This window comes from Pongo pygmaeus, chromosome X, assembly GCF_028885625.2.
Source record: "Pongo pygmaeus isolate AG05252 chromosome X, NHGRI_mPonPyg2-v2.0_pri, whole genome shotgun sequence".
Taxonomy (NCBI): Eukaryota; Metazoa; Chordata; class Mammalia; order Primates; family Hominidae; genus Pongo; species Pongo pygmaeus.
The window spans coordinates 123,749,320-123,883,520 of record NC_072396.2 but is presented as its reverse complement, the minus strand read 5'-3'; the positions used below and the strand labels follow the sequence as shown (position 1 = coordinate 123,883,520).

The following is a 134,201-nucleotide window of genomic DNA, read 5'->3' as shown; positions in this document are numbered from 1 at the left end:
TCTCCTTCTGTGCTCACATAACACTTGTTTCTCAGGGCTCCTGGGGACTGAAGATTTTGCAAAGGAACAAGAGACCAAACTTACATGCAAATTATTCATATTTATGAGTGAAAAATAAGTAAGTCAACAGATTGATGAGACTTTGTTACCAACCCAGGAATTTGATTCCTACCAACACAGGCTGCAGGAATGGCAGTACAGTGTCCAGAGCAAAGGGGAGAGGGCACAAGAGGTCTGCTCTGCACGGGACCGGCCAGACTCCACCTAGAATATTGTCCTCAGTTTCTGGAGCCCATCCAGCTTTCGGAGTGATGGGACTCCTGATAAGAAATGGTTGAAAGCCCTGGGAATGTTTAGCTGAGGAGGAGAAGACTCATGAGGAACATGAGAGCTGCGTTTAAAAAACTGAAGAGCTGGCCCGTGGGAGAGAGGGAGGGGACTCAAGGAAGAGAGGAGGTGTAGAAAGAGTGTGGGCTTTGGACTCAGGAACCCTCAGCTGAATTCACAGTTCTGCACCTTACTAGGCCTGCTCCCTTTGGTAAGTCATCTCATCTCCCTGAGCCTCAATTTCTTCATTGGTGCAATGGGGAGGACAATACCTTCCTCACTGTGTGTTGTGAAGTCAGTGGTGGTGGGGGGTGGTCTGTAAAAGAGTGCTTGAGGCGGGGTGCGGTGGCTCACGCCTGTAATCCCAGCACTTTGGGAGGCCGAGGCGGGCAGACCACAAGGTCGGGAGATCGAGACCATGGTGAAACCCTGTCTCTACTAAAAATACAAAAAAAATTAGCCGGGCGCAGTGGCGGGCGCCTGTAGTCCCAGCTACTTGGGAGGCTGAGGCCGGAGAATGTTGTGAACCCGGGAGGCGGAGCTTGCAGTGAGCGGAGATCGCGCGCCACTGCACTCCAGCCTGGGGCGAGACTCCGTCTCAAAAAAAAAATCTTCAAAGAACCTGACAGTTGATATTACTGTGAGTCTCTGTGGTCCCACAGCACAGAGCCTGGTCCCCTGGGTGAAATTGACAAAGCAGCAGATTTTGGCGCAGTTTCATTAAGAGCTATCTAACCATGATAGGAGTCTTAAAATGTAAATGACTGCTTTGGGAAATAGTAAGTTCCTCAGTTCCTCATCACTGGAGATACTTAAGCAGAGACTGGATCAGTATTTTCTTGGAATTCCTGCATAGAAAAGAGGGTTAGAGTACATCACTTCTAGGTGCTTTTCCAACTTTTAGGTTAGAAGATTCTTTTTTTTTTTTTTTTTTTTTTTTTGAGACAGAGTATCGATCTTGTTGCTCAGGCTGGAGTGTAATGGTGCGATCTCTGCTCACCGCAACCTCCACCTCCCAGATTCAAGCGATTCTCCTGCCTCAGCCTCCCAAGTAGCCGAGTAGCTGGGATTACAGGCGCGTGCCACCACGCCCAGCTAATTTTTGTATTTTAGTAGAGACAGGGTTTCTCCATGTTGGTCAGGCTTGTCTTGAACTCCCGACCTCAGGTAATTTGCCCGCCTCGGCCTCCCAAAGTGCTGGGATTACAAGCATGAGCCACCGCGCCCTGCCATTTTTTTTTAAGATGGAGTATCACTCTGTCACCCAGGCTGGAGTGCAGTGGAGTGGTACAATCTCGGCTCACTACAGCCTCCACCAACCAGGTTCAAGGGATTCTCCTGCCTCAGCCTCCAGAGTAGCTGAGATTACAGGCACCCGCGACCACACCCAGCGAATTTTTATATTTTTAGTAGAGATGGGGTTTCACCATGTTGCCCAGGCTGGTCTTGAACTCCTGGCCTCAAATGATCTGCCTGCCTCAGCCTCCCAAAGTGCTGGGATTACAGACATGAGCCACTGCACCTGGCCCATTTCTTTCTTTTTTTTTAAATTTTTTTGAGACGGAGTCTCACTCTGTCGCTCAGGCTGGAGTGCGGTGGTGCGATCTCAGCCCACTGCAACCTCCATTTCCTGGGGTCCGGCTAAGTTATGTATTTTTAGAAGAGATGGGGTTTCGCCATGTTGGCCAGGCTGCTCTCGAACTCCTGACCTCAAATGATCCGCCTGCCTCAGCCTCCCAAAGTGCTGGGATTATACTCGTGAGGCACCGCACCTGGCCTTCACTATTATTTTATTTATTTGAGACAGAGTCTTATTATTTATTTATTTGAGACAGAGTCTTGCTGTGTTGCCAGGCTGGAATGCAATGGTGCAATATTGGCTCACTGCAACCTCTACCTCCCGGGTTCAAGCGATTCCCCTGCCTCACTCAGCCTCCTGAGTGGCTGGGACTACAGGATTGTGCCACCATGCCAGGCTTTTTTTTTTTTTTTTTTTTTTGTATGTTAGTAGGGATGGTGTTTCACCATGTTGGCCAGGATGGTCTGGATCTCCTGACCTCGTGATCTGCCCATCTCGGCCTCCCAAAGTGCTGGGATTACAGGCGTGAGCCACCATGCCCGGCTGCCTTTACTATTACTAATATCATATTTTATTTCATGTAATGGTTATAATAGCCCTGCCAGGGAAAGTGAATAAAACAGGCTTTAAAGTTAGACAGAACTGGTTTGAATCTCAGCCTGAAGACTTAACTACGTGACTTATATAAGGCACTTTACTTCTTTGTACCTGAGCTTCCCCATCTATAAAGTGGAGGTCATAATGACACCTGCCCCCTCATCTGTCCCTGCCCAGCAGCTGCTCCTAGGATTCTAGTTCTTCTAGAGAAGCTGTGGCTGCTGTCTCTCCCAGTGCTGTCGTCCTCTCTGGGCCAGAAGCACACACAGCCTGAGCTTGTTGGACCTCACGCCCCTGCTGTGCCCTCTGTGGGGCTCTCAGCTCCAAGTGGGTTCTGTCTAATAATTACATAATAAGGTTAATCACATAATAATTACACTTTAGCTACCCTATGAATTAAGGCAGCTCTTCCAAAGACAGCACATCACACAATGCCCAGCATGTGCCAAGCTTCAGTTAATGAGAGCTGGGTTTGCTTTGTTTTGTTTTGTGATCTGACTGGGCTGTGACCTCCTTGGCTGGCTCTGGGTTCATCTGTCCCTCTCCCAGATGAGCAGTCTGCAGCCCTCCCCTTCGGCAAATGGGGCCGCGTAGCCTCCGCACTCCTCTTGGTTGCTGCCCAATGGGCTGTGACAGATGTCCTGCCAGGCAGCTGCTGGCCCTGCCCATTCTGTGGCCCCCTTTCTAGCATCTGAGCTCCTCAGCTCCTTGGGGGATGGGACTTCAGGGCTCCTGGTCTTGACTTTGGTGGCTAAACATCGAGTGCCAAGTGTATTTGTTCCCAAGTAGTTGAGATGGCACAAGCCTGGCCACCTTGCCCTGGACACCCAGCTCCTGGTTGAGGAGAAGCCCCCTGCAGGAGTCACTATTATGCCTCCCTGGCCATTTCCAGGCCTGAAAGTGACATTTCTCTGCTCAGTTCACTGTCACTAAAGATGGGTTCATGTGCTGTTTTCTCCAGAGCCTGGTCTGCCCTCTCATCCATGCCTGTCACTCAGCCCAGCTTGTCACTTCCCTCCTTCAACAGAACCTCAAACTGCCACCCTGATGCAGCCTGGGCACTCTTCCATCTGTCTGCCTTGCCTGCCCCTGCCAGGCAGCCGCTCCTAGGATTCCAGTGCTTCTCTCCCAGCGCCGTTGTCTTCTCTGGGGCAGAAGCACACACAGCCTGAGTTTGTTGGACCTCGTGCCCCTGCTGTGCCTTCTGTGGGGCTCTCGGCTCCAAGTGGGTTCACTCCATGAGCCTGGCCGGCTGCCAGCTGGCTGGCTTTGCAGCCGACTCTGGTGAGGGAGTCCTGCCAAGGGCTGGCCTGGATCACTGTTGCTAGAGGAGCAGCCACCTCCCCACCACCACCCCCCATAGAAACATTGGGTTCCACATTCGTAAGCGGACATGCCCAAGAATTTGCTACTCCCACTCGTTGCGTGTCAAAAGCTGGCTAAAGGCTGGGTGAGGTGGCTCACACCTGTAATCCCAGCACTTTTGGAGGCCAAGGCAAGCAGATCACTTGAGGCCAAAAGTTCCAGCCTGGCCAACATAGCGAAACCCCGTCTCTACTAAAAATACAAAAATTAGCTGGGCGTGATGGTGTGTGCCTGTAATCCCAGCTACTAGGGAGGCTGAGGAACGAGAATTGCTTGAACCCGGGAGGTGGAGGTTGCAGTGAGCTGAGGTTATGCCACTGCACTCCTGCCTGGGCTAGAGTGAGACTCCATCTAAAAAAAAAAAAAAAAAAGCTGGCTAAAATGGGCAGCCACGAAGAGGGGTAAAGATCTTATTGTGATTGGAGTTCTAGGTCTGCTGGTCACTGGCTGTGTGACCTTGAGTGATTACTTAACCTCTCTGAACCTCCATTTTGTCATCTGAAAAATGGACATGAAAGGAATTACTTTATTACCTCATAGGCCTTTTGGAAGGATCAAATGAGATCTTGGATGTGAACACCGTTTTTTTTTTTTAAACGGAGTCTCGCTCTGTCACCCAGGCTAGAGTGCAGTGGCGCAATCTTGGCTCACTGCAAGCTCTGCCTCCCGGGTTCACGCCATTCTCCTGCTTCAGCCTCAACGAGTAGCTGGGACTACAGGCGCCCGCTACCACGCCCGGCTGATTGTTTTGTATTTTCAGTAGAGACGGGGTTTCACCGTGTTAGCCAGGATGGTCTGGATCTCCTGACCTCATGATCCGCCCGTCTAGGCCTCCCAAAGTGCTGGGATTACCACCGCGCCCGGCCTTTTTTTTTTTTTTTTTTTTTTAAGACATAGTCTCGCTCTGTCACCCAGGCTGGAGTGCAGTGGCGCGGGTGCAATCTTGACTCACTGCAAGATCCACCTCCCCAGTTCTCCTGCCATTCTCCTGCCTTAGCCTCCCGAGTAGCTGGGACTACAGGCGCCCGCCACTATGCCCGGCTAATTTTTTTTTTGTATTTTTAGTAGAGACGGGGTTTCACCGTGTTAGCCAGGATGGTCTCGATCTCCTGACCTCGTGATTTGCCCACCTCGGCCTCCCAAAGGGCTGGGATTACAGGCGCGAGCCACTGCATCTGGCCTCTTTTTTTTTTTTTTCTTTGCGACAGAGTCTCCCTCTCTTACCCAGGCTGGAGTGCAATAGCAGGATCTCGGCTCACTGCAACCTCTGCCTCCCAGCTTCAAGCGATTCTCCTGCCTCAGCGTCCCGAATAGCTGGGATTACAGGCATGTGCCGTCACGCCCAGCTAATTTTTGTATTTTTAGTAAAGACAGAGTTTCACCATATTGGCCAGACTGGCCTCGAACTCTTGACCTCAAGTGATCTCCCCGCCTTGGTCTCTCAAAGTGCTGGGATTACAGGCGTGAGCCACCGTGCCCGGCCTCCTTTCAAACTTCTGATGGCTGCAAGCAATCCTTCATGCTCCTTGGCTTCTAGATGCATCACTCCAATCTCTGCCTTTGTCTTTTTTTTTTTTTTGAGACAAAGTCTCACTCTGTCGCCCAGACCGGAGTGCAATGGTACGATCTCAGTTCACTGCAACCTTCGCCTCCAGGGTTCAAGTGATTCTCCTGTCTCAGCCCCCTGAGTAGCTGTGATTACAGGCATGTGCCACCACGCACAGCTAATTTTTTTGTTTTGTTTTGTTTTGTTTGTTTTTGTTTTTGTTTTTGTTTTTGAGATGGAGTCACCCAGGCTGTAGTGTAGTGGCACGATCTCGTCTCACTGCAAGCTCTGCCTCCCGGGTTCACTTCATTCTCCTGCCTCAGCCTCCTGAGTAGCTGGGACTACAGGCACCCACCCCCACGCCTGGCTAAGTTTTTGTATTTTTAGTAGAGACGGGGTTTCACCATGTTGGCCCGGCTGTTTTCGAACTCCTGACCTCAGATGATCCGCCCACCTCAGTCTCCCAAAGTGGTGGGAATACAGGCGTGAGCCACGGTGCTCGGCCTCTGCCTATGTCTTTATGTCACCTCTCTGTGTCTTTTCCCCTTCTCTTCCCTTATTAGGACACCTGTCATTGGATTTAGGGCTTGCCCTAATCCAATACAATCTCGTCATAAGATTTTTACCTTAATTATATCTGCAAAGACCCCTTTTCCAAATAAGGTCACATTCTGGATGAATATATGTTTTGAGAGAGGTTCCATATTCAACTCACTGCAGAAACGTATTAAGAATTTCAACAGGGCCAGGTGTGGTGGCTCACTCCTGTAATCCCAGCACTTTGGGAGGCCGAGGCAGGTGGATCACGAGGTCAAGAGTTCAAGATCAGTCTGGCCAAGATGGTGAAACCCTGTCTCTACTAAAAATACAAAAATTAGCTGGGTCTGGTGGCACATGCCTGTAATCCCAGCTACTCAGGAGGCTGAGGCAGGAGAATCGCTTGAACCTGGGAGGTGGAGGTTGCAGTGAGCTGAGATTGCTCCACTGCACTCCGGCCTGGGCGACAGAGTGAGACTCTGTCTTAAAAAAAAAAAAAATTCAGCAGGGTCTCAGAAGTGCATTAGACCAATTGCAGGACCCTGCTAAGAGTGGGGCCCTGTCCCACTACACAGGTCACATGCCCATGAAGCTAGAGTGTACCGAGGTCATCCATGCCCTCCCTTTCTGCTGTCAAATCCAGCAGTTGGGTCTGAGTCCTCACCTTACTGGACCCTCTCAGCAGCGTTGGACATCGTCGATCACCCCATCCTCCTTGCAACTCCTGCTTCCCTTGGCTTCTGGGACACCCAGCTCTCCTGGTTTTCCTTTGAGCTCCCTAGCCAGTCAGTCATTCATCAGTGCCTTCCTTCTGCTGGTCCTGCTGGCTCCATCCTCTAGAGTCTGGAGGTTGGGGAGCCATGGGGCTCGGACCTCATCCACTTGTCTCTATGTACTCGCTCCCTTGAGAATCTCATCTCATCCAGGTCTTTCAATGACCCTTCTGCACAGACGCCTGCTGCTCCGATCCCTCCTCTGAATTCCAGACACACAGATCCAGCTGCTGTCCAGCAGCCTGCTGACAGCTCCCCTTGGAGCTCTAATAAGCTTCTCAAACTTAGCCCATCCATAGCGAAGTCTTCCTAGTTGCTTGGGTGAAAATCTGCTAGCCATCTAAATTCCTCTGTTTCCTGTCACATCTCAACACAATCTCAGCAAACACTTCCTGCCCTTCTTAGAATGAGATCCCCACTCCTTGCCATGGCCCACAAGGTCCTCCATGAAAACATGACTGAGTCTTCTGCTACCTCATCTCCTCCATCTCCCACCAACTTCATCCCCACCCCGACCTGCACTGAGGATGCTTCAGTCCTCCACCACCCCGCCTCTGGCTCCTTGATCACACCAAACACTCTCCCACCTCAGGGCCTTTGCACCTGTAGTTCCCTCTGCCTCGTGTGATCTTTCCCAATTCACTCATGAAGCAGGCTCCCCCACTTCATTCAGTCCTGCTCCAATGTCACCTGCTCAGGGAAGGCCTCCCTGACCACCCTGTTGAAAATAACGCCCTCTGGTCCCTCTCTGTTCCCATCCCCTGCTTTGTTTTTATCCAGAAGCATCTCGTACCTGCATTTGCTTCAAATCTACCTCCCTAGAAAGTAAGCTCCATAATTTTAGGGACTTGGTGTTTTTCACTACCATCATTGTCACCACCCAGCACAGTATGTGACACATATATGTTGAATCAGAGAATGAATGAATCTAAGCATGTTGCTCTCCTCGCTTAAAATCCCGAGATGTTCCATCACATCTCCGTGCTTTTGCCCATGCTGTTCCCTCTGCTCAGAATGCCCTTCCCCCTCCTAGCCTGCCTGGAAAACTTTTAGTCATCCCTCAAGAGCAGAGCCCACTGTCACCACCTTTGTGAAGCCCCTAGTTGCTGTAAGAGACACCTATATTTAGGCCGGGCACGGTGGCTCATGCCTGTAATCCCAGCACTTTGGGAGGCTGAGGCGGGTGGATCACCTGAGGTCGGGAATTTGAGACCAGCCTGACCAACATGAAGAAACCCTGTCTCTACTAAAAATACAAAATTACCTGGGTGTGGTGGCGCATGCTTGTAATCCCAGCTACTCAGGAGGCTGAGGCAGGAGAATCGCTTGAACCCAGGAGGTGGAGGTTGCAGTGAGCCAAGATTACACCATTGCACTCCAGCCTGGGAAACAAGAGCAAAACTCCATCTCAAAAAAAAAAAAAAAAAAAGAAAAGAAAAAAGAAAGAAAGAAAGAATAAAAAAGAGAGACACCTATATTTTCTCCTCTATATTAAAAAAAAAAACAAAACAAAATTCAACTCCAATCATGTTTCCCTTGCCTCTCCCAGGGAAATTACTGTACCAGAAAAGATAGTTAATTAAAAAAAAAAGTTTTTTTTTTGAGACAGAGTCTCGCTGTGTCGCTAGGCTGGAGTGCAGTGGTGCAATCTCAGCTCACTGCACCCTGCACCTCCTGGGTTCAAGCGATTCTCCTGCCTCAGCGTCTCAAGTAGCTGGGACTACAGGTGTGTGCCACCACGCCCAGCTAATTTTTGTATTTTTATTAGAGACAGGGTTTCACTATGTTGGCCAGGCTGGTCTCGAACTCCTGATCTCATGATCCGCCCGCCTCAGCCTCCCAAAGTGCTGGGATTACAGGCGTGTGTCACAGCACCGGGCCTTTTATTTGTTTATTTTTTCAAATAACGTGGAACCTGGAGGCAGAAACTTGTTGAGTCACAAGGGGGCAGCAAAGTGTTCCCACTTGGAGGAAGACTACAAAGCCTTTCATCATCAGCTAGCAGCAACAATCGGTTTAAACCATGTAGCAATAAAGGATTAGCCACTGGATTTAGTAACAACTGGTCATCACCCACTCCAGTGTCAGTATTTGAAAAAGAAATAGATTATAAAATCTCAGCTCAGCCATTTCGTATATGCCCTTGGGCCAGTCGCAATCTATTTGACCCTGGTTTCCTCATCTGTAAACTAGGGATACCTGCTTCTGAATGTCACTTCCTCATATGGTTGTCTTGATAATTAACTAGGATGATGAAGATAATAGATGAGCTGCCTGGAGTGTAGTAAGTGTTCATATGTAAAATACTATTATTACCATATAAAGAACCAAGGGAACTGAGTGTTGCTGAATACCTAGTACGGGCAAAGGCACTTTGAATCCTTAATCAAGTGATGAATGATGAGAAGTTAAATGAGAGGTTGAATGACAAAGTGAGAGGTTAAGTGACATGCCCAAGGCCACACAGCTAGCAACAACAAAAGCGGTTCACACCTAGCAGGTACTTACTATGTGCCATGCCAGGCAATCACAGTTCTAAGTACTTTGCATCTTTGCATGAGCAATTTCTTTTTTTTTTTTTTTTTTTGAGACAGGGTCTCACTCTGTCTCCCAGGCTGGCGTGCAGGGGTGCGATCTCAGATCACTGCAACCTCTGCCTCCTGGACTCAAGTAATCCTCCCACCTCAGCCTCCCGAGTAGCTGGGACCACAGACACTTGCCACTATGTCTGGCTCATTTTTTAGTATCTTTTGTAGAGATGGCGTTTCGCCATGTTGCCCAGGCTGGGAGCTATCTCCCTTCTTACAATGATCCTGAGAAAAGAATTTTTATCTGAAGAATGCAAGTCAGGCAGGGAGAGACATTAAAATGAGACTGAAATCAGGCCCTACTCCCCACTTTGAACTCTGTATTCATCTCTTGAAATTGCTTGCTATTGCCATAAATAGCTATAAATTAACCCAATAATGCCACATCAGACACTACAACCCACAGTCTGTAGCTTAACAATGTTATTTCTGTAAACCAATGAGAATTCCTGACAAACAACTTCGCATCAGTCCAATCCTTGTCCCCCACTTTTGCCTTCAAAACTCCACCTGTAACTGCTAGTAACTGAAGTATACATTCAGGGAAACTTGACTTTCTGCTCTCAGGTTGCAATCTTCAAGCTTGGCCCACATAAACTCTCTACTTACATTAATTTTGCCCAAGCTGCTTCTTTTTAGGTCGACAATCCTAAGGAGTAGGTACCCTTATTATGCCCATTTGAAAGAAGACTGAGGCACAAATAACTGGGCTAAAGTCACACTGTGGAGTGTGGAGCTGGGCTAAGAGTGGAGGCAGTCTGGCTCCTGAGCCAGGGCTCTCGCTGCCCTGCCACCTGGCGGAGATGAGATCAAGCTGAGGAAAAGCTTGTCACGGTCAAGATGAGGAAAAACTCAAGCCCTTTTCACCACCCTAGGCTGCTTTGAAACTAGCTTGCCTCAAAGCCTGCTCCAGACTGTTGAAAAACAAAACCAACACTCCCCCACCTCAACCCCACTACGCCCCTCTTCAGCCACTGGTTTCTCCCTCTTCCCCATCATAACTGCACTTTCTTTGTGGCTCACTGCAATCTCCGCCTCCTGGGTTCAAACGATTCTCATGTCTCAGCCTCCCAAGTAGCTGGGATTATAGGCGAGTGCCACCATGCCCAGCTAATTTTTGTATTTTTAGTAGAGACGGATTTTTGCCATGTTGGCCGGGCTGGTCTCGAACTCCTGACCTCAGGTGATCTGCTCTCCTCGGCTTCCCAAAGTGCTGGGAGTACAGATGTGGGCCACTGTGCCCAGCCAAGAATAAGAAATTGATTTTAAGGCCGGACACGGTGGCTCACGCCTGTAATCCCAGCACTTTGGGAGGCCGAGGTGGGCAGATCACGAGGTCAGGAGTTCGCGACCAGCCTGGCCAATATAGTGAAACCTCGTCTCTACTAAAAATACAAAAATTAGCTGGGTGTGGTGGTGTGCGCCTGTAGTCCCAGCTTAGTTGGGAGGCTGAGGCAGGAGAATTGCTTGAGCCCAGGAGGCGGAGGTTGCAGTGAGCCAAGATTGTGCCACTGCACTCCAGCCTGGGCAACAGAGCAAGACTCTGTCTCAAAAAAAAAAAAAAAAAGGCTGGGCGCAGTGGCTCATGCTTGTAATCCCAGCACTTTGAGAGGCTGAGGCGGGCAGATCACGAGGTCAAGAGATCGAGACTACAGTGAAACCCTGTCTCTACTAAAAAAAAAAAAAAAAAAAAAAAAAAAAAAAAAAAAAAAAAATTAGCCAGGCGCGGTGGCAGGCGCCTGTAAGTCCCAGCTACTGGGAGAGGCTGAGGCAAGAGAATGGCGTGAACCCGGGAGGCAGAGCTTGCAGTGAGCCGAGATTGCGCCACTGCACTCCAGCCTGGGCGACAGGGTGAGACTCCGTCTTAAAAAAAAAAAAAAAAAAAGAATTGATTGTAAGTTATCTGAAGTTATAAGCTAAAGAAAAAATGTGTCTGAAGTTAGCCTTGTCAGGTTTAAGTCTGAATCCCCAAGTCCTACCCCTGCCCAGCAGTGGAACAAGGAGAGGCAGGGCCCCTACCTGGGCTCCTGCAACTAGAGGAGCTTAGCAGGATGAGTCAAGGAGCAAGTCCAAACTGAAATTCATTAGAGAGAAGCTGCAAATTAAACCTCAAGGAGACCAAGGGCAAATGCTAAAACAGAGAGTCAGACACCAGACCACAAACGGATGCAAAGCTAGGCTATGAAGCTGAGAGTTTATTGTCAGCCAGAGACACAGTCAGACGAATGTAAGTCATACACAAGCAAGGAAGGTCCAGGGCAATGCGATCAAACAATCTTAGGGCGGGTTCTTGGGGCTTTAGGTGTGTTGGGGTGTTTTAAAGTCTGCATTCAGGGCAGGCAGTTTAGCACTGCAGTGGAGATGATACATCAGGCTATCATTGCTTGCTGTCTTTCGACATTAGAGCCATCCAGCTAGGCACTTTGCTCTGGTTCTATGGTCACTAAGCAACTTCTTGATTAAAATGTGGCCTCCCACGTAGATGTGCTTTACTGAGAGATAATGGGCTGGCTAGCCAGCATGAGTAGTCCTTCTCTCCTGGCCTTTATTTCTCACTGTAATGTTTTCTCAAAATGAGATATACTTGATTACATTCTCTTATTACAAAAGCAATATATGCTAATTATAGAAAATATAGACAGGCAAAAAGGGAGCATAAAGATCATCTATAATCTTCCAATCCAGAACAACTACTGTTAAGAGCTTCGTATTAGTTGTTTTTTTGTTTTGTTTTGTTTTGTTTTGTGACAGGATCTTGCTGTCACCCAGGCTGGCATGCAGTGGTGTGATCTCAGGTAACTGCAACCTCTGCTTCCCGGGTTCAAGTGATTCTCCTGCCTCAGCCTCCAGAGTAGCTGGGACTACAGGCACGTACCACCATGCTTGGCTAATTTCCTTTGTATTTTTAGTAGACACAAAGTCTCACCATGTTGGCCAGGCTGGTCTTCAACTCCTGGCCTCAAGTGATCCACCCGCCTCGGCCTCTCAAAGTGCTGGGATTACAGGCGTGAGCCACTGCTCCTGACAAGATGCTTTTTTTTTTTTTTAAGACAAGTCTCGCTCTGTCGCCCAGGCTGGAGTGTAGTGGCATGATCTCAGCTCACTGCAACCTCCGCCTCCCGGGTTCAAGCAATTATCCTGCCTCAGCACCCCCTAGTAGCTGGGATTACAGGCATGTGTCACCACACCTGGCTATTTTTTGTATTTTTAGTAGAGATGGGGTTTCACCATGTTGGCCAGGCTGGTCTCGAACTCCTGACCTCAGATGATCCACCTGCCTTGGCCTCCCAAAGTGCTGGGATTACAGGCGTGAGCCACCATGCCTGGCCGATTCTTCTTATATGTATATTTACCTATAGCACGTATACGTATGGTCATATACACATATTTACTTTTGGTATTCTATCTTTTCCTTTTTTTGATTTAAAACTTCTTCAATTATGCAATGATACCTGAGTATATTTTCTTTCTTTCTTTTTTTTTTTTTGAGACGGAGTTTTGCCCTTGTTGCCCAGGCTGGAGTGCAATGGCGCGATCTCGGCTCACCACAACCTCCGCCTCCTGGGTTCAAGGGATTCTCCTGCCTCAGCCTCCTGAGTAGCTAGGATTACAGGCATGCTCCACCACACCGGGCTAATTTTTTGTATTTTTAGTACAGACAGGGTTACTCCATGTTGGTCAGGCTGGTCTCGAACTTCTGACCTCAGGTGATCTGCCTGCCTCAGCCTCCCAAACTGCTGGGATTCCAGGCGTGAGACACTGCGCCCAGCTTATGAGTACATTTTCATAAAATACTTTTAAAAATATTTTAATTAAGAGGGGTGTGGGTCTTGCTATTGTTGCCCAGACTGGTTTCGAACTCCTGGGCTCAAGCAATCCTCCCACCATAGCTTCCCAAGCAGCTGGGATTGCAGGTGTGTATCACCATGGCCTGGCAAAATTTTAAGATAATATAGAATTATGTAGAGTAAAATATTAAGGACCTCCAAAACAACTCATAGTAAATAGCTTTGTATTTATCCTTGCAGTTTTTTTAATGCATTTATATATCAATATTACATACTATTAAAATAGAAGACCTAGTATCTTACCATCATACTTTAAAAAAAATTTTTTTTTTTTTTGAGATGGAGTCTCGCTCTGTTGCCAGGCTGGAGTGTAGTGGTGTGATCTTGGCTCACTGCAACCTCCCCCTCCTGGGTTCAAGCGATTCTCCTGCCTCAGCCTCCTGAGTAACTGGGATTACAGGCACCCACCATCACACCTGGCTAATTTTTGTATTTTTATTAGAGACAGGGTTTCACCATGTTGGCCAGGCTGGTTTCGAACTCTTGACCTCAGGTGATCTGCCTGCCTTGGCCTCCGAAAATGCTGGGATTACTGGCGTGAGCCACTGCGCCTGGCCCCATCATACTTTTTAGTAACTGCCTATTTTTACTAAAGATTCTATGATGAACATCTAATCACATAAATAAATACAATTTACATTATCATTTTTAAAGGCCACACAGTATTCTATTGTATGAATGCACCATGATTTATTTATTTATTTATTTTTTGAGATGGAGTCTCGCGCTGTCACCAGGCTGGAGTGCAGTGGCGTGATCTCGGCTCACTGCAAGAACCTCCGCCTCCAAGGTTCAAGTGATTCTCCTGCCTTAGCCTCCCGAGTAGCTGGGACTACAGGTGCGTGCCACCACGTCTGGCTCATTTTTTGTATTTTTAGTAGAGACAGGGTTTCACCATGTTGGCCAGGATGGTCTTCAACTCCAGACCTCATGATCCGCCCACCTCGGCCTCCCAAAGTGCTGGGATTACAGGCGTGAGCCACCACGCCCTACCCTGATTTATTTAATTAATGATATAGTTTGGAAATTTGTCCCCACCCAAATCTTATGTTGAATTTTAATCCCCAGTGTTGGAGGTGGGGCCTGGTGGGGTGTTTGGGTTATGGGGTGGATCCCTTCATGGCTTGGTGCTGTCCTTGCGATAGTGAGTTCTCACAAGAGCTGGTTGTTGTAAAGTGTGGCACCTCCCCCTGCCCTTTCTATTTCCTCACTCCTGCTCCCGCCATGTGAGACACCTGCTCCCACTTTGCCTTTTTCCATGAGTTAAAATGCTCCCTAAAGCTTTCCCAAAGCCTAGCAGATGCCAGTGCCACACTTCCTGTACAGCCTGCAGAACTGTGAGCCAGTAAGACCTCTTTTTTAATATAAATTACCCAGTTTCAGGTATTTCTTTATAGCAACACAAGAATGGCCTAATACAACTAATATCCTAATTTTTTATTTTTTATTTTTATTTTTTGAGACAAGGTCTTGTTCTGCCACTCAGGCTGGAGTGCAGTGACACTCACTGCAGCCTTGAACTCCTGGGCCCAAGAGATCCTCCTGCTTCAGCCTCCTGAGGAGCTACAACTACAGGCACATGCCACCATGCCCAGCTAATTTTTTTTTTGACACAGTGTTTCGATCTGTCTCCTAGGCTGAAGTGCAGTGGCCTCATCTTGGCTCACTGCAACCTCTGCCTCCCGAATTCAAGTGATTCTCCTGCCTCAGCCTCCTGAGTAGCTGGGATTATAGGCACCCACCAGTGTGTCTGGCTAATTTTTGTAGTTTTAGTAGAGACAGGGTTTTTCACCATGTTGGCCAGGCTGGTCTCGAACTTCTGACTTTAGATGATCCACTCTCCTCGGCCTCCCAAAGTGCTGGGATTACAGTCCTGAGCCACCGAGCTCAGCCCCAGCTAACTGAAAAAAAAAAATGTGTAGGCCAGGCACAGTGGCTCACACCTGTAATCCCAGCACTTTGGAAGGCTGAGGCATGAGGATCACTTGAGCTTAAGAGAGTTTGAGACCAGCCTGGGCAACATAGTGAGGCCTCATCTCCACAAAAAAAAAAAAAAAAAAAAAAGTAAATAAAAATAAATTCTTTTGGCCAGGCACAGTGGCTCACGCCTGTAATCTCAGCACTTTGGAAGGCCGAGGCAGGCAGATCACAAGGTCAGGAGTTCGAGAGCAGCCTGACCACTGTGGTGAAACCTCTTCTCTACTAAAAATATAAAACTTACCCGGGCATAGTGGCACATGCCTGTAGTCCCAGCTACTCTGGAGGCTGAGGCAACAGAATCGCTTGAACTTGGGAGGCAGAGGTTGCAGTGAGCCAAGGTTGTGCCACTGCACTCCAGCCTGGGAGGAGACAGAGGAGACTCCATCTCAAAAAAAAAAATTATTTTGTAGAGATGGAGTCTCGCTGTGTTGGCCAGGCTGGTCTCAAACTCCTGGCTTCATGGGATCCTCCTACCTCAGCCTCCCAAACTGCTGGGATTACAAGTGTGAGCCACTATGCCACGCCATATCCTATTGTTGAAGATTTAGGTTGTTTCCAACTTTCTCTTATTACAAATGGTGCTTCACTAAACATCTTCCTGTGTATATCATTATGCACGAGTAATCATTTTCTTGGAATAAAGTCTCATAGGTAGAATTACAGGGTCAAACAATGTGAACATATGAAGGTCCAATTGGCCTACACACCCACCACCCGGCGTATGGGAGTGCTCATTTTCTTCAACCCTTGCCCACACTAGGTATTTTCAATCTTTTTAATCTTTGCCAATTTATGAGCACAATAGGATAGATCATTGTTGCTTTAATTAGCATTTAAAATCATCCCTTAGGTTAATTCATTTCCTTAACAAATATAATTCAGGATCTGCTATGTGCCAAATGGTGTCTTAGGCATCAGAGATACAACGTTCAACAAAATGGCCACAGATATTGTTCTTATGGGGCTTATGACCTAAGGAGAGAGACAGACAATAATCAAATGATACGATAAATAAAGGTGAAACTGCAACTGTGATAAGGGCCGTGAAGGAAAAGTAGAAAGAGCTCTGAGAGCATAAAATAAGGGCCGTTGGGTGCGGTGGCTCACGCCTGTAATCCCAGCACTTTGGGAGGCTGAGGCAGGTGGATCACCTGAGGTCAGGAGTTCAAGACCAACCTGGCCAACATGATGAAACCCCATCTCTACTAAAAATACAAAAATTAGCCGGGCATGATGGTGGGCACTTGTAATCCCAGCTACTTGGGAAGCTAAGGCAGGAGAATCGCTTGAACTCAGGAAGCAGAGGTTGCAGTGAGCTGAGATTGCGTCACTGCACTCCAGCCTGGGCAACACAGCGAGAGTCTGTATCAAAAACAAACAAAAAAAAAGTAGGGGAACTGGAGCCATCAGGGAAGGCTTCCAGGAAGAAATGATGATTGAGGTGATGACTGAAAGGAGAGTTGGAGTCAACAGGTGAAGCAGAGATGGAAGCATTCCATAGCGAGGACAGCATGTGCAAAGATCCTGTGGTAGGTGAGGCATTTGAAAGCATTGCAGTGTACTTAGAGTACAGAGAGTAAGGGAGAGGTAAGAGAGGTAGGCAGGGGCCAGGACATACAGGGACAGTTAAGTGGGTCAAGAATTTTGGTCTTTATTCTAGGTGCAAAGGGAAATCATTGAAGAGTTTAAAGCACGGGAAGGACATGATCAGACTTACAGTGTGGAAAGATCATTGTGGCTCCAGTGTAGAGAATAGATTGGCAGGAAACATGAGTCAATGCAGGCAGATCATCCAAAAGGGCAGTAGTTGACATGAGTGATGACAATGGCTTGGATTAGTGCAATAGTTGTGGAGATGGAGAGCAGTGCATGGATACAGACTCTGGTAGTGTCAGGACAGCCACTGTGTGCTATGGTTTTTATGGTTTGTTTGTCCCCACCAAAACTCACATTGAAATTTGATTCTGAAAGTGGTGGTGTTGGGAGGTGGGGCCTCGTGGGAGGTTTTTGAGTCACGGGGACAGATTGCTCATCAATGGCTTGGTGCCATTTTCGGGATAGTGAGTTCTCACTCTGGCAAGACAGGATTAGTTCCCACACAAGTGGCTTGTTATAAAGCCAGGATGCCCCTCAGGTTTCTCTCTTTCCCCACGTCTGCTTCCCCTTTGACCCTCTCTGCCACGTTTTGACCTAGCACAAGGCCCTCACCAGAAACCCAGCAGATGCTGACACCATGCTTCTCATACTTCCCAGCCTGCAGAGCCATGAGCTAAATAAACATCATTTCTTTATAAATTACCCAGGCTCAGGTATTTTTTTTTTTTTTTTTGAGACAGAGTCTTGCTCTGTCGCCCAGGCTGGAGTGCAGTGGCGCGATCTCGGCCCACTGCAACCTCCACCTCCGGGGTTCAAGCGATTCTCCTGCCTCAGCCTCCCGTTTAGCTGGGATTACAAGTGCATGCCACCACGCCCAGCTAATTTTTTGTATTCTTTTTTTAGTAGAGGTGGGATTTTGCCACGTTAGTCAAGTTGGTCTCGAATGCCTGGCCTCCCGAAGTGCTGGGATTACAGGTGTGAGCCACTGCGCCCAGCCAGGTATTTCTTGATAGCAACACAAAATGGATCAAGACAGTATGGAACCAGGAATCATGCCAAAAATGAATTGACACCAAGTCCTGGCCTACCTCTATCCTGAATCTCTCTTGAATCTAGTCCACAAACCCTATTCCAGCTCAGGCCTCATCTTCTCCTGCTTGGACCATGCACCAGTCATTTCTGTGGCCTCCAGTTTCACCTCCTCCACTTTCTTTTCCATACCAGCCACCACAAAGATTTATTTAAAAAACAGCTTTATTGACATATAATTCACATCTTTCCATTGACTTTTTTTTTTTTTTTTGAGACGGAGTTTCACTCTTATTGCCCAGGCTGGCATGCAATGGTGTGATCTCGCTCACTGCAACCTCCGCCTCCCAGGTTCAAGCGATTCTCCTGCCTCAGGCTCCCAAGTAGCTGGGATTACAGAAGTGCACCACCACACCCGGCTAATTTTGTATTTTTAGTAGAGACGGGGTTTCTGCATGTTGGTCAGGCTGGTCTCAAACTCCTAACCTCAGGTGATCCTCCCACCTCGGCCTCCCAAAATGCTGCGATTACAGGTGTGAACCACTGCTCTGGGCCATAATTGACATTTTTAAAATGTACAATTCAATGGCTTTCAGTATTTCACAGGTATGTGCAACTATCACAACTATCTAATTTTAGAACATTTTCACTGCCTCAGAAAGAAACTCCATACCCCTTAGTGATTACTTTTCATTTCCTTCCTAATTCTTCCAGCCCTAGGACAGTACTAAATCTACTTTCTCTCTCTATAGATTTCTCTATTCTAAACATTTCATAAAATTAGAATCATACAATATGTGTTTTTTTGTGACTGGCTTCCTTCACTTAGCATCATGTTTTCAAGGTTAATCCATGTTGTAGCATGTATCAGAACTTCATTCCTTTATTTTTATTTTTTATTTTTTTAAGATGGAGTCTTGCTCTGTCGCCCAGGCTGGAGTGCAGTGGCGCAATCTCAGCTCACTGCAACCTCTGCTTCCTGGCTTCAAGAGATTCTCTTTTCTCAGCTTTCTGAGTAGCTGGGATTACGGACACATGCCACCACGCCCGGCTAATTTTTGTATTTTTAGTAGAGACAGGGATTCAACATGTTGGCCAGGCTGGTCTCGAACTCCTGACCTCAGGTGATCCACCTACCTCAGCCTCCCAAAGTGCTAAGATTACAGGCGTGAGCCACTGCACCCAGCCCTTCATTCCTTTATATTGCAGAATAATATTCCCTTGTATGGATATACTACATTTTATTTATTCATTTATCCATTGATGGATATTTGGGTATTTCCACTCTTTGACTATTATGATTAGTGCTGCTGTGAGCATTCGTGTACAAGGTTTTCTGTGGATATATACTTTCATTTCTCTTGGGTAGGTACCTAGTTTGAGAGGGGTGGAATTGCTGGGTCATATGGTAACTATTTTTATTTTTATTTATTTATTTTTTTTTTTTTTATTTTTTATTTTTTTGGTAACTATTTTTAACATTTGGGGAACTGCCAAACTATTTTCCTAAATGGTTGCACCATTTTACATTACCAGCAGTTGTGAACGAGTGTTCTAATGTCTCTGTATTCTTGCCAACTCTTGTTATTATATTTCTTTTTTTTATTGTAGCCATTCTGGTGGGTATAAAGTGGTATCTCACTGTAGTTTTGATTTTCATTTCCCTGATGGCCCAGTGGTATTGAGCATCTTTTCATAAGCTTATTGGCCACTTGTCTATCTTCCTTGGAGAAATGTCTATTCAGATCTTTTGCCCGTTTTAAAAATTGAGTTATTTTGCTTTTTATTTTTGAGTTGTAAGAGTTTTTCATATATTTTCATTAATAAGTCTCTTATTAGATATATGATTTGTAAATATTTCTCCCCGACTCTGTGGGATGTCTTCTCACTTTATTGCTGGTATCCTATAAGGAACAAAAATTCTAATGAAGTCCAATTTATCTGTTTTTTCTTTTCTTGCTTGTGCCTTTGGTGTCACATCTAATAATTCATTGCTTAATACATGGTCATGAAGGTTTACTCTTGTTTTCTTCTAAGAGTTTTCAAATTTTAGTTCTTACAATGAGGTCTTTGATTCATTTTAATTTTTTTTTTTTTTTGAGAGACAGGGTCTCACTCTGTCACCTAGGCTGGAGTGCAGTGGTGTGATCATGGCTTACAGCAGCCTCAACCTCCTGGGCTCAAGTGATCCTCTCACCTCACCCTCCCAAGTAGCTGGGACTACAGGTGTGCACCACCATACCTGGCTAATTTGTACAATTTTTTGTAGAGACAAGGTCTCAATATGTTGCCTAGGCTGGTCTTGAACTCCTGACTCAAGCGATCCTCCTGCCTTGGCCTCCTAAAGTTCTGGGATTACAGGCATGAACCATCAAGCCCGTCCATTGAAATTTTTATTAATTTTTATTTTGGGGGTGGGGGGGGGATGAGTTCTCTCACTCTGCTGCCCAGGCTAGAGCATAGTGGCATGATCAAAGCTCACTGCAGCCTCTAACTCCTGGGCTCAAGCAATCCTCCCACCTCACCCTCCTCAGTAGCTAAGACTAGGACTACAAGTGTGTGCCACCACACCTGACTAATTTTTATTATCATTTTTTGTAGAGATGGGGTCTAGCTATGTTGTGCAGGCTGGTCTTGAACTCCTGGGCCCAAGTGATCCTTCCACCTTGGCCTCTCAAAGCACTGGGATTACAGGCATGAGTCACCCACCGTGCCTGGCCCATTTTCATTTTTATATATGGTATGTAGTAGGGGTCCAGTTTCATTCTTTTGCATGTGAATATCCAGTTGTCCCAGCATCATTTGTTGAAAAGACCATTCTTTCCCCATTGAATTGTCTTGATACCTGCTATGGTCTGAATATTCGTGTCTCCTTCGTCCCCAAGCCATGTGTTGAAATCCTAACAAAGTGATGGTATTAGGAGGTAGGACCTTTGGGAGTTTAGTGCTCTTATAAAAGAGACCCCAGAGAGGTAGCTAGACCCTTCCACATGAGAACATAGTGAGAAAGCGCCATTTGTGAACCAGAAAGTGGGTTCTGACAAATCTACCAGCACCTTCGCTGTGGACTTGCTAGCCTTTAGAACTGTGAGAAATAAATTTTTGTTGTTTATAAGCTACCCAGTTTATGGCATTTTGTTATAGCAGCCTGAATGGAGTAAGACAACACTCTTGTTGAAAATCGATTGACTGTAAACTACAAGGTTTATTTCTGGACTGTTAAATCGATTCCATTGATCTATGTCTATCCTTATGCTAGGACCACACTGTCTTGATTACTGTAGCTTTGTAGTAAGTTTTGAAATGGGGAACTGTGAGTCCTCCAACTTTGTTTTTCAAGACTATTCTGGGTCATTTGAATTTCCATATTAATTTTAGGATCAGCTTGTCAATTTCTGGAAAGAAAAGGTACCTTGGATTTTGATAGAGATTGCATCTATCTTATCTAGTTTGGAGATTATTGTCATTTTAACAGTATTAGTCTTCCAATTCATGAACACAGAATGTCTTTCCCGTGCTTCTTTCAATAATGTTTTGTTTTTAGTGTATAAATCTTGCACTCTTTTTGTTAAGTTTATTTCTAAATACATTGTTCTTTTTTTTTTTTTTTTTTTGAGACAGTGTCTTGCTCTGTTGCTCAGGCCAGATTGCAGTGGCGCGATCTTGGCTCACTGCAACCTTCGTCTCCCGGGTTCAAACAATTCTCTTGCCTCAGCCTCCTGAGTAGCTGGTATTACAGGTTTGTGCCATCATGCCCAGCTAATTTTTGCATTTTCAGTAGAGATGGGGTTTCACCACTTTGGCCAGGCTAGTCTCGAACTGCTGACCTCAAGTGATCCACACACCTTGGACTCCCAAAGTGCTGAGATTACAGGCGTGGGCCACTGTGCCCAGCCTCATTTATTAGTTCTAATAGTTTTTAGTAAATTCCTTAGGATTTTCTGTGTATGAAATTATGTCACCTGCAAATATAGTTTTTCTTTTTATTTTCCAATCTGCATGTGTTTTATTTCATTTCCTTGCTTACTTGCCCTGGCTAGAACTTCCAGCACAATGTTGAAGAGAAGTGTTGAGAGTGGACATTTTTGCCTTTTTCCTGATCTTAAGAGAAAAGCATTCAGTTTTTCACTATTAAGTATGATGTTAGCTGTGGATTTTTTCATAGACACTCCTTGTCAGGATGAGAATGTTTCCTTCTAAGTTCATTTATTTATTTATTATATCATGAAGAGGTGTTGAATTTTGTCAAATGCTTTTTTCTGCATCTGTTGAAATGATTGTTTTGCTTTTTGTTTTTTATTCTATTGATATAGTGTATCGCATTATTGATTTTTCAGATGTTAAGCCAACCTTGCATCCCTGGGTAAATTCCACTTTGTAAGGGAGAATAACCTTTTTATATACTGCCAGATTCAGTTTGCTAGTATTTTGTTGAGGATTTTTACGCTTATGTTCATAAGAGATACGATTTTCTTTTTCTTTTTCTTTTTCTTTTTGTAGAGACGAGGTCTTGCTATGTTGCCCAGGCTGGTCACGAACTTTCAGGTTGAAACAGTTCTCTCGCCTCTGCCTCCCAAAGTGCTGGGATTACATGCATGAGCCACTGTGCCCGGCCGGTTTTCTTTTTTACGTCTTCATCTGGTTTTATTATCAAATACTTTGTTAACGTGATGCATTAAATTGATTGATTTTCATGTGTTGAATCATCCTTGCATTCCAGGAATAAATCACTTGGTCATGGTGTATAATCCTTTTAATATGCCGTTGAATTCAGCTGCTGGTATTTTGTTGAAGATTTTTGCATCTGTATGCATAAGGAATATTGGGCTGTACTTTTCTTTCCTTGTAGTATCTTTGTCTGGCTTTAGTATTAGGGTAATGCTCACCTCACAGAATGAGTTTGGAAGTGTTATATCCTCTTCTATTTTTTGGGAGAATTTGAGAAGGATTGATGTTAATTCCTCTTTAAATGTTGGTATAATTCACCAGTGATACCATCTAGTCCTGGGCTTTTCTTAGTTGGAAGTTACTGACTACTGGCACAAACTATTTGTTACATATCTCTTCAGAGTTCCTATTTCTTCTTGAGTCAATTCCTATAGTTTGTGCCTTTCTAAGAATTTTTCTGGCCGGACGCGGTGGCTCACGCCTGTAATCCCAGCACTTTGGGAGGTCGAGGTGGGTGGATCACAAGGTCAGGAGTTCGAGACCAGCCTGGCCAATATGGTGAAACCTCATCTCTACTAAAAGTACCAAAAAATTAGCTGGGCATGGTGGCACATGCCTGTAATCCCAGCTACTTGGGAGGCTGAGGCAGAAGAATTGTTTGAATCCGGGAGGCAGAGGTTGCAGTGAGCCGAGATCACGCCACTGCACTCCAGCCTGGGTGACAAAATGAGATTCCGTCTCAAAAAAAAAAAAATTTTTTTTTCCATTTCATCCAAATTATCTAATTTGTTGATATGCAGTTTTTCATTGTATTCTCTTATAATCCTTTTTATTTCTGTAAAGTCAGTCCTTATTTCCCTTCTTTCATTTTTGATTTTAGTAATTTGAGTGCGTTCTCTTTTTTCTTAGTCCGTTTAGGTAAATGTTCATCAATGTTGATTTTTTTTTTCCAAAGAACCAACTTTTGGTTTCATTGATTTTCTCTATTGTTTTTCTGTTCCCCACTTCATTAATTTTTGCTCTAATCTTTGTTAATCCTTCCTTTGATGGCTTTGGGTTTAATTTTCTTTTCTTTTCTTTTTTAGGGGTCTACAGCTATATGTTTCCTTCAAAGCAGTGCTTTAGTTTCTATTTTATTTTTATTTACTTAAAAAATTTTTTTTAAAGACAGGGTCTCACTACGCTGCCCAGGCTGGTCTCAGACTCCTGGGCTCAAGCAATCCTCCTGCCTCAGCCTCCCAAATTGCTGAGATTGCAGGTGTGAGGCACCGCACCCAGCCTAGTTTCATCCCATAAACTAGGGTATATTAGTATATTGGCATATTTTGGTATATTGTGTCATAATTTGCATTCATCTCAAAGCATTTTCTAACTTATGATTTCTTCTTTGACTCATTGGTTATATATGAGTATGTTTAATTTCTTTTTTTTTCCTACAGGATAGCCAACTCCATGTCTAATTTCTACATATTTGCAAAATTCCTAAAATTTTGCCTAACTTATCTCTAATTTCACTCCATTGTGGTTGGAGAACATACTTTGTATGATTTCAATACTTTTAAATTTATTAAGGCTTCTTTTACGGCCTGGCATGTGGCCTATCCTGTAGAATGATCCATGGGCACTTGAGAAGAATATGCATTCTGTTACTGTTGGGTAGAGTGTTCTATAGATGTCTTTAGGCCTAGTTAGTTTATAATGCTGTTCAAATCTTATATTTCCTTTTAAATGTCTTTTTCCTATTCATTCTAACCCTTGGGGGTTTTCTGTTAGGTACACACAGATATCCTTTTAACATTCATATCTGACTGTGTTTATCCTCTATTTGAATATTTTGAATTCTCATTCACCACAGTATGGAGAAAGCTCCTCAATATGGCACCCAAGGCAATGGTATGGCTACTGTATACCAGTATCTTCTGGTACTGGTATCCAGTACCTTCCAGTACTGGATACTGTATCCAGTACCTTCCAGTACTGGATACTGTATCCAGTACCTTCCAGTACTGGATACTGTATCCAGTACCTTCCAGTACTGGATACTGTATCCAGTACCTTCCAGTACTGGATACTGTATCCAGTACCTTCCAGTACTGGATACTGTATCCAGTACCTTCCAGTACTGGATACTGTATCCAGTACCTTCCAGTACTGGATACTGTATCCAGTACCTTCCAGTACTGGATACTGTATCCAGTACCTTCCAGTACTGGATACTGTATCCAGTACCTTCCAGTACTGGATACTGTATCCAGTACCTTCCAGTACTGGATACTGTATCCAGTATCTTCGAACTCTGACTTCCAGTCACACAATATCTTAGAGTTCCTTGAACATACCATGTTCTTTCTTCCTTCTTGTCTTTGTACATACTATTCCTTTTGCCTAGACTGTATCTAATCTCGACTCCCCCTTCCCCAGCTAACTCTTACTCATCCTTCAAGGCCTAGGAAGTCTTTCCAAACCCACATCTGGTTAACTTGCTGTTCTGTGGTCTCTCAGTACCCTGTGCTTACTGCATAGCACTTCTCCCCTTAAAAGGAACTGGAGTAGGGCACGGTGGCTCACACCTGTAATCCCAGCACTTTGGGAGGTTGAGGTGGAAGGATCACTTGAGGCCAGGAGTTCAAGACCAGCCTGGGCAACATAGTGAGACCCCTATCTCTACAAAAAAAAAAAAATAGCCGGGAATGGCAGCATGCCCCTGTGGTCCCAGCTACTCTGGAGCCTGAGGCAGGAGGATCACTTAAGCCTGGGAGGTCCAGGCTGCAGTGAGCTGTGATTGTGCAGCTACACTCCAGTCTGGGTGAAAGAATGAAACCCTGCCTTAAAAAAAGGAATTGAAAATGTATCTGTCGGCCAGGTGCAGTGGCTCACGCCCGTAATCGCAGCACTTTGGGAGGCTGAGGCGGGCGGATCACGAGGTCAGGAGTTCAAGACCAGCCTGGCCAAAATAGTGAAACCCCATCTTTACTAAAAATACAAAAATTAGCTGGTCGTGATAGTGGGCGCCTGTAATCCCAGGTACTTGGGAGGCTGAGGCAGAGAATTGCTTGTACCAGGGAGGTGAAGGTTGCAATGAGCCAAGATAGCACCAGTGCAGATCTGTCCAGCCTGGGTGACAGAGTGAGACTCCGTCTCAAAAAAAAAAAAAAGAAAAGAAAATGTATCTGTTGAGGCAGGCGGATCACAAGATCAGAAGTTCGAGACCAGCCTGGCCAATCTGGTGAAACCTCATCTCTACTAAAAATACAAAAAAATTAGCCGGGCGTGGTGGCGGTGGCGGGCACCTGTAATCCCAGCTACTTGGGAGGCTGAGGCAAAGAGAATTGCTTGAACCTGGGAGGCGGAGGTTGCAGTGAGCCGAGATTGCACCATTGCACTCCAGCCCGGGTGACAGCGGGAGACTCTGTCTCAAAAAAAAAAAAAAAAAAGGTATCTGTCAGCCAGGCGTGGTGGCTCATGCTTGTAATCCCAGCACTTTGGGAGGCCGAGGCAGGCAGATCACGAGGTCAGGAGATCGAGACCATCCTGGCCAACATGGTGAAACCTTGTCTCTACTAAAATACAAAAAATTAGCTGGGCGTGGTGGTGCGCGCCTATAGTCCCAGATACTCGGGAGGTTGAGACAGGGGAATTGCTTGAACCCGGGAGGCAGAGGTTGCAGTGAGCTGAGATCAGGCCACTGCACTCCAGCCTGGTGACAGAGCGAGACTTCGTCTCAAAAAGACAAAAAAAAAAAAAAAGGCCTGGCGCGGTGGCTCACGCCTGTAATCCCAGCACTTTGGGAGGCCGAGGCAGGTGGATCATGAGGTCAGGAGATCGAGATCATCCCGGCTAACATGGTGAAACCCCATCTCTACTAAAAATACACACAAAAAAATTAGCCAGGTGTGGTGGTGGGCGCCTGTAGTCCCAGCTACTCGGGAGGCTGAGGCAGGAGAATGGCATGAACCCAGGAGGCGGAGCTTGCAGTGAGCCGAGATCGCGCCACTGCACTCCAGCCTGGGCAAGACAGCTAGACTCCGTCTCAAAAAAAACAAAACAAAACAAACAAAAAAAACCACCATGTATTCAAGCCAAGAGAAATTTGGTGGACCCAGCTGTCATTGCCTCATGCTTCACCTCATGGACTTTGCAAGTCCAGTTTACCACATACTGTTGATGGAGAAAGCAATGAAAATTATTAATTTTCTCTGTGTTCATGCCTTTAACCATGACCAGTTTATGAGCTATTTAGAAGAGACTGATCACAAGTATGTAGATTTATTGAGCTGTCACCTCTAATCAAGGACTTTTTGCAATAAAGGAGCCACCAAATCTAATTTGTTAGACCTTCCGTGATTCACAAGATTGTATTTTCTTATGGATGTGACAAGACATCTGAACACATTGAACTTGAAACTGCAAGAGACAAACAAAAGCTCTGTTGATTTGTTCATGGAAATGCAGACCCCCAGCTGGACATGCGGATTGGGCAGATGATGACTGGAAACCTCTCATTTTCCATTGCCAAACTGTCTTGAGTTCAGTGCACTCATAGACTTTGAAGAATGCTGCACTATATTTGGTAGGAAATAAGTCACAGTTGCATGAGGATTCTTTTCCCTGGATGCAGGAGGAGGGGTGCAGAAGAGAGTTTCAACCACAGGGCCCTGAGAGCCCAGGACATGAGGAAGGAGCCTCTCTCACTTAGGCGAAATATGCAGAGCCAAGAACCTGCAAGCCAAAAAGACCAAAGCAGTCACAGGAGGTCAGAGCCAGTCCTCAGGCTTGGGCCAGGCTTGCTTGATTGCCTTGCATTTCCTGTAGCAGCCTTGGTATGGTGCAGAAGGCCCAGGTGAGTTTAAGGCATAGTGATGGGATGGTCAGAAGAGACTCATAGGTTTTTTCCCTTTTCCTTTCTTTTTCTCTTTCTTTTTCTCTTTCTTTCTTTCTTTCTTTCTTTCTTTCTTTCTTTCTTTCTTTCTTTCTTTCTTTCCTTCCTTCCTTCCTTCCTTCCTTCCTTCCTTCCTTCCTTCTTTCCTTCCTTCCTTCCTTCTTCTTTTTCTTTCTCTCTCTCTCTCTCTCTTTCTTTCTTTTTGAGACGGAGTCTTGCTCTGTTGCCCTGGCTAGAGTGCAATAGCACGGTCTCAGCTTATTGCAACCTCTGCCTGCCAGGTTCAAGCAATTCTCCTGCCTCAGCCTCCCGAGTTGCTGGGATTACAGGCCCGTACCCCCACACCCAGCTAATTTTTGTATTTTTAGTAGAGACAGGGTTTCACTATGTTGGCCAGGCTGGTGTTGAACTCCTGACCTTGTGATATGCCCTCCTCAGCCTCCCAAAATGCTAGGATTACAGGCGTGAGCCACCGCACCCAGACGGTTTTTCTTCTTTTTATATAACACCTTATTGAGTTATAATCCACATACCACTAAATTCACCCCATAGGTTTTGATGAGTATAAACAATGTTTTATTTTCATAAAGAATATAATTTTAAAGACATTTTTATGATTGACTTGGAAGTACAGACCTTTGTTTGTTTGTTTGTTTGTTTGTTTTCAGAGGGAGTCTTTCTCTGTTGCCAAGGCTGGAGTGCAGTGGTACAATCTCTGCTCACTGCAACCTCCGCCTCCCAGGTTCAAGCGATTCTCCTGCCTCAGCCTCTTGAGTAGCTGGGATCACAGGTGTGTGCCACCATGCCCAGCTAATTTTTGTACTTGGTCTTGTGATCTGCCCGCCTCAGCCTCCCAAAGTGCTGGGATTACAGGTGTGAGCCACTGCGTCTGGCCCTTTTATTTATTTATACCCTGCCTGCAACTAAATTATGAAACCCACTACTAGAGTGTATCAACATTCAGCTCAGTGAACTGGAGCAACCAAGAAGTACACCATCCCCCAGGTTTTTTTTTTTTTCTTTTTTGAGATGGACTCTCGCTGTGTCGCCCAGGCTGGAGTGCAGTGGCTCGATCTCCGCTCACTGCAAGCTCTGCCTCCCGGGTTCAAGCGATTCTCCTGCCTCAGCCTCCCGAGTAGCTGGGACTACAGGCATATGCCACGCCCAGCTAATTTTTTGCATTTTTAGTAGGGACGGGGTTTCACCATGTCAGCCAGAATGGTCTCTATCTCCTGACCTCGTGATCCGCCCGCCTCAGCCTCCCAAAGTGCTGGGATTACAGGCATGAGTCACCTTGCCTGGCCACCATCCCCCAGGATTTTGCAGGTGACCTTTATCCCAATTGCTCAGGCTAGATGGCCAAACTCTAGACGAGATTAGGGTCTTCGTGATGCAGCTGAAAGTGCATTCTCTTTCTGACAACTTCCAGAATGAAGCTTCCATCAGGAGTCTGTCTCCAGAGCCAGCATGAGACAGGCCCAGGCTGAATAGCTCCCGCTGTTCCAGTTTATTTTGTTAAATACCAATGTTCTATTCTTATTATTGGATCAGTCAGACTTGACCAATGACCAACAGTAGGCCTATAAATATGCACTTTTGAGTGAATACAATTGATACAACTTTTGGGGATGCTTTTGTATTACTGTCTCCACAATACATATTGTTAAATAAACAACAAGCCATATTTCACCATTATTATTGATTTATGTGGCCCCTACATATCTACACCTTTTATTATGGAACCTACAATGGAGAAACATTGCCTTAAACAAACTTCTCTAAAATTTCAGGTCTCATGGCTAGATTTGTGATCAGAACTCCATGGTAGGTTATTTAAAACTGGAATTTCTGACAAGGGCTTAGAGAGCTAGTATTTTATCTCTAAATTAAAAATGTTTATTGAAGGCTAATGCATATATTTTAGAAACCAATAGCAGAGGTGCTTTGTAGATATTCTATTATAAAAATTGAGAAGCTCGACCTCTGGTCTTGCCTGAATGGGAGGTCGTAGGAGCTCTCATGGAGGTGGGCCATGAGGCTACTTGCAGTGAAGCCCAGATCTTTCTCAGGAAACAGTTTTGGCCCTTTGCCAACATGTCAAAAAATGCTTCATTGAGTCCCCATGTTCCATAATACAGAGCAGAGCATTAATCAGTCACTTTCCATGGTCATAGAAAAACCTCAATACTATTGCAGCACTGCAAAGGCCACATGAAGGACCCCTTTGAGAAGTTGGGGTGGTGCTTATCATTCAAAAGCAAGCTTAGGCCAGGCATGGTGGCTCACACCTGTAATCCCAGCACTTTGGGAGACTGAGGCTGGCAGATCACGAGGTCAGGAGTTCAAAACCAGCCTGACCAACATGGTGAAACCCCGTCTCTACTAAAAATAGAAAAATTAGCCAGGCATGGTGGTGTGCGCCTGTAATCCCAGCTACTCAGGAGGCTGAGACCGGAGAATCACTTGAACCTGGGAGACGGAGGTTGCAGTGAGCTGAGTTCACACCATTGCACTCCAGCCTGGGTGACAAAGCGATATTTTGTCTCAAAAAAAAAAAAAAAGTGAGCTTAGATGAAGGGTGTTTTATCCTTTCTGACAAGATCCCATCCACACTTAAGCCAAGAAATTTCTGCCTTGCTTTAGAGATGTCTTCAAAACCCCCATGCCCCATGTCTCCGCAGAAAGAACTACCCCTTCCTCCTCCACATACACATCCCTACTCACCCTCAGTTTTGACTCCAGTTCAAGATAATAGATTCACACTATTGGAATCCACCCCTGTGCTTTTGTTGACATCTGGCATTTCCCAACCCATTTCTGGTTACCAGTGTTTTATTTTTAGACCTCATTCTGATAATTTGATAATTTCCTGTGCCTATTTTACCCAGCCACTTCCTACTGCCATTCAGGCATCAACTTAGGTATCAACGCATCTGTAAAGCCTTCCTTAATTACCTGAGTCTCAATTAGGTACCCATCCTGAGGACCCCATTCTTTTCTTCACCACTCTGTATTGTAATAACCTATGTGCCTTTTCATCCCCCAACTCCCACCCAGACTGTAAATTCCATAATGCACTTGTTCACCACTGTTTCCCAATGTCATGTACAGGTCTCAGCACACACAAAATGTTCTATAAATCTCTATTGAATAAATGAATGAATGAATGTGTTCTACCAGTTTATTCACCCCTTTAAACCCTGACTGTATCCTTGACTTGGTCTCTCGGCTGAAGGCTGACACTGTGGAATGTCTGATTTTAAGTAACATGCCTTCTCCATGAGTCTGCTTCGTTGAATTAGCTGCAAGTCAATATGCCCTCAGGTGACTGAATCTATTTTATAAAGTTATTTAATATTGACCAATTGAGTTACAGAAAATATATGCCAAAGTCAAGGGTTACAATTTTATCTTGATTACTTCTAACAGGAGTAAAATACCATGACTGATTATCTTTTGAGGTCTCTCTTGGCAGGTAATGATAAAACCTTGTCACCAGCTTCCTAAAGGTCCCTGAATGTGTATTTGCCATGGCAGGGAAAATATCTGTCCAGGTGATTGAAACACACATTCAAATCACTGGAGTAGAAATTTAAAAAGAAGGGTGGGGAGGGGTGGCTCATGCCTGAAATCCCAGCACTTTGGGAGGCCAAGGTGAGAGGATTGCTTGAGGCCAGGAGTTAGACACCAGCCTGGGCAACGTAGGGAGATCCCTGTCTATACAAAAAACTAGCTGGGCATAGTGGTGTGAGCCTGTAGTCTCAGATACTGGAGAGGCTGAAGTGGGAGGATCATTTGAACCTGGGAGGTCAAGGCTACAGTGAGCTGTGATCATTGTTCCACTGCACTACAGCCTGGGTGACAGAGCAAGACCCTGTCAAAAAAAAAAAAGGGAGGTGCTGGGTGCAGTGTCTCATACCTATAATCCCAGCACTTTGGGAGGTGGAGGTGGGTGGATCACTTGAGGCCAGGAGTTCGAGACCAGTCTGGGCAACATAGAGAGACAGTCTTTACAAAAAATAAACAAAAAAACGTAGCCAGGCATGGTGGCGTATGCCTGTGGTCCCCGCTACTTGGGAGGCTGAGGTGGGAGGACCAGCTGAGCCCAGGAGGTTGAGGCTTCAGTGAGCCATGATTGAGCCACTGCACTCCAGCCCGTCTCCAAAAGAAAAGAAAAGAAAAAAATGTAAAAAGAAGGGAGCAGGCCCTTTGCAAGTGTTTTCTCTCCTATTATGATATTTTAAATACTTAGTTGAAAAGATGAAATTGGCTGGGCACGGTGGCTCACGCCTGTAATCCCAGCACTTTGGGAGGCCGAGGCAGTCAGATCACGAGGTCAGGAGTTCGAGATCAGCCTGGCCAACATGGTGAAACCCTGTCTCTACTAAAAATACAAAAATTAGCCGGGCATGGTGGCACTCGCCTGTAATTCCAGCTGATCAGGAGGCTGAGGCAGGAGAATCACTTGAACCTGGGAGGCAGAGGTTGCACTGAGCCGAGATCGTGCTACTGCACTCCAGCCTGGGAGACAGAGCGAGAGTCCATCTCAAAAAAAAGATGAAATTAGGAGTGTTACCTGGCCACCGAAAGACCACACAGAATGCTAATACCTTGGTGAATATACTAAGATCTACAGTTTGTTCCTCATCTTTGCAATTTAAAACACCTCAGCTTCTGAAAGACAATTCATGCTAGCCAAATTCACATTAATCAAAGCAGAGTGACAATTTAGTAATTTACAATAAAATGAAGAACACTAAGGGAAATATCATAAAGGGAAGTATTGATAGATTTGACTGCATAAATATTTTAAAACTCTTATACAAAAATCCACCATAAATAAATGAGAAAGGATTAATATTCATATATACATAAAGACCTCTGTGAATTCCCAAGAGAAAGATAAGTGTTTCAATATAAAAGTGGGCTAAGGACATGTACAGGAAATTTATAAAAGAGAAGATACAATTGGCTGATAACTACGAATTTCAATTCTTCTTTCTCCTGTCAGCAGTGTGCTACAGCCTGCTTGCGGGGCTTGAAACGTCACATAGATAGCTTGAAATCAGTCATAGTGAGAGTATTTACACCATGGAAATCGGCAAATGATACACAGCAGGGTTGTTTGTTTTTTTCTTGGAAAGCCAGTTACTAAACATTTACCAGCCCAGTACTCTGTGTATTCAATCACTACCTTTCACCGGAATCCTTTCCAACAACATTTAACATTCTCATGTCTTTTCTGCCATCTTTCTTTTATTATTATTATTGTCTATTTTTTGAAACAGGGTCTCACTCTGTCACTCAGGCTGGAGTGCTATGGTGCGATCTTGGATCACTGCAACCTCTGCCTCCTGGTTTCAAACAATTCTCCTGCCTCAGCCTCCCAAGTAGCTGGGATTACAGGTGCCCACAACCATGCCTGGCTACTTTTTGTGGTTTTAGTAGAGATGGGGTTTCACCAGGTTGGCTAGGCTGGTCTCAAACTTCTGACCTCAAGTGATCTGCCTGCCTTGGCCTCTCAATGTGCTGGGATTACAGGCGTAAGCCACCACGCCCAGCCTGCTATCTTTAAAGAAACTCTGACCTCTACATCCTTCTCCAGTTACCATACCATCTCTGTTTTCCTTTACAGCCATGTTGTTTTTTCAAATTGGCTATATAGTACTTGCTGAATCCATTTGCTCATTTCCCAATCATTCTTCAGCATACTTGAGCCTTTTTTTGCCACCATCACACTCCCAAAACAGCTCTTGATTAGCTCAATGAGCTCCATGAACCCTAAATTCTATGGACAGTTTTCCCTTATCTCCCTTGACCTCTTGGCAGTTGGCAATATTCAGCTCAGCTCTTTTTTTTTTTTTTTTTTTTTTTTTTAAGAGATGGGGTCTTTCTATGTTGCCCAGGCTGGTTTCAAACTCCTGGGCTCAAGTGATCCTCCTGCCTTGGCCTCCCAAAGTGCTGGGATCACAGGCATGAGCCAATGCGCCCAGCCAGGATTCAGTTCTGTTGACCATTACCTTCTTGAAATCCTCTTGTCCTTGGGTTTCAGTGGCACATGGTGGTCTGCATTTTCCTCCAACCTCTCTGGCTTCTCCTTTCCAGGTTCTTCCTCCTATTTTCCATCTCTTAATGTTGAAGTTTTCCAGGGATTAGTCTTGAGTCCTCTAGGTCATTTCATCTATTCCCATGGGTTTAAATACCACCTGCAAACCAATGACTCCTATACTTTTATCTCTCCTCTCAGCTGCAGTTGCCTACTTGACATCTTCCCCTTCAATGCATCAAAAGCTTCTCAAACTCAACATGTCCCAAACTGGTGCCAAAGACTTTCTCCTTCCTCCCCAAATCAGAGGTTCTCCAGTGCTCCCCGTCTCAACAAAATGTACCACCACATAAGCCAGAAACCTCAAAGTTGTCCTTGGCATCTCTGTCTTCCTCATCCTCCACCTCCCATCACCAAGTCTGGGTTGTCTTTCCCTCCTAAATATCTCCCAAAGAAGTTCTCTTCTCTCCCTCTCCACTTCCAACACCCTAGTACAAGCCTGCATGATCTCTCAGCTGGACCACTGCAATAGCCTCCTAACTGACCTTCCTGCCTCCACTCTTTTTGCCTTTCAATATACTGTCCACACTGAAGACAAGGGAACTTTTCAGAACATGGATCTGATTATGTCACTCTCCTGTCTTAAGACTCTCAGTGGCTTCCTGTTTGCTTTTTATATTGTTGGGTAAAAATATCTCCCTTAATGTTGGTCTAGGGCCCTGTGTGATCTTGCTTTATGCTCACCTCTTCAGTCTCATTTCATCCTGCTCTGGTCCCTGTGCACTTCAGCCACATCAGTTTTCTTTTCTTTTTGTTTCTTTCTCTCTTTCTTTTTTTTTTTTTTTTGAGATAGGGTTTCGCTCTGTTGCCCAGGCCAGAGTGCAATGGTGCAATCACAGCTCACTGCAGTCTCCACCTCCAGACTCAAGCAATCCTTCCACTTCAGCCTCCCAAGTAGCTGGGACTACAGGTATGTTCCACTATGCCTGGCTAATTTTTTAACCTTTTTTTTTTTTTTTTTGTAGAGATGAGGTCTCACTATGTTGCTCAGGCTGGTCTCAAACTCCTGGCCCCAAGCAATCCTCCTGCCTTGGCCTCCCAAAGTGCTAGGATTACAGGTGTGCGTCACCACTCCCAGCCTCTGTTTCTTGCATAGAGTTTTCATACATGCTCTTTCCTTTGCTTGGAATGCTCTTCCTACTCCCATCCTCCCTTTACCTTGCTCACACCCATTTAATCTTCTGATCTGAATTCAGACATCACTTCCACCATGAAGCCTCATAGATGGACACACTAGACTGCTAGACTAAGTCAAATCTGTCCCCATCCCACCCCACCACCATTATAGGCTCTCAGGGCACCATAAGTATCTCCTAGGTGCTCTTATTGCAGTTTTATTTTTTCATTAATGTGTGTGATATTGTTTGCTATCTGTCTTCCCTATTAGACTGTAAGCTCCATGAAGTCAGGGACCAAGTCTGCTTTTGCTCACTGTTAATCTCCAGCATTTAGTCTAGGACTTGACACATGGTAGGTACTCAATAAATATTTGTGTGATTAATGAATCACATAGTGACCGTTGTGTATAGGAAATACATAAAACTATGCAAGCTAGTATTTTTCCCTTTGCTATGCCTTCCAGAAAGCTAAAAATCATATTTAAAGCTTGTGATGGTTAATTTTATATGTCAACTTGACTGGGCCAAGGGATTCCCAGAAATAGGATGTGTCTGTGAACATGTTTCTGGAAGAGATTAGCATTTGACCTGGTAGATTGAGTAAAGCAGATGGCCTTCCCCAATGTGGGCATCATCTAATCTGCTGAGGGCCTGAATAGAAGGAAAAAACAGATGAAGCTGGGCCCAGTGACTTACGCCTGTAATCCCAGTGCTTTAGGAGGCTGAGGCAGGAGGATTGTTTCAGACCAGGGGTTCAAGATCAGCCTGCACAACAAAGTGAGACCCTGTAGCTACTAAAAATAAAAAAAAATTAGCTGGGCATGGTGGCAAGTGCCTGTAGTTCCAGCTACTTGGGAGCCCGAGGCAGAAGGAGTTCTTGAGTTTATGAGCCCAGGATTTTGAGGCTGCAGTCAGTGAGTTATGATTGTGCCACTGCACTCCAGCCTTGGGGACAGAGTAAGATCCCATCTCTTAAAAAAATGCAGTGGAAGATTGAGTTGCCTTTCTTTCCCTGACTGTTGATCTGAGGCATTTCTCTTCTCCTGTCCTTGGACTCTTTTTTGTTTTTTTAAAGACAGAATCTCACTCTGTGGCCCAGGCTGGAGTGCAGTGGCATGATCTCAGCCCACTACAACCTCCGCCTCCTGGGTTCAAGTGATTCTCATGCCTCAGCCTCCCGAGTAGCTGGGATTACAGGCACCTGCCATCACGCCCGGCTAATTTTTGTATAATTAGTAGAGATGGGGTTTCACCATGTTGGCCAGGCTGGTCTCGAACTCCTGGCCTCATGTGATCCACCAGCCTCAGACTCCCAAAGTGCTGGGATTACAGGCGTGAGCTACCATGCCCGGCCTCCTTGGACTCTTGGGCTGGCACTTACACCATCAGATCCCCTGGTTCTCACGCCTTTGGATTTGAACTGGAATTTTGTGCCCCTGACTTTCCTGGTCTCCAGGTTGCAGATGGTAAATCGTTGGACTTCTCAGACTCCATAATCATGTGGGCCAATTCTTTATAATAAATATCATATATGTTAATATAATAAGTATATAAAATTAATGTACATATATTCTGTTTCTCTGGAGACTCCAGTGTAATACAAAGCTGAATCATAGCAATTATAACAACCCACTAGAAATAGCATATTTGAATTCTCTGTTTTGATCCTGATGTACCCATAAAATCTGTTTTGGAATGAGATGTGCGTGTGTGTGTGCATGGATGTGCACATGTATCTATGTGTACACAGTGTATGGGTACAAAGAGAAATCAGTACATAAATGCAAAGTATTGAGAGCTTGATATAAAATGGATATCTCATCTTGATCAATGAGTAATGGTGGTGATGGTGAAGCCAATGTCTCACCAAGGTGTCATTATCATCTTTTTCTTTCTTTTTTTTTTTTTGAGACGGAGTCTTGCTCTGTCACCAGGCTGGAGTGCAGTTGCGCGATCTCGACTCACTGCAACCTCTGCCTCCCAGGTTCAAACAATTCTCCTGCCTCAGCCTCCCGAGTAGCTGGGACTACAGGCGAGTGCCACCACGCCCAGCTAATTTTTGTACTTTTAGTAGAGACAGGGTTTCACCATGTTGGCCAGAATGGTCTCGATCTCTTGACCTAGTGATCCGCCCGCCTTGGCTCACAAAGTGCTGGAATTACAGGCGTGAGCCACTGTGCTTGGGTTTTTTTTTTTTGTTTTTTGTTTTTTGTTTTTTTTGACAGACTCTTGCTCTGTCGCCCAGGCTGGAGCGCAATGGTGTGATCTCGGCTCACTGCAACCTCCGCCTCCTGGGTTCAAGCGATTTTCCTGCCTCAGCTTCCCGAGTAGCTGGGACTACAGGAGTATGCCACCATGCCCAGCTAATTTTTTGTATTTTTAATAGAGACAGGGTTTCACCATGTTAGCCAGGATGATCTCAATCTTCTGACCTCATGATCCACCCGCTTTGGCCTCCCAAAGTGCTGGGATTACAGGCGTGAGCCACCACGCCCGGCTCATTACCATCTTTTTCTATCTGTCTCTTATTTTTCTGTGTCTTATTTCAATCCTCTCCCAGTCTTTGTGACTTGTCTGTGGAGAACTGTGAGGCCACTGGGTAGAGACCTTGTTTCTCTCAATTCTCTACCATATCTATGGGTTGTTGATCAGTATCACTCAACTGGCAGAACTCGGTGTCTTTGTAAACTTTTTTTTCTTGTGAAATATAACATACACCCAGAAGAGTTCCTAAAGCATAAAGATACAGCAGAATCAATATTGATAAAGCAAACACCCATGTAAAGACCACCGGGAAGTAGAACATTGGTATTTATTGTCTGTACTACACCTTGGATACTGCCTTATGATGTATTTAGTATTTGCTATTTGACTTTGTGTGTGTGTGTGTGTGTGTGTGTGTGTGTGTGTGTGTGTGTGTATGTAGTCTCCCCAGTTAGACACCAAGCTCTTTCAGAACAAAACTATATTTTTTCTGGATATACCCCACCATTCCTTTTTTAGGTTCAGGGGTACATGTGTAGGTTTGTTACATGGGAGTGTTGCATGAGAAACTAGACTTTATATTTCTTTTCTTTTTTTTTCTTTTTTTTTTTTTTTTTGAGATGGAGTCTTGCTCTGTCTCCCAGGCTGGAATGCAGTGGCACCATCTCGGCTCACTGCAACCTCTGTCCCTGCCGGGTTCAAGTGATTCTCCTGCCTCTGCCTCCCAAGTAGCTGAGATTATAGGTATGCACCACCACACCCAGGTAATTTTTGTATTTTTAGTAGAGACAGAGTTTCACCATGTTGGCCAGGCTGGTCTCAAACTCCTGACCTCATGTGATCCGCCCGCCTCAGCCTCCCAAAGTGCTGGGATTACAGGCGTGAACCACTGCGCTGGCCTAGACTTTATATTTCTTTATACATACTACAGTGCCTAGTGGAGGGTCCTAGATATGGCAGGTGCTCAATACTTTCTACAAGATCGTACTCTATGGCTCTGGGAATACTGCTGAGCAAACAACAGTTGTTTGGGGGAATACAAAATTATATAGTTTGTCTAAATCAGTGTGTATAAACCAGGGTAAAAGGATAACTAGTATGTCATGATGTGGGTGGGAAGCCCAGCCTTCTCTTGAGTTCCAGGTCTTGCCCAGCTGAGGACTATTGCAGTACCCTGCTAACTAGTCTCCCTCTAGTTTTTTTTTTTTTTTTTTTTTTTGAGACGGAGTCTTGCTCTGTCACCCAGGGTGGAGTGCAGTGGCGCGATCTTGGCTCACTGCAACCTCTGACTCCCGGGTTCAAGCGATTCTCCTGCCTCAGCCTTCCAAGTAGCTGGGATTACTGGCACGTGCCACCATGCCTGGCTAATTTTTTTGTATTTTTAATAGAGATGGGGTTTCACTGTGTTGGCCAGGATGGTCTTGATCTCCTGACCTTGTGATCCACCTGCCTTGGCCTCCCAAAGTGCTAGGATTACAGGTGTAAGTCACCGCGCCCGGCCTCCTGCCTCTAGTCTTACCTTCATTCAATCAGTTCTTCATGTGGTGACTCAAGTGATCCGCATAAACATAGATCTCACTCTATCATGCCACTGCTCAATAACCATTCACACAGCAGTTCTCCAACTTTGATGTGCCTCAGAGCCGCCTGGAACAAATCCACATTCTTTCTCTCATACAGAGATTCTGATTCAGCAGATCTGAGGCGGGCTTTAGGTCTCTGCATCTGTTAGGAACACTAGAGGTGATTCTGATGCAGCTGGTTGGGTACCACCCATTAAGAAACAGGGATTCAAAGGCTCTTTTATTCCCTACACGTTGAAACTTCAGCATCCTTAGAATGGCACACAAGACCTTTAATGGGTGGCCCCTTGTAATGCTGAGTCTATTCCTTCCATGCCACTCCACTCTCATGTCGCTCCACTCTCATGTCGCTGTCACCAGCATTTCTTGCTTGAACTGCTACAGCAGTGTCCTCACTCCCAAGTCTTGCATGTTTTTCTTTTTTAGAGTTGAGGTCTCATTCTGTTACCCAGGCAGTGCAGTGGTGCAATCATAGCTCACTGCAGCCTTGAACGTCTGAGCTCAAGTGATCCTCCTGTCTCAGCCTCCCAAAGTGCTGGGATTATAGGCATGAGCCACTGCACCTGGCCCCTAACTGCTTTAATCGCCTTCTGCTCCAATCTTTTTCCCAAGCTGGAGCCAGAGTGACCTTTCAAAATTGCAAATATGGGCTAGGCATGGTGGCTCACACCTGTAATCCCAGCACTTTGGGAGGCCAAGGCGGGTGGATCACCTGAGGTAGGGAGTTCGAGACCAGCCTGACCAACTTGGTGAAACCCCATCTCTACTAAAAATACAAAAATTAGCTGGACCTGATGGCACAAGCCTGTAGTCCCAGCTACTCGGGAGGCTGAGGCAGGAGAATTGCTTGAACCCAGGAGGCGGAAGTTGCAATGAGTAGAGATCGTGCAACTGCACTCCAGCCTGGGTGAGAGAGCGAGACTCCATCTCAAGAAAAGAAAAATTGCAAATATGTTCAAGTCACTCTCCTGCTCAAAACTCTTCAGCGTCTCCTCACTATTTAAGGGATAGTTTCTCCAACTGGTTCAGGTGGCACAGCATCTGGATGTGGTGGTGCTCTTTCCAGAATGTCATGAAATAATTGATATATTAAATCATGCCATATGAAATAAAACGCTTTTCAAAAGAACACTTCTGCTAGCTAAAAATATGTCCACATTATGTGTGTGCAATATAAAATCATAGCCACAAGTACAGATGTCCATGAAAAAATAAACTGTTGAATTAAGCATGATTAGTACTGCATTTGTCTGTTTTAAATTCATTGGCAACTTGTTCATTCATTTTTGTTACTTGCTAGCAGATAAGCAGGAGCATCTGTCAAAGATTTAGGAAAACTTATGGTTAAAAAAAGTTAAAATAGAGAAATTTCTACCCATTAACTGTTTTTTTTTTTGTTTTTTTTTCCACTGTGAGCATCCCATTTACATTGGGCGTAGTTCCAGGCGTTGTCTGGAGAGCAGAGCTTGAGAACCCCTATTCTGGAGCAAAAAGTGTAAGCAACTTGGTATGACCAACCTGATCCTTGCAGATCCAGCCCCATCTTGTCTTCCAGTCTCATTTATAGCCACTGTCCCCTCCTCCTACCACTCCCTCTGGCCAAGACTTAAAATTCCTGAAATGCTCTCTGCCCTTTCTTTCTGGTTTTACTCATGCTATTCTCTCTGCTGTCCCCCCTTGACTGCCAGATAAACCACCACTCATTCTTCAAGATTCAATCCAAATGGCTCTTCTTTGAGATAACTTCCCTCACCTCTCTGGGTGTCTTCCTCCCCAGGGTGTTGCTCCTGACCAATTATATCACTTATCACATTACTGGTTGTTTGTAGAGCTATCCGGCAACTGTCCTGGGAGTGCCTTAAGGTGAAGGTAGGAGTTCTTGTCACTCATTCTTTCTTGAGTCCTCTGGCACTTAGCAATTGGCAGTTGAGATTCAGTGAGTATTTGTGGAATGAATGAAAATTGCAAAGAAGGTGTATTAGTCATTTTCATACTGCTATAAAGAACTGCCTGAGACTGGGTAATTTAAAGAGGTTTAACGCAGTTCAACAGGGCTGGGGAAGCCTCAGGAAACTTACAATCATGGCCAAAAGTGAATGGGAAGCAAGGCACATTCTTTACAAGGCATCAGGAAGGAGAAGGGCCAGGCGAAGGGGGAAGAGTCCCTTATAAAACCATGAGGTCTGGCTAGGCACAGTGGCTTACACCTATAATCCCAGCACTTTGGGAAGCTGAGGTGGGCGGATCACTTGAGGTCAGGAGTTCGAGACCAGGCTGGTCAACATGGTGAAACACTCTTTCTACTAAAAATACAAAAATTAGCTGGGCGTGGTGACGCTCGTCTGTAATCCCAGCTACTCGGGAGGCTGAAGCATGAGAATCGCTTGAACCCAGGAGGCAGAGGTTGCAGTGAGCCAAGATTGTGCCACTGCACTCCACCCTGGGTGACAGGGTGAGACTCCATCTCAAAAAAAAAAAAACAAAAAAAAACCCATCAGATCTCGTGAGAACTCACTCACTATCATGATAACAGCATGGGGGAAACCACCTCATGATTCAATTATCTCCACCTGGTCTTTCCCTACCTCCACCTGGTGTCTCCCTTGACACAAAGGGATTATGGGGATTACAATCCAAGATGAGATTTGGGTGGGGACAAAAAGCCTAACCATATCAGGAGGCAAAGTTTATCTTTCTAACTCTTCTAGTGAGCTAGCTCCTGCTGGGTTCCCTTCTATTACTTTTTTGGCACCCCCTTTCCCATACTCTCACTCCTCCCACCATAGAAATCCAACAGGATCTACAATTATTGGCAATGGCCCAGGCTTCAAACTTCTCCTTCAATATCCTACCAAACCTTACCAGTCCTGTATCCCATCCCATCAGGGCTAGATTTTCAAGATAAACCAGTGGTCTTCAAACTTCAGCATAAATCAGAATCCACTGGAGCACTTGTTAAAACACAGATTCCTGGGTTCCATCCTAGAAGTTCTGATTCAGTAGGTCTAGGGTGGGGCCCGATAATTTGCATTTTTTATAACTTCCCATATGCTGCTGATGCTTCAAAGGCCACATTTTAAGAAACACTGGAAAGAAACTAAAGCAAAACCAGGGGCAGCAGGTGATAATGCTGAATTGAGGAAAGGGATCCTTAGTTCATTTTGACTCAGCCCGTTCACAGAGTTTCTGATTTAATTGGCACTGTGTGGATTTGGTGAATCCCGGATCATTTTCCCTGCTTCACCTTGTCTTCCTTCTCCAACATTCTTCTCTTCCTTTTCTTTTCTTTTTTCTTTTCTCTCTCTCTTTCTCTCTCTCTTTCTTTTTTTTGATGGAGTCTTGCACTGTCACCCAGGCTGGAGTACAGTGGCACAATCTCGGCTCACTGCAACCTTCACCTCCCAGGTTCAAGCAATTCTCCTGCCTCAAGTAGGTGGGACTACAGGCATGCGCCACCACACCCGGCTAATTTTTGTATTTTTAGTAGAGACGGGGGTTTCACCATGTTGGCTAGGCTGGTCTCGAACTCCTGACCTCAAGTGATCCACCTGCCTCAGCCTCCCAAAATGTTGGGATTACAGGCGTGAGCCGCCGCGCCCGGCCCCTCCTCCAACTTTCTGATCTTATTTTTCAGATGGTTCTCAGGGCTTCTCCACTTGAGACTGACTCTACCATCTTTCTCGTTCTCCTATGACAAAGCCACAGTTTCAGGACAAAGCCCTTTCCTGACCTCTTAGCTCCATTTCAGTGCCCTCTTCTCCCTCCCTGCCCCTGAGTTGCTTGCTGCTCCTCTATCCAGTATTAGCACCCCCAACTCCAGCAGTGACCTGTGGAAAGCTGGGCTCCAATTAGTGCCCACTCTTATCTAGCAGGGGTAGCCATTTCTGCTCCCAGGCAGTAGAGTCTGGCTCCACAAACATTGGCATGCTAATGACAGCCACCTGCTTGCCCCTGGGAAGTCTCTGTTTGTTCCAGCTTCTTTAAGGACATGGAAATACTGAAGCCACCTCATTTACATGCTTCTGTTCATTCCTTTACTCAACAAACATTGATTGAACACCTGCCAGACACCATGCTGGGCCCAAGGGACCCCACAAGGACACATCAAACATGAGCACATACATGTTCATGGCAGCGCCTGGGAGTCCCAAATGACTCTTCATAAAGGGGAATCTTTTGGCCTCACTCATCAACGAGGACAGACATTCAAGGAAGAAAACTCACGAACTGACCACTCATGAGCCCTCTTGCCTCCTCAGCCCTTCCATCTCCCCTGTTCCTGGGAAGGTGACCTGGGACAAAGACTGAAAGGCATTTTTTCAGGCCGGGTGCGGTGGCTCACACCTGTAATCCCAGCACTTTGCAAGGCTGAGGCAGGTGGATCACGAGGTCAGGAGTTCAAGACCAGCCTGGCCAAGATGGTGAAACCCTGTCTCTACTGCAAATACAAAAAAAAAAAAAAAAAAAAAAAAAAAAAAAAGCTTGGAGTGGTGGTGGGCGCCTGTAGTCCCAGCTAGGGCAGAGAATTGCTTGAACCCAGGAGGCAGAGGTTGCAGTGAGTAGAGATCACGCCACTGCACTGCAGCCTGGATGACAGAGCAAGACTCCGTCTCAAAAAAAAAAAGGAAAAAAAAAAGAAAGGCATGATCCCAGAGAGTTTCCAAACCTCTTTATTGAAATGAATGCTCTGATTCACACGTCTCAGTTGTTGGCCCACTGCACTGAGTGAGATAAGGTATGTAAAGCTAGTGAGCTAACACCTCTCTACATATTGACACACATATACTCACCATGCATTGAAATACACTGACAAACCAACACATGCCAAAACACACACTGACACACTGAAACACACACCGCAGAACACACCAACGTGCACACATGGACACATACTGACACACACTGGCAGACACAATCACAAATACAAACACAAGTAAACCCATGCCAACACACACATTGACACGCAGATGTACAGACATACAGCTAACACACACTGACAATACACACGAACACACCGACACATCTACTCACACATCAAGACCAACACACACACTGACCCACATCCCACCGAAGGAGGCTGGAGGCCCAGGCCACAGGAGGGACTTGTAGCCGCAGGGGGGCAGGTATTGGAGGAACCAAAGGGTCCCAGGAGACTTGAATTAAGCACTTAGTTCAGGTCTTCGAGGTTCAGCGTTTTGGAAGAGGAGGCCGCAGTGAGGTTCTGGTAGTCTCTAGGGACAGGAGGGCCGAATGGGGCATATGGATGAGACACCAAGGATTCCGTGCTCAGGTGCCCCCAGCGCTGGGCCGGTAAGTACGGAGCTTCAGTCCGCCAGGAGTGCTAAGGCGGGCGGGGCAGTGCGTGGGGGATTCTCCCGGGAGACCCGCAGCCCTCCAGTCCCCTCCCGTTCCGGCAGCAGCTTTCTGCTCTGGCTTCCAAATTCTCCCCTTTTGTCCCACCACCACCCAAACCCCAAGTCCAGATCGGGGCTAGTGACCTCGGGCCCTTTCAGTCCACCTCGCCCTAGCCTTTGCCAGGGAAGAGCCCTGTCCCAGACACCCAGCCTGGAAGCCGCCAGTCACCTCTGACTCCCCGCCCCCATGCGGTTGGGGCCCAACCCTCACCGTGGTTCCTCAGATATAGCCCTGGTCCCCCGTGTCACTGCCAACCCAATCCAGGGCTCAGGCCCTGCCCCAAAGCTCCAGAGAGTCTGAAAGACTCCAGCTGCCCCTCTTCCTTGTCACCGCCATCCGCCCTGTGGCCTGCGCCTTCTGTCTCGCGGAGCTCCTCTGCGCGGATCCCTGATTGTGCCAGGCTCTTCTCTTTAGGCCGCTCCTGGGTCTCCAGCACAATGAAGGCGCACAGTGGCGCTCCCTGAATACTTGGCTCTTCATGACTGTCCTTGCTGCTATTCCCTCACTGTGTCTCTTCTTTCTTCTCCCCGCCCCCCACGCACGCATCCGAGTTCTCTGCCCTCAGCTTAATGGAGCGCCTCCTGGCTGCGAGGCCCTGCACTCGGCCCTGGGATGCGTTTGCTGAGTCCTTGTTCTCCAGGCGCACAGGGTACATACATAAAGGGCTTCCCAAGAGAATGTGAGAAGCTCCATCCAGCAGGTGGAACCAAGTGCCAGGCATGCTCTTCTTTGGCCACTCCATTTTCTTGTCTTCCCTGACTTCTCCGAGACCAGGGCCTCTGGATCGAGTCCCTTCTTCCTCTCTCTCCCTGGTTCCTTCTTTTCTTTTTCCCTCTCTCCTGCCTCCTCCTCAGCTGCTCCAGCCTTGAGCCTCTACGGGGTCATCTTCCATGCTCCACTGGGGCCACGTCTTGGGCCCGGGTTTCCTCCATAGGCTTATCATCCCCTCCCCCATCTGGGGTCCCTCTGGCGGGCCCAGGTCTCTCTCCCACACCAGGGAACCTGCCCTTTTGAGGAGTGGAATGTACTCTCCCTCCTGCTGGGGCCTCGGGCATGCCAAATCTGCCAGCGTGCTCCAGTGACAGGGAGCTAGCAAGAGGCCAGTCCCAGGAGAGAGGGGAGGGCGCCAAGGCCGGAGAAGTGGAGAGGTGCCCACGAGAGAGGATCCGCGGAGGTGGGCCACGGGGATAAGGAGGGCGGGCGGGCACACCCCTGCCTTCGGAAGTTCTCTCCTCTGCGCCCTATTGGCCGCCTTGTCCCGGGCTGAATGAGGGTCAAGGAGAAATCAGGGGGCGGGACAGAGTGACTAGAGGCCGCTCCCCGTCACCCGCCCCTCCATTTCGCTCCATAGAGCTGAGAACCTTCAACCCCAGCCCCTCCTCTGGTACTAGAAGGGGTGGGTGGTCTGAGTCTCTGGTCTTGCTGAGCGTCTAGGGCTGGGTCGGAGAGATGAGGCGTGGGTTCCGTCTGTACCAGGTACCCAAAGGTGGTGAGCTTGGCTCCACGAAATTACAGCCCACAGCACCCAAGGCTTGGAAACCCCAGGGCAGAAGCAGCGTCTCAAGATCTCTAGCCTCGGACCCCACATGCCACAGCTCAGCTCAGTTGCCGGGCTGCATGCAGTGCGGCTCCCCCCACGGGCCCCCTTTCTAAGCTCTACTGTGGAGCGGCAGGTGCCGCAGGCCTCCCCAGTACCTCGGCCGCAGCTGCGCTCCCGGGCCATGGGGGGAGGGAGACACGACAGTGGGGCATCGAGACTCCAGCGGCCAAGGCGCACCCATCTAAGCACGTTGGGATCTCGGTGGAAAGGAAGTGGGGTAACGGGGGCCGGGAGGAGAACTGCAGAGCTCGGCCGCTGAGCAGAGTATGGTGGGGGGAGGGGCGGGGGCTCCCTTCCAGCCTTCGGGGTCTGGGGACTTAGGATGTAAAGGAGAGCAGGGGGGTGTGACAATTCAGCAGAGGTCGGGACGTACCATGGAGCCAAGTGGCGGGGGGGGGCAGAGGACGTGGTCACCGAGGGGAGCCCCCGCCCCCCTTCGCAGAAGCCTACGGCTGGTGTTGCAGGAAGAACTGGAACTGGGCTGGCCATAGGGGGAAGCGGCGCGTTAAATCCGCCCCCTCTCCATACCCTACTTTCAAGGGGTGGGCGGTAGAGGGGAGGTTGGGGTTGGAGCAGCGGCGAGGGGGCCCCTCCCTTGCACCTCCCCCCACCGGACTTGGTCGCGCCCGAAGTGTAACACTTTCTCTTTGTCGGAGGAGCTCCTCTGTTTCCTGTGCAGTAGCTCCCGTTGCGGAGGCACCCGTGGCAGCCCTGGCGGACGCAGGAGCGATGGCAGCGACCGATATAGCTCGCCAGGTGGTAAGTGCAGAGCTTGGGTGCCAGGGCCAGGGCCAAGGGCCTGGGGAGGGTCAAGGAGACCTGGCCGCCGCCGCCACATCGCGAGGAGGGCAGTGGGCAGCATCTAGGAGCCGAGGGCACGGTGGGACTTCTGCTCCCGGGGTCAGCAGCTCAGTCCCCCAGCCTGTCCCGGAAAACGGTGGTGGCGCGCGGGGGGCGGGGGGCAGCAGGGGGCTGGCAAAGCCTGCGGGCCGGCGGCTGAACTTGCATTGCCCAAGAGCAGCAGTGAGCGCCGCCGCCTCCCTCGCTGCAGCTGCGGCCCCACGGCTGGGGCGTTGCCGAATGAATGGCCGTAGGAGCCGCCGAGCCCTCCGGGTCCCTGGCACCCTGGCCTTGCCGCGCCCCTGCGCACGGCTGCCCGTTGTGACCCGGGACCGACCGCACAGGCGAAGAGGCGTGGGGCTGGGGTTAGCCTGGGGCAGAAGGCGGTGAGTGGCGAGGGGGGCGGGGAGGTGACTGGCTGGGATAGGGTTTCTCTATATGCATTACATATGTGACTGCGTCTGTGTGTGTATCGGTGTGCACGCGCGCGCGCTCGTGTCTTCCTGGGCGGGCGGCGGCGGCGCCGGGGTTCTGTGACCCAAAGAAGTCCGCCTGTTTCTCTGAGTGTGCTCACCTCTGTGGTGTGTGTCCGAACGCCTCTCTGTCTGCTTGTGCTGTGTGCCTCTGGGTCTCATTTGTGCGTCAGAGTGGGGTGCAGTTGGCTGGCCTGTAGGTGGCTGGCTGCGTATTTTGGCATGTTTTGGAGCGGGCCTCTGAGGATCTGTCTCGGGTGCATGTTCAGTGTAACTGGGCTTGTGTGCCAAAACCTGTGGAGCTGGCTTATTTCTATGGAGACTCAGGAAAATAAGTGTGAGACTCGCAAAAGCGGTGCCGTCTCTTTTTTTGTTGGCGACCGACTCTGCGAAAAAAAAAAAAATCTTCATTTAAAGAACTGAAGTTTTCCAGCCTGGGATGTGCAGAGAAACCATGTTGAAGTGACCTGAGGCTCCATGTTTGTTTTTTAAACCAGAAGTTTGGTTGCAAAGGGCGATGAATTCCATTTGGGGGGGACACCCTAGCTATTCTATTCATCCATGGGTATCTGGGACTTTAACAAGCCCACCAGCACCCCGAGGTGAGGAAGGAGTGGGAGACAGAGGCAGGTCAAATCCCATGACACCAAATACTACTTGACGAAAATCTCTGAACCACATAAAAATGTTTTTCAACCTTGTAGCTTACTTATTTAGGAAAATAGTTCATGCAATGCAACTACAGTACAAAAAAAAGCCTCTAGGTATTTGGTGTAATTGAAATTGATTTTTCAAAATCTGAAGCCAGAATCTGGTAGTATTATCTCTACAGAATATGTATTAATGTCTCTTTTGTCCCTGTTTGGAAGGGCAGGATCATTTCTTCGGAACCTCCTCCACCCCCTGCACACCCTAGCACAGAGCACTTTATGCAGTCATGATGTGGAAGGACCAGGAGTAGATAGGAGACATTCTCTGTGATGATGGAATTTGAGAGAATTTTCTTCCCCCAAGATTGGCACTCTCGTTGTTTATTGCCTTAGTGTTTTGAGGGCTCCCTCTTTTCTGCTGTGGCTTTTCTGCTCCTGGTTACCTGCATTTCAGAGATGGTATAGCTGAAGTAGAGGAATTAATCTCTCGGATTACACTAGCTCCATCCAAAAATGACGCTAATGATTTTTCATGTCAGCTAATGAATTTGCATCGACCTGTCCTCCATACTCTCACCAGTTTCTCTTGCCTGGATTAGGATTGCAGGGTAGATGTTTCAATGGGGAACATTCCAGAAGGTTGTGTGTGTTTTACCTCAGGCACAACTCAGACAACCTAGAGATGCCCTTTGTTCTGCAGATGGGGGTGAGAGGGTGGTTTAGGGCCACTTGGTTTGCTTTGCATGGCTCCAGTTTGCTCTGGCTGGCCTTGCCATACTGTATGATGAAGAACATAATTGTACGCCAGATTCTGAAGCTGAAAGAGCAGCCTAAGCACTTGAGACCTTGTTATCGTGATAAATGGGTTTCTGGGAAAACTGACGTCACTCTCCATGCCCCCCTCCCCCAGCCAGTGAAGCTCCTGTTTATGTGTCATTTGTCTCTCTGTTCTCCTTTGTGTCTGCAATAAGTTGTAATTCACCAGGGAAGACGGAATTAACTCAGGAGACCTTGGACATCTGGTTGCTGCTTGTTTCCTCCAAGGAACATGTATTCAGGGTTTGGGAACAGAAGACTAGAGAATAAACCTAAGTGTGGCTAGCTTAGGAATTCTTTTTTTTTTTTTTTCTTTTTTTTGAGATGAAGTCTTGCTCTGTTGCCCAGGCTGGAGTGCAAGTGGCATGATCTCGGCTCACTGCAACCTCAGCCTCCCGGGTTCAAGCGATTCTCCTGCCTCAGCCTCCTGAGTAGCTGGGATTACAGGCACCCGCCACCACGCCTGGCTAGTTTTGGTATTTTTATTAGAGATGGGTTTTCACCATGTTGGCCAGGCTGGTCTCGAACTCCTGACCTTGTGATCCACCTGCCTCAGCCTCCCAAAGTGTTGGGATTACAGGCATGAGCCACTGCTCCCGGCCAGGAATTCTTTTTAATGAGCTCTGAGACGTGGTACTATGCGAGTAAGTGCCCTAGTGTGTGTGTGTGTGTGTGTGTGTGTGTGTATGTATGTGGGGGGTGTGTTCTTTCTAGAATCAGTGAGAGTCACTGTAGGTAAACATCCTTAGTGACTAAAGCAAGCCTTCAAGTTGTTGGGTAGGGCTTATATTGCACGCAGCCAACTTGGAAGTTCAATTCTGGTGCACATAATACAAGTCCATCCCATTTGAATGAACACCACAAACGGTTTGGTGTGACAACACCATTTCTCCACTGTGTCCATATTTATTTGATTGACTGATATGTGGCCAGCACTATGGTTAGCCCTTGTCAACTGGACAAAAAAAGGTAGCAGGCTTTAAAAAACGTTCGTGATCGGACTGGGCTCGGTGGCTCACGCCTGTAATCCCAGCACTTTGGGAGGCTGAGGTGGGCGGATCATGAGGGCAGGAGTTCGAGACCAGCCTGGCCAACATGGTGAAACCCCGTATCTACTAAAAATACAAAAATTAGCCGGGCGTGGTGGCGCGTGCCTGTAATCACAGCTACTCAGGAGGCTGAGGCAGAAGAATCACTTGAACCCTGGAGGCAGAGGTTGCAGTGAGCCAAGATCGTGCCACTGCACTCCAGCCTGGGCAACAGAGAGAGACTCCATCTCAAAAAAGAAAAAAAAGAGGCCGAGGTGGGTGGATCACGAGGTCAGGAGATCGAGACCAGCCTGGCTAACATGGTTAAACCTCATCTCTACTAAAAATACAAAAAATTAGCCGGGCGTGGTGGCGGGCACCTGTAGTCCCAGCTACTCTGGAGGCTGAGGGCGTGAACCTGGGAGGCGGCACTTGCAGTGAGCCGAGATCGTGCCACTACACTCCAGCCTGGGCGACAGAGCAAGAATCCGTCTCAAAAAACAAAACAAAACAAAACAAAGTTCGTGGCTTTTAAGCTTATAGTCTAGTTGGAATGACAAATTGTGGACACTGTGAAATAATTAACGAACTATAGAAGATCCTTGGGATGCCCCACCTCACCCCCTGACTATGAGGTGGCTTGGGCTATTAATATATACTTCGAGAGGTTCCATGACTTGTCCAAGGTAACCAAGGCACAGGGCAGGCCCCAAAAGCTGCATGTGCTGGCTCTTTTAATGAGCTGTTCCTTTCAATGTTGCATTCTGGGATCCAGACCGTAAATGCTGGCCCATACAAAGAGCATCTGGATGATTCTGGCTTGAACTAGTCCCACAATGTGAACAATGAAGCTTTCTCCGGTGGCAATCTAGGTAGTGGTCGTTCTCCCAAATGAACTTTCAGGGGCTAACTTTGCCCTACAAAGTTAGCTGGGGTTGGTCTGGGTCAACTGTCTCAGAGCAACTGTCTTCAGGTGGGGAAAAGATTGCTGCTGCACTCTGGTTTTGCTATCATCACATGGCAGTTACCCTTTGATTCCCTTTGAGGTCTCTGCTTCAGGCGTTCCTACCACCACCCACTAAAGGTAGTATCGTACCTCAAACACAGAAAACAAAATCCTATTACCTAGCTCTGTTGGTGATACAACACGGAAGAAAGTTTACATGGCCCTAAATATTTAAAAATGTTGATTCTAAATTTGAGGGTTTTTTGGACAGTCATTACATTATTTTCTAACTTTTCTGTGTGTTTGGGATGTTTCTTTTCTTCTTTTCCTTTTTTTTTTTTTTTTCCCGCGATGGAGTCTTGCTCTGTCGCCCAGGTTGGAGTGCAGTGGCGCGATCTCAGCTCACTGCAACCTCCGCCTCCCGGGTTCAAGCAATTATCCTGCCTCAGCCTCCCGAGTAGCTGGGATTACAGGTGTGCACCACCATGCCCGGTTAATTTTTGTATTTTTAGTAGAAACAGGGTTTCACCATGTTGGCCAGGCTGGTCTCGAACTCCTGACCTCGTGATCTGCCCGCCTTGGCCTCTCAAAGTCCTGGGATTACAGGTGTAAGCCACAACGCCCGGCCTGGGATTTTTCAAAATAAAAAGCAGGCAGAATGACAATGTCCCCCAAATGCACATGGTCCCTTCTTTCAAGGAACCAGTGGAGGCAGACGCAAATCACTATCTAATTATCTTTGTGATAAGTGCTACACAGGAGAGTGACTGCCTGCCATGAGATTTCATTACTAAAGGAACCTAACTCAGCAATGAATGGAGGCAGAGGATGACAGGAAGGGCTTCCTGAGGGCTTCAAATAGGAAATGGGTAGGTGTGAAGGTGGGTGAGATATCACATCTGCTACTGGGTTGGGAACATTTCATTTGCCAGTTTACCCACTTTTATTTTCATTCATTCCTTCAGCACATATTCACTGGGCACTGATCGGCCAGGCCCTGTGCCAGGTGCTGGGGATATAGTGGTGGCCAAGGCACGCAGGAACTCTGCCCTCTCAGAGCTTCCAGATGAAAGGCAGGAATAAGCCCTGTTTCCTTTTTACATCCTAAATCCTGGAAATGTGAGTGTTAGCGGTGTTCTTAATACAAAACTACATTACAGCAGAGTGATTTGTCTGTATCATCTAATGAGATTTTGATCTGCAGTCATGTGCATAGCATTTACTTTGTGGAGTCTCTGCTGTAAATTTTCTATTAATTGCTGGCTTTGTTACCAAGCATGGCCCCTGCCTTTGTGTGCTATAAGGGAGCAAACCTATTGCATTAGCCTGAGCAAAACTAATTAGGAAGATAAGTCCTCTGGAAAAAGGTATTCCCAAACTAAGTAGGGCTGATTTCTGGACTTGCCTGGGTTTTTGGATGATCAGAGCCATGGTTTAATATTAGCATGAACAATTGGGAAGGGCTTTTAGTTGCATGTGCATTAAAACTACATTCAAGACAGATGAGGCCAGGTGTGGTGGCTCGCGTCTGTAATCCCAGCACTTTGGGAGGCCGAGGCGGGCAGATCATGAGGTTAGGAGATCCAGACCATTTTGGCTAACACGGTGAAACCCCATCTCTACTAAAAATAAAAAAATTAGCCGGGCGTGGTGGCGGGCGCCTGTAGTCCCAGCTACTCTGGAGGCTGAGGCAGGAGAATGGCGTGAACCCGGGAGGCGGAGCTTGCAGTGAGCCGAGATTGCGCCACTGCACTCCAGCCTGGGCGACAGAGCAAGACTCCATCTCAAAAAAGAAAAAAGAAAAAAAAAAAAAAGAGATGAAAGAAAGAAAGAAGGAAAAAGAAGGAAAGAAGGAAAGCCATGGATATATGTAACATGTTTCTTTCAACTATCTCAAAATGCTTCCATCTGTATGATTTCATTTTCCCCAATGGCTTCCTGGACAAGTATTACTGTTCTCTTTATTTAATGGGTGTAGGGAGACCAAGTTACTTAGTCTGAAGTGCTATTGCTGATCAGTGGGTGATACAATTAAACACCCACCAGATGACACAGATTCCTTGTTTAAAAACACTCGTCTTTTCATGATGTTTCTAAGAAATCAAAGTCCTGCCATGACTTCTCTTCCCCCTCTTTTCACTACCCTCCCTCAGCACCCCCATAGGGCCCAGGGAAGAGTATACTAGGGTGATTCGGAGACTCTCTGATATTAAAAAGATTCTCAGCTTAAATCCAATATAGCACAGTCACGGGTTGTGTGGGTTTTCTTTTTCATTTTTTCTTCTCCATATTGCTTTAAATAAAAATCTTGGAGCCACCAGCCATGTAATGATGGATTATTTTAAGTAACAACTGGAGGGGGGGGCGCAGAATAAATTAGAAACACAGACCCTTCCTCCTCGGTTTGGCAGGAGGAGGCTTCTGCTGCTGGGATTTGAAACCGTGGGTTTCTCTGCTGCCTGCACAGAGGAAGGAGGCCACATGCTCAGGAGGGTGAGAAATAATGTTATCCTCTTCTTCAGTGTCTTCTCATTAGAGGCAGCCATCTGCTGAATGATGCAGCGCGCTCTCAGCTGGCCCTTCCACTCACTTAAAGGTGACCAGGAAAAAGATCTGCAGGCCTTCTCAGCGAGAGGCCTCAGGGCTCAGGTTTCCCCTGCCATGGCCCTCTCTGACCCGGAATGAAGGCCCTGGGGTAACAGGGGCAGAACTCTGTTTTCCCGGCCCTGATGAGGTGTGAGGTCGTCTTCGGTTTCCTTTCACATTGGAGGCCCCCAGCTCTGAACACTGGCGCTGAGGCAGGAACTGGGTTTTTTCAGATCCCCATTAAACAAGACCAGATGGAGGCAGAGGCAAATTCAGGCTCCCCAGAGGGCAGTTGGGCATTCACCCAGAGGCCTGTGGGTAAACCTTTTCTTTTTTAGCAGATTGGAGGTAACAATAGCCAGAACACCTAGAAAACTCTCTTTCAATTGTCTGGCTTCCAGGGAATCTGGCTGGCTTTTGTGGGAAAGTTTCACTCACCCCGAGCAGGGTTCACCCCTGGCCTGAGGTGGGGATATTTGACCTAGACTTAGGCTTGTGTTAGCCTTGGGGTTCTTCAGCAGAACTGGGCAGCTGGCCAGCCTGAGGCTTAGGCCGCAGTCAAAAGAGAGGGAAACAGGAGGAAAAAGTGGGGAAGTGAGTAGAGAGCAGGAACACACGATGAGTGCCTTCCACCGCATTGACTGCTTCAGTTGCCTTCTGTGGGCCAGAACCACCTTGGGGAGCTCACGGGTTTCCAGATTCGGTTCCTTGACCCTTCTGCCCCTGACCAGCATCAAGCCAGAAGCTCAATGTCCCGGAATTTTACCAGTATAAAAAAGAAACACATGTGCCACTTGAGTCAGCTTTTCCATTTGAGAGTGGCCGTTGGCTCGACAGGGGCCTGGATCCTAGCACTATTCTCTGTCACTAAATCAGTCTGTGACGTGGGCCAAGTCACTTCCTCTCTGTGAGTCTCTGTTTCCCCTTTTGTGAAACGAAAGGGCTGGATTAGGTGATCTTTAAGGGCGTTTCCAGCTCTAACATTGTATGGTGCTTATGTTTCCTTTTTCTCCAGCCTCATTTCTTTTAGGTCCTTGCCTGCGTCTGCTTCCGAATGAAGTGGCAGAATTGAACCCCACCCCTTCCCTGCTTTGACCCCTTGAGCTGGGTGGGGAGAGAATTGTAGGAAAGGTCGAGCTATGCTTTTAGCTCAGCAGGCTCTCGGTAAGTGGAACGAAACAACCCTTCAGATATTGCCTGTCCATGTAGGTGTAGATAGCTATTGTCTTCCTATAAAGGTACATGACAGCTGAATGTTTGTCTATTGAATCCTGCTTTCAATGCAGTAGGAGAGCCGGCTACTTAATGGAATCCTGCTGTGAATCCTTTTATAGAATGAAAAGCCACTCTGGAATTTATCTTGTGTATTAAAATCAGTTTCATCTATTGGATTTGCCAAAAATGGGCCTCCTCCTCTGTCTGGTAAGGATAGTCTGTCTTGTGCTCCTTCAGCACAACTGCTCCCCAACTGAAGGGCATTTCTGAGGCCCCTTGGGGGTGCTGCCAGCTTTTGCAGGCCTTATTTCTCCTTAGAACAGCCCCCACATTTCTCTTTCCCAGGATAGGGCATCGCTACTACTCAGTTTCCTCTTAGCCTGGCTTAATTAGCATGAGGGACATTCTGATATTTGATGTGTTGGATGCATTTGAGAATTGTTTTTAAAACCTGTGGGAACTTGGCCATGTGCGGGGGCTCACGCCTGTAATCCCAGCACTTTAGGAGGCTGAGGCGGGCAGATCACCTGAGGTTAGGAGTTCGAGACCAGCCTGGCCAACATGGCAAAACCCCGTCTCTACTAAAAATACAAACATTAGCTAGATGTGGTGGCGGGCGCCTGTAATCCCACCTACTTGGGAGGCTGAGGTAGGAGAATCGCTTGAACCCTGGAGATGGAGGTTGCAATGAGCTGAGATCGTGCCACTGCACTCCAACCTGAGAGAGACAGAGTGAGACTCCATCTCAGAAAAAAAAAAAAAAAAAAAAAACCCTCTGGGAACTTATCAGTGCTTTTGTGGTTCTTATAACATAATACAGCAGCATCCTTGGCAGCATTGGAGGCAGCAGAGGAAGCTATCAGCTACCTGATTGTTTCTTCAAGACTTTTTGCTACATGTTTCAGGATATATGATTTGACTTCTGGTTCACATGAATCATTATAATAAGAAATTATACTGTATGACAATAAGTTATATATATAATATGTAATAATAAGTTATAATAAGGGGGCTGGGCACAGTGGCTCACACCTATAATCCCAGGACTTTGGGAGGCCGAGGCGGGTGGATCACCTGAAGTCAGGAGTTCTAGACCAGCCTGGCCAACATGGTGAAACCCCGTCTCTACTAAACTAAAAATACAAAAATTAGCTGGGTGTGGTGGTGCACACCTGTAATCCCAGCTGCTCAGGAAGCTGAGGCAGGAGAATCGCTTGAAACCAGGAGGGGGAGGTTGCAGTGAGCCGAGATCGCGCCACTGCACTCCAGCCTGGTTGACAGAGTGAGACACTGTCTCAAAAAAAAAAAAAAAAAAAAAAAAAAGAAGTTATAATAAGGAGACTAATAGGGTTTTATTGTATTGCTGGTAAAATAAATGTTTTATATACAATAAAACTGCCTGAAAGCTAAATGCTCTGATGACCCAAATTGTCAAGCACCTTTTTGGTTGTAGTTCAATATTTTTCTAAAATACCTGAGGCCAGTTTCCTACCCAGGAAAGTATCATCATAGAATCTCTTTTAAAAAAGTAACATTTTCGCTGTTTATAAAAGTAAAATATGCCTATTGTAGAACATTTGGAAAACCCAGAAAAGCAACATCACCTACAACCTCTCTACCCAAAAGAAATCACTGACATTATTTTGGTGTGTGTTCTTCTAATCTTTTAAAAAATGCGTATTTTCCCCCGTCATTGGGATGACCCTGTGTATACAGGTTGGTTTTCCTGTTGTTGTTTGCCTTTGGTGAGCATTTCCTTTTGTCATTAAATATTCTTAGAAAACATTTTTCTCAGCTGCTTAATATTCCATCATGTATCACTGAACCGATGATTCATAGCCTTGGAGATTTGCACGGTCTTTCAGAGATCAGTGTTCAGGGCTGAGAGTGGAAATGGAGAAAAGGGAGGTGTGAGAGCTTGGGCCCACCAGTAGGTGACTGAAGAGAGTCCGGTTTCAGTGTTTCTTTTCTTTCCTAGCATTTTTGTTGTTGTTGTTTGTTTGTTTGTTTGTTTTGAGACAGAGTCTCCCTCTGTTGCCCAGACTGGAGTGCAGTGGTGCGATCTCAGCTCATTGCAACCTCCGCCTCCCATGTTCAAGCGATTCTCCTGCCTCAGCCTCCCAACTGGCTGGGACTACAGGCATGAGCCACCAAGCGCGGCTAATTTTTGTATTTTTAGTAGAGATGGGTTTTCCCAATGTTGGCCAGGCTGGTTTCAAACTCCTGGCCCCAAGTAATCTGCCCGCCTTGGCCTCCCAAAGTGCTGGGATTATAGGCATGAGCCACCGCACCTGGCCACTTTCCTAGCATTTGGATGGGAATGGCCAGAGGAGAAAGTTTAGGGACAGCCTAGTCATCAGCAATGAGTTTCAAACTTTTTGCTTTTATTCTTTAGAACGACAGCTACTAACTTAGCCACCCTGGTTTGAAACAGAGGCGGGAAATTCTCCATTGACACAGATGCACCCTCAGTTCCCAGAGGCCTCAAATACGGCTTGCTTACTATCACAGAGGTTGGAAGAGGGGCCAAGGGGAGTGGGGGACAGAGGTGGCCTACTTGGGTGCTTAAGGGACTCTTTATTTTCAGTAACGGCAATGACAGAAAGATGCGCAGCTGGAACCACCATAACTTGTTCTTGATAATATGAACCTTACGAATATTCAATTTAAAAACGAAATTGGTGTGTCCTCAGGAGAGGAGGCGGAAGAGAAAGAGAGCGGCGTTTCTGCCTGTGATGTGAAATGTGGTATAACGTATTTAAAAACCACAGGTGACTGCAGATGAGGAGAAAACAGGAAATGTAATTGGGGAGGGGAGTGGGGCACTCTCCCAGTTCTCAGGAGCACTCTTTCATTTTGCTTTCCTTTTAGCTCCTCTCAGACTCTCTGCATCCTAATTACCCCTGCTGCAAAGCTGAGTGAGAACCCTTCTTTCTTATATTAAAAATGTTTTAAAATTACATGGGTAACGTGCGAATACATTCGTACTATAAAAGAGTCAAACAATAGGGAAGCATACCGACTACTCCCTTGACTGAGCCCCTATTTCCATCCCCCTCCCCTGAGGTAGCCATGATTGTGGGTTTGGTGGCTGTATTTTCAGTCCTCTTTCTATGCATCCACATACATTTACGTGCAAATACACATATACAGGGCTTCTGGGGCATATATGGGCTCATATTGTGCTTATAGTTTACAACTTCTATTTTCTTTTTTTTTTTCTTTCTTTTTTTTGAGACAGGGTCTCACTCTGTTGCCCAGGCTGGAGTGCAGTGGCACAATCTTGGCCCACTACATCCTCGACCTACCGGGCTCAAGCAATCCTCCCACATCAGCCTCCTGAGTAGCTGGGACTACAGGTGTGTGCTAACACACCTGGCTAATTTTTGTATTTTTTGTAGAGACGGGATTCTGCTCTGTTGCCCAGGCTGGTCTCAAACTCCTGGGCTCAAGCGAGCCACCTGCCTCGACCTCCCAAAATGCTGGGATTACAGTCATGTAATAACTTCCATTTTCTTCTGTTTTATTACAGTCTCCCTATAACTTCTGTTTTCTGTTTTATAATATGTCTTGGAGATACTCACATCAGTACATACAGAACTACCCACATGCTTCTTAATGGATGTAGAATATTCCAGAATATGCGTGTACCATAATTTGGTTAAATATTTTCCTATTGTTGGACATTTAGGTTGGGTTTTTTTTTTCAGCATTATAAACTGTGCTGTAATAAATTTCCTTGTAATAAATCTTTGTACAGATTCTGAGAGGAGGTTGCAGGGTTATGAGAGAAGTGCAATTTAAAATGGTGACTTTGGCCATTCCAGCATCTCAGTTCAGGCCTTCAGTATGGTAATATGGCACCACCTGCTACTAAAGATGAAAACTTGAGATTTAGTGTCAGACATGCTGGGCCAAGTTGCCGGTTCCATCTCCTCTCGTGCACATTGTAGTCAAGGAACATTCAATTAACTGCAATCAAAGTAATCAGGCCCTCAATTAATCAGGCCACCTTAAGGAGAAAGAGGAAAGAGATAAGTTATCAGAGATTTAGTGAGAGAGGAGGGGAGAAACTTCCAGGGGCTGTGCTGGGGTCAGTGTACGTTCAGTTCAATGTCGTGTCCTTCTGTCCTTCCTACCTTTGCGTATTTAACTCTGAACAATGTGGACTGATACTCATAATGATGACCTTGACATCTTATAAGATTCATCAAAGCAAGGGTGCATAGTGTTTGCCAGACAGGATTTCCTAAAGTAGGAACTATACAAATACATTTTTTTTTTTTTTTTGAGACAGAGTCTCACTCTGTCGCCCAGCCTGGAGTGCAGTGGCGTGATCTCGGCTCAGTGCAACCTCTGCCTCCCGGGTTCAGGTAATTCTCCTAACTCAGCCTCCCGAGTAGCTGGGACTACAGGCATCTGCCACCGCGCACAGCCAATTTTTGTATTTTTAGTAGAGATGGGGTTTCACCATGTTGGCCAGGCTGATCTTGAACTCCTGACCTCATGATCCACCCGCCTCAGCCTCCCAAAGTGCTGGGATTACAGGCGTGAGCCATCGCGCCCTGCCACAAATACATTTTTGAAGCTTTCTTAGCTACAGAGATTGAGACAAAAAGTTTGCTGCTTAAATCCCAGTTAGCAAGAAAAACACATTGACCAGGTTCCATGTCCCTTCTTTCCCAAACTCCTCAGTTAATTTAGGTGTATTGGACACTGGGTAACAGATACAAAAGAAATAAGGATTCTAAAAGTCACCAGTGGCTGGGCGTGGTGACTCACTCCTGTAATCCCAGCACTTTGGGAGGCCGAGGTGGCCGGATCATTTGAGGTCAGGAGTTCAAGACCAGCCTGGCCAACAAGGTGAAACCCCGTCTCTACTAAAAATACAAAAATTAGCTGGGCGTGGTGGTGCACACCTGTAGTCCCAGCTACTCCGGAGGCTGAGGCAGGAGAATCGCTTGAACCCATGGGCCGAGATTGTGCCACTGCACTCCAGCCTGGACAACAAGAGAGAAATTCCATCTCGAATAAATAAATAAATAAATAAATAAATAAATAAATAAATAAATAAATGAAATTAACAGTGTTTATCTCTGGAGAGTGATATTATGGTTGATTTTGATTTTCTTCTTTATTATTATCTGTATGTTCTAAAATTTCTACAGTGAACATTGATTACTTCCACAAAATAAAAAATCTGATAAATGTAATTTTTTTAGTAACATCTAATTTAAAACCAGTCTCCTCATCGTCCCCATTAAACAAGCGTCTTTTCCTGGCTTTCCCATGTGTCTCCATGGTGCTGTCAATCCGAGCTCCCGGGCTTAGACCCTTGCAATTGCTCCCTCTGCCCAATCACTCCCTGAGGCTCATCCCTTCTTTTTTAATTAATTAATGTATTTATTTTTGAGACGGAGTCTCTCTCTGTCCCCCAGGCTGGCTGTAGTGCAGTGGCGCAATCTCGGCTCACTGCAAACTCCGCCTCCTGGGTTCAAGCGATTCTCCTGCCTCTCAGCCTCCTGAGTGGCTGGGATTACAGGCTCCCGCCACCACGGCCGTCTAATTTTTGTATTTTTAGTAGAGACGGGGTTTCACCATGTTGGCCAGGCTAGTTTTGAACTCCTGACCTCGTGATCCGCCCGCCTCAGCCTCCCAAAGTGCTGGGATTACAGGCGTGAGCCACTGCTCCCGGCAGAGGCTCATCCTTTCTTTAAGAGATCTCTCAAATTTGTTCCTTCTCTTTGAGTCCCAAGTCAGGTCAGTTCACACCAACCAGCATTTATTGTCACAGTGCCTGGATGTCACTCTGCTGGCTCAACATTATTGGAGTCATCTCCTCCTATGTCTTCCTGCTTAGTCTCGCTGTCCATCCAATCAAGCAAACACCCTGCAGCTGGAGTGATCTTTTAAAAACACTCCCTGTATCATGGCCCTCCCTGCTCAAATCACTCAAAATCCCCCAAATCCCATTGCTTAGGAAATGAAGTCCATACTTCTGCTTCTTAAGGCTTAGAAAATTATTTCTTTTGGGCCAGGCATGGTGGCTCATGCCTGTAATCCCAGCACTTTGGGAGGCCAAGGCGGGTGGATCACCTGAGGTCAGTAGTTCGAGACCAGCCTGGCCAACATGGCAAAACCCCATCTCTACTAAAATATACAAAAAATTAGCTGGGTGTGGTGGTGGGCACCCAGCTACTCGGGAGGCTGAGGCAGGAGAATCGCTTGAACCCGGGAGGCAGAAGTTGCAGTGAGCTGAGATCGCGCCACTGCACTCCAGCCTGGGAGACAGGGAGAGACTCCTTATCAAAAAAAAAAAAAAAGAAAAGAAAATTCCTTCTTCTGCCGTTTAGGGCTCTTTACAGCACTGTCTTCAGTTTGAAAATTCATTTCCTCTCCTTTTGGCTTTGGAGCACTTGAAGCTTCATGGTGCTGAATTTGTTGGAGGCCGGAAGAGGCAGCCAGGGGTGATAACAAATGGCTCAGGAAACCTCAACTCTGAGTCCACCTCAATTTCCGATGCCTGCTACGTCGGAGGCTCCGTAAAGAAAGCATATCAGTTCTCATGTCCCTGACTCCCCTGCAGCGTTGCAGACCAAGAACTAGCAGTGGGAATCTTGCATCTTACTTTGTTTGCTTTAATAAAGAGAAGGGGAAATGAGAAGGAGAAGCAGAAAAGGGTGAACGTAGAACAAAGCCTTGAGTGATGTGAACCACTCATGAGGCTCAGCTGTCTTTATTTATTTATTTTTTGAGACGGAGTCTCGCTCTGTCGCCCAGGCTGGGTGCAGTGGCTCGATCTCGGCTCACTGCAAGCTCAGCCTCCCAGGTTCACGCCATTCTCCTGCCTCAGCCTCCGGAGTAGCTGGGACAACAGGCGCCTGCCACCACGCCCGGCTAATTTTTTGTATTTTTAGTAGAGACGGGGTTTCACTGTGTTAGCCAGGATGGTCTCCATCTCCTGACCTCGTGATCCACCCACCTCGGCCTCCCAAAGTGCTGAGATTACAGGCATGAGCCACCGCGCCCGGCCGAGACAGTGTCTTGCTCTGTTACCCAGGCTGGAGTACAATGGCGAGATCATGGCTCACTGCAGCCTCAACCTCTTGGGCTCGGGTGATCCTCCCACCTCAGCCTGCTGAGTAGCTGAGACCACAGGCTCACGCCACCATGCCTGGCTCATTTTTGTATTTTTCTTGTTGTTGAGATGGGGTTTTGCCATGTTGCTCAGTCTGGTCTCAAACCCCCCAGGCTCAAGAGATCCGCCCACTTCGGCCTCCCAAAGTGCTGCGATTGCAGGTGTGAGCCACTACACTCAGCCTCAGGTGTCTTCAGGGGGCCCCCTGGGGCAGAGAATACGCCAACTCTCACTGAATGATGGCATATGGTTGTCTGTTAAGAGTTCTCCACTGGGAGTGTGTGGGGTGAGATGTGTGAGGGTAATGAGCTTGCCACATGGCATTCACTGGCACTAGCCCTGTCGCTTGCCCTCACAGGATCTAGTGACACCAATGGGAGTGAGATCTAAAGCTGTGTGAAGGGGCTATCTGGGAGCCGGTTCTGACAAAGTTGGCTGCTGAGAGGCTCCACCACCCTCACAGCCCAACCCTTTCAGTGTGAAAATGTGCCCTTATTATGGACCTAGTCTAAAAGCTGGTCCAGCCCAACAGAAGAGCTGCCTGCTTAGTGCAGCCTGTGATGCTGGGCTGGGCCTCCTGGCACTAACCGTGCCCTTCTTGGACTGCTCTTGGCATCTTTCTAGTTATGGAAAGCTTGGTGCAGCCCCACCCAACAGAAACTGACTCCTTACATAGTACTCCCTTCTTGTCTAGCTCAGCTGTCTCAAGCTCCCTTCTCCCCTGTCCCCTCCCCTCCCCTGCGGCCGTTGGTTGGTAGTTGGCACATTTCTTGAGTCCACGCTCCACGCAGTCCCCTTTTATGCTTCCCCCTGGCTCCTTGGAATCCTGTCCCAGTTTGAGTCTCCTCCTGTTTTGTAAAATCATTAACTATAAGCAGCTTTGGGCCTTGCAGGCGAAGCAAAGGCCCTCTGCTTTCCAGGGCTGGGAGTGGCTTGGCTGACCCCTAGGGAGTCAAGGGACCCAGAGGAAGCACGGAGGCAGCTTCTTGTAGCCATAGGGAGCCACAGTGTTCCATGCAGTACCCTTCAGGCTGGGGGTGTAAGGATAACCCCACAGTGAATAACAACAGCAGCTACTGCTGATTGAATGCTCACCACATGCTAGGCACTATGCTAAGGGCTTGAGGAGCATGATCCTGTATAATCCTCACACTCCTACTCAATAGTTTCTGATTTTATGGATGGGGAAAACTTGAGAAGTTTATGTAACTTGTCTGAGGGTGACACAGCCAGGAGGTGGTGGAGATGGGGCTGTAACTAACACCTGCCAGATTTCAAAGCCTCTGCTCTTAACCTCTACACTATGCTGCCTTTGTAGATCCTCAAAATGCCCTAGAGAGAGAGGAACAATTGCTTTTTTTTTTAAGACAGGATCTTGCTCTGTTGCCTGGGCGGGAGTGCAGTGGTGCCATCATAGTGCACTGCAGCCTCTACCTCCTGGACACAAGCAATCCTCCCGCCTCAGCCTCCCAAGTAGCTGGGACTACACAGGCACATGCCACCATGCCCAGCTAATTTTTGATTTTTTGTAGAGATGTTGTCTCACTGTGTTGCCCAGGCTGGTCTCAAACTCTTGGCCTCAAGTGATCTACCCACCTTGGCCTCCCAAAGTGTTGGGATTACAGGTGTGAGACATTTCGCCAGCCAATAATTGATTTTTTTTTTTTTTTGAGACAGAGTTTCTCTCTTATTGCCTGGGCTGGAGTGCAGTGGCGTGATCTCGGCTCACTGCAGCCTACACCTACCGGGTTCAAGCAATTCTCCTGCCTCAGTCTCCCAAGTAGCTGGGATTATAGGCACCCACCACCATGCCCGGCTAATTTTTGTTTTTTGGTAGAGACAGGGTTTCGCCATGTTGGCCAGGCTGGTGTTGAACTCCTGACCTCAAGTGATCCTCCTGCCTTGGCCTCCCAAAGTGCTGGGATTACAGGTGTGAGCCACCGAACCCGGCCCAATAATTGCTTTTTAAACCCTTTTTGTAATACTTACTGAATGCTTCTGCATGTACTAAGCTCGTTACATGTATTAGCACTTCTGAGGCTCCCAGTCACCTCTAAGATATACCATATTATCTCAGATGGCAGATGTGGAAGGAAACAGTCTCAGCAAGTTACTCAGCTTGTAAATGACTGAGTGGAGATTTAACCCGAGTCTGTGAACCTCGGTGCTAGCATTCTCCTCCCCTGACTCCACTCTCCTGCCCCTAGTAAGCTCCTCTGTAATTTTCTCTGGAGCTGTGGCAACATTCACTATTGAGCCTAGAGGATGCCTGTCTCCAAGAATCTGTGATTTCCAAGCTGACGGGCCATTTTGCTTTGGAGCAGGGAGTAGCTGAGGGAAGAGATGACACACTGGGCCTGGGCAGGTGTGACTTCCTTGCACAGCGAACATTTGGATGGAGAAGCGAGACCCAGACTGCTTTTAAGCACATTTTCATTTTCTCCCTCACTCCTTCCAAATTAGGGTGAAGGTTGCCGAACTGTCCCCCTGGCTGGACATGTGGGGTTTGACAGCTTGCCTGACCAGCTGGTGAATAAGTCCGTCAGCCAGGGCTTCTGCTTCAACATCCTGTGCGTGGGTGAGTATTTCCATAGCAGGAAATTCTATTACAGAATATGGATCCTTAATGGCTGGATACGGTTTTGCAGGTAATTAGGTTAAATCGTGTGTCATTCTGATTTAGTTGCGAGAATGTCTCTCCCCTCTTCTTTTATCTCTCTGCCTGTTTTTTGTAAGCAGCTGGCTGTAATTACTTTTTTCCCCTGGCCAGACCAGAGTATAGGGCCATATCTTGGGGGGAAACTGAGCTATGTGAGACCCAGTGGAAATTCTGTAAGGGAGCTGGCTGGCTCAGTATGGCTGTAGAGTTCATTTTGACTACAGAAGACAGGATTCAGGGCAGAATTGGGAGGGAGGGGATAGCTGACGAAAAACGCCTGCCCACCAGCTGTGGTCAGTGGGTTGGGTCTGTTTCCTCTGTAGTTTTGCTGTGCTTGGTTTAGTTTGAACTCAAATGCAGGCACCACACAGCTGTATGCAACATTCTTTTATTCCCTTTACCTATCTCTACCTAGACTTTTTTTTTTTTTTTTTTTTTTTTTTTTTTTTTTTTTGAGATGGGGTCTCACTCTGTTGCCCAGGCTGGTCTTGAACTCCTGAGCTCAAGCAATTCACCCATCTTGGCCTTTCAAAGTGCTAGGATTACAGGTGTGAGCCACTGTGCCTGGCCTTTACCTTGATATTTAATCTCAACAGTGGGAACTGCATCTTAGCCCCCTCTATTTGCTAATCACAGCACAAGTAGAGTGCGGTAATATCTGTGAAATGAATGAATGGGTGAATGCCACAGGAACCATTCATTATACTTTTCACTTTCTCACATTAGCTCTTTTGGACATTACCAGGACTCTGCGAAGTGAGCAGAGGAAGTAGCATTTGTATCCTCATGAAACAGGTGGAGACACAGAGTCTTGGGGAGGATAAGGGACTTACCTGAGGCAACACAGAAGAAGTGGCACCATAATGAGGACTCAGGCCTGGTTGACCCCTTGTTCCTCCCCCTGCTTCTCTAACTGCTGCCAGCAACATCTCTTGAGCACATGAAAGCATTTTGGAAACCACTGAGCACCAATCAAACAAATATGAGGGATAATGGTTCCTTCTTCAAGAATATCTTCGGCCAGGCACGGTGGCTCATGCCTGTAATCCCAGCACTTTGGGAGGCCGAGGCTGATGGATCACGAGGTCAGGAGATCGAGACCATCCTGACTAACACGGTGAAACCCCGTCTCTACTAAAAATACAAAAACAAAATTAGCCGGGCGCGGTGGCGGGCGCCTGTAGTCCCAGCTACTTGAGAGGCTGAGGCAGGAGAATGGCGTGAACCCAGGAGGCGGAGCTTGCAGTGAGCCGAGATCGCGCCACTGCACTCCAGCCTGGGCGACAGAGTGAGACTCTGTCTCAAAAAAAAAAAAAAGTCTTCTTAGATCTTAAATATCTCAAATTTGCAAACATGATCATAGCATATAATTTTCACCCTGTAGCATGGGAAAGCATACCTGCATATTTTCAGTGACCTTCTGAACCTTAATGATTATATAAATACCAGAATAAAGTCTGTTTTTGTACTGACTGAAACACTCAAACACTTTTGCTAATTGCCTTTTATTTTTGTATAGAGTGTATGGGGAACTTGTTCATGTAGTAGATCTGAATTACTACTAAATTGGATATTTTACTCTTTAATGTATTCAGAAATTCTGTTTTTTCTTTCTTTTCTTTTCTTTTTTTTCTTTTTCTTTTTCTTTCTTTTTTTTTTTTTTTTGAGACAGAGTCTTGCGCTGTCACCCAGACTGGAGTGCAGTGGCGTGATATCAGCTCACTGCAACCTCCACCTTCCAGGTTCAAGCGATTCTCCTGCCTCAGCCTCCTGAGTAGCTGGGACTACAGGTGCGTGCCACCACACCCAGCTAATTTCTGTATTTTTAGTAGAGATGGAGTTTCACCATGTAGGCCAGGATGGTCTCAAATTCCTGACCTCAAGTGATCCTCTCACCTCGGCCTCCCAAACTTCTGGGATTACAGGCATGAGCCACCACGCCCGGCCTAGAAATTCTGTTTTCTCACTAAGGTCATTCATTTTCTTGGGCTCTTTATCTTTTTTTTCCTCTATCCCCAGCATTCTTTTCCAGGTCACTTTTTGTAAGAGAATTGCTACACATTCAAGGACAAGTAGAGAACAACAGATGACGGGCAGTTGTTCCCACAAGCTAGGCTCACTCCCTAGCTAAATGGCTCACTCCCACACACCAACTTTGGTTTTGTTGTCGTTGTTGTTTGAGACAAAGTGTCCCTGTGTCACCCAGGCTGGAGTGCAGAGGCTCACTGCAGCCTCAACCTCCCAGGCTCAAGCATTCCTCCCACCTCAGCCTCCGAAGTAGCTGGGATTACAGGCATGTGACCGGGCTCATTTTTTTCGTAGAGATGAGGTGAGGTCTCACTGTGTTGCCCAGGCTGTTCTCAAACTCCTAAGCTCAAGCGATCCACTTGCCTCAGCCTACCAAAGTGCTGAGATTACAGGCATGAGCCACAGTGCCTGGCCCACATCAACTTTGGAACCTATCAGATGAAAATATGTGCTTCAGTTTCAATCCACAGATTTATACTCAAACTTATTTTTAAGATGTGACTTCTACTATGCATGTCCTTGTTCATAGGGAGAGAAATATACCTGGAGGCATTAGTGAATAAAACAGTACATTAAAAAAAAGAAAATATGTGCTTCACAGAATTACACATCGAGGGCCTTAGAGTCCAGATCTAGGCTGTTAATTCTTCAAATGCTGAAAGTCTAACTAATGGTTATGATTAGGTGCTATTTGGAGAAAAATGTAAAATAACTAGAAGTCATAGTAATCGACATCAAGTGCAAAGACTATCACATCCAATGTTAGCGCTGCCAAATCTCTGTTTAACTAACAAGAGCTCCAATTTTTGGCTGATGGCCAACTTATTTCACATAATATTTGATTACCACAATATTTCAGCACAAACATATCAGAGTCCCTTGGCATTCTTCCCAGAACTCCCTATGACCTGTACTGAAGTTGAGATGAGAAGAGAAATGACAGATCCACCCTAAGCAACCTTTCAACCAGTGCGATTGGTTGGGCTAGTAAAGCTTTAGGAGGGAGGCCATGTGAATTGAAATGGATCTCTGAGGGTGGAAGTGTAGGGTAATTTGATATGTGGAGCACAGGCTCCCCTAGGACCCAGAGGCAGCCAAGCTCAAGGCAAAGTGGGTGGGAGAAATAGTAATCCCCCATCCTCTAGTTTCCACCTAGACATTGTACAGCTATAACTGCTTCCACTTGCACCTGCTGGGATGGAATTGCTCAAGTGCCCAGCACAGACCCTCCAAGAGGGGAGGAGTAGGAAGGAGATGCTCTCATCCTCAAGGAGTCACAGACTCTCTTTTGCTCCCCACTTGTCAAGTTTCAGGAAATGGCTGCCTCTGTAGCTCCTGTCTTAGACCCGCAGGTGCAACCATTCGATAGGCCAGCCCCGACTGGGTTAATTTCATCCCTGTTCCAAAAAACCCTGCAGTGCACGCATCCTGCCCTCTTGCTGTGCTCACCACCCTGTCCTTGCTCAGAGAACCCACAATTTGGGCCAAGGTCATAAGTAGCTTAGAGTAGGTCTGAAGCTGCAATGACAGCCCAGCCATGAGGCTGGATCCAGTCGCTGACTTCGCAAAGGGTCCATAGTTTAGCTGCTGAAGGTGATCTTTTATCTTGCAGAGCTTTTTGTGATGATAGTTCATGCCTACTGCCTGTGTACATTTACTCCCTTAATGACTGTTATAAAAAGATGCTGTTTGGGCATAGAATATATTTCCCCAAAGTATTTTCTTTTCTTTTCTTTTGAGACACAGTCTTGCTCTATTGCCCAGGCTGGAGTGCTGTGGCGTGATCACAGCTTACTGCAGCCTCAACTTCCCAGGTTCAAGCGATCCTCCCACCTCAGCCTCCTGAGTAGCTGGGACTACAGGCACACGCCACCATGCCTGGCTAATTTTTTTTTTAATTAAAATTATTGTGTAGAGGGCCAGGCGCGGTGGCTCACGCCTGTAATCCCAGCACTTTGGGAGGCCGAGGTGGGCGGATCACGAGGTCAGGAGATCGAGACCATCCTGGCTAACACAGTGAAACCCCGTCTCTACTAAAAATCCAAAAAAATTAGCCAGGTGTGGTGGCGGGCACCTGTAGTCCCAGCTACTCGGGAGGCTGAGGCAGGAGAATGGCGTGAACCCGGGAGGCAGAGCTTACAGTGAGCCGAGGTCACGCCACTGCACTCCAGCCTGGGCGACAGAGTGAGACTCCATCTCAAAAAAAAAAACAAAAAACTTATTGTGTAGAGATGAGGTCTCACTATGGTGCCCAGGCTGGTCCCTAACTCCTGGGCTCAAGCAGTCCTCCCTGCTTGGCCTCTCAGAGTCCTGGAATTACGGGCATGAGCCACCATACCCAGGTGTTTCTTTTTCTTGATAGGGCATTTTTGGTGTAAAATTATGGTAGCACTAGCTTCAATTATTAACAGAGACCTAGGATATTTTTTCACACTATTGTTTATCTTGGTGCTGGGCTGCCAATCATAGGCCTACATCCAGCAAAGTATCCTACATGCATGTGCACATGTGTGTACATCTGTGCACATATGTGTGTTGCAACTGAGAGAGATAATTTTTTTTTTTTTTTTGAGACGGAGTTTCACTCTTGTCACCCAGGCTGGAGTGCAAAGGCACGATCTTGGCGCACCGCAACCTCCACCTCCCGGGTTCAAGCAATTCTCTTGCCTCAGCCTCCTGAGTAGCTGAGATTATGGGCGTGCACCACCACACCCAGCTAAGTTTGTATTTTTAGTAGAGACGGGGTTTCTCCATGTTGGTCAGGCTGGTCTCAAACTCCTAACCTCAGGTGATCTGCCTGCCTCGGCCTCCCAAAACGCTGGGATTATAGGTGTGAGCCACTGTGCCCGGCCGAGAATTTTTAATAATCCAGAACCTAATTTATAGTAAGGATACCAATAAACGGCACCTGCAATTCTTCTTCCCTTTTTTTTTTTTTTTTTTGAGACAGAGTCTCACTCTGTCACCCAGGCTGCAGTGGAGTGGCACTATCTCTGCTAACTGCAACCTCCATCTCCCAGGTTCAAGTGATTCTCATGCCTCAGCCTCCCTAGTACTTGGGATCACAGGTGCGCACCACCATGCCCAGCTAATTTATTTTGTATTTTTAGTAGAGACAGGGTCTCACCATGTTGGCCAGGCTGGTCTCGAACTCTTGACCTCAAGTGATCCACCCACCTCGACCTCCCAAAGTGCTGGGATTATAGGCATGAGCCACCACACCTGGCCTATTATTCTTTTTAGAGGACTAGGCACATGAGTGTGAACATACTATGACTCCTCTCCAATATATTCTCTAGGGTTGACCATAATTACCAAAGAGGTGAGGTTCCTCTTTCTCCCCATAAAAACACATATACTAGTCCCTTAGCTTTGGAAATTTCAAGGATCCCTTGATCCTAGATACAGTACAGAATGCCTCAGAGGAACCACCAGAGCCAACAGTACAAATATTCTGGGGCCCGTTGCTTTGCACTCCTGGGAACAAGCCCCAAAGAGACTCATCCATCTAAATGCTACAGTAGCAGTCATGGCTGTGAAGAGCACAAAGGGTCATAATGATAATATTTACTTTGAAGCTGCTCAGGATTCTAGGCTCAATTGGGCTCTGTTGAACATGGAAAAAAACAGTCACACAAGAGAAGCAGGATTGAGGCTTGCTGCAGGAGGAGGGAAAGGGCAGCTAGCATTCTATCAAGGCCAAGGATCAATTGTTTCATCCCTTCATATCTGGGAAAGGCAGCTGCTCATTTGTCTAAAACAGGCTGCCAGCAGTGGTGTGCTGGTCAACGTCACAGCCCATCTCAGGAGAAAAACTGTTGTGGTTTGAAGCATCTGCTGATTTCGTTGGTGTCATTACTCCTGCCATGGCTGCTGTTAAGCTACCAACATGACATCACTGCACGTGGGCTTGGGAAGAGATGCAGGAAGCGGACGAGCCGGCTCCAGCACACCACTGCCTGCCAGGCCTCTGCAAGATCAGGAAGGAGAAAGGACAAGGTCACAGAGCCAGGCATGACCTTGTCCCTTTCCATAGGCTTCCTTAGCCAACCGGAGTTCCTGGAGTGTTTCCTTTTGGGCACCTCCCTGTTGAACTCAGAGACGTTTCTCTGGGTTCAACATTCAGAACTGGAAGAGACTTTAGGTCCACAAGAACAGGGATTGTGGCTATCTTGTTCATTGCTGTATCTGCAGCTCCTATAACTGTGCCTGGCTCCTATTAGAGTCTTTGTAAATACTCGTTGAATGACTGAATGAACAAACATATCACACCTATGCGTCTCGCTAGAGCACATTGGTTAAAAGCATGGACTCCAGCGTCGGCCTGCCTGGATTCAAATGCTGGCTCTGCCACTTACTGGTTTGTGACCTTGGACTAGTTACTTCTTCCACATTTTATTTTATTATTACTAGTTTTTAAAATAGACCTATTATGCTAAGGGAAGTAACTCAGGAATGGAAAACCAAACATTGTATGTTCTCACTCATAAGTGGGAGCCAAGCTATAAGGATTCAAAGGCATAAGAATAACACAATGGACTTTGCGGACTCAGAGGGAAAGGGTGGGAAGGGGGTGAGGAATAAAAGACTACAAATTGGGTTCAGTGTTTACTGCTCAGGAGATGGGTGCACCAAAATCTCACAAATCACCACTAAAGAACTCACTCATGTAACCAAATACCACCTGTCCCCAAAAACCTATGGAAATAAAAAATAAAACAGAGACAGGGTCTATGTTGGTCAGGCTGGTCTCGAATTCCTGGCCTCAACTGATCCTCCTGCTTCAACCTCCCAAAGTGCTGGGATTACAGGCATGAGCCACCGCGCCCAGCCCCTCCACATTTTATAGATGAGGAAAGTAAGGTGCAGAGATGCTGAGGAACTGGTGTGAATTTACACAGCTAGTAAGTGGCTTGGTTAACCCATCTATAAATTGAGGACAAATAGTAACATCTACCTCATAGGCTTCCTGTGAGGAATAAATAAGAAAATATATGTAAAAAACTTAGAGCAGTGTCTGTAAACAATAGCTGTTATTACCAACCCTCTCATTTTATAGAAAAAGAGACTGGGACCCAGAGAGGGGGAAGAGCTCAGTTCATGTCACAAAGTAACTTAGTGATAACCTGGCTAGAAGTCTTTTCTTTTTCTTTCTCTGTCTCTCTTTCCCCCTCTCTCTCTCTCTGTCTGTCTTTCCTTTCTTTCTTAGACGGGGTCTTGCTCTGTTGCCCAGGCTGGAGTGTAGTGGTGAGATCTCTGCTCACTGCAACCTCCGCCTCCCGGGTTCAAACGATTCTCCACCCTCAGCCTCCTGAGTAGCTGGGATTACAGGAGACTGCCACCATGCACGGCTAATTTTCATATTTGTAGTAGAGACGGGGTTTCACCATGTTAGCCAGGCTGGTCTCCAACTCCTGACCTCAGGTGATCTACCCACCTCGACCTCCCAAAGTGCTGGGATTACAGGCCTGAGCCACCGTGCCCTGCAAGAGCATAGTTTGAAAAAAACATATTTCATAGTACTCATATATGTTTTAAATTTTTTTAAGCTATTGTTTCCAGAATACTATCTACATTAAGCAAAGTGAGATGAAATCCTCTTGGCTGGTGGAGCATGCATTAAAAACCTTACTATCTACTTGGAGGAGCCCTGGGAGGGCTGGGGGAGGAGGAGTGAGAAATTGACCCCTCGGGACTCCTCAGGTTTCCTGCTGGAATCGAATTGCCAAGTCCCCACCTTCCTGCAGGGGCGTGGAATCTGCTGACCTGATCCCAGTTAGGTCACGTGTGCCTCCCCCTCACAACACACTCACACTCAGTACTGGGCCCAGGGCAGCCGTGGGAGGGGCAGCATCCTAGGCTCAGGCTGGGTCTGTGCCATTCATTGACAGAAAGCCTCCCCGACCCCCAGGCTCCACACTGATGGAAAACTGGAACAGGAGCTCTCGATAGCCACAGGACGAGCTCGCTTGATTTTCTGCCCTCTCTACTATTGCATTCATCTCAATTCCCTAGACACCCGGGTGTTCTTTTCTTCCAGACGTTCATTATTTGGCATCTAATTTCCACAGCGCTTTTGTGCCAGCAGGCATTTGGGTGGTCATTTCTCCTGCTGTTCCTCCCAGCTCCCTGTCCTGCCCTGCCCGGCCCCCATTCCTCCAGCTGTGCAAACAGGGTGGGTCCCTCACGCTGCGGTGCTGCCCCTGAGGCCTTCTGTGTGAACTTTGGGTTAGGCACTCTGGGGGGTACTGGAAGATGGCCCATCTCCTGCTCTCTGAGAATTCTTAGGATCGGGGAGCCAGGGTGCCCACTCTGGGTGCTGGGGAAACAGGACCCCCACTCCCTAGGAGCTACAGGGCATTCGGCAGGGAGCTCATGGAACAGAAGGGTTTTGGGAGTTGGGGGTAAGGATGGTTCTGTTCCATGGGAGGGAGTTGGGGGTAAGGATGTACATGGAAAATTCATCAGGCACATAGGAAGATGAGCTAAACTGTAGCTTAAATCTCAGTGCCCTCGAGAGAGGAGGTGAGTTAGGATGTGGGAGCCACACTGTGTTCCCACCTCTAAGGTACTGGCCCCATTTGCAGTTAAAGTGCACCCCAACTTTGGGTGAGGGGGGGTGTGATACATTCCACTGCTTGGCCAAGTCTGCCACCTCCCATGGCAAAGGCCCCACCTCATAAAATTCTTCTTGGGACCCAAATACTTCCTGTTCCTTTAGGGGAGGAAAAAGGGGGCCTCTTCTTCAAGAGTCTTTGCTGCTAATGGATATAGCAGACCCTGGCTTGAAACATGATCTGTGTGAGGAACCATTTCCCCACACTCTGGCAATTTACCAAGTTAGTCAGACCTGGCTATGAAATTGGGCTGGGGGGCCGGGTAGCCAGGCTGAATTGAATGTTCTCCTTGTTCTCCCTCCCTCTCCCTGTCTCCCTCCTCTCTCTTATCTCTTCTCTCTCTCTCCCTTCTCTCTGTCCACACACAGAAAACTCTCATCATACACAGATATTTTAAAAGGCACCTCCTGCATTCATAGCTCATTATTCGGGATAAAAGAAGCAGGCTAGACACACCCAGAGGGGGGAGGGGAGATGGAGCATTTTCAGTTCTGCATCATGTAGCTCTAACCCTAGCCCTGAACCACCCTGCAGATGTGTGCTTTTGGTCCCAAGGCGGGGTTTGGCAGGCCACAATTTGCCCAATGCAAACCCAGTCCCGACTATGAAGAGAAGTCGAGGCTCACATCCCCCCTGGGTTGGGGAGAGGAGAGGGAAAAACAGGGATGATGATAGCAGAATAAATGGGAGGGTAGTCTTTGTCTTCAAAGGGCAGGCCAGAGTAATTAATGATATCCTCTCTTCGAAGTGCCTGCCTCTCTACCGACTCTTTTTTTTTTTTGAGATGGAGTCTCACTCTGTCGCCCAGGCTGGAGTGCAGTGGCGCGATCTCGGCTCACTGCAAGCTCCGCCTCCTGGGTTCACGCCATTCTCCTGCCTCAGCCTCCCAAGTAGCTGGGACTACAGGCACCCACCACCACGCCTGGCTAATTTTTGTACTTTTTTAGTAGAGACAGGGTTTCACCGTGTTAGCCAGGATAGTCTTGATCTCCTGACCTCGTGATCCGCCCACCTCGGCCTCCCACAGTGCTGGGATTACAGGCGTGAGCCACTGCGCCCGGCCCTCTCTACTGACTCTTTAATTCCTGGTATTCCTGAGTCACTTGGGGTGGGCTGAGGGGTCAAATACAGCCTGGATCTGTAGAGATTATAAGCAGTTTTAGTGCCCAGCCCAGTTTGTGGCCTCATATCAGATTCCTGTTTAGCCCCCTTGTCACCAACTCCTGACTTCTTGTGATGTCCCATTCCCTGAAGTCTTGTTGGCTCCTGACAGTGGCTTGGTATCCCTTGATCTCCCAGGAATAAGCTCCCAAAACCTTCACCAGTCTGCCACAGCCTTTCCCCTACTCGTTTCCCTAGTGTGATGTTCAAGACTTTAAAAATTCCAACGGTTTGACTTATTAGTATCTCGCAGCCTAGTAGTTAAACAAATAAATGGCTAGTTTGTTTAAAATTTAAGGATAAGGGCCGGGTGCGGTGGCTCATGCCTGTAATCCCAGTACTTTCGGAGGCCGAGGCAGGTGGATCACCAGAGGTCAGGAGTTTGAGACCAGCCTAGCCAACATGGTGAAACCCCATCTCTACTGAAAATACAAAAATTAGCTGGGCATGGTGGCAGGCACCTGTAATCCCAGCTACTTGTGAGACTGAGGCAGGAGAATCACTTGAACCCAGCAGGCAGAGGCTGCAGTGAGCCGAGATTGCGCCACTGCACTCCAGCCTGGGCAACAGAGTGAGACGCTGTATCAAAAAAAAAAAAAAAAGAAGAAGAATTTTTGTGGCCTGCTGGGTCTCCCCACCCTGCCCCTCTTAGTTAAAAACGGTCTCACTGAAAGTTCAACCGTTCAACCAGGCTGGGAGGATAAGCCAGGAGCCTGCATGGTTTTCACCATGGGGAGGCACATCTGGGGCATCCCCAGAGGGCTGTTTAGGCCTGGCAGGGAGGAGAGGTGGGGACTGAGATGAAAGGATATTTGTTTGACAAGGGACCACTGTCTTTTGTTTTTTTTGTTTTTTTTTTGAGATTGAGTCTCACTCTCTTGCCCAGGCTGGAGTGCAGTGGCACGATCTCAGCTCACTGCAACCTCTGCCTCCTCTGGTTCAAGTAATTCTCCTGCCTCAGCCTTTCCGTAGCTGGGATTACAGGCACCTGTCACCATGCCTGGCTAAATTGTGTATGTATATATATATTTTTGGTAGAGACAGGGTTTCACAATGTTGGCCAGGCTGGTCTTGAATGCCTGACCTCAAGTGATCTGCCTGCTTCAGCCTCCCAAAGTGCTAGGATTACAGGTGTGAGCCACCACGCCTGGCCACTGCTGTCATTTTTTAAAAAAATCTAAAATAGTCCTTTAATTTTTATGACAAAAACTATACATATTCCACTTAGAAAACTTGGGAAATATAGAAAAGCATAAAGAAAGGGATGAAAACCACACATAAGATCACCACTCAGAGATAGCCATTGGTAAGAGTATATTGTATTTCCTTCCAGTCTTTTTTTTCTAGGCATAGCTATATCTCTCCATCGCTGCCTATAACATAATTTCTTTTTCTGACTATAAAAGCAATGTATACTTGGCCAGGTGCGGTGGCTAACGCCTGTAATCCCAGCACTTTGGGAGGTCGAGGTGGGTGGATCACGAGGTCAGGAGTTTGAGACCAGCCTGGCCAAGACGGTGAAACCCCATCTCTACTAAAAATACAAAAATTAGCTGGGCACGGTGGCGGGTGCCTATAATCCCAGCTACTCGGGAGGCTGAGGTAGGAGAATCGCTTGAACCCGGGAGATGGAGGTTGCAGTGAGCCGAGATCACGCCACTGCACTCTAACCTGGGTGACAGAGCAAGACTCCGTCTCAAAAGAAAAAAAAAATGTATACTCAAGGTAAAATTTCCAAATGACAGAAAAAATTTGGAAGAATAAAGTGAAAATTACCTCAATTCTACTATCTGAGATGACTACTACTGATCCGTCTGTATAGTTCCTTTCCGTCTTTTTCATTTAACTGAAATCATATAGTTCATCTGCTTCTGCTTTTTGCTTTATGTTTTATCATGTTCATTTTCCCATGTCAACAAATGTGTATATGGAACATGATGTGTAAGGGCTGAATAGTCACTATGTGAACAGACCATAATTTATCCTTTTGCTTTTTAGGAGAGACAGGTTTGGGCAAGTCCACCCTCATGGACACCCTGTTCAACACCAAGTTCGAAGGGGAGCCAGCCACCCACACACAGCCGGGTGTCCAGCTCCAGTCTAATACCTATGACCTCCAAGAGAGCAACGTGAGGCTAAAGCTCACGATCGTTAGCACAGTTGGCTTTGGGGACCAGATCAACAAAGAGGACAGGTAAGGAAGGCGGTGGGGTGGGGTAGGGTGGGGAGGTTGGTAGAGGGCCGCAGAGAGGAGCTCACCGCGGAGATCTTGAAGACAGCACAGATACCCGGCCCAAGCCTGTCCCCCCAGAATGGTGTGGGCAGCAGCAGGTACCTCCCAAGCATCGGCCCTGTCTGGTGTCCCTGTCTACAGCAACTGTTCCACTCCACTCACTTTGCCAAAAGAAGGGCGTCTTTCTAGTATACATGGGTCAGGTCTCAATTCCAATTCCATGCAGCAAACATTTATTGAGCTCCTACCTTGCGCCAGGTACTGTCGAGCTCTGACCATCTAAAAAGGAATGGCTTGGTCTCTGCCCTTGAGGGACTCATAGGCAAAACCGGTTTTAAGCAAATAATTTCCATAGAGTATAAGATGTTCTGTAAAGGACAGGGCACAAAGAGATAAAGGACAAGTTACAATGAGAACACAAAGGCGAGAACCGTCAATTCCACGTAGGGAGGTCAGGGAAGCCTTCACAAAGGATGTGCCTCCTGAGCTGACTCTTGAAGGACGAACTGTTTTGCCAGACAGACAAGGGAATGGAGATAGGGGCATCTCAGGCAGAAGTAACTGCCTGTATAAAGGCAAAGTGATGTGCAGGATTCTGGTATGTTCTAGGGAAGTGCAGCTTGCTCTCTTTGGCTAGACAGAGGCAGAGTCACTGTGAAGCTAATGAAGATTGCACAGGCCCCTTCCAAAGCTCTGTAACTAATGTTCAGTCACAACGTCGTATTATTTTCCTCAGAGAGTCTTTCAAATTGCATAAGCCTAAGGGCTGGAAAAACCTGGTTCTGCCCCTGGGCTAGCACTTGGAGTAAGCGCTTAGGGAAAAATGGGGAGATGAGGCTGAAGAGGTAAGCAGGTGCCAGATCACAGAAGGATTTATGATCAAGGCAAGAGGTAAAATAGGTGCTGAGACAGGGAAGAGGAGACAGATTTGCTAAATACTGAGTAGGTAAATATCAACAGGACTTGGTAGACACTTGGTGTGGGGTTGTGAAGGCAAAAGAAAAATCTAAAATGAGGCCCAAATTTCCAGCTTTGGGAGAGTGGACACATGGTGATGGCATTCCATAAGAGAACCAGGGTTCAAAATAATCAGCTCTGTTTTGGACATGTCAAGTTTGATCTGTCTGAGGAATACTGAGATACGCGATGACCTTCAGCAGTAGGCAGTTGAACACACAGAATTGGAGATCAGAAGAGGCTAGAAATAGATTAGGTTATCAAGGTAGAGGTGATATGTTCCAACCATGGACACATGTAAAATCACCCAGGGATCAGAGTAGAGTAAGAAGAACACTGGGCTGAAGACAAAAACCTCAGGATGCTAAGTCAATAGATGGAGGAAGAGACATCCTGAAAAGGGACTGTACAGGAATAAGCAGACAGGTAGGAGGGGGACAGGAAAGATGTTGGGGGGCCAGGCAAGGTGGCTCACGCCTGTAATCCCAGCACTTTGGGAGGCCGAGGCGGGCAGATCACTTGAAGTCAGGAGTTCAAGACCAGCCTGGCCAATATCATGAAACCCCGTCTCTACGAAAAATACAAAAATTAGCCGGGTGTGATGGCGGGTGCCTGTAATTCCAGCTAGTCGGGTGGCTGAGGTGGGAGAATCACTTGAACCCGGGAGGCAGGGTTGCAGTGAGCTGAGATTGCACCACTGTACTCCAGCCTAGGCGGCAGAGCAAGACTCTGTCTCAAAACAAAACAGAAAGATGTAGGGGGTTGAGAATGTGTGTGAGTGAAGACTAGGTGAGGCTCAGAGATGGGAACGTGATGAGGGGTGGGGTCAGGTACCATCTGCATTTAACCAGAAGTCACATGGTTATCACATGTGCTCATCTCAGAAAGGGCCATTCATCATTTTAAGCAGAGGGTCTTCTCATCCTTTCAGGATTCTCTTGCTTCTTAGATGAACTTTATGTCAAATTCTTTTATTTCCCCCTTAAAGCTACAACAGCCACACTCACTTCCTTATAATGAATAAATATATGTAGCTTCTTTTTATTTTTATTTTTTTTTGAGACGGAGTCTCTCTCTGTCGCCCAGGCTGGAGTGCAGTGGTGTGATCTCAGCTCACTGCAAGCTCCACCTCCTGGGTTCACACCATTCTCCTGCCTCAGCCTCCCGAGTAGCTGGGACTACAGGCTCGTGCCACCACGCCCAGCTAATTTTTTTTTTTTTATTTTTAGTAGAGACGGGGTTTCACTGTGTTAGCCAGGTTGGTCTCAATCTCCTGACCTCATGATCCACCCACCTTGACCTCCCAAAATGCTAGGATTACAGGTGTGAGCCACCGTGCCCAGCCAAATATATGTAGCTTCTTAATAATGGAACTGAGTTCTGTTTTGCATTTGAAATTCTAGAAAAAAGACATCTCTGCTTTTTTTTTTTTTTTTTTTTTTGAGATGGAGTCACACTCTATCACCCAGGCTGAAGTGTAGTGGCACAATCTCAGCTCACTACAGCCTCCGCCTCCTGGGTTCAAGTGATTCTCCTGCCTCAGCCTCCCGAGAGTAGCTGGAATTAGTCGTGCACCACCACACCCTGCTAATTTTTCTGTATTTTTAGTAGAGATGGGGTTTCACCATGTTGGCCAGGCTGGTCTTGAACTCCTGATCTCAAGTGATCCCCCCCACCCCCCCCGCCACCTTGGCCTCCTAAATTGCTGGGATTACAGGCATGAGCCACTGTGCCTGGCCACCTCTGCTTTTTATAGGCATGCTTATTGTGCTAATCTTGTTTGGTTGAGAATAAATTAAACTTTGGAGAAAGGATATTTGGGCCACAATATGAGTGCTTAATCTCAGCTGCAGATTGCTCAGAAACTTCAATTACATTTCTTACAGTTCTTTCAGTTACATACATTCAACATATCTAACATTGGACAATGCCTTGATAATAATGGCTTGGGAGGACTGAACAGATACTGCGCCTCAGAGGCAAATCTACTTCCGTTATAGTTTTAAGATATCCCTATTGTTTCTTCCTGAATATAAATGTGATACATACTTATAATAAATCAAATAAGTAGAAATGAAAAGCCTCCTTGAAATTGCACTGAGGAGCAGGGGTGGAGTAAGCTCCAGGGATCTGTAATAAAAAGCAGTGTTTTCTTCATGCTGTTAGGGCCATGTTAGCATAGATATGTCAGTGAAACATCATTGAAACAGGGCATTAGAATATCCCGCTTTACAAGGGCACATGCATAAACTAGGAAGAGGAATGACTAAGGCCGGATACTGCGGAAAGCTACCATTTAAACGATGCTGGAGGCAGGGCACAGTGGCTGAAGCCTGTAATTCCAGCACTTTGGAAGGCCAAGGTGGGTGGATCACTTGAGGCCAGGAGTTCAAGACCAGCCTGGCCAACATGGTGAAACCTCCGTCTCTACTAAAAATACAAAAAATTAGCCAGGCATGGTGGTGTGTGCCTGTAATCGCAGCTACTCAGGAGGCTGAGGCACAAGAATTGCTTGAACCCGGAAGGTGGTGGTTGCAGTGAGCTGAGATCGCACCATGGCACTCCAGCCTAGACAACAGAGTGAGACTCCATCTCGAAAAATAAAAATAAAAAAGGATGCTGGAGAAAAGGGGATTTAAGGGAGAGACTGAGAAGGACAGGCTGGAGAGGGGAGTGCTTAGGAACCTAGGCTTTGGTCTCAGACCTGGGTTCAAATTTCATCTTGCTGTCTTTTTAGCCCAGGGATCTTGAACAAGGTACTTAAATTTTCTATGCCTCAGTTTTCTCATCTGTAAAATGGGGATGATAATGATGGATAATAATAATAACACCAACCTTAGAGAGTTGTGGTGAAGCACATTTGACATGTGTGGAATATGAAATGCTTAAACACCTGGCACAGAGTAACTGCCTCATAAACTGAAGATATTATGATCATGATTGTTATTGATAGAAGAATCAAGGGACAGCTAAATCATGTAGTATATGGGAAGGAATGATACATGGTATCCAGGAAGACAAGAACTGCAAAATATTCTTTGGGTTTGGTGATATGAAGGTCAGTAGTACATTTCAGAATAATAATTCAAGGGGAACTGTGGGTAGAAGCCAGATTACCGTGATTGCTGAGTGAATGGAAAGTAAGGATGTAAAGACATCAGAAGAGCAAAAAGAGCAATGGAACAGAAAAATCAGTCTAAGACCAGATTCCTGCTCATATGGAAATTTAGCATATGTAAGTCAGCAGGGGAAGAATGGACTATTCAGGAGATGATGCTGGGAAAATAGGCCATCTATTTAGGAAAAAAATAAAACGAGATCCTCTCACACAAACACCATTCACAAAAATAGATTCCCGTTGGACTAAAAACAGATTTCTAAAAATATAAGGAGAAAACATCAGAGAATATTTGTATAACTTTGGGGGTAGAGAAGGCTTTTCCAATCATGACACAAAATTCAAAAGTCATAGAAGAAAAGACTGATGGATTTAAATTCATTAAAATAAAAAACCCTTTTATATTGAAAGATACCATAAACAAAAGTACAAACAAGCTACAGATGGGGAGAAGATATTTGCAGCCTAAATAACAGACAAAAGATTCTTCTAAAATGGAAAAAGAGCTTCTACAATTCAATGAGAAATAAACAAATAATTTACAGAAGGGGTAATACTTATGTACAATCAACATATGAAATGATGGTCATTCAACTTCCCCAGTAATTAGAGAAATGCAAAATGAAACAAATTTTTTTTATCCATCAGATCTGCAAAAACAAAAAGGTGGTATAATACCCACTAACACGAGGTAATTTCATTCACGTTGATGGGACTGTAAATTGATATAGACTTTTTGGAGGGCAAATTTGGCAGTATCTATTAAAATTTTACATGTGAATAATTTATGATCCAGCAGTTCCACCTTTAAGTATACAGCCTAGAGAAACAGTTGCACATGCTCCTGAGAAGCATAGAGAAAGCGTGTTCACTGTAGCTTTGGTTATTGAATGAAAAACAATTTAAACAGTCTAAATTTCTACCAACAAAGCAATTAAATAAACTGTGGACTTACCATACCATGGAATTGTGTTTGGCAGTTTAATAGAATGAGGTAGATCGATATATACTCACATGGCTAGATCTCAGGATATGTTGTTAAGCGAAAAAAAGAAGTTGCAGAATGATCACGATGCGGTGTGTGTAAATCTGCCCCCCTCCCTCCAATAAAACCACAAATATTTCTCTCTATTTATGTGTGTAGATGCATAGAAAAAGGTCTGGAAAGATAATCAGCAAACTGAAAATAGAGGTTATCTGTGAGGAAGGAAGAATCAGTATTCTTTTTTTTTTTTTTTTTTTGAGACGGACTGTCGCACTGTTGCCCAGACTGGAGTGCAGTGGCGCGATCCCGGCTCACTGGAAGCTCCGCCTCCCGGGTTCACGCCATTCTCCTGCCTCAGCCTCCCGAGTAGCTGGGACTACAGGCACCCGCCACCACGCCGGGCTAATTTTTTTTGTATTTTTAGTAGAGACGGGGTTTCACCGTGTTAGCCAAGATGGTCTCGATCTCCTGACCTCATGATCCGCCTGCCTCGGCCTCCCAAAGTGCTGGGATTACAGGCGTGAGCCACCGCGCCCGGCCGAGAATAGGTGTTCTTGCATAAATAAATTTAGGTTAAGCGCGGTGGCTCTTACCTCTAATCCCAACACTTTGTGGGGCCAAGGTAGAAGGATCACTTGAGCCCAAAAGTTCAGGACCAGCCTGGATAACATAAAGAGACCCCGTCTCTACAAAAAAATAAAAAATTAGCCAGGTGTGGTGGTGTGTGCCTGTAGTCCCAGATACTCAGAAGGCTGAGGCAGGAGAATCGCTTGAGCTCATGAGTTCGAGGTCACAGTGAGCTATGATCATGCCATTGTTCTCCAGCATGGGCAACAGAGCAAGGCCTCGTCTCTAAAAAATAGATAAAAAAGAAAGCTTGTCTGAGCTGGGAGAAATACACAAGGCCATGTCTAGAGGGGGACAAGGAGGTCAGGGGCAACTCTTGAGGATGGGAGAGATGATGAGGGCTTGAACAGGAAGAGAATCTTTGAGGATAAAGAGGAGGGGCAGATTTGAGAGAACTGACAAGACTGAGAACCAAGTTGCTGTGGAAACCTAGTCCACTTTATAAACTTAAATGTCTACTATGTGACAAGTACAGTGTGAAGTGTCAGAGATACTAAGAAATAAGGCACAGTCTTTTTTTTTTTTTTTTTTTTTTTGAGACGGAATCTCACTCTGTTGCCCAGGCTGGAGTGCAGTGGTGCGATCTCGGCTCACTGCAACCTCCATCTCCCAGGTTCAAGCAATTCTTCTGCCTCAGCCTCCCGAGTAGCTGGGACTACAGGTGCCTACCACCATGCCTGGCTAATTTTTGTATTTTTAGTAGAGACGGGGTTTCACTGTGTTGGCAGGGCTGGTCTCAAACTCCTGACCTCAGGTAATCCGCCTGCCTCGGCCTCCCAAAGTGCTGAGATTATGGGTGTGAGCCACTGCACCCGGCCTCCACATTTTCACATTTTCTTTATTTAATTATTTTTTGAGACGGAGTCTCACTCTGTCACCCAGGCTGGAGTGCAGTGCCTCAATCTTGGCTCACCGCAACCTCCGCCTCCTCAGTTCAAGCAATTCTCCTGCCTCAGCCTTCTGAGTAGCTGGGATTACAGGCGCGTGCCACCACGCCCAGCTAATTATTGTATTTTTAGTAGAGACGGGGTTTCACCCTGTTGATCAGGCTGGTCTCGAACTCCTGACCTCATGATCCGCCCACCTTGGTCTCCCAAAGTGCTGGGATTACAGGCAAGAGCCACTGCACCCGGCCTCCACATTTTCTTTATCCGGTCATCAGTTGATGGACATTTGGGTTGTTTCCACCTTTGGGCTACTGTGAATAATTTACTCAAGCTGGGTTCACCAAGTCCCACCTCCCTGGCCTTCTTCCCATTGCTCAAACCTGTCAGACTGGTTTCTGCCTCAGGACCATCCTCACATTTATTATTCCCACTGCCTGGAATGCTCTTCGCCCAGATCTCTCCATGGCTCTGTCATCCTCATCCTTGCGGCTCAAATGTCACACCCTTAGAGAAGCCTTCCCTGATCACTGTATTTAAAGTAGTTGAACCCTCAATCACATGTATATCCCATTATCCTATTGGAGTATCTTCATAGTACATATCATTATCCGAAATGAATAAGTATTATTGTCTAGACCAGGGGTTATTTTGTGCCATTGGCCCCATTAGCAATCTAGTGAGGCCTATGGGCTCATTCTCAAAATAATGTTTTTAAATGCCTAAAATATACCAAGTATACTAAAAATACAGTTACTAAAATATTTAAAAATTGTGACTTAGTAATCCATGTGCTTCTCTATCAATTCCAGAAGTAATAATATCTATATGCAGGCTTAATAATTACCAGAATTTGAATGTCGTAATGAGTATAAATGCTATTTTGAGCTATTTACAACAATTGGAATGGGAAATGATGATATCAGTGATTTCTATTGGTTATGAAATCACAGGTACTGCTAACATTACTATAGATTGTTACCTATGTCTGTAGCTGAAGAAACTGCTAAACTTCAGTTAGAGATTAGTGAAAAAGATGTATTTTTTTCCTATCTAAGTTCACAGATCCTCTGAATTCTATTCACAGAACCTAGGAGGTCCATGAACCCTGTGTTAAGAACGGCTGTCTTGAAATGTCAAAGATTATCAGTAGTGATGGGGAGGGATGGAGTCTGTTGGAGCTCGTTTTGGTCGAAAATGGAGGAGATGAGGAGATCACAGTGAGCGAGGGAATCAAGAGCTAGAAGAAAGCTGCCCTCTGTGCCCTTCCATGGGACTTGGGTGTGGAGATGAAGAAATTTCCAGTTGAGAAGGATATGAGAAAAGCAGCATCTCTGAAGGATAGTCAGGTGTCACTTAGAGGAAGGAAGCAGTTTGGGAGGAGGTAGCCTATAAGAGTAAAGGATTTTGTTTACCACCCACTGGAGTCCAGTGAGCAGCACAACAGAGTGTGGGAGAGAGGTGGCCATCGTGGGAAGATGAGTCACTGGGGCCCGGGGGTGGAGGGAATGCAGAGCAGTAGGGGAAACTTTACTATGTTCCAGACAGCAGGCTAGACGTGGAGGCTACAGAGATGAATAAGACGAAGATAAGCCACCCATTTAGGATTCGTCTACACCAAATCCTGGTGGCTGATTGGCTGGTTTGGCTGGTCTGATCCATGTACATCTTGAGAGCTTCCGAGAGCCAGAGGCAATTGCAGTAAGACAGGCACAGGGTATCACTACAGATTTCGGGGTGTGTGGGGAAGCTAAAAAATGTACTTTTTAGCTTTATTTTCTTTCCTCCTTTGATTCCTTCTGCAAAGCAAAAAATGAAGTAAAAAAAATTATGTAATTGAGAAAAAAATGAAGCAGTGCCGTCATCAACTATTTCAAATCAGCAAAACATCCAAAAATTAATTAAATAAGCCTAGGGGATACATTCCCCACCCTCACTCCAAATTCGTCAGGAACCTTCTAAGGATCTTTGCAACCAAGAGATTCTTTGATGCGATTACCCTTCAGAACAGTGGCTCAGAGGGATCAAAGGAATAAAGAAAGGACTATGTTTTTAGAGTTTTCTCTGGGGCTTGGGAGGCGGAGGTTGCAGTGAGTGGAGATCGCACCACTGCACTCCTGCCCGGGCAACAGAGCGAAACTCCATCTTAAAAAAAAAGATTTTTCTCTGGGGCTCTGGAGATAGCCTGCACCTGGATCTCAGCTCTGGCTGCAGCTCTCAGAATCTAGGATCCTGTGATTCTTTTTTAAAAGGCTATTTTCCCCTTCTCTACTAGGGGGATCTTTCAAAAAGGCTCAGCCTGGGAGCTGCTGCAGGTGGGAGGCATTGGCTGGGCCCAGCTCCTCCTTTGATCATCATGTTCCCTTCTGGCAGCGGTATCTGAAAACTCCCTGCCCTGGGCCCACATGACAAGCCTCTTCTAGCCTGAAGGGAGGCAACCCTTCAGCCAGAGAGGCAGCAGACAGACAGGGGAGATGAGAACAAGAGGCAAAGCTGAGCTAAGCTGACCTAGTTAGAGCAGAAAGAGGCTGTAGGGGTGACGGGGATGACGTGGGAGGGGACTGGGACAGAGGGAGAGGGAAGTTTCCCAGGGAGGCCCAGGAAAGAGAGACATAGAGGGCTGACTTGTTTAAGAAGACTTGGCAAGACTTGGGGGCCACCTAGAGGAGCCGTGTGTGGAGACTCAGTGAGCTGGCAGGCCTGTGTCCATGTGTGCAGGGTGTGCGGAGGGGGGAGTAGCTTTACCAGATTTTGCCTGAATACTTAGTTTGTTTGTTTGTTTTTGGAGATGGGATCTCACTCTGTTGCCCAGGCTGGAGTGCAGTGGCATGATCTCCACTCACTGCAACCCCTGCCTCCCGGGTTCAAGCGATTCTCCTGCCTCAGCCTCCTGAATAGCTGGGATTACAGGCATGAGCCACCACACCTGGCTAATTTTTGTATTTTTAGTAGAGACGAAGTTTTGCCATGTTGCCCAGGCTGGTCTCAAATTCCGAGCTCAGAAGATCCACCCGCCTCAGCCTCCCAAAGTGCTGGGATTACAGCCATGATCCACTGTGCCTGGCCTGAATACTTAAAGTCACCACCTTGGGAGAAATGAGAATCAGAAAAATATCTTGACCTTGGGGGAGCCAAGTGCGGAGCTCCACTAAACCTAGCGAGAATGAGCAAAAGCCCTGAATGTTCTCACAAGATTGCCCAGCAGTGGGCCAAAGAGAGGTCTTGTTACCCACTGTGTACCCAGCTCTCATCTAGGCACTGTAGGGCGAGATAAAGGAAGCAAAGACATGAGCCCAGCTTGGAGGAAAATCAGTCCCTCTACAGATACAGCAAGTGAGCTCCATGCTGTGTTGGGGCCCCCTGAGGGACAGAGAAGTGCCCTTCACAGGCCTTGCCCTTTAGGAAGACACAATCTATTTGAGAGAATCCTTGTGAAGCAACAATAAGTAATCGAATGCCATTTCTTGTTATGCCCCTGACTCGCAGAAGGGATTTCTGGCATAAGTGGGGAAGGCCGTAGGAAGGAGGAGGGCACTAAGCAGAGCCCTGAGGTCTGGGAGGGCAGAATTGGGATGAGGAGAGAGAAAGGGGCATGCTAGTGAAGGTGCACAGGTGGGCATAAGTTTGGCTCATCTAGGGACCAAGAAGGTGGCCAGGCTGACAAGATCGGGGGCCCACTGAAGGGAGATGGAGAAATGCAGTTGGATGGGAGAGAGTCGAGATTACAGAAGGTATTTGAAATTTCCAAAAAGGACAGTGTCAAAATCCAAGTTTTTGACGGGGTCCGCCTCTGTCCCTGCTCTCCCTTTTAGCTACAAGCCCATCGTGGAATTCATCGATGCACAATTCGAGGCCTACCTGCAGGAAGAGCTGAAGATCCGAAGAGTGCTACACACCTACCATGACTCCCGAATCCATGTCTGCTTGTATTTCATTGCCCCCACGGGTCATTCCCTGAAGTCTCTGGACCTAGTGACTATGAAGAAGCTGGACAGTAAGGTATAGGAGGCAGGGGCGGGGGCGCTGGGGACTCACTCTTACTGATCTCTTGTGCAAAGTAGATGTGGGATTCCGGGAGAGATTTGTGGCATCCTCATCCTCTCCCTCATTCCCTGTCCCTCCATAAAGATGGTGTTATGGATCCAGCACCAGCGTCTTATGCTTTGTGATCTGTTTTCCCAGCACTAGGGATGGGCTTGCCCTGAGCTGTCTTTCTGCTCTGATCCCTCTTGAGGACTAGCAAAATGGCTCCCTGAGTCTAGGGGCAAAGGCTTTGGAAATGGAAAGCTGTTTTTTCTTTGTCCCAATGTTAACTGGCTAGAATCAAACATGCAAACTTGACTTTGAAAGTTATCATTCTTGCTATCAATAATTACTTTTATGATTGCAGTTAACATTAAAACCCTCATTATATGCCAGCCCTGTGAAGTACACATTATTGTTATCCTCATTTTACAGAAGAGAAAACTGAGGCTCTGAGAGGTTAAGTGACTTGCTCATTGTCATATTGCTAGCTACTGGTAGAGTGCAGATTCTGTGACACTCAGATCTGTAACCCCATGTTATAATGCTTCCATGCTCGAGAAATATGGCTGTGGGAATCAGGCATTGTCTTGCTTTAAGAAAAACTTGGCTAGGTGCGGTGGCTCACACCTGTAATCCCAGCAGTTTGGGTGGCCAAGATAGGCAGGTCATCTGAGGTCAGGAGTTCGAGACCAGCCTGGCCAACACGGCGAAATCCCGTCTCTACTAAAAATACAAAAATTAGCTGGGCATGGTGGTGCACACCTATAATCCCAGCTACTGGGGAGGCTCAAGCAGGAGAATCGCTTGAACCTGGAAGCGGAGGTTGCAGTGAGCTGGAATCATGCCACTGCACTCCAGCCTGGGCGACACAGCAAGACTCCATATCAAAAAAATAATCGAATTCACATGCAGCCATTTAGTAGCACATCCACTCTAAAACTGAATTTCAGCTCTCATCAGAATAGGAGCAGTTTTTCATTTTTTGCAGCAATGGGCTCATGGCCCATGAATAAAAGGCTGCTCTTGAAATGTGGCCATGCCCTGCATGTCCTGTATAGGGGCATTGGTGAGCCACATGGCTGCAGGCCTGGTAGATGGGCTGAGTTAAGCCTTTGAGATATATATATATATATATATTTTTTTTTTGAGACAGAGTTTCGCTCTCGTTGCCCAGACTGGAGTGCAATGGCACGATCTTGGCTCACCACAACCTCCGCCTCCTGGGTTCAAGCAATTCTCTTGCCTCAGCCTCCCGAGTAGCTGGGATTATAGGCATGTGCTACTACGCCTGGATACTTTTTATTTTTAGTAGAGACGGGGTTTCACCATGTTGGCCAAGCTGGTCTCGAACTCGCAATCTCACCTTGGCCTCCCAAAGTGCTTGGATTACCAGCATGAGCCATTGCCCCTGGCCTGATATATGTTTATAGTGTGTCAGTGGGGACTTGGCGAAAGTGCCAAGGAGAATAGGCTCTGCCTGCTGTTTCATCTTGGCAAGGGCTTTGACCCCTCTGCCCCCGAAAGACTTCAAGGGAGGTGCCTCCACGGTTCAGTCTTTCTTTGACCCAGCGACTGTGTGATATCAGGCTTCAGAGGCACTCCTAAGCCAAAGTGCAGAGGAAGCAGGATTTTTCTTCCACGTCTGGAGCTCCCAGACTCCCCTTTTAGAGTCCGGGGCCTGAGTGCCACCTAAGCCCCTCCCCCACCCCCCGTTGAAATCTACTGGCAGGAATGATTATGCTCTCCGTGTCAACCTGAACTTAGTGCGCTCTGTCTCACAAACACATGTGCATTTCAAGTTTCTTTACCTTCTGACAGTAAAAGCCTTGTCCCTTCTTGGAGGAATTTCAAGGATTAGGGTTCAGGTGGATTGAACTTTTGGTTGGCATTAGGCCTTTCTCCTGATGCCTGAAATTGGGCATTTATACTTGCTTTTATTACTGAGAAGTTAATCATGAGACTCAGGCAGTATAATTCTTTTTGCATAAGTCTCAGATCAAATTGTAACTATAGGTTCTTCCTCACCTAACTGAGTTGGTTAATTCAGTGTCTCCTGCCAGAAAGACAGCCAGATGTGCGTCCCCGCTGAGCACTGTCCCTGCCTCCTTTCCCTGCCATCTCTCATGTGGGTCCATATCACACCCGGCTTGGGCTAGCCCGGACCCGATGGGTTGGAACAATTTACTCTTAGCAAGAAGAGGCCACCTCTCCCCTGTCAGCCACAGATTCCCAGCTATCACCTGTCTGCTTCAAATCTCCCAAGCAGTAACCTTGATACCAAGATATCATACAGCTCATCAACTTGGATCTGAACTGGTAGACAGCTCATGCTTAAGACTATGGACTTAGGAATAAGGCTGAGTTTGGATTTGAATCCCAGTTCTCCTACTTACCTGCTCCATGGCCTTGGACAAGTTATTTAACCTCCCTATGCCTTAATTTCTCATTGGCAAAATAGTAGTAATAATACCTCCTGGAAGGGTTATTGTCAGGATTAATTGTGCTAATTCATGTAAAGTACTTAGTTCAGTGCCCAGCACATAGTTAGTACTTGTCGTTTATTGTATTGTCATTTGGCTGCAGAAGCGGCCAGTCCTTGACCACTGGGCTGAGCGGCTCCCTCTGGCAGCTGGTGGAAGTCCTAGGTCATGCTGCTATCAATTGCAGGTTACCAACAATGACCCCACTTTGCCCCTCCTCTCCCTAGGTGAACATCATCCCCATCATTGCCAAAGCAGATGCCATTTCGAAGAGTGAGCTAACAAAGTTCAAAATCAAAATCACCAGTGAGCTTGTCAGCAATGGAGTCCAGATCTATCAGTTTCCTACAGATGATGAGTCAGTGGCAGAGATCAATGGAACCATGAACGTGAGTGGGAGCAATTTCCTGACCATTTGCTTTTTATGATGATTATCATTATTTTAATGGCTTTAGAGACAGGGTCTTGCTCTGTTGCCCAGGCTGGAGTGCAGTGGTATGATCACAACTCATTGCAGCCTTGAACTCCTGGGCTCAAGGGATCCTCCCGCCTCAGCCTCCCAAGTAGCTGGGATTACAGGTGCACTCACCACACCTGGCTAATGTTTTAATATTTTGTAGAGACGGGGTCTTGCTATGTTGCTCAGGTTGGTCTTGAACCCCTGGGCTCAAGCGATCCTCCTGCCTCAGCCTCCCAAATTACTGGGATTACAAGTGTGAGCCAGCACGCTGACCCCTTTATTATTATTATTATTTTACCAAATAGCAGCAAAACATCTTCACCATCCATCTTAGTGTAGTCAACTCTTTTTTCTTTTACTTTTTTTTTTTTTTAAGACAGGATCTCATTCCATTGCCCAGGCTAGAGTACAGTGGCACAATCTCGGCTCACTGCAACCGAGAGATGTTATTTTTAAATATCAGGGTTGGCTGGGCACGGTGGCTCACACCTGTAATCCCAGCACTTTTGGAGGCCGAGGCGGGTAGATCACCTGAGGTCGGGAGTTTGAGACCAACCTGGCCAACATGGCAAAACCCCGTCTCTACTAAAAAATACAAAAATTAGCCAGGCGTGGTGGTGTGCACCTATAATCCCAGCAACTCTGGAGGCTAAGGCAGAGGTTGCAGTGAGCCAAGGTTACGCCATTGCACTCCAGCCTGGGCAACAGAGTGAGACTCCATTTAAAAAAAAAAAAAAATCAGTGTTATGCTTTGCTTTATTAAGTGTGAATGAATAATAATAATAAAAAACCTTGCCATCTTTCCTCTCCTCCCCCACTTTCCCCTACTAGAGGAATGAGTAATAAAGAAGGCAGAGAGGCAAACATCTCCTAATGCTTCCTTACAATGTGTTGCTGTTGCTGTGAAATCTTCAATGTTGTGATTTCAAGGAGACAGCTAATAGCTTTCAGAAAGCCTCTGCTTTAGGAACAGATTTCTTTTTCTCTATTGAGTGTCATCAGTTTTTCCTAATGACATAATGCCTGGGTATAGCCAAACTCAGGAAAGCCTTGTAATAAAAGCCATTTTTAGAAAACTTTCCTGCTGCCACTGCCCTCTAAGTTATCATTACAACTTCAGCTGCCACCTCCTATGAATTGGCCAACAAATTAGCATAGCAGGGCAGCAAGTCATTGTCTCGCCTGACTTCCTGTCCACGAGTACACCCGAGATGTGTTTGTTATCGCCAACACCATCTTAGACAAATCTGGCTCAAGGGTAAGGCTATCTAGAGCATGGTAGGTAGAGATAGGTCTTCTCTGACCGGCCGTGGGCATGGAAAAGATAAAAAAGATTAGCGCTTGTCCTCTCGAGAAGTCAGGGCATTTTGATGGAAACTAGGCTCTGTTATGAAGAGACAGCCTAGTCTGCAGAAAAACGGGAGCCTCGCGAGAAGTGTCATCTGTGTGCCACGGGCACTGATGTCTGGAAGCGTCTAGTCACCTCAGGACATCAGTCCCTATAGAGACCTTCTGAACACTGATGCCCTAAGTCACCAAGCAGCTTGCAGGCTTGTGGTTTGCTTTGCTAAGAATAAATAGGGACTGAGAGTACTCAGCCATCTCAAGGTGTCACACAGAACCACATCTTGGTACCTCGTGGATTAGGAGTGACAGTCATCCTGGGCTGTGTTCTCAGCTCAGCTCTGGCCTCCTGCTGAGCCTAGGGTAGGCTCAACCTCAAGGCTGGAAACCCCCAAGCTAGGCAGCAGCAGTTGTCAAGCATGCTGTTATGGCTGTGAAGGGATTCTGGGTCCTTAATTACTCATAATTGTGTTTCACTTTGAGAAACAAAATTCGAGGCTGAGCAACATAGCGAGACCTCATCTCTACTGAAATTAAAAAAAAATTAACTAGTGGCCGGGCGCGGTGGCTAATGCCTGTAATTCCAGCACTTTAGGGGGCTGAGGCGGGTGGATCACCTCAGATCAAGAGTTTGAGACCAGCCTGACCAACATGGAGAAACCCCATCTCTAGTAAAAAGACAAAATTAGCCAGGCGTGGTGGCGCATGCCTGTAATCCCAGCTACTGAGGAGGCTGAGGCAGGATAATCGCTTGAACCCAGGAGGCGGAGGTTGCAGTGAGCCGAGATCGCGCCTTTGCACTCCAGCCTGGGCAACAAGAGCAAAACTCCATCTCAAAAAAAAAAAAAAAAAAAAATTAACTGGTGCTGTGGCGCACACCTGTAGTCTCAGCTACTTGGTCGGTGGGTGGCCTAAAGTGGGAGGATTACTTGAGCCTGGGAAGTTGAGGCTGCGGTGAACCCTGATTGTGCCACTGCGCTACTGCAGGCTAGGTGACAGAGCAACACCCTGTCTCACAAAAAAAAAAAAAAAAAGAGAGAGAGAGAAAGGAAAGGAAAGAAACAGAAAGTAAATAGAGAGAGAGAGAGAAAGAAAAAGGAAGGAAGGAAGGAAGGGAGGAGGGAGGGAGGGAATTCCAGTGGAAGGAAGGAAGGAAAGAATGGAGGAAGGGAGGAAGGGAGGGGAGGGGAGGAGAGGAGAGGAGCAGGGAATTCCAGTGGACTCAGGATTATCCCTATCATAAATCACTCACCACTTACCCTCTTGCATCCCACTGTGCTTTGTTTTGTTTTGTTTTGTTTTGTTTTGAGATAGGCTCTCACTCTGTCGCCCAGGCTGGAGTACAGTGATGCAATCAATCTCAGCTCACTGTAGCCTCCACCTCCTGGGTTCAAGTAATCCTCCTGCCTCAGCCTCCCGAGTAGCTGGGACCACAGGCATGCACCACCATGCCCGGCTAATCCACTGCGGGTTTTTTTGAGTGGGAAAGAGAGGAGTGGCCTCACAGCTAGTGTGCCTGAATTGGCATGCCTGTGAGAGGAGCTTCCATGTGAGTGTTTTGTGTTACATGCGCTGTGATGGGAAAGAGGGTGCTATCAAATACACACAGAGGATTGCTTAGCCTGCCTGCCACCGAACAACTATGTCAAAAGTCCCCAGAGTCTTCACACAAGCCGTGGTGTATGAAGCTGCATCCTCAGGACCTGGGCTTGGGTGGTAGGAGGAATTGGTGCTGGTCTTTCATTTTGGATTTGACTCCAGCCCCACAGCCTCAGCCACCCCAGCCAATTGTCATAGGAGCTGGATTGGAAGAAGTGGAAGAAATCTGTTGCCTGAGTGGAGAAGACTGTACAATGTCCTGTCTCTCACCATGGGGGACTTTTGTGGCAGGAAACGAGAGTAATGAGGTCCCAGCCACCACCTTGAATTATGGGTGGCTCCAGAAAACCTTATTTTAGATTGAGAGGGAAGAGAAGGGAGAGCGAGTTCTTGTTGCATGCTATTTTCAACCCATGCTCTGATATCTCTCAAGGTTGTAGACTTTAATACTAAGAATTGCTATGTTATTTTACATTTAATGATGTTCTTTGAATGGCTGAAACCATGGCCAGGACCAGCAAAAAGGCCCAGTTACTTAATTGACTAAGCTCCATTAGTTGTCCATTTGTGAGGTCTGGGGTTTGGTTCCCACAAAGGCAATTGACATTTGGGCCCAGTGAGAACGCATGGCTGAACAGTAGGGTCATAGGGAGACCCACAGGCACAAGTCCATCCCTTCCTCTGAGACAGCAATGGTATTTCTGTTGTTTCCATGTACTTTTACAGGAATCACCAGTGGTTGACTTGAGAGCAAATCAGCCAATGGTTTTGTTCAGTCACCAGCAGGAGCCTGAAATGGGGACTAACATAACTGGGAAATACTGTCCACCCTGGGAGGAAACCAAGCCCAATCAGAATATTATCATTAGATGAGGAATAAAAAGTTCTGACAGTGTCTATTTCACTGGGCTAAGCAGTCACCTAGCCTCCCAAGTATAATGGATGCGGTGAAATAAGAATAAAGTAACTCACGCCAATTGGGTTATTAAGTACTTTACGATATACCAAGAAGAATTTAAGTTAGACACAAGTCAGTAAAGGTGGTGCTATGGTTTGATTGTGTCCCCTCCAAAATTCAGGTGTGGCCAGTATGATAGTATTAAGAGGTCGGGGCTGGGCGCAGTGGCTCACACCTGTAATCCCAGCACTTTGGGAGGCCAAGGTGGGCGAATCACGAGGTCAAGAGATCGAGACCATCCTGGCCAACATGGTGAAACCCCATCTCTACTAAAAATACAAAAAATTACCAGGCGTGGTGGCTCATGCCTGTAATCCCAGGTACTTGGGAGGCCGAGGCGGGCAGATCACCTGAGGTTGGGAGTTCGGGACCAGCCTAACCAACATGGAGAAACCCCATCTCTACTAAAAATGCAAAATTAGCCGGGCATTGTGGCGCATGCCTATAATCCCAGCTACTCGGGAGGCTGAGACAGGAGAATCGCTTGAACCCAGGAGGCGGAGGTTGTGGTGAGCTGAGATCACGCCATTGCACTCCAGCCTGGGCACCAAGAGCAAAACTCCATCTCAAAAAAAAAAAGTTGGGCATGGTGCCACACACCTGTAGTCTCAGCTACTTGGGAGGCTGAGGCAGGAGGATCACTTGAACCCGAGAGGCAGAGGTTGCAGTGAGCTGAGATCACGTCACTGCACTCCAGCCTGGCGACAGAGTGAGACTCCGTCTCAAAAAGAAAAAAAAAGATAGGGCCTTTAAGAAGTGATTGGGCCTGGCCAGGCGTGGTGGCTCGCACCTGTAATCCCAGCACTTTGGGAGGCCAAGGCGGGTGGATCACTCAAGGTCAGCAGTTCAAGACCAGCCATTGCACTCCAGCCTGGGCAACAAGAGCGAAACTCCGTCTTAAAAAAAAAAAAAAAGTGATTGGGCCATGAGGGCTTCTCCCTTGTTAATGGGATGAAGGCCCTTTTTTTTTTGAGATGGAGTGTCGTTCTGTCGGCCAGGCTGCAGTGCAGTGGCGCGATCTTGGTTCGGCTCACCACAACCTCCGCCTCCCAGGTTCAAGCAATTCTCTGCCTCAACCTCCCGAGTAGCTGGGATTACAGGCGCCCGCCACCACTCCCGGCTAATTTTTGTATTTTTAGTAGAGATGGGGTTTCACCATCTTGGCCAGGCTGGTCTTGAACTCCTGACCTCGTGATCCACCTGCCTTGGCCTCCCAAAGTGCTGGGATTACAAGCATGAGCCACCACACCTGGCCGAAGACCCTTTTTAAAGAGACATCATGCAGTGTTGGGCTAGCTTGTCCTTCTGCTGTGTTAATGGGATGAAGGCCCTTTTTTTTTGAGATGGAGTCTCACCAGACCAGGTCCTCACCAGACGAGAATGCTGGTGCCTTGATCTTGGACCTCCCAGCCTCCAAAACTATGAGGAATAAATTTCTATTGTTGATAAATTACTCAGTCTCAGGTAGTTTATTGTAGCAAGACAAGATGCACTAAGACAGATGGTGAATCTAGGAATGGACTCCCAAGGGAGGCTTGAGACTATCTCTTGTTGGAGTTTTCTGACACTGGGAAATCTGACATCCGAGGGCGCCTCGTTGGAAGTCTGAGTGAGAGAGTCACACAGACTCTCCTGAGAGGCCTGTTTGTGTTTCAGCAGCAACACTGCCCTGCATCTATCAGAGTCTCTTCCCTGGGTCCACCCATAGAAAATGTCACCCCTGTCTGTCAGTTTCCTGCAGAGACCTGGGAAAAATAGCAGAAAGCCTGGCCTCAGATTTGGATCCCATTGGTAGGACCTAGGAGTATGGTCCGTGGTGGTGCGGGGGGAGGGTGGGTATCTGCTCTCTGCTCTGCTCGACTCCATTCTGGTTTTCAAAGCCATCTGTCTCTCAAAAGCAGTGGAACAGAGGGCCAGAGCCTGGTCCCCATGATTTCCTGCTTGTCATGGTTTGCTTCCTTCTAGCAGATGCCATGTAGCCAGGAAGCAGAGTGCGGGCCACCCTAGGTGGCTGGGAGAGGTTGGCAGCCAAAGCTCGGTGGCCTCGCTGCTGCTTCAGAGGATCTGGGCATGGGGGTTAGGGACCTAAGCTCGGTGGCCTCGCTGCTGCTTCAGAGGATCTGGGCATGGGGGTTAGGGACCTAGGCAACTCGTTTAACCTCCCTGTATCCCAGTTCCCTCAGCTTACAAATGGATCTTTTAATCATTGCCATAGAAGGATGTTGTGAAAATCAAACGAAAGGAGAGCTCTGGGAAATGCCTACCTTGCATATACTTATCAAAGCAGACTGAGGCCAGCTGCAAAGCAGCGTGCCGTGGGAGGGCTGGGGCTATGTTTTTGAGCTAGAAGAATAAAATGACAGCAGTTTGAGAAAGAGGGGGAAGCAAGTCACCCTATCATTCTGACAGTGTCTCTTGATGATAAAAATGGAACAGACCCGAGGGAATACTGACATTTTTGTATGCCTTTGTTTTCTTCTTGGTTTTTTTTTCCTCGAGCTCAGAGAAGCACCTCCCAATTCACATGCCTTCCTCCTCCATCACTTACAGCTGAGAGCCCAGGATGAGGGAGTGCTACAACGTGGTTTTTCTTTATCACCTCCTCCCTCAGTCTAGCTCTCTGCATTTGCCGCCCCTTGGCTCTTCTGTGTCATGTGGCTGAAGCTGTGGGGTCTCTCCAGGGGAAATGTTCTCCCAGAAAGTGTTTAGGGGTGGATTCCAGGCTCCCAATATGTCTAAGGTCCCTGAGTAGGAATGAATTGTGCCCAGATCAACCCTCCTGGCAAAGATTGGACATGCTTAGGCCCTTGGGCAGCATTTTCAGGAATTCAGTGCTTCCCAAATGCCCTGTGTGTCACTTGCCCAGTTACTCTTTTGGTCATTCCCCTCCCAGGACTGATGAAACATTTCCCACCTCCACCCCACACCCACCTTCCATAATCCATAACCTCCTCTTTCCCATGTCCAGATTTAAGGGACAGTCAGTGGAGTGGGGAGGGGTCGGAGGGTGGCTGAGACGATCGTCTGATAGCAGCTGAGAGGGGAGAGGGTGAAAGAAGAGCAGCTTCAGCTGGCGGCCAAGCAATTTGAGGGACTGGTGGAGGTCCTGGAGCTGAGCTCCTGATGAAATCCTGTGTTGTTCTGCTCTGAAGGACATTTTTGGGGTCCAGAGCTAGAGGAGAATGGAGAGGAAGAATTGGCTGTGAGATCAGCCTGTGGATTAAACAAACAAGCGACAGATTTGCTGTGGGTTTCCCTGAATTGAATTGCCTCTGATAATCTGGTCTTGCACAACTAGTTCCCCCCAGGGTTTAGAGTACGCACCTCATCTACTGCTTGAACCCCCTAAATGGAGGTAGCAGACCAGCAAGGGGTGGGGTTTGAAGTCATTCTGTTCCTTACTATTGTGTGCCTGCTGACAAGTCCCTTAGCCCTTCCGGACCTCAGTTTCCCCATCTAAAGAGGAGACTAATAAGGCAACTTACCATATAGTGTTGTTGTAGAGATTCAGTGAGACAATGCCATGTAAAGCAGCTGGTACCCAGTGCATAGGGCTTAACAAATTATTGCTAATGCTAATGCTGTTAGTATGATTGCCACTACCTACTCTGAAACAACTTATTTGACTTCCCAAGAATTGCTCCCTCCTCTGTGTTACTCTAGCCCTTTAGCCTCTGTTTACAACCTTGATCTTTTTTTTTTTTTTTTTTTTTTTTTTTTTTTTTTTTTTTGAGACAGGGTCTTGCTCTGTCACCCAGGCTGGGGTGCAGTGGTGCGATCTCGGCTCACTGCAACCTCCACTTCTGGTACAACCCTGATCTTGCTGTATGATTGTTGTTGAGATGGCTTTCTCCCTTGGCACACTGTGCACTCTCCGGGGCCAGGCTCTGTGCTTTTTTGCTATTACGTCATTCTTAATGCCTAGCATATATCATAGGAGCTCAGTAAATATTTGTAGAATGGATGAGTTGGCAAATGGGTCAAAATATCTGAGATCATGGCCTGTTTCTGCAGGCAGGCTAAGAAACTTTCACCATAGGCTCTTTACCTGTTGGAGTAAAGCCCTTTTGGGCAAAGCCCCACCTGGGCTCACCTGGTCGGTAAACATTGATTCCGTGGTTCCATTTGGCTGTGGTGACTCGGCACTTACAAGCTGGCCAGCTCCTTGTGGATTATGGCTCTGTGAGTGTTTCCTAGGCCCCATACTACCAGGTCGGGGCAGCTCTCTCTTCTCTCATCCATAAAGCCAGGCCAAGCTCCTCATTTCCCCTGTGAGCACCAAGCTCATAAACCTATTTGTCCTTTGCCTTTCTTTCCTCTTTCCCTAGCCCTACCACTGCCATTCAGGAAGTATTTATTAAGCACCTACTATGTACAGGGTACCAGACCATATACTTGAGCCCTTGATCACATACTATCTTATATGACTTGAGTTATGTAATTTGGGCTTCCTCAACAAGACTGTAAGCTCCTAGAGGGCAAGGGAGCGTGTCTTCTGCTGCTTCTGTCTGCCTTATAGCACCTACAGAAGAACCCAGCACAGTCATGTGAGTAAATCCTAAGTGACTTGCCTTCTAGGCTCACAAGTTCAATGTGAGCTCTTTCTCCCGGGAAGGATGAGAACAAGGCGAGTACAGCTCAGTTGGCTGTGTGGTCTCAGTTTGGACCTAGTCTTGGGGCTCTTGCATGCCAGGGAGGGAGAAGGGCCAGTGATCCCAGACCCTTTGGTACTCCTTTATCCTCTCTATCCACACAGAACCCCCCTCATTCCACTTCCCCTTCTTCCAAAGGCTCTTCCCCTCAGCAGTAACTATGAATAGCGAATAGCTTGGTAATCTGTGTGTCTGCTTATTATTCTGCTTATTTTCTCTCTTTGTTCCCTATGCATTCAGCCATGTCATTGTTACCCTCTATTGTGAATTTCTGAACAGCAGAGGCTTGGACTAGGCCTCTTATCCTCACATAGTTTGGGAACTTAATAAATGCTTGTTGGTGATGATGACAGTGAGGGACATTGCAGGGTAAGGGCCTGGGGCCCCAGAGACAACAGCAGTTGGGTTGTGTAACACTCAGTGCCTTTCCTCTGCATTTCTCAGCTTTCGTTTGCCTTTGCTTTCAGGCCCACCTGCCGTTTGCTGTCATCGGCAGCACAGAAGAACTGAAGATAGGCAACAAGATGATGAGGGCGCGGCAGTATCCTTGGGGCACTGTGCAGGGTGAGTGAGTCTCCGGGAGGAGCTACACACAGGAAGCCCCTTTTGTCTGTCTCTTTGTTTATCCCCAGCCACTATATGACAAATTTCTAAATTGTCCCAAGTCTCTGCTCATTCGGCATGGGTCCCAAATAGCCATAGGGGTCACTAGCAAGCTAACTCTGGCCCCATACTGGGATGCTCTGATGGGAGCAAGCTCCCTCTGTTTCTAATGGGAAAAGTATTCCTAAAACACAAAGACTTGCAAGGTAAGAAGGAGTGTGCAAGAAAGCATGTGTTCTTGCCCAAGTGCACCTGAAGAATGTTCACAGTAGTGTTGTTTGTAATGACAAATAGTTACAAACAATCCAGATATTCATTAAAATAGACTGGATAGGCCGGGCGCAGTGGCTCACGCCTGTAATCCCAGCACTCTGGGAGGCCGAGGCGGGCGGATCACGAGGTCAGGAGATCAAGACCATCCTGGCCAACATGGTGAAACCCCGTCTCTACTAAAAATACAAAAAAAAAAAAAAAAAAAAAAAGACTGGATAGTGGGAGGGTGGGAGGGGGATAAGGGATTTTAAAAAACTACACGTTGGGACTGGGCGCGGTGGCTCACTCCTGTAATTCTAGCACTCTGGGAGGCCAAAGAAGGCGGATCATCTGAGGTCAGGAGTTCGAGACCAGCCTGGCCAACATGGTGAAACCCCGTTTCTACTAAAAATACAAAAAAAAAAAAAAAATTAGGTATGGTGGCATGTGCCTGTAGTCCCAGCTACTCAGGAGGCTGAGGCAGGAGAATCGCTTGAACCCGGGAGGTAGAGATTGCAGTGAGCTGAGATTTCACCACTGCATTCCAGCCTGGGCGACAGAGTGAGAAAAAAAGGAAGGAAGGAAGGAAGGGAGGGAGGGAGGGAAGGAGGGAGGGAGGGAAACATACCATTGGATTCCCTTTGTATGAAAGAAAGAAAGAGAAAGAAACATACCATTGGATTCCCTTTGTATGAATTCCAAAAGGAGGCAAAACTAAACAAGATATATATTCTTAGGAGTGCATGCATAAGAGGTAAAACTATAAAGAAAAACAAAGGAATGATAATCCCCAAAGTCAGGAGAGGTATTAAGTCTCTGCCAGGGGAGTGGGGGGATAGAGGGGGATGAGATTGGGAAAGGGCACTCAGGGGCTTCCAAGCTACTGGTAATGTTTAACCTGAGTTGTGGAGACATTGGTATTAATTTTTCAAAAATTCTTTAAATTGTACATACACATTTCATGCTCTCTTTTGTATGTATGATTATTTCACAATTGAAAAGCAATTATATTGTATTACACTCAGGAAAGTTCCTTCTGTGATCTGCCTGACATATGTTAACTTACCCTCAGGGCTAGTCAGTTCAGTGCATAAGACAAGGCCAAGGACAGCGCTGTGGGTAGAAGAGGTCTCTGGTCCTCAGAGTCTACAGCTAGAAACTGGGCCATGCCTGATGGCTGATAGGGGCATTGTGTGAAAGAGTGGCTGGTTCTCTGTAAACTCATCCCTACCACTGGGGAAACACCTGAAAGTGGGTGGCGAGTTGTCCACATCACATATGAAAGTTGGCATGTTTTAGGACACCCCACACACCCACTGGCAATAGCTGGATTTTCCATAGGTAGGACAAGACTGGTTATCAGAGCTGTGCTAAGTTCTGGTCTTTTCTGCTGTTCGGAGCTGGGGATGCTCCACTAGGAATGTTTGCAAATGGTTTCTGGACCCACAGTCCCACCCTGGGAATGGACTTGTGGTATGAGAAACAGGAACCTGAAGTGAGACGAGGAGAAGCCAGTAGACATGGTTCCAATGACTTATTTCATCTGACGTGGACTACTCTGAACCTAAACAAAAAAGGGGGTTTTGAAAGTTTTTCTTGTAAGTCTAAGTTGACTGTTCTGCTTGAATGAGGAAGAAGTTGTATATTGCTTAGGCAGCCTGCAGGGCCTTGGAGGCACTCCTTCTGACTCACCATTAGAGATCACTGTCCAGAGATGGAGGAGGAGATGGCACATAGCATACTCCTGAGAAGTTGTCTTACTGATGTCATCTTTAATATTAGCCTGTGTTCTATGACAGCAGGGGGCTTTATTCCTAATTCAATGGGTCTTAAGCAGAGGGATTATGTGAGCTGATTCGGGCTTTGGAAAGATTAATGACCACAAGGCAGTCTGCATCAACTATGGCTGACCCACTTATCCCAGACCCTTCTCTGCCCTCACTACCCTCTTCCAGACCCTACAAGACAGAATCTGGAGTGATTGCCTGTTCATCACTTCAGGCACCATTTTTCCTACTTGTTCAGGCCAAATACCACCATCCGACACAGTGAAGCCATCCTGTAGCCACCTTGACAAAGTGCTCCTGGTGACCTGGTCCAGCCAGAAATCGATTTTGCTATGACTTGGTCCACATCTGTTATTCTTGACCACTGCCCCAAATTGCAGACCTTTGCTTGCACTCTTTTGAGGAGGGGACTTGTTCACACAGGCCAGAAAGTGGGGTCCCCTTGCTCCTAGTCACCACTGCTACTGTCAGGCCATTATCTACCCTCTAAAGAAACCACCTCCTTGGAAGCTTCTAACATCCAGGTGTGGTCCACACCCCTCCTTGTCACTGTCATCTATCAATATCCTGGTTCTTTCCCCTTATCCTTTGGAGACTTTGTCACCTCCCCTACATTGCCTGGGTTTGAACCCTAACTCTGCAACTTACTAGCTACATAACCTTGCCTAGCCTCATTGACACCTTGCAAACACCATTCCCTTCTCTGGCTGATAAATTGCTATTCTTCCTTCCAGAGTCATCTTAGGGATTTTCTCTTCGGCGAAGTCTTCACTTTCCCAGGAGTTCTTAAGTCCCCCTCTTCTGAGCTTTACTGCAACTTGGCTATCCCTCTATTTTTGTAGTTTTGCACTGAATTGTATTTGTCTATTTGCATCTATTCTTCCTCTAAACTATAAGCTCCTGAGAGCAAGATTCCATCACTTCGTTTCTGAATTCCCAGTGCCTCACACAATACTGGGAACAGAGATTCCACAAATATTGATTGGATGGATGGATGGATGGATGGATGGATGGATGGATGGATGGATGGATAGATGGATGGACGGATGGATGAGTGGATGGATGGATAGATGGATGGATGGATGGATGGATGAGTGGATGGACGGATGGATAGATGGATGGATGGATGGATGGATGGATGGATGGATGGATGGATGGGTGGATGGATGGATAGATGGATGGATGGATGGATGGATGAATGGATGAGTGGATGGATGGATGGATGGATGGACAGATGCATATGTGCTGTTGTCCTACAAGTGGTGCAGACCAAATATTCTTTTGCGGGTTCTGACTGCTGAATTTAGATTGTGGTGCTACTGACTGTCTGTCTTAATAAGTATTTTTATGGTATCACAGTTTTTCATTACTGGCATTTTTGTAACCTTTCATTTACATTTTCAGTAGAAAAGAGAGGAGGTAAATTTGCAGGATCTAAATAGACAGATTGCAAGGCAACGTCACTGTTAGACATTTTGCCTCTCGTTTCATCCATTTCTGCTTCTGCTGGCCTTCCTTTCAACATACTTTCAATACCCCAAACCCTGCTATGCAGTTGAAAACGAGGCCCACTGCGACTTTGTGAAGCTGCGGGAGATGCTGATTCGGGTCAACATGGAGGATCTGCGGGAGCAGACCCACACCCGGCACTATGAGCTGTATCGCCGCTGTAAGCTGGAGGAGATGGGCTTCAAGGACACCGACCCTGACAGCAAACCCTTCAGGTACCGCTCCTGCCAGCCCAGCCCAGCCCAGCTCAGCTCAGCCCACTCAGGTGGTGTGGAAGCCTTCCCCTGGAGAATTCACAGGGGAGGCGAGACACGGGTGCTAAGACCTCGAGGAGCAGGGGCGACTCACTTGCCAGTTCTGCTTGCCTGTTCACCCTTTGCCTCTGCTCACCTGCCAGGAGAGCTGTGGGGCGCAGGCTTGGGAAGTACTGCTGCCTTGCTTTTAAGGGCAAGGGAAGGGAGGATGCCCAGAGGACCAGCAAGGCTGATCACCACACACACATGCACGCATCCATGACAGCTCCAAGCAGCTGCGCTGGAGGGGATCCCCAAGCTGGGGCCCTATTCCACGAGGTGGCAGTTGGTAACTGTCCTCTGCCCCTCTTTCTTCATCAGGCTCCTGGCGCTCAGACAGGTTTCTAGTCTGTTCTTTACCCATTTCCCCATTCTCAAACCCAGATAGGACCAGGTAGCATTGCCTTGCCATGCATCGATGAACTGCAGGCTCTTCAATTGCTGTCCTTAGTGTCTGCATTCAAGTGCAAGTTCTGTTTTGACCGCAGGATGTCGATCATCACTGGCATATTTCTTAAATCAGAATGCTTTTAGAGAAGGGGAATGTTTTTGAAAGCAGGTTATTATGCAGAGAGGAGTGATGCGCCAAGTAGAAGTGTCTGATCTATATGCATGATGTGTGAAATAAGCCCCACAGTTGAAATTACCACGTGGTGCCCTTTATGGTGGTCAGGCATTAATAAGCAAGTGAGGGAGATGTCTACCAGTTAAAAAGGCTTTCAAAGAGCCTCTGAGATCTTACTCTACCTGTGCACAGCCTAAAGCTGGCCTGGAGTCAGAGCCTAACCAGTTCCTTGGGGATATTTGCTTCAGGAGGGACAGGCTCATGCCCTATATACTGACAGGTGGGGCTGGGGGAAGCCATGCTTGTCTCTTTCTGGTGGGAGCTCCCTGGCTGTCTTCCCCACCTGCAGCTTTCATCTGCATTTGTAGAGGAGTAGGTGTGCCTCCACCTGGTCATTTTGTCTCCTTCCCTCCTCCTTCACTCCATCCTGAATACCTCTGTTTCCTGTGTCTTCGCCTTCTTCACTCCTTCTCTGCCAGCTCCTTCCCATGCTGCATGCAAGCATTCCTGTGCTGAAGAAACTCTCCCTTAACCCTGCTCTTTCTTACCAGTCTCTGCCCTGTCAAGAAGTCCTTGACAGGATGAGAAGGAGAAAGCGTTGTTCTATATTTACTGGTTCCTCTTCCCCATCTCTCATTCATTCCTCAATCCACTGCAGTCTGGCTTCTGTCCCCAGCATAACCACTCAAATGCCTCTCTCCAAGGCCAGGAATCTCAGACTTGTGGCCAAGTTCAATGTGATCTTTGGTTTCCATCTTATTTGATATCAACGCAGCACTTTATGCCATTCCCCACTGCCTCCTTGAAATGCTCTCTGCCTTTGGCTTTTCTGGCACTGGCCTGGCTGATTCTGTTCCTATCTCTCCTACTATTTCTTCTCAGCCTCCTTTGCAGGCTCATTTTCTTCACCTTACTCCTTTAAATGTTGATATACCCCCCGGGATTCTTTCCTAGAGCCTCTGCTCCTTTCACTTTCTGTTCTCTTTGCAGCTGGTTCTTTCTACTCTCACAGCCCTAATTACCACCTAGAAGTAGATGGTTCCCAAGCTAGTCTTACTTCTGAGGTCTAAACCCATTAATCCAACTGCATACTGGATGTCCACTCAGACATCCCATAGAGGACCTCCCCGAAAATCAAGCTCTGTACAAATTCATCTTCTTCCCTCTTAAGCATGTGTCTCCAACATTCCCTGTTGCCATTCATGATACCACCATCCACCTGATTGCCCAAGGTTAATCAGAATTACCTTTGGCTCCTCCCAAGTCCTGGGAGTTCTGCTTTCCTTACTGCTCCCTCCATTCCCTCCCAGCCCTTAACATTAAGATCCTATCACTTCTTCTTTTCTTTTCTTTTTTTCTTTTTTTTTTTTTTTGAGACAGAGTCTTGCTCTATTGCCCAGGCTGGAGTACAATGGCACAATCTCGGCTCACTGCAATCTTGGCTTCCCGGGTTCAAGCGATTCTCCTGCCTCAGCCTCCCCAGTAGCTGGGATTACAGGCACCCACCACCTCGCCCAGCTAATTTTTGTATTTTTATTAGAGATGGGGTTTCACCATATTGGCCAGGCTGGTCTTGAACTCCTGACCTCAAGTGATCCACCCACCTTGGCCTCCCAAAGTGCTGAGACTACAGGCATGAGCCACCACACCTGGCCAAGATCCTGTCACTTCTTACTTGGATTGATGGAAAGTCTGTCCTTCCCACAGCACAGCCAGAATGGTCCTTCTCATTTTCAAATTGGATCTAGTACTACTTCCTGCTTTAAAACCATGCAGTATGTACATGTCCAATTTTTAAATATGGCATTCAAAGCCTGTTCTCTTCCTCCAGGCTCAGGAACTTCGTCTGCCTCTACTCCACCACTGCCATGGTGCTCTCTGGCCATGTTGAACCATACCTGGCTCCCCAAGAATCTCATTCTCTCTTCACACATGCTTTCTTACATGCTGTCCTCTTTGGATCACAGTTCCACCTCTTCTTCACCAGGCTATTGCTTTTTTTTTTTTTTTTTTTTTTTTTTTTTTGAGATGGAGTCTCACTCTGTCACACAGGCTGGAGTGCAGTGGCGCGATCTCGGCTCACTTCAACCTTCGCCTAGCAGGTTCAAGTGATTCTCCTGCCTCAGCCTCCCGAGTAGCTAGGATTACAGGCGCCCACCATGACGCCTGGCTAATTTTTTGTATTTTTTAGTAGAGATGGGGTTTCACCATGTTGGCCAGGCTGGTCTTGAACTCCTGACCTCAGGTGATCCACCCATCTTGGCCTCCCAGAGTGCTGGAATTACAGGCGTGAGCCACCGCACCCGGCCTATCTCCTATTTCTTTAAAAATAAGCTTAGGCCAGGGGCATCTCCCACTAGACCATGAGTTCCTTGATGGCAGGTATGATGGCTGTTGGCTCTAGAGGCTGAGTGACTAGCATCATGTCAATTAGTACTGAGTCTAGCACATATGGAGTCTCCTCAAGCATTTGTTGAAATGGTTCATTAATGTGGTCAGTTTCAGAACCAGGGCCTGGCAGCATTGTGCAGTGGGAAAACCCAGATGAAGAGACAGGAGACTCAGCTTCTGGTCAGAGGTCTCCCTCTAACTAGCCGTGGGGCTTTGAGCAAGACACCTCACCTCTCTGGGCCTCAGTTTTCTCATCCATAGAACAAGAGTATAGAACCAGATATTCTAAGTCTCTCCAGTTCACTAGGGTTGCCCCATCCCCCTCCAGAATCCCTGTGGGCATGCTGTCGTGGGCCAAGCCAGGTGCCCACAGCTTTGTGGTTCTATTTTTGTACCTGGCTCACAACTGGGGAAGGGAGGACAGAGGAACCCAGTGAGGATCTTTGGGGCCAGTTTTATCAAATAGGAGTCATTCCAAAGGAAGAAGAATTAACCTGACCATGTTCGCAGTTTACAGGAGACATATGAGGCCAAAAGGAATGAGTTCCTAGGGGAACTCCAGAAAAAAGAAGAGGAGATGAGACAGATGTTCGTCCAGCGAGTCAAAGAGAAAGAAGCGGAGCTCAAAGAGGCAGAGAAAGAGGTAAATGTGAGCCTGGTGATTATTAAAATGTCAAGAAACAACAGCTGCTGGTGAGACTGTGGAAAAATAGGAACGCTTTTACACTGTTGGTGTGAATGTAAATTACTTCAACCACTGTGGAAGACAGTGTGGTGATTCCTCAAAGACCTAGAATCAGAAATGCCATTCGACCCAGCAATCCTATAGATCATTTTATTATAAAGATACACGCACACATATGTTCACTGCAACACTATTCACAATAGGAAAGACATAGAATCAACCCAAATGCCCATCAATGATAGATTGGATAAAGAAAATGTGGTACATACACCATGGAATACTATGCAGCCATAAAAAGGAATCAGAGGACGTTCTTTAGAAGGACATGAGTGGAGCTGGGAGCCATTATCTTCAGCAAACTAACACAGGAACAGAAATCCAAACATTGGGCCGGGCACTGTGGCTCACGCCTGTAATCCCAACACTTTGGGAAGCCGAGGTGATTGGATCATCTGAAGTCAGGAGTTAGAGACCAGCCTGGCCAACATGGTGAAACCCTGTCTCTACTAAAATTAGAACGATTAGTGGAGTGTGGTGGCACATGCCTATAGTCCCAGCTACTTAGGAGGCTGAGGCAGGAGAATCGCTTGAATCTGGGAGGCAGAGGTTACAGTGAGCTGAGATCGTGCCACTGCACTCCAGCTTGGGTGACAGAGCAAGACTCCATCTCAAAAAGAAAAAAAAGAAAGGAAACACTTAATTACTTCACGAGTCTCTTCCACATTTAACCTGTCGCACTTTCAAGGGTTCTCACCAAAGCCCATGACAAGGGTATTGATTTTTTTTTTGTTTCACTTAAAAAAAAAAAAAAATGTTGGCTGGGCACACTGGCTCGTGCCTGTAATCCCAGCACTTTGGGAGGCCGAGGCGGGTGGATCACAAGGTCAGGAGTTCGAGACCATCCTGCCTAACACGGTGAAACCCCGTCTCTACTAAAAATACAAAAAAATTAGCCAGGCGTGGTGGCAGGTGCCTGTAGTCCCAGCTACTCGGGAGGCTGAGGCAGGAGAATGGCGTGAACCCGGGAGGCGGAGCTTGCAGTGAGCTGAGATCGCGCCACTGTACTCCAGCCTGGGCGACAGAGCGAGACTCTGCCTCAAAAAAAAAAAAAAAGTCAGACAGGTGCCTTGGCTCAGGTCTGTAATCCCAGCACTTTGGGAGGCTAAAGCGGCGGGATTGCTTGAGCCCAGGAGTTTAAGACCAGCCTGGGCAACATACTGAGACCCCGTTTCTATTAAAAATACAAAAAATTGGCTGGGCGCAGTTGCTCATACCTGTAATCCCAGCACTTTGGGAGGCCGAGGTGGGCGGATCACGAGTTCAGGAGTTTGAGGCCAGCCTGGCTAATATGGTGAAACCCCGTCTCTACTAAAAATACAAAAAATTAGCCAGGTGTGGTGGTACGCACCTGTAGTCCCGGCTACTTGGGAGACTGAGGCAGAAGAATTGCTTGAACCCAGGAGGCGGAGGTTGCAGTGAGCCGAGATTGTCCCACTGGACTCCAGCCTGGGCAACAGAGCGAGACTCCATCTCAAAAAAAAAAAAAAATTCCAAATACAAAAAATTAGCCAGGCATGGTGGCACGTGCCTGTAGTCCCAGCTACCCAGGAGGCTGAGGTGGGAGGAACTCTTGAGCCGAGAGATCGAGGCCACTGCACTCCAGCCTGCGTGACAGAGTGAGACTCTGTCTCAATAAAAAAAAGAAAAACGTCACCCAGCACTTTTAGGAGGAGAAGTGAGGGGATCTCAAAGACAAATGAACAAAAGTACAACAAACAAAAGCCAGGTTAAAGCAACTGATAGGCAGCCCTAGTGACTAGTAAGAGCTGCTTTAGGCCAGGCGTGGTGGCTTGCGCCTGTAATCCCAGCACTTTGGGAGGCCGAGGTGGGCGGATGACAAGGTCAGGAGATCGAGACCATCCTGGCCAACTCAGTGAAACCCCGTGTCTACTAAAAATACAAAAAATTAGCCGGGAGTGGTAGCACGTGCCTGTAGTCCCAGCTACTTGGGAGGCTGAGGCAGGAGAATCACTTGAACCCGGGAGGCAGAGGTTGCAGTGAGCCGAGATTGTGCCACTGCACTCCAGCTTGGGCGACAGAGCGAGACTCTGTCTCAAAAAAAAAAAGAAAAAAGAAAAGATCTGGTTTATACAGCAAGTCTGTCACTCACCTACCTAAGTGACAGTGCCAAACACCCCCAGGACCCGGAGAACTAACCTTCTTCATGGTATGCTGCAAGTGCTACAGAATCCTAAACTCTCTCCTGAATCCATGAAAGAAAGTGAAATTTGGCTTGCTCTGCTCTTACTATTCAGGGTAGTTTATTGCATTCTAGTTTGTGACTGTCTGTGCCTCTTGTTCTCTGATCCACTTACCACAATGGCATGCCAGAATATTCTTTTTTTTTTTTTTCCGAGACAGAGTCTCACTCCGTTGCCCAGGCTGGAGTGCAGTGGTGCGATCTCGGCTCACTGAAAGCTCCGCCTCTCGGGTTCAAGTGATTCTCCTGCCTCAGCCTCCCAAGTAGCTGGGATTATAGGCATGCGTCACCACGCTCAGCTGATTTTTGTATTTTTAGTAGAGACGAGGTTTCACCATGTTGGCCAGGCTGGTCTGGAACTCCTGACCTCATGCCACCCACCTTGGCCTCCCAAAGTGCTGGGATTGAGCCGACTACTGGGATTACAGCACTCCCAAAGTGCTGGTATTACAGGCGTGAGCCACTGTGCCTGGCCCAGAATATTCTTCTTGTTCTTCTTTGGGTTTCTGTTTCTATTCAGAACTAATTAAGCCTCCCTTTAGTTAAGGCTGAGGTGTCTGTACTCGTTCCATGTCATAAAATCCTTTTTATTTCTTTCCATGTCCAAAGCCAAGTATTTCCATTGACTGGCTTTCCCATTACTGAAGTTTTCTCTGCGATTCATGGTGATCCTTCCTGATTGCAGGGGTTAAGAAAAGACAGGGGTTCCTTACACATAAGAGGTCCCATTATATAATGCTCTAAATACTGGGTTGACCATAGTCAAATTCCTTACTTCTCAGACCTTCTGTTTCCTCATAAAATGGAGATAATAACAGAACCTACCTCATAGGAATGTGGTAACAATTAAATAAATTAATATACATAAAGGACTTATAAAAGTCAGTGCTTAGCCTGTAATTACTCGGTAATTTCTTTTTTTTTATTTTTTGAGACGGAGTCTTGCTCTGTTTCCCAGGCTGGAGTCCAGTGGCACAATCTCGGCTCACTGCAACCTCTGCCTCCCGGGTTCAGGTGATTCTTCTGCCTCAGCCTGCTGAGTAGCTGGGACTACAGGCACATGCCACAATGCCTGGCTAAGTTTTGTATTTTTAGTAGAGACGGGGTTTCACCATGTTGGCCAGGCTGGTGTCGAACACCTGACCTCAAGTAATCTGCCCACCTTGGCCTCCCAGAGTGCTAGGATTACAGGCCTGAGCCCGGCCAGCACTCAGTAAATGTTATATTATTATAATTGATGTTATTATTGACCATGTGTGATAACTATGGGGACTCTTTTTAACAAAATGTCTGACTAAACACAATGCAGTGTTCCTTTACCATATTCAGGAGCAGAGGCTTGGAGATAAAATGGCAGGAGGAGAGAACGATCCAGAGCATGGTGCCTTTGGTGCCATCATAGCAATCCCTGACAGAAATGCCCCCTGAGGTTCCAGGGTCCTGCAGGGTCGCAGCCCTACTGGTCCCCACCCACCTGGGCTTGGCCAGGCTGGGGACTGCTCACAGGGGACTCTCTCCAATCTCCCTGTGCTTCCCTGCCAGCTGCACGAGAAGTTTGACCGTCTGAAGAAACTGCACCAGGACGAGAAGAAGAAACTGGAGGATAAGAAGAAATCCCTGGATGATGAAGTGAATGCTTTCAAGCAAAGAAAGACGGCGGCCGAGCTGCTCCAGTCCCAGGGCTCCCAGGCTGGAGGCTCACAGACTCTGAAGAGAGACAAAGAGAAGAAAAAGTAAGTAGCAGGCTGCTCTGGGGTGGTGGTGGTGCCTTCTCTTTTCTCCTGCTCATCCTCCCAGGGCAGGACGTGGCACCTGAAGGGGCTGAGGACTGGTGACCAGAGGTGAGCTGTGGGCTGTCAGACTGGTTGAGGTACCTATAACTGGTCCCAGCATCCCTGTGGGACCTTTGAATTCCCTGAGCTTGGGGAATTGAGAGTAGCGGAGGGGAGTGGTCCCAGAGGCCCAGCCCATCTGTCCAGCTTGCTCAGGAAAGCCCTGCAAACTCAAGGTCCATAGGAGAGGAAGGGAAAAGAGGAAAAGCAAAGGAGAGTGAGAGAGCAGAAGGGAAGAAAAAAATTAGAGGTGCAGCAATATAAGAGAGGAACAAGGCCAGGTACGGTGGCTCACGCCTATAATCCCAGCACTTTGGGAAGCCAAGGCAAGAGGAAGACTTGAGGTCAGGAGTTCAAGACCAGCCTGGCCTATATGGCGAAACCTTGTCTCTACTTAAAAAAAAAAAATAGGCCAGGCGCGGTGGCTCACGCCTGTAATCCCAGCACTTTGGGAGGCCAAGGCGGGCAGATCACAAGGTCAGGAGATCGAGACCATCCTGGTTAACACAGTGAAACCTCGTCTCTACTAAAAATACAAAAAAATTAGCTGGGTGTGGTGGCAGGTGCCTGTAGTCCCAGCTGCTCGGGAGGCTGAGGCAGGAGAATGGCGTGAACCCGGGAGGCGGAGCTTGCAGTGAGCAGAGATCGTGCCACTGCACTCCAGCCTGGGCTACAGAGCGAGACTCCGTCTCAAAAAAAAAAAAAAAAAAAATGAGTTCGAAACCAGCCTGACCAACATGGTGAAACCCTGTCTCTACTAAAAATACAAAAATTAGCCAGGCGTGGTGGCGCGTGCTTGTAATCCCAGCTACTCAGGAGGCTGAGGCAGGAGAATTGCTTGAACCCGGGAGGCAGAGGTTGCAGTGAGTTGAGATCGCACCACTGCCCTCCAGCTTGGGCGACAGAGCGAGACTCCATCTAAAAAAAAAAAATACAGAAATTAGCTGCCTGTAATCCCAACTACTCAGGAGGCTGAGGCAGGAGAATCACTTGAACCCAGGAGGTGTAGGTTACAGTAAGCCGAGATCTCACCACTGCACTCCAGCCTAGGCAACGGCATGAGACTCCATCTGAAAAAAAAAAAAAAATAGAAAAGAGAGGAACAAAAAGAACTGCAGCTATGGGCTGGGCGTGGTGTAATCCCAGCACTTTGGGAGGCCAAGGCGGGTGGATCACTTGAGTTCAGGAGTTCGAGACCAGCCTGGCCTACATGATGAAACCTTGTCTCCACTAACAATATAAAAAATTAGCCAGGCGTGGTGGCGTGTGCCTGTAATCCCAGCTACTTGGGAGGCTGAGCAGGAGAATTGCCTGAACTGAGGAGGTAGAGGTTGCAGTGAGCTAAGATAGCACCATTGCACTCCAGCCTGGGTGACAGATTGAGACTCTGTCTCAAAAAAAAAAAAAAAAAAAAAAAAAAAAAAAAAAAAAGTGCAGATACAGGGTAGTGGAAGAAAGACAGAGCCTTTAGCAGAAACTCGGTGTACCCTCTCCCCACCCCTGCCCTATATCTGAGGTTGCTCACCTCTCCATGGCCGTAGTCCCACCCTCACCCTGCCTCAGTTCTTACTCTCTGCAGCCAACAGAATTTAACTGCTGCCACTGAAGGCTGCAGCCCAGCCCTGATTTCCCACCACTTTGTGATCCCTCCCTGCTGGCTTAGTTCTGCCCAGCCTGGGGTGCTGAGAACTTATGGGGGAGCCCTCAGGTGCCAGTGTATGCTGCATGTGCCCCATCCTCAATCTGTGGAATGATTGTAAGACCTTCTGATCTCCCCTGGTATTAGAACAGTGGCTCCTGGATACCATGTGGGTCAATAATCCTCACCCAACCCCAGTCTCTGCTTGCTGAAGTTACCCATTCCTCATCCCAGAACCAGAGAAAAATATTTCAACGGGATCTAGAAAAACTCCTGTGGTGCCCTTGTGCCCTGCAGTTGTTTGTGCAGTGTGGCTTGAGGAGTTCCCAGGTGGACTGTTTAGCAGTGTCTTTACTAAAGGGTACTGAGGATCCAAAAGGTGTCCATGGTCATTGCCTTCTGTTTTCAGCCATTTGTTCCTGGACTTAACTATGGGATATTTTTGCCAGAAGGAAGAAACACCTTCCTTTCCTCTGGCTTATCACTTAGGAATAACATGGTAACTTTTGCATAACAGTAAAATATATTATATTTGAAGGCACTCAGCTTTGCAATCCAATTACTCTCTATTCAAATGTGTAATTTAAACATCTTGGCCGGGTACGGTGGCTCACGCCTGTAATCCCAGCACTTTGGGAAGGTGAGGCAGGCAGATCACCTGAGGTCAGGAATTTGAGACATGTTGCCTGGGCAACATGGCGAAACCCCGTCTCTACCAAAAATACAAAAATTAGCTGGGCATGGTGGCCCACACCTGTAGTCCCAGCTACTCAGGAGGCTAAGGCAGGAGAATCACTTGAGCCTGGGAGGTGGAGGTTGCAGAGCCAAGATCATGCCACTGCACTTCAGCCTGGGTGACAGAGTGAGACTTTGTCTAAAAAAAAAAAAAAAAAAAGAACATCTTCACCAATTAGTCCAGAAATTTTTCTTACTGAATCTTAATACTATATGTCAAATTCACTGATGAATGAAATTTTTTGGTATTACCTGATGGATAAAGTTCAACTAGCCAGAAAAAAGTCTCTTTGGACACACCCTGTACTGTATTAACTTATCTGTCATGGTGTATTAGTTGCACCAGCAGGAATGAATTCCTATTTTTAAGATCAGAAAAATCTAAATTTGTCATCCAGCTGTAACCTGCTGCCTTCACAGTCCTGTGGTATTTGTTAACTCAGTACCTGGGGCAGTTTCATAGCCTGCTTGTGCGAGTTAGGAATTGGTTTGTTCAGGCTACATTGAAACTATAAATATTCCCTATTCAGATGCTCAGTAAAAGTTCTTCTCACATCAAGCTTTCCCCTTGTTGCCTCATACTGACTGACTTCTCCCACCCCAGACAGGAGACCCCAACAGGGAGATACCCCTCTCTACTCTCCAGGAATATTTGGGGTTGGTTACAGTGCCCCTTTCCAATTCTGAAATGGGTGAAAACCCTGCTGGCATGTGGCACCTTATATTAGCAATAAGGGCCTAACAGAATGACCTGTCTTCTTCTGTACTTCCAGATGCAGAAGTGGCCCTGAGTCTTGGCTTCTTATGTAATTTCATGAGCAATTGGTTAACTTCTGGAAGAGCCACCGTTAGACCTGTGCTACCCTCCTCCCATAGTCACGGTAGTGAGTTTTGAGGGCAGAAATGGTGATAGTAGTATTTCTTCTTGAGAGATGGTGGCTGGATCTAAGAGTCACATATTCAGAATTTCCTTTAGCTGCCCCTAAAGAGATTAAGAAAGTACTGGCCAGCCGTGGTGGCTCACGCTTGTAATCCCAATACTTTGGGAGGCCAAGGCGAAGGATTGCTTGAGTCCAGGAGTTTGAGATCAGCCTGGGCAACATAGTGAGACCTTTGTCTCTACAAACAAAACAAACAAACAAAAAATTAAACATTAGCTGGGCCTGGTGGCACTTGCCTATAGTTCCAGCTACTCAGGAGACTGAGGTGGGAGAACTGCTTGAACCCGGGAGGTTGAGGCTGCAGTGAGCCATGATTGCGCCACTGCACTCCAGTCTGGGCAACAGAGAGAGACCCTGACTCAAAAAAAAAAAAAAAAAAAAAAAAGGAGTATCAGTGTTTCAGGGGTTCCTACCAGTCCACCCTTCCCACTTCCCCTTCCTGCTACTCCTAATCACCTTTGACCTCTAACCCTTCATTGTTTGTGTCAAGTCATAATATTTGATTTCCCCTCATGCTCACTCCATCTTCATCAGCTCTTACTGTTTTACAGTTAACTCTGCTGTTTGCTGCATGCTGCATGAGACCCAGGGTCCTGGTAAGCTTGATTAACTCTAATAGAACTGGCAGTGGCTTCTAGAACATATCTCCCCCAATCCCGCACCCCCAACACAAGCATCTAATCATAGAAGAAGCTGCTTCATTGGTCTAGCTGGTTTTCTCTCGTGACTTATAATATGCAGAAATAGTCTGGTGTGGTTTCAAGTGTACATGAGGAATGCCTGCCTGCCTGCCTGATTAAAGTGAGGGGTCGTTTTCAGACTTTTGCTGCTAGAACAGCTGGGTAACACAGGTGGATCCTGTGATCAGTATTTGAGGTTTCAGTGTGGGCAGTTTTTTTCTTAAAGAGCCATAATCGGGCCGGACGCAGCGGCTCACAGACCTGTAATCCCAGCACTTTGGGAGGCCGAGGAGGGCAGATCACCTGAGGTCAGAAGATTGAGACCATCCTGGGTAACACGGTGAAGCTCCATCTCTACTAAAAATACAAAAAATTAGCTGGATGTGGTGGCACAGGCCTGTAATCCCAGCTACTCTGGAGGCTGACGCAGGAGAATCGCTTGAACCTGGGAGGCAGAGGTTGCAGTGAGCCGAGATTGTGCCATTGTACTCTAGCCTGGGCAACAAGAGCGAAACTCTATCTCAAAAACAAAAGGAGCTATAACCATTATTTTCAAAATTAATGAAACCATGGTGACAGGAAAAACTGGGTTTCACAAGCCCCGTCCTGCAATGTCACAGTCAGCATCATCCCTCTCCCATCCCCCTGCATCAGGTTTGAGAATGTCCAGAGTCAGTGGAAACTCACTTCTCTGTTTCCCGCTGGTGGCAGTTTCATATCTGAGGGGTTCAAGTTCTCAAATTTCCTTTGACTGTACCCCTCAAAACCATAATAAGGCTGAGAGCGGTGGCTCATGCCTGTAATCCTAGCACTTTGGGAGGCTGAGGCGGGCAGATCACCTGAGGTCGGGAGTTCGAGACCAACCTGACCCACATGGAGAAACCCTGTCTCTACTAAAAATACAAAATTAGCCGGGCGTGGTGGTGCATGCCTGTAATCCCAGCTACTCGGGAGGCTGAGGCAGGAGAATTGCTTGAACCTGGGAGGCGGAGGTTGCAGTGAGCCGAGATCGCACCTTTGCACTCCAGCCTGGGCAACAAGAGCGAAACTCCGTCTCAAAAAAACAAAAACAAAACAAAACAAAACAAAACAAAAACCCATAATAAAAGTGGAGGAAAATGAAGAGATCTTAGAAATTATAGAGAATTCCTTACATTTAATCCTACAAGTACTGGCCTCATGAAAACCTCTTATAAGGAGATCAGCAGGTAAGGATTCCTGAGTGCTAGATGTTGTGTTAATAGAAGTTTATAAAGTTTCACATAGTTTATAGGGAGACTGAAAGCAGGGATTAAGGACCTTCTATCTCCTCTACTAGACTCAGGTAGTGGATGGAAAGGAAATACAAACATTTTTAATTAGGGTTTTTTTTGTTTCTTTCTTTTTTTTGAGACGGAGTCTCACTCTGTCACCGAGGCTGGAGTGCAGTGGCACAATCTCAGCTCCCTGCAACCTCCGCCTCCTGGGTTCAAGCAATTCTCATGCCTCAGCCTCCCAAGTAGCTGGGATTATAAGCATGTGCCACCACTCCTGGCTAATTTTTGTATTTTTAGCAGAGACCGGGTTTCGCCACATTGGCCAGGCTGGTCTCAAACTCCTGACCTCAGGTGATCCGCCTACCTTGGCCTCCCAAAGTGCTGAGATTACAGGCGTGAGCCACTGCGCCCGATGAAGGGTTATTATTTTTTTAAAAAAACTTTACCGTGGAAACTTTCAAACATGAGCAAAATAAGAGGATAATACAGTTCAGCCCACAGCCCAGCCCCCAGACAACCATAAACATATGTCTAATCTTGTTTCATCAATTACCACAGACCTGCTGAATTATTATAAAGCAAAACTATATCATTTTATCTGTAAATACTTTATATTTCCAAGAGATAACGATTCTTTAAAAAAACGTAACCACAACCCCACCATTATCACACCTACAAAATGAACAATAATTCATTAACATGAAATGTCTAGTCAGTGTTTGAAACATCCCGGTTGTCTCATAAATGCCCTTTTACATTTGGTTTGTTTGGATCGGGGAATATAAAATATAGAGAAGACTTTTCCCCACTCACCCATGTAGTTTATGATTTAAATGGAGAGCCTGCTGTTAGTCACCAAACTGATTGCCGCAGCTATTGCACTGGGGACTCGGGGCAGCTGGCAAAACATCCTGCTTGGAAGCAAATCCTGAAGAGGAAGTCCATAGAGGTTTCTGCAACATAAGGCCCATGAAACCGGGCCAAAGGAAACAATCTTAAAAGAACAATGACTTGATTTACTGTCTGGCTTAACAGCAAGTCTTGGAGCCCGTGCTAGTTGACTGGAATTAAACAGCAGATTTCCATTTAGGAAGACAGTTCCTAGAATGTCTGTCCATTCTTTGCACTGTATGTAGTTCCAGTGCCTAGCGAAGTGTCTGACATGTAATAGGAACTCGGTTCATGTGTTATGTTCTTTGTTCCCCCATTTTTAATGAGGTGAGCAGGAAATATGTATTCTAGTTAATGAGATTTCAGTTAATTCAGGTTTCACTGCACGTGGCTTGACACAATTGCTTACAGGTTTCCCCAAGTAAATCATTGTTAGTGGCCATTCCTAAAATGAATTCTGGCAAAACTATAATTAAAGCTACACTTTACAAGTGAGAGGCAATTGGTAAACAGCTGGAACAGCCAACCCCAACCCCAAGTAGGTTGGCTCTTCCTGGCAGGCTTCTCCCTGGCAGACCACGAAAGCAGTTTCAGACCAACGAGTCAGGGGAGGCTTTGGCTTCCCAGGATCTGAAAGCAGCAAAGGCAACCCGCCCCCTCCTCAAAGCCCTCATTCAAGGGGTGGATCACGAAGGCCACCTAGAATGCAGGCAGAGTGAGGCTTACTGTGCCTCCACATTTTGAAATTGCTTGAGGCACTACTTATAGCTCTCTGCATTTGTAAAAGCGATTCCTTTGTGACCCCCTACATCGTTGCAGATACTCTACCTCAATCATTATTGGTCCTTAGGAGTGCACAGTATATGGATAGTATACACACATCAAAATACGTCAGCCTTCCCATGAAACCTAGAACATAGGCCATTGCAGTGTTTTTTAGATTACTCTTCCCCTAGGAAGTAGACAAAGAATAAAAATAAGATATGAGCATTTGTATAGCTTTTATTACTTTCCAAAGTGTTTTTTGTTGTTGTTGTTTTTGTTTTTTTTGTTTTTGTTTTTTGTATAGTATCTCATTTTATACTTACAACAGGTCTGTGAGGTAGAGAAGGAATAATCCCCAGTTTGCAAGATGAGTAAATGGAGGCCCTGGGTGAGGTGGCTCACTTCTGTAATCCTAGCGCTTTGGGAGGCTGAGGTGGGAGGATCACTTGAGCCCAGGAGTTGGAGACCAGCCTGGGCAGCATGGTGAAACCCTGTCTCTCTATTTTTTTTTTTTAAGAGAGTTGGCCGGGCATGGTGGCTCATACCTGTAATCCCAGCACTTTGGGAGGCCAAGCAGGCAGATCACCTGAGGTCAGGAGTTTGAGACCAGCCTGGCCAACATGGTGAAAACCCGTCTCTACTAAAAATATAAAAATTAGCTGAGCATGGTGGCGGGTGCCTGTAATCCCAGCCACTCTAGAGGCTGAGGCAGGAGAATCGATTGAACCTGGGAGGTGGAGGTTGCGACAAGCTGAGACCACACCATTGCACTCCAGCCTGGGCAACAGAGCAAGATTCCATCTCAAAAAAAAAAAAAAAAGAGAGAGAGAGTAAAGAGAGTAAATGGAGAGGAGCAGAGAATTTAAGGAATTTACCAAGGACCACACAGTGAGTTGGTGGCAGAACTCCTAATTTCTATTATAAATTACCATTCACCTCAGCATATGTATACCTTCAAAGTGTATATATGGGAGTATATTCCCTTTGAGGAAGTGACTGTAAAACATACTCCTTTATGCCCATACTTCTATCCCTGCCAGATATCTAATAGTCTTTATTTAATGGGATAAATTTATTCTTTGGGTAATAAATAGGGGCTTAGATCCATAGCCAAGGAATTCTCAGGGACATTGCATGTGAGAGTCTTAAATAAACAGCTCTGGGGCCGGGCGCGGTGGCTCATGCCTGTAATCCCAGCACTTTGGAAGGCCGAGGCAGGCGGATCACCCAAGGTCAGGGGTTCAAGACCAGCCTGGCCAACATGGTGAAACCCTGTCTCTACTAAAAATACAAAAATTAGCTGGGCATGGTGGCGGGTGCCTATAATCCCAGCTACTTGGGAGGCTGAGGCAGGAGAATTGCTTGAACCCCAGAGGCGGCGGTTGCAGTGAGCCGAGATCGCACCATTGCACTCCAGCCTGGGTGACAGAGCAAGACTCCATCTCAAAAGAAATAAACACACACACACACACACACACACACACACACACACCCCAGCTCTGGGCCCAGCTGTGACTCTTTGCGGCCACAGGCAAGTCTGTTGACTTCTCTGTGTTTCTTGGTCTACTCATATGAAATGGGGATCAGTCCTACTTGCCGTATTTATGTCACAGGAATGAAATTTACATGGAAGAGAGGTCAAAGTATTATTTAAGCACAAACCAATGATGGCTTTCCATAGTTCACGTTTTCAGGTGACTGTGGTCTGGACCCTAGAACAGAGTTCTGCAACCATCCCCATATGCTCTGCAAACAGGTCTTGCCCCAGAGTACCAGTTAGCTGACTAGGACAGCTCTAAGGATCCCCTGGGGTGAAATCTCAGCCTCCTCTACTTTCCCGATGGGACAGGAAATGCAGTGGCTAGAGCCTGGGGCTCTATCCAGTGGCCCGAGGACACTTAAAGATTTGTGGAAGGTATTCCTGTACAAGGTATTGGGTGGTGGTGCTGGGGGCAGGTGGGGGGCACACTAGTCAGGACCCAGTCATTAAGAAGAGATAGGCCGGGCTCAGTGCCTCACACCAGTAATCCCAGCACTTTGGGAGGCTGAGGCAGGCGGATCACTTGAGGTCAGGAGTTCCAGACCAGCCTGGCCAACATGATGAAACTCCATCTCTACTAAAAATACAAAAATTAGCCGAGTGTGGTGGAGGCGCCTATAATCCCAGATACTCGGGAGGCTGAGGCAGGAGAATCGCTTGAAATTTGAAGATGGAGGTTGCAGTGAGCCAAAATCACGGCCACTGCACTCCAGCCTGGGCAAAAGACCAAAACTCCATCTCAACAACAACAAAAAAGAGCCGGGCGCGGTGGCTCACGCCTGTAATCCCAGCACTTTGGGAGGCCAAGGCGGGTGGATCATGAGGTCAGGAGATCGAGACCATCCTGACTAACACGGTGAAACCTTGTCTCTACTAAGAATACAAAAAATTAGCCGGGCTTGGTGGCGGACGCCGGGAGGCTGAGGCAGGAGAATGGCGTGAACCTGGGAGGCGGAGCTTGCAGTGAGTCGAGATCGCGCCACTGCACTCCAGACTAGGCGAAAGAGCAAGACTCTGTCTCAAAAAAAAAAAGAAAGCCGGACGTGGTGGTTCACGCCTATAATCCCAACACTTTGGGAGGCCTAGGCGGGCTGATCACGAGGTCAGGAGATTGAGACCATCCTGGCTAACACGGTGAAACCCCATCTCTACCAAAAATACAAAAAAATTAGCCGGGCGTGGCGGCGGGCTCCTGTAGTCCCAGCTGCTGGGGAGGCTGAGGCAGGAGAATGGCGTGAACCCGGGAGGCAGAGCTTGCAGCGAGCCGAGATCGCACCATTGCACTCCAGCCTGGGTGATAGAGCAAGACTGTGTCTCAAAAAAAAAAGAAAGAGATAAAATGTATTTTTGTGGTTGTTGATCATTATTTTGCTGGCTAATGCCGCTGCTGCCATCATGTGGGAGTGTGTGTGGAGTGTATAAGAGAGAAAGCATGTTCCCCGGAGCCAATGCAATAAGACCTTAAGACCATCTAACATAGCTATATTCTAATTTAGCCATTAGTCCTCATTACTTAATTTTCTTCTGACTTTTTTTTGGGGGTACATTAATCTATCCATTCATTAACTCAACTTCTCTTTTCATTTTCAGTTTGGGCTTCCTGTAGACACCCTTTTCCTGCGCAACAGAGCTGGGCCTCCCTTTCTCTAATTTCCCCCTTAACATGCCTGGGGGGCATACAATCCAACCCGCGCCCTCTCCTCTCTTCCTGCCAAGGTTTATAGAAACCTGAGAATCTGAGGGTGATGTCTGGCCGCTGGTCAAGAAGCCAGCTGGTCAAGAAGTCATGTGGCTCACAGATGCATCCTGCATCCCAGTCCCCCTCCCAGCACCCGCAGCCATCCCCCTTGTCTTCCCCCACATCTTTGCCAGAGGTGTGACATGGTCAGGGGGCCCATCTGCTACTCTTCCCCACCAGCTCCCCTGTTCCAGTTCTGGTTGCTGTTAGTTTCCCTGAGGTATTTGCAACCACCATGGCTGGGTAAGCACCGATCAGCACAGCTGTCCCCTTGGTCTCCTGTATCCCAGTCACTAGTCTTCCCTGGTCCACCCCACCCTCATCCTCAGGAGCCACAGCCATTTCTTAGAGGGTTTCAAAAGGACAGCCTTTGGCGCCTTTTCCTTCTAACCTTTGAGTCCAGCCCTTTCCAGTTTTCATTCACTCGAAGTAATTGCACTCAAGCTGTGCTCAAAATCTGCAACGCATTTATTTACACCAAGCCCTTCCCATAAAACGCAACTGCTGAAGAAAATAGCAGACGTTTCCCCTCTCTCTAACTCTGGGTATCCCACAGATGCAAAAGGGAGAATAAACCTGAATATTATTACCAGCCTAGAGTCTTGAATGATAGCCTTACCGAATTCTTCTTGTGAAGTATTTCAGCATCTCGGGGGGTAATTTCCGGAAGGGCTCCATACTGTCCCAATAAGGTGAAGCCAGTAGCAGGAATAATAAATCCCACTTTGTAGGCTGGAAAACTGAGCTGTCAAAGAATCAAGTGTTTGGAGGTTTGCTCTGATGAGTCTTCTAGTTCATTTGGTGAATGTCATGATGATTTTTAACATGCATTTTGCATGCATCCCCCAATAAGAAGAGATGAGACTCGGCCGGAGAGAAGAAAAGAGGTGTTACACCTTGGAAGGCCCTTAACTTTCTTTCCAATTTAAGGAGTTGAGAGTTTAAAAATATTCCAGCCCTAAGTTTTTATCATGTGTCCCATCTGATAGTGGCTTTGGGAACCTCTGTGAAGTAGAGAGCCCTCCCTTGTCAGGGTTATGAGGCACAGTGGCCTTTGGTGTTTGGCCAGTGACAGTGTGAGAGATGGAGTTGACCTGGCAATGATCTGTGGCTAACATGCCGTCTCTCTGCCCTTCCTTTGCAGTAATCCATGGCTGTGTACTGAATAGTATTCCCCGCTACAGCTGGACTGGACTCCATTTAGCCTTTTAAGCCGAGGTTCCTATTTTAACTGACAGCTTTCCTTTGGGGTGCCAGGCAGCCAGGCCCTCCACCCCTATCCTGCCATGTACTTCAAGCTCACTTCTTCTTTTTGAGTTCCGCAACTTGCTCCTGCCTCCCAGCCCCACTGGCACTGACCATGACCACCTACTTCTATTTTTTTTTTAGAGTTTCTTTTTTTGATCACTTACTTTCAAAGCACACAGTCAAACAAGGTTATGCCAAATTTCCAGGCCTTTTTGAAGTATTGAGAAGGGGAAGGGGATTTCTCACTTCAATTATAGATCATAATAGGAAGCAAAAAGAAAAAAATGAAAAGCAAACATATGCACGTACTTTTCTTGTTGGCAAAGCAAGAGTGTAGGTTTGCTGTGTAGGTTTGGTGCTCTACTGATTGGTGAGTGACCAGAGCAAGTATGAAGGTGATGCTGCCAAAGCACAAGCCAGTTTCTTGAGAAAATTCAAGTTACAGTGGAGTATTTTTTTGAAGACCATATGCTTGGAGGTAGAAACAAACCAACAACCAAAAAAAGAAAAAAAATCTGCTCAGATACTCAGCCAGTAGCTCAGAGAGATGCTGAGTTAGGCCTGTCAGGTCTCCTTGGGAAAGGCTTCATATTTGCAACTTTGATGATTCTATGTCCAGCTTCAGAGCTGCTTTCCCAGAAATTCACGCTTAAACAACCAACCGGTAACCACCACCTCCCCACACCGCCGCCCGGTAATTATTTGCGTTACAAACCGGAGGCGCCTTCATTTGCATTTGTGTACAGATTAACTACTTAAGGCTTGAGAAGCTCTGAATACTTCAAAAGTATTAGACCCACACAGCCTTGGAGAGACCTTCAGAAACTAAGGAGGAGTTTTATATTAAGGGAGACATTTTAGTCAGTAAGACGATATAACCTACTTACTCCGTAAGGAGAAATGAAGGCCCAGAGAAGGGAAGGGACTTGACCAAGGTCCCACTTCTGTTTCGAGGCAGAAGCCAGACTAATTTTCATGCCTTCTGACTCCCAATCAATTTCACAAAGGGATTCAATCTGTTTATGTACGTTACATTCCTGGATACGAGGTCTTTTGATGTTCAGAGTAACTGACTAGTTAGTATTAGAAGACCCTTGAGGTTTTTTTCCACAGAAAAACATCTGAAGATGTATTGGGTGAGGGCTGGCAAAACGAAGGCATGCTGGGCCAGCTCCTTAACCCAATGACCCAGTGATGCTGCAAGGCTGGAACGGGGTCCAGGAGACTGTGTGTAACAGGTGCCCTAGGTGACCCTTATAATCAGGGAAGTTTGGTAAACAAAAATCGAACCCATGAGTGAACATAAATTAAAAAGTTGATGAAGCCTATTAAAATGTGTATTTCATTGGGTAGCTTTTCTCACTGTAGACAGATTTTTTCCTTCTTCAATGAAAAGGCTTTTTAATTAGTACAACTGTTACTATTTTTAAAAAAATACCCTAAGTACTCTGTTTACTTCTGGTGAAACAAAACCAGTCATTAGAAATGGTCTGTGCTTTTATTTTCCCAGACTGGAGTGGCTTTTCTGAAACACACACACACACACACACACGTACACACACACACGTACACACATCCCTCACTTCTCTTAAGCCAAGAAGTTTGCTTTCCCTAGCTGCAGTGTCGATGGCTCTTGTTTTTGTTTTTTTGTTTTAATCATTTGGCATTCACATGTGGCTGTTAATATGTGCTTGTTTTTAATTAAAACAAGAAGCTTTAAACTGGTGTGCGGTGTTCTTAAAACCTTCTCAGCAGATTTCCCCGTGGCGATGGCCCAGCAATGACCCCCATTTCTAACCTGTCTTCTCAAACTATAATCTGTGCTACCTCAATATTGCCCATTCCCCTCCCCCTGTCTTACTTTGAATGTCTTCTTTCTTTGGCTAATTTCATGTTTTCTTTCTCTTTCTCTCTCCCTTTCCAGCTTTTTTTAATCTTGTCTTCAGCAGCTGCACTAAGTCTAAAGGAGAAGACTGCCATTATAGAAGAGTTAGGGTTCCATATTGTCTCAAATCAGAAATCAGCCAATTTCCTCTCCCCTCAAACTGCAAGCACACACACATACACCACACCACTCAACAAGTGTTCATGTGTCCCTGTGTCCAGGCAAGAAGCTCTCTTCCTGACTCACATGGTATTTTAAATGGAAGTGTCTTGTCCTAACTAACAAGGCAGGAAAAGAACCATCAGAGCTGGAAAATGGACAAAATGTAACCTCAGAGAAACAACTACAGGACCACTCACCCAAGTGTAAGTGACTGGGGCAGGACACCTCAGCTGTGGGTATGGAAGTACTGTTCTGTTCACAAGGTTTTGTTTGAGTTTTATGTTTTTCTTTTAAACATTTCTCTGGTTCGATGGGTTGACTGTCTACGGCCACTGTTAAACATTTCTGAATATGCAAGAGAAAGTCAAGTGACATTTGTATCTTCAGCATTCACAGACCTATAGATTCCAGCAAAGGGGAAAAATGTATCCACTATCTAACACTTAGGTAGAGAAGGGAGGGGGCTTAAGCTTAGTGAAGGCAAAATTACTCCATTCTACCTCGGAACTCCATTCCGAGACCAGTTGGGGTTTTGAGAGAGGTTTCTGCTCAACCTGGAATCTGGAGGGAGAGCTTTGATGTTGGTAAATCTGCCTTGAATTCATTGGTTTAACTTGCATCAAAATACCATGTGGGTGTGCTCATTCTCATATATCCCCTACCACCATCACCACCATTCTGCTGTTCAATGTCTCTTGAGAGAGCCTCTTTGCATGTTTTCCAGAATCTGTGTGTGTTTTTCCTTTCTTCTCCTTTGTTCTTTTTGCTCAAAGGTGTGACCAGTCATTGCCCCTCTGGGGCTTTCATTCTCTAGGAGAAACATCCCAGAACCAGCACTGTTTAGCTTGATACCTTTCTAATGTCCATGTCAATTTTCAATAAAATTCAAAGAAATGCTAAATGGCTGTGTGATCTGATCTTAAGTCACTGGGTGATGCGGCCCACCACGGTTTGCCTGAGGAGTGGGTGGCTGCCTTCTGAGTGGGTGATTTGAAGGGCTCAGGGAGGCACTACCAGCCTATGAAATCTTCCTAGATGGGTTGCCATCCCCCGTGCCTGCCCCCTCCAACTTTATTCCAGCTGGGCCTGAAATTCCCAACACCTGGGGTGGAGGTGGGCAGGAAGTCCTCTACTTTTTCTTTATTAGCATGGATTCAACTAAGTTGAGCTGATTATCATCTAGTGTATTAGATGGAGAACGCGGAGCGCCAGAGCCTATGGAACAAGATTCAGGTGAGTTTTAATTCTGGCAGGAAAAGAACTCTGTGCCACGTGTCTTCTCTCATTTAATCCTGTGATGTGAGCATCCCCCAAAATTCATGGATATGACTAGTCTTTATGACTGAAAAAGCATTCTATAGATACTAAGGAGTATTTTGTGTCCTGGGTCTACTAGAGAGCGGAGCCTCCCATCCTCCCAAGCATTAAAGTAGGCAAGAGAGAGAGTAGTCACTTTAAAGAATTCTGGTGGCCCGCCCCCTCTGGGAAGTGAGGAGCGCCTCTGCCTGGCCGCCACCCCGTCTGGGAGGAAGTGAGGAGCGCCTCTGCCTGGCTGCCCCATCTGGGAAGGGAGGAGCACCTCTGCCCAGCCGCCACACCGTCTGGGAAGTGAGGAGCGCCTCTGCCTGGCCGCCCCCTCTGGGAAGTGAGGAGCGCCTCTGCTCGGCCGCCCCGTCTGGGAAGTGAGGAGCGCCTCTGCCCGGCCGCCCCGTCTGGGAGGTGAGGAGCGCCTCTGCCCGGCTGCCACCCGGTCTGGGAGGAAGTGAGGAGCGCCTCTGCCCGGGCGGCCCCGTCTGGGAAGCGAGGAGCGCCTCTGCCCGGGCGGCCCCGTCTGGGAAGCGAGGAGCGCCTCTGCCCGGGCGGCCCCGTCTGGGAAGTGAGGAGCGCCTCTGCCCGGCCGCCCCGTCTGGGAGGAGAGGAGCGCCTCCGCCCGGGCGGCCCCGTCTGGGAAGCGAGGAGCGCCTCTGCCCGGCCGCCCTGTCTGGGAGGTGAGGAGCGCCTCTGCCCGGCTGCCCTGTCTGGGAGGTGTACCCAACAGCTCCGAAGAGACAGCGACCATCGGGAGCGGGCCATGAGGACGATGGCGGTTTTGTTGAAGAGAAGGGGAGGAAGTGTGGGGAAAGGAAGGAGAGATCAGATTGTTGCTGTGTCTGTGTAGAGGGAGGTGGGCATAGGAGACTCCATTTTGTTCTGACTAGGAGAAGTTCTTCTGCCTTGGGATGCTGTTGATCTGTGGCCTTTCCCCCAGCCCCATGCTCTCTGAAACATGTGCTGTGCCAACTCAGGCTTAAATGGATTAAGGGCGGTGCAAGATGTGCTTTGTTAAACAGATGCTTGAAGGCAGCATGCTCTTTAAGAGTCATCACCACTCCCTAATCTCAAGTACCCAGGGGCACAAACACTGCGGAAGGCCGCAGGGACCTCTGCCTAGGAAAACCAGAGACCTTTGTTCATGTGTTTATCTCCTGACCTTCTCTCCACTATCATCCTATGACCCTGCCATATCCCCCTCTCCGAGAAACACCCAAGAATGATCAACAAATACTTCATAAATTAAAAAAATAATAATAAAAAAAAAAAAGAATTCTGGTGGCCCTTAGGAAAACGAATTTTCTTCAACTTTGTTTTCCTAAGGGCCAGGGTGCGGACATCAGGGCATGCATCCTTTCCTTACAGAGGCCTGGAGACTTCAGAAAATATCCACGTATATAGGCCTGGCTCTGCGCAGCTCACACACTAGGGGACAGCCGAGTGAGACAATACGTCTGTGACGTTTGTGACATCACTGAGCAGAGGCAGGCACTGAGGTGTTATGGAAAATTACGAGCCCTGGAGCCCTACAGACTTGTGAGCTGTAGGCAAGGTGGGCAGATCACCTGGGGTCGGGAGTTCGAGACCAGCCTGACCAACATGGAGAAACCCCGTCTCCACTAAAAATACAAAATTAGCCGGGCGTGGTGGTGTATGCCTATAATCTCAGCTACTTGGGAGACTGAGGCAGGAGAATCGCTTGAACCCGGGAGGCGGAGGTTGCCATGAGCCGAGATCACGCCATTGCACTCCAGCCTGGGCGACAGAGTGAGACTCCATCTCAAAAATAAATAAATAAAATAAAAATTTAATAAAACGTCTCCAGAAAAGGAGGACATCAGTGATTGCCTTGCCATGGTCATTGTGAAGGCTACCTGAGCTAAAGTAAGTTAAAGACCTGGGCATTCAGTCAATGGGCTCCCTTGTTAAGGACTGAGTTTTCCCTGTACTAGAAAGTACTCACCTGGCCAGGTGCGGTGGCTCACGCCTGTAATCCCAGCACTTTGGAAGGCCGAGGTGGATGGATCACTTGAGGCCAGGAGTTCAAGACCAGCCTGGCCAACATGGTGAAACCCAGTCTCTACTAAAAATACAAAAATTAGCCAGGCATGGTGGCACGTACCTGTAATCCCAGCTACTGGGGAAGCTGAGGCAGGAGAATTGCTTAAACCTGGAAGGCAGGGGTTGCAGTGAGCCGAGATCGCGCCATTGCACTCCAACCTGGGCGACAGAGCAAAACTCTGTCTCAAAAAGAAAAAAAAGAAAGTACTCACCTTAGAGTCCTATAATCCAGAGTTTCTCAACCACAGTACTATGGACATTTGGGACCAGACATCTGGAGGGCTGTCATGTGCATTAAAGAATATTTAGCACTATCCCTGGCCTCTACTAACTAGATACCAGTAGGATGCCCTCCCTACCCTCCACAGTTGTGACAACCAGAAACGTTTCCAGGCATTGCCAAAATGTTCCCTGTGCACAATCGCCCCACGTGGACAACCATTGCTTTAGGTCAGGAGTGAGCAAACTTTTTTTTTTTCTTGAGACTGGATCTCACTGTGTTGCTCAGGCTGGAGTGCAGTGGTGCAATCACAGCTCACTGCAGCCTCGAAATCCTGGGCTCAGGTGATCCTCCCACCTCAGCCTCCTGAGTATCTGGGACTATAGGCTCGTGCCACCATGCCCAGATTATTTTTAATTTTTTTTGGTGGGGGGTAGAGACTGGGGTCTGGCTGTTGCTCAGTGTGGTCTTAAACTCCTGGGCTCAAGCGATCCTTCCACCTCGGCCTCCCAAAGAGCTGGGATTATAGGCGTGAGCCACTGCACCCAGCTGCAAACTTTTTCTGTAAAGCGCCAGCTGATAAATATTTTAGGCTTTGCAGGCCATATGATCTCTGCAGCTATTCAACTGTTACTATAGCACAAAAGCAGCCGTAGATAATATGTAAGAGGTTGAGCATGGCTGTGCTCAATAAAACTTCACTTATGGACACATGATTTGAATTTCACGTATCCTGAATTATTCTTTTGATTTTTTTTTTTTTTTTTTTTTGAGACAGGGTCTCACTCTTCATCCAGGTTGGAGTGCAGTGGCATAGTCATAGCTCACTGCAGCCTCGAGCTCCTGGGCCCAAGCAATTCTCTTGCCTCAGCCTCCCAAGTAGCTGGGACTACAGGAGCGTGCCCCGATGCCCCGCTAATTCTTGTATCTTTTGTAGACACAGGTTTCCTCATGTTGCCCAGGCTGGTCTCAAACTTTTGAGCTCAAGCGATCCACCCACCTTGGCCTCCCAAAGTGCTGAGATTACAGTCGTGAGCCACTGCACCCAGCAATTTTTTCCCAGCCATTAAGAAACGTAACCAAAACTAGCCTGGTGTCGTGGTCCTGTAGTCCCTGGCCCGCCACCACGCCCGGCTAATTTTTGTATTATTAGTAGAGACGGATTTTGCCATGTTGGCCAGGCTAGTCTCTAACCCCTGACCTCAAGTGATCCTCCTGCCTCGGCCTCCCAAAGTGCTGGGATTACAGGGGTGAGCCACTGTGCCCAGGCTTAATTAAATCTTTTGCATGAGATCTAGTTAGATGCTGCCCTTGGGGAACTTGCAGACTGGCCCCTTGTATCTACTCAACCACGTTTTTCAACACTTCCCAATATTTGTTCTCTGTCCAGTCTATTCTGTCTCTGCACAAACCTCTCCCTGAGTTACACAAACTGTTCGTTGACTCTGTCTGAAATATCATCTACTGATTTAAATCCTACCTTCAAGGCTCAGGTCCTACTTTGAAGACTTTCTTGATCTCATCCACCTATCCTGATTCCTGATCTCTTCTCCATTTTCAAACTCCCTAGTTGAACTTTTTTTTTTTTTTTTAACAGTGTCTGACTCCATCGCCCAGGCTGGAATGCAGTGGCACGATCACGGCTCACTGCAATTGCTACCTCCTGGGCTCAAGCGATCCTCCCACCTCAGCCTCTCGAGTAGCTGAGACTACAGGCACGCACCACCACACTCAGCTACATTTTGTATTTTTTTGTAGAGACGAGATTTCACCATATTGCCAGGCTGGTCTCCAACTCCTGAGCTCAAGAGATCCGCCCACCTTGGCCTCCCAAAGTGCTGAGATTATAGGCGTGAGCCGCTGAGTCCGGCTCCTAGCTGAACTTATATAATCTTCTCTGCTTCTTATTTGGGGGACTTCCCTCCTGAAGAGATGTTAAGCTTCATAAGAGTAGGGGCATCATTTATAAGCTCTCCAGAGGTCCCAGTAAAGTGCGACCTCAAGATACGTGATTAAGAGGTAGCTAGAGGCTGGGCGTGGTGGCTCACACCTGTAATCCCAGCACTTTGGGAGGCTGAGGCGGGCGGATCACTTGAGGTCACAAGTTCAAGACCAGCCTGGCCAACGTGGTGAAAACCCATCTCTACTAAAAACACAAAAAATCAGCCGGGTGTGGTGGCACATGCCTGTAGTCCCGGCTACTTGGGAGGCTGAGGTAGGAGAATTGCTTGAACCCGGGAGGCGGAGGCTGCAAGTGAGTCGAGATTGTGCCACTGCACTAGATTTATATTCTTCACCAATATCAGGAGCTATTGCTTTTTTTTTTTTTTTTTTTTGAGATGGAGTCACGCTGTGTCGCCCAGGATGGAGTGCAGTGGCACGATCTCTCACTGCAGCCTCCGCCTCTCAGGTTCAAGCGATTCTTCTGCCTCAGCCTCCCAAGTAGCCGGGACTACAGGCAAGCACCAACACGCCTGGCTAATTTTTGTATTTTTAGTAGAGACGGGTTTCACCTTGTTGGCCAGGATGGTCTTGTTCTCTTGACCTCATGATCTGCCCACCTTGGCCTCCCAAAATGCTGGGGTTACAAGCGTGAACCACCGCGCCTGGCCCACTATTGCACTTTTCAAACTACATTTTGAAATTAAGTTACAAGAATAGTACAACATGGCTGGGCGCCGTGGCTCATGCCTGTAATCCCAGCACTTTGGGAGGCTGAGGCAGGAAGATCACCTGAGGTCAGGAGTTCGAGATCAGCCTGAGCAACATGGAGAAACCCCATCTCTACTGAAAATACAAAATTAGCCAGGTGTGGTGGCACATGCCTATAATCTCAGCTACTCTGGAGGCTGAGGCAGAAGAATCGCTTGAACCCAGGAGGCAGAGGTTGCCGTGAGCTGAGATCACGCCATTGCACTCTAGCCTGGACACCAAGAGTGAAACTCCGTCTCGAAAAAAAAAAAAAAGAATAGTACAACGTATACTCACATACTCTTGACCCAAATTCACCAGTTGATAACATTTTGCCCTACTGCTTTATCATTTTTGTGCCCCATATATATGTGCCCCATATATACAGATAATATTTTCTTACATAACTGCAGGCAGTTATCAACTTTGTAAATTTCACATTCTAACACTAATCTATCAAATAATATCCTTTATAGCATTTTTTTTCTTGCAGTACAGGATCTAGTCTACGTTTATGCATTGTGCCCTGTCTTTTTACTCTCCTTTCGTTTGGAATAGCCCTTCTTTGTCTTTCATGACATTGATATTTTTGAAGTCCTATTTTAAAAATAGGATGTTCTCATTTTGGGTCAAGGTGTTGCCCAATTTCTCCAGGATATAATTACTGTTTTTTTTTTTTTTCCTTTATTGCTACTAATAAACAATCTGTGAAGAGAAACTGTTAAGTCCCTGGAAATATCTTACTCATCAAAAATTTCTCCTTGGATTGAGAATCTATTGATAATGTTTGCCTGGACCAATCTATATAAAATGATGATTTTCCAACTCCAGCACTCCCTCCGTATTTACCAGTCAGCACATGGTATTCGACTGAAAGCAAAGCCCCTCCCTGCAAAGGCCCTCCCTTCTTTCTCATTTATTTATCTATTTGGTATCACTGTGGACTTATGGCTCCCTAGTTTTCAGTGGTTTATAATTCATTACTGTCTTTAATAATATTGGTGCTCACATTACTCAGAATTGGCCAGTGAGAACTCCTAGTTATGCTTTCAATCCGTTACTAAACATTCCTCAAGAGCACATGATGGTGCAGAATTTTCGGGTCAAGAACTTTTAGTGATCTGATTTTTGGGATAGTTTATGGAGTAGTTAAAAGACAGGTTCCAAGTTTCTGTCTTTTCATTACGTACTGACTCCCCCTATAGGCAAAAGCAGGAAAGGAAGCTCAAAGCAGTCACAACGGGGGTTTATGTGTCTTAAGACAGTGACAGGGCCGGGCACGGTGGTTCACGCCTGTAATCCCAGTACTTTGGGAGGCTGAGGTGAGTGGATCACGAGGTCAGGAGTTCAAGACCAGCCTGGCCAAGATGGTGAAACTCCATCTCTACTAAAAATACAAAAATTAGCAGGGCGTGGTGACCGGCGCCTGTAATCCCAGCTACTTAGGAGGCTGAGGCAGAGAATTGCTTGAACCAGGGAGGCGGAGGTTGCAGTGAGCTGAGATCGTGCCACTGCACTCCAGCCTGGGCAACAGTGGATTAGAGCGAGACTCCGTCTCCAAAAAAAAAAAAAAAAAAGACAGTGACAGACCCCTGCAATAGAGGGGAGGAGGATGGATGATTACAGGTGGTATCCGGATTGTTTTTGTTTTTGTTTTTGTTTTCTTTTTTGAGACGGAGTCTTGCTCTGTTGCCCAGGCTGGAGTGCAGTGGCGCGATCTCAGCTCACTGCAACCTCCACCTCCTAGGTTCGAGCAATTCTCCTGCCCCAGCCTCCTGAGTAGCTGAGACTACAGGCGTATGCCGCCATGCACGACTAATTTTTGTATTTTTAGTAGAGATGGGGTTTCACCATGTTGGCCAGGCTGGTCTCAAACTTCTGACCTCAGGTGACCCGCCTGCCTCGGCCTCCCAAAGTGCTGGGATTACAGGAGTGAGCCACCGCGCCCAGCCTTCTGGATTGTTTAGGATTGTAATGGCGACCTTTATTATCTACACCTACACCTCTCTTCAACTAATGTATTTCTGCTCAGGGGTTTTAACTCCTGCTCACTGAGAAACCATCTGTGGCTGTGAGAAAGGAATGGGCTAAAATAGATTGGCTGATGGATTTTTTGTAATCAGAAGGATATCAGGGAGAGAAGGACATGGAGAATCCTGGAAATTTGTGTTCTATGGATGAAACTGCTTATTCCTTAGTGCGATTTACAAATGGAATCCTGTTATGGTTGTTCCACAGCAGATGGCCTCTTACATCAGTTCCAACACCTTTTATTTTGTAATTCAATTTCAAAAGTCAGATTACAATTATTTGTTTCTATACAACGGAAAAGTTTTAATCCAGGCTGAGAGGAAGTAGTTTATCTTTTCACAGATTGTTTTCTAGGAAAGATGTATATTTCTTACAATGCTGATTTTGGTGAAAGTTGGCAACTTAGGCTATGTCTTAGTTCATTTATGCTGCTATAACAAGATACTGAGACCTGAGACTTATAAAGAATATACATTTCTCAGAGTTCCAGAGCCTGGGAAATCCAAGATTAAGGCACCAGAAGGTTCAGTTGTCTGGTTGGGGCAGCTCTCTGCTCTCTGCTTCCAAGATGGTGCCTCGTTGCTGCATCCTCCAGCAACAAGGGGAGAGGAGTGTTATATCCTCACATGGCAGAAGGCAAAGGGCAAGTGACCAAACACCGATTAAAGCCTCTTTCATTAGGGCCTTAATCCCATTCCTGAGGGAGGAGCTCTCATGGCTTAATGACCTCTTAAAGGCCCCACCTTTTAATACCATCACATTAGCCATTAAGTTTCAACACTTAAATTTTGAAGGGGACATACTCAAACAATAGCAGGCTGAAATTAATCTAATTATAAAATAACAAATCAGCTTAAAATGTAGGCTCCAAGGAAATGATTTTCACTGGGTTGGGACAAAAGGAAAAGCTTCATTCATTTATGCATTCAATTCAACAAATATCTCTGGAGTGCCTACAGGATCAAGGTGTAGGTGCTAAGAGCAAAACAGATGAGTTCCATGCTTTCATGTAACTGACATTCCAGTGGAATACAGCAAGAATACAAAAAGGAAAGAAAGTGGTTTTTCTCTGTTGTCCTGAAATTGATTACAAGCTGGGTGGGGAGAAATAGCCCTATATAAAACTAAATGTGCCACCAGCGGTAGGACCACTGGATGAGGTGGCTTTGACTCAGTTCCCTCTTTAACTCTCTAATGACATATTTCTAACTATATGACACCTTATGCATAGGGGTGTATTGGACTGAGAAGAGCAGAAGATAACAGCACTTTTCAGTTTCAGAATTCTGTATTTCCATGTCTATCTTTCTCTATGGTGGGCATCCATGTTTATTGAGGTAATGTTAGTCTCTGAACCATCAAATCAAAGAATGCAGTACTACGAAGGAAGGTTAGAGATAATAAATTCAAGTAATGATTGTACGAGTGAGAAAAATAAGGCCACAGAGGTGAAGTGTCTTGCCGAAGGCTGTAGAGATAGTTGTTGGCAATGATGAGATGAGAATTTAGGTCACCTGACTCCTCATCTAGTGTTCCTCCAGTCATTTGCCTTTGCACTGCTGTGTTTTCTTTCTTTTCTTTCTTTTTTTCTTTTTTTTTTTGAAACGGAGTCTCACTCTATTACCCAGGCTGGAGTGTAGTGGCGCGATATTGGCTCACTGCAACCTCTGCCTCCCGGGTTCAAGCGATTCTCCTTCCTCAGCCCCCCGAGTAGCTGGGATTACAGGCGCCTGCCACCACGCCCGGCTGATTTTTGTATTTTTAGTGGAGACGGGGGTTTCACCATGTTGGCCAGGCTGGTCTCGAACTCCTGACCTCAAGTAATCCTCCTGCCTCGGCCTCCCAAAGTGCTGGGATTACAGGCGTGAGCCACCGCACCCAGCCTGTTTTATTTTCTTCACAGCATGTATCACCTTGTGAACTTTTTAAAAACAGTTCGATTGTTACCCCAATAAACATGAATGCCCACCACGGAGAAAGACAGATGTGGAAATAAATTATGAAAGTGTGTAAAGTGCTGTTATCTTCTGCTCCTCTCAGTCTAATACACCCCTACACATAAATGTCATATAATTAGAAATACGTCATTAGAGAGTTAAAGATGGTAGTGTGTCAAAGCCACCTCATCCAAT

The 134,201-nt window shown here is 46.9% G+C and overlaps 1 protein-coding gene across 4 annotated transcripts; it reads left to right on the top strand.

Annotated features, from left to right (window-relative positions):
• The first annotated feature begins 45,715 nt into the window (after positions 1-45,715).
• SEPTIN6 (septin 6) lies at positions 45,716-124,656 on the top strand. Of its 4 annotated transcripts, XM_054473262.1 has the most exons (11): positions 45,716-46,377; positions 63,774-63,888; positions 75,774-75,969; positions 86,392-86,578; positions 89,313-89,474; positions 98,566-98,662; positions 102,296-102,464; positions 106,009-106,141; positions 109,986-110,176; positions 114,142-114,186; positions 121,605-121,743. In XM_054473262.1, the coding sequence occupies exons 1-10, from the start codon at positions 46,348-46,350 to the stop codon at positions 114,143-114,145; spliced, it is 1,284 nt and encodes a 427-aa protein (XP_054329237.1). In that variant the 5' UTR covers positions 45,716-46,347; the 3' UTR covers positions 114,146-114,186; positions 121,605-121,743. The 4 variants fall into 4 exon arrangements, with proteins under 4 accessions (XP_054329237.1, XP_054329235.1, XP_054329232.1 ...); XM_054473260.1 differs by lacking the exons at positions 114,142-114,186; positions 121,605-121,743 and adding an exon at positions 123,633-124,656; XM_054473257.2 differs by lacking the exon at positions 114,142-114,186 and having other exon boundaries at positions 121,605-124,656.
• Positions 124,657-134,201: the final 9,545 nt, after the last annotated feature.

Excerpts from the sequence above, each read along its gene's own strand:
- SEPTIN6 (XM_054473257.2), top strand. The coding sequence starts at position 46,348 with ATGGCAGCGACCGATATAGCTCGCCAGGTG. Across the intron at positions 75,970-86,391 it reads CAGATCAACAAAGAGGACAG|CTACAAGCCCATCGTGGAAT; the intron begins GTAAGGAAGGCG and ends TCTCCCTTTTAG. Across the intron at positions 102,465-106,008 it reads CCTGACAGCAAACCCTTCAG|TTTACAGGAGACATATGAGG; the intron begins GTACCGCTCCTG and ends CCATGTTCGCAG.